The following is a 144,179-nucleotide window of genomic DNA, read 5'->3' on the forward strand; positions in this document are numbered from 1 at the left end:
GACTTTTAAACACATCCAGGAATGGTGATTCAAACACATCCCTGGGCAGTCTGTTCCAGGGTCTGAAAACTCTTTCAGTGAAAATGTTCTTCCTAATGTCTAGTCTAAACCTCCCCTGATGCAGCCTGAGGCCATTCCCTCTTTATCATTTACTTGTGAGAAGACACCAGTGCCTATCTCCTTACAACTTCCTTTCAGGTAGTTGTAGAGAGTGATGAGGTCTCCTCTCAGCCTCCTTTTCTTCAAACTAAATAAGCTCAGTTCCCTCAGCCGCTTCTCATAAGACTTGTACTCAAGGCCCTTTACCAGCTTCGTTACCATTCTTTGGACATGCTCCAGCACCTTGATGTCCTTCTTGTATTGAGGTGCCCAAAACTGGACACAGTATTTGAGGTGTGGCTTCACCAATGCCAAGTACAGAGGGACGATCACCACTCTGGTCCTGTCTGCCACACTGTTCCTAATAAAGGCCAGGATGTCATTGGCCTTCTTGGACACCTGGGCACACTGCTGGCTCATGTTTAGCTGCCTATCAATCAGAACCCCCACATCCCTTTCTGCTGGACAGCTTTCCAGCCACTCTTTCCCAAGCCTGTAGCATTGCATGGAGTTGTTGTGGCCCAAATGCAGGACCCGGCACTTGGCCCTGTTGAATTTCATACAAGTGATCTCAGCCCATTGATCTAGTTGGTCCAAGTCTCTCTGTAGACCCTCTCTGCCCTCAGGCAGATCAACACTCCCTCCCAACTTGGTGTCATCCACAAACTTACTGAGGGTGCATTCTATCTCCTCATCAAGATTGTTGAAAAAGATGTTAAAAAGAAGTGGTCCCAATACTGAGCCCTGAAGAACACCCCTTGTGACCAGCCACCAGCTGGATGTAACTCCATTCACCACGACACTCTGGGCCCAGCCATCCAGCCAGGGTTTTACCCAGCAGAGTGTACACCCATCCAAGCCATGAGCAGCCAGTTTTTTTCATCAGAATGCCATGGGAAACAATGTCAAAGGCCTTATGGAAGTCCAGGTAGACAACATCCACAACCTTTCCCTCATCAACCAGGCAGGTCATCTTGTCATAGAAAGAGATCAGGTTCATAAGGCAGGACCTGCCTTTTATAAACCCATGCTGACTGCTGCTGATCCCCTGGTTGTCCTCAATATGTCTTCTAAAGACACTCAAGATGATGTGCTCCATGACCTTCCCTGGTACTGAGGTAAGACTGACAGGTCTATAGTTTCCTGGATCCTCCTTTCTGCCTTTCTTATAGATGGGTGTTACATTTGCTACCCTCCAGTCCACTGGGACCTCCCCAGTTAGCCAGGACTTTAGGTAAATCATGGAAAGAGGCTTTGGTGAGTGCATCCGCCAACCCCTTCAGGACTCCTGGGTGCAACCCATCTGGCCCCATATACTTATGGATGTTTAGGTGGTGTAGCAGGTCACTGACCACTTCCTCTTGGATTACAAAGGTCTCATTCTGCCCCACCTCCCCGTTTTCCAGTTCAGGGGACTGGGTGTCTAGGGAACAACCGGTTCAACTGCTAAAGACCAAGGCAAAGAAAGCATTTAGCACCTCAGCCTTTTCCTTGTCCTTTGTCACTATGTTTCCCCCTGCATCCAAAAAAGGATGGAAATTCTCCCTAGTCGTCCTTTTGTTATTAATGTATTTATTGAAAGATTGTTTTTATTGCCTTTGACAGCAGTAGCCAAGTTGAGTTCAAGTTGGGCTTTGAGCCTTCTAATTACCTCCATGCATTGCCTTACCACATCTCTGTATTCCGCATTAGAGGCCTGTCCTCTCTTCCAGAGGCCATAAACTCTCCTTTTCCTCCTGAGCTCCAGCCAAATCTTTCTATTCAGCCAGGCTGATCTTCTTCCTGAATGGTTTCTTTTTCAGCACATGGGGACAACCTTCTCCTGAGCCTTTAAGATTCTTTCTTGAAGTATATCCAGCCTTTCTGGACTTCCCTACCCTTCATGACAGTCACTCAAGGGACTTTGTCAATTGGTCTCCTGAACAGATCAAATTCTGTCCTCTGGAAGTCCAAGTTGGCAATGACCCTCCTCCTTACTTCTCCAAGAATTGAAAACTGTATAAGTTCATGGTCACTATGCCCTAGACTTCCTCCAACTGTTACTTCCCCCACAAGTACTTCTCTGTTCATGAGCAGCAAGTCCAGAAGGGCACCCTCCCTGGTTGGCTTTCCCACCAGCTGTGTTGGGAAATTATCTCCCATGCACTCTAGGAACCTCTGGGACTGTTCTCTCTCTGCTATATTGTATTTCCAGCAGACATCTGGGAAATTGAAGTACCCCATAAGAAAAAAGGAGTAGGGATTATGAAACCTCTGCCAACTGCTTATAAAATATTTCTTCTGCCTCTTCATCCTGGTTGGGTGGTCTATAACAGACTCTGACCACAATATCAGCTTTGTTGGCCTTCCCCTTTATTCTTATCCATAGGGTCTCAACCCTATCATAATTGTCATTTATTTTTAGGCATTCATATATCTCTCTGATATAGAGGGTCACCCCACCACCTCTTCTTCCTCACCTATCCCTTTTGAAGAGCTGGTAGCCATTGATTGCAGGACTCCAATTGCGTGAGTCATCCCATCAGTTTTCCATGATGTCAGCTATGTCATAGTGTTCTTGCTGCACAATGGCCTCCAGTTGGACAGAATGGGCAGTTTATTGCCCATGCTGCATGCATTGGTGTAGATGCACTTCAGCTGGGCTGATGATACTGCCACCATTTTGGGGACAGAAATCCTAGCTGCTGTCTGACCAATCTCAGCCACTTTGATGGTTACTAACGTATTGGTGAGCCCCATGTTTTTGTTGCCACATGTATCACTATCTCCTGCCTCAACTAAGAACTCAGACTGAAGGCTGTCCTTAGGCTCGTCTCTAATAAGCCTGATTTTATCACCCTTCAAGCCTAGTTTAAAGTCCTTTCAGTGAGATCCACCAACTCATGCATGAGGATCCTTTTCCTCCTTTGAGACACATGTACTCCATCTGTCACCAGAAGACCCTGTGCCATATAAACTTCCCCATGATCAAAGAACCCAAAATTCCAACAATGGCACCAACCTCTGAGACACACATTAATCAAGTGTGTTTTCCTCCCTCTTTCAGTATTTTTCCTACCACTTGGGGGATGGATGGAAACACCACCTGCACACTCTACCTGTCAACCAGTTGCCCCAGTGCCTTGAAGTCCTTTTTATTTGCCTTTGGACTTCTCAAAATTTTGATGTCTTGATCGGTTGCATAAGTCAAGTGATGGATGTAAAGAAGGCACAGATTCTATGTTAAGCTTTTGGTGGTTTGTGAGTAGGCTGGATGCAACATTATTGTAATTTATTTGGTTTTAATCTATTAGGCATGTGTTTGGAGTAGTGGATGTTAAGAATGAATTATCGTGAAACTCAGAGAAAGCTTTAGAAGATGTCACTTCATTAAAATTGCAATCACCCATGGAAATTTGACAGAGAAAACACAAGAAAAATCTAAACTAGATGATATCCAATAGAAAACTTGGCATTCACTTGAGGTTCCAAGTCCTGATGTCGTTAATCACCTGGACAGTAAAATATTTAAGTTTAATGGCAAAAATCAGGAGAAAAGGTAACTAAATACCAAAAAAGACATTAAACATATTTCAGAGCTTTGATGGAAGATTACACTATCCATATTTGAAAAGTGTTTTCTCTAGAAAATATTTGAAGAATTTTATAAGAAAAAAAGACAGACAAAAAGTTTTAGATTGGCTTCTCCTGATCCACCAGTGCTGTCCAGTAGACAGTTGCAGATCTAGTGATACCTCAGTGTTTTAACCTCAACTGTTTTCCTAACTTCTTATATAAACACTAGTACAAGTTACTGCAAATAAGGTGAGTGGACTCCATTGGTGTGGGCAAGTTCATCTTCTCTTCCATAATGGGTAACAAAGATAATACTTATATGAAAGCTTAAGATGTTTGGCCCAGCAACCCTATCCAAAAACATTGCATTGGTATAATGTTTTTATATGTCTTGGATTCTGGTTATAGACTGTTCCAGTAGAGGAAATTATTATTTGCACATTGCAATCTGATTTGAAGCTTTCCCTGTAATTCCTGTTGACTAAGTGTGCTGGCTTGGTTTGGTGGGTTTTTTGGTAGTGGGGGGGGGGGGTGTCCCAGGGGTGACTCCTTTAAGAGGCTATTAAAAGCTCCAGCAGCTCAAGTGGCCAAGGCTGAGCCATTAGGGAGAAAATAGATGCACCTCTGCAATCAACATATGAAAGAACTGATGTAAGACATGAAAGAAGAGTGAGCAAAGAAGAGCTCAGCTGGCAAGGAGAGGAGCAGAGCAGTGCCAGAGCGAAAATCTTGAGGTTGGTGAGGAAGAAGGGGAAGGAGGTGCCCAAGCAGAAGTTACCCTGCAGCCCATGGCAAGATGGCAGGTTGTCCCCCTGTAGACCATGGAGGAGAAGCACAGTGGAGCATCCCCTGAATTTGCCAGGAGGGGTGCATGTGGACTTGCAGCCCATGGACTTGGATCTGCAGCCATGGAGGACCCCGCACCAGGGGAAGTGACTGTTCTCAAAGCAGCCTGTGACTCTGTGGGAAGCCCACACTGGAGCAGCTTGGTCCTGAGGGACTCTACCTCATAGGAAGGACTCATGTCGGAAAGGTTTGTGAAGGACTCTCTCCCATGGGAGGGACCCTGTGGGGAAACAGAGGAGGACTGTAAGGAATCCTTCTCCCTGAGGAGGAAGGAGCAGCAGGAACCACCAGCCTGTGAACTGACTCTAAACCCCATCCCCTGTCCCTCTGTGCTTCTGGGGTGAAGGAGGGAGAGAAATGGGAAACAAAGTAATTTGGGCCCAGGAAAAAGCAGGGCCTGGGGGGGGGGCGGTGGGGGTGTGTGGCGAGGGTAAGGTATTTACGTGCTTGTCCTGGTTTGAGCCAGGATTAAGCCAATTTTCCTTTTACTGATTTTTTTTTCCTTCAGTAAGCTCTCCTTTAACTAGCAGCAAGTGTTCCAGCTAGCGGACTGAAAACACTGGAATGTTTATGTTACTGCCAAGACTTTGAGGTTGCTTCTTTGCTCTGCCACCTTAGATGCTGCTGAGAGCAGCATGTAGGGGGGCTGGACTAGACAGACAGCAAAACTGGCCAGAGATATTCCATTCCATATATCTACATAAGCTCAGAGGAAGGTCAGAGATCACAGAAGTCAACTTCCTTCCTGCTTCTTCACTTCTCTTCTGTCCACGGCCGGCTTCCGGGGAGGAGTCTGTCCATCCATCACTGTCAAACCCTAGGTTGGAGCTCTCCTGACCCTCATAACTCTCCCCTCAGCTCTTCAGTAGTGGTCTGGGACTCCCTCCCTTATTCTCTCTCTCCTTCCCTACCTGGGTTGGAGGTGGAGGGGATCAAGAGCGTTGTTGTCTCTGGTTTAAGTGCCGATCCTTAATTTAACTGTGACAGCACTGCTCTTTGTTTTGTCTGGGTCATGTGTGCATTTCATTGGTGATAAATTAAATTATTAGTTTTTTGCCCAAGTTGAGACTGTTTTGCCCAGGACAGTAATTGGTGAGCAAACTCTCCTTGCCCTTTGTCTACACCCATGAGCTTCTAGTTGGCCTTTGTCCTCCCCATCACACAGTGGGGGGCAGGGGAGGGGTGTGGTATGAGTGAACGGCCACATGTTTGGTTCTTTGTTTAAGTGACAACGTCTGATGTAAAGTGACCTATGCTAAAGTATTGGTATAGCAGCAGTTTGTGAAATGTGAGGGTCTATAAGATCAATATATGTCTCAAGGGAATTCCTGTAGGCTCCCAAAGTATTTCAGAAAGAAACTCTTCATCTCTTTAGATTATAAAACCCAGCACAGTGTATATAAATTATTGTTTGTCCCTGTTACCCCTGTAAAGCACACTCCTTGCAATGAGTTACTCTCATCATCTATTTCCTGCTGAACTTATGAAGAGTTAAGCAGTTACTGGTTCAGTGAAAGAGCTCTGCATTTATGAAATGTGATATATCATCATCAAACACCTATTTAAACATAGTAAAACACATACTTAAACCACCTATGTTTTTCAAGATCTTTGGCATATGATCAATAGGGTGTTGAGCACACACACTGCAGGTTCTAAATGGGAGTTTATCTCACCTGGCTTGAGATACTCAAAGTGACGAAGACTAAATCAGCAACAGTCATCTTTGGCTTTTTGAAGAAAGCAGTAAGCGTGGTTTTTTAGAGAGGAGTTTGTGGGATCTTTGCTAAAGGTCTTAGTTTGCTCACGTGAATACCATCAGAAGAGACAGAGTATACTTTTAGAAGTTCTTCACTTATTTCCAGACTCTGTAACATAATATTAATTGAAACCAAACCAAATCCCCATTAACCTTTAGGTCTGCACACTACTTTTCCACAAAAAGTCTGAAGATTTGTCTCTTTATTTGATTTCTGCCGCAATGTAAATTGTAAATATTGGTCAATTTACGTAAATTTTCTTGCTAAAATCAGGGGGAAAATAGGTGCCAGAGATCAAGCCATCCAATTACATTAAATGAGAGACAAGATTTTCTTTACTTATTTAATTAAACACCTACAAAACATACCTACCCTTAAAAATAAAGTGACATGTATTCAGTACTGGGATTAATTCCAGAACTAGCATCGAACCTTAAGGAATTTCAATCAAAATGAGAAAAGCTACAGCGATGCTTTAAAGCAGGGTTATGTTATTTCTTTCCTTGTGGGTATGGGAATCAGCCCTTTTTCTTTCAAACTGGATTTTTGAAAGTAATTTTTTAAAGTTGAAACAAACAAACAAAAAATGCAGTCATGCTGTCTACTGAATATGTTCTTTTTACAGGAAAAGACATTAAGATAACCTGTATGAAATAAAAACATAGAAAGACCTGTCTCCTTTTCCCTTCCTCTAGCTTTCTGCAAGGTGAGGGGAAATAGTTTTTCTCCTATAAATGCTCTATGCTTAAAGACAAACGAACAAATATATATCCTGCAAAAAGATTTGATATTTAAAATCAAATTTTGAAATTTAAAATTTGAAATTTAAAATTCCTACTTCCAGCCTTAAGCAGTTTCTCTAAGTATACTTCCCTGGAGTAATATGTTTTTAATGGCAATTTTATGATGTTATTGGTGCTTGCATAATGAAATAAGAAAACTAACTTATTAGCTAGAGTTTGGGGAGGAATTTTATGGTCACTTTGAATTGCAATTCTGGATTCTGAACAGCAGCTGCAAGAATGTTTTAAACATTAGCAGTTTATGATACACTCAGTTATAAACACACCGGAAAAGAACACTTGGTTTGTTTACAAACTATCATAACAAGCAACTTTTTCCACTGTTGTTATCTATACCAGCTGATTTTCAACAGCTGAGAAAACATTAGTGTATATTTATTCTATAATATATATTTTATTTCTTTACTCATTCTAACGCAGTAATGTTCCAGGTAGTGGCACCTAGATGCAACATGTAATATACATTTATCTTAATGTGAAATAAATTTATTGATTGATTTACTTTCTGGAAAACCCCTGCGGTTTCTAATAACCATTAGAAAATAGTAGAATTCTGTTTTCCAAAAAACTGATATTTATACCAAGGAATTTGACCTCACATAACAGACAAAGAACTCTCTATCAGGTGTGCCCCCACTTTTCATTGCAAAAATTCATTCAATGAAATTGGGTAGATCTTGCAAATAGGCACATGAAAAAAAAATAGAATATATGTATAAATGCTGGTGTGGGTTATTATATACAAATGTACATTTTACAAAAAAAACCCACAAACCCTTGCAATGCTTTTTAAGTGTTTAGCAAGATGCCCAAAATGCAGTATAGTGTATCCCATTAAGGGCAGTTTCCTTAATGCTCCTGTGAAAACACAACCCTGTTTGATGAATGAGTTTTTATTTTAGAAGAACTGTTTGTGAAATCCAGGTACTTGCAAAGTTACATAAAACAAGTAGTTATACGATAACCCCAGGCAGTGCTACAGACTGGGGAAAGAGTGGCTGGAGAGCAGCCCAGCAGAGAGGGCCCTGGGAGTACTGGTTGACAACTGGTTCAACATGAGCCAGAAGTGAGCGCAGGTGGCCCGGAAGGCCAATGGCATCCTGGCTTGTATCAGAAATAGTGTGACCAGCAGGAGCAGGGATGTAATTCTCCCCCTGTACACAGCACTGATGAGGCCTCAACTTGAGTCCTGTGTACAGTTCTGGGCCCCTCACTTCAAGAAGGACATCGAGGTGCTGGAGCAGGTCCAGAGGAGAGCAACAAGGCTGGTGAAAGGACTAGAGGGAAAGTCTTACAGGGATAGGCTGAGGGAGCTACAGTTGTTTAGCCTGGAGAAGAGGAGAGAAGAGGAGACTCAGGGGGGACCTTCCCACTCTCTTCAACTACCTGAAGGGAGGTTGTAGTCAGGTGGGGGTCAGGCTCTTCTCCCAGGCAACTAGTGACAACTGAGAAGCAAAGTGATAAAGGGTTTCTTGTGCAACAGTTTTATTTGTTAACTAATATCCTGATTTTAAGAAGCTTCTGAAAGTATCTTTTTTGATGGAAGATTTTACCTTCTCTAGCAATGTTACTGCAGAACATCCTACTTGCTACATTTTTTAATAGCTAGATTTCACCTCTATGAAAAATTTTCTGAAATACTCAAAACATTTAGGCATTTCATGCAATGACTGAGTGGAGCAGTCCAATCTGATAACAAAGTGCTTGTTACTTCAGTCATTTCACTAAATGCCTATAAATTTAAGTCGTTCCATAAAGTGACTGTATGAAAAGTCATTTTACAGCAACAGAAAATTTTAATCAGTGAAGTGACTGATTCCACACTGTAACTGCAACATAAACTAAATGTGACATTATGACCACAATTTAAGTAAAAGTATATTAGTAAAAATTTCAAAGATGTAAGAATATCCACACACACACACCCATATACAAATATTTGTCTTTATGCATACAAACATAGGTGTTCTCATTTATAAAAAACACTCTATAATTGTAAAGAAAATTAAGGAGGCAGATACACAGAACTGGTTCATGTCATACAGTAGAAAAGATTTCTAGATATACAAAACTCTTTGCCAATAACTGGATAGTTGTCCTTTAGGGGAGGTGATAATTTTTGTCACCTCCATTCCATATCAAAAACGTTTGTTTTCTGTATGACTGGAACAAGATGGGGACATCATGAGACATGCTGCATCTAGCAAGATAGGATACCACCCTCACCTTCTGTTTATAGTGCTGTTTGTGTTTGACCATTCTGAAGCAAATCTATAAGGATGAAAATCCTAAGTAACTCCATAAAATAACTCTTAGATACCTTTCTTATATGTGTTTTGTTGCTGTTTTCAAAATAACTTTTAACAAGTTTTAATATAAAACTAAACAGCCAGTACCTATGAAATCATGAGGTTGAAACTGCACATTAGCTATTGAGTTTTCCAATTTGGAAGAAAGGGAGGATATGCATTTTAAGAAGGTTTTTCTATTTGTTATTAAGTGCTATAAAGTCTTCTGAAACTGACACATTTAAGATCCTATGCCAACAAAGCACTTTGGTCTGGTGTTTCCCTTAAGCCCAAATGCAGATCACTGACATATACATCTGCCTACCTACAAATGTTTAAATTAAGTGAATGGTCTCAGTGTAAATATGGAAATGTTTAGTTGAACTCTGCTCAAATAATAATGAACTGGATCATTTCAGCACGTAAATGTAAAAAAAGTGCAATATATAATGGCACACAGCAACCATAGCAGCGCTACCACAGAGTCAATGACTTGAATGGAATAGCTCTTATAGTCAAAATTAAGTGCATTCTCAAGCTGTTTTATGAACCCATTTCCTCACTATGGTGTCTGAACATCATGCAGGGAACATAAGACCTTAGATCCCTGAAGCAGCCTTGATCAAATAATACAAGTGCCAGTGTAGAAGCAGCTCACAAACGGTATTTGGAACTAAACTCTGAATTGAATTTTACCACTGTGCAGTCTGATAAACGAATGTAGGCACACAAGATTTTTAAATGTTCATAAGCTCATAGAAAATGTGCTGTATGCAGTTGATTTTTTCACAACTACATTAAAACAAAGTTATTTCCTTATTGTTTATACACTGCCTACTCTGCAAAGAAAGAGGCAGGCATTCTGAACCAGTACTATCCTGAGGTCATATAATCACTATTTCACTGTAATGTATGTACGTGAAAGAGAAAAAGTAAGGTTATGAGAAAAGATATTTTTCCAAGAAAAGGGAATGTGATAGATATGCACTGTGATGAGTTTCAGTGAAGCATTTGATGGTGTGTTTTGTAGAAAGTTCTTGAAAAATCTGCAAATTATGGAAGTTCCTTAATGAAATGCATGCTCAGTAAGGGACTTACAAAAATGAGGGATCACCCAGAAGTGAGAGAGAAAATATCCCACTCAGAAATAGCATGTAATGTTTTTGTCAAGAACGCTAATGGGAAAAATGCTGGGTTCATACCCAGCATTGCGTTTTTTAGGTATGCTTCCATACAAGTTCTATACTTTTACAGATCACAAATTTAGTATTCTTGTAATGTATTTTATATATATTTTAAAAATAAAATATATTTAGGCATGTTTTATGTTGTTAGCCAACTTTAAACTACTGCAGATATTTCAATATTCTGGTTACGGGTAATAGTAAATAAAAGTTCTTAACCATTTCCAACTTAGAGAATGAATTATAGGATCACATATAATTAAATCAGAGACAGAAAGGAGTCAAATTAATAGCTTAGTTTGGGTTTATTTCACAAAGATTAGTTTGGCAGTTTATTGTGTTTTCTGATTAATATGTTTAATGAGTAGATTACAACTAACAAGAAATTAATTTGTTTTGAAGTCCTTTAAGCCGTCCAGATCTCATGCATGGGCATTATTCTTAGTTATAAATGGTTACAGTTGAATTCTTTTAATATATGTGACTAAAACACAAATTAGGTTTAAAAAGTGAGTCAATTTTTCATCACAGGTACAAAGCAATGACATTCATCTTCCAGAACAATGTGAAAAACAGAGTAATTTATGATTCAAAAAAGCTGTAATCACACACTTGATAACTGAGTGAAATGCCTCATGTTATTACTATGAATTTAGGATTATAAGTATGTTCATGAAAACTTGGCTTTTTTCACTCATATATGATGACCGTATCTCCAAACTCCATACAGCCATAGTATGCACGCTTAATAGTTATATATGCATGACTATTATGCATAACTATAAAAGACAGGTCTTTTATCCAAAACTCTTTCATCAGCAAATAAAGAAAAAGTATCTATGCCTGTACTGTTTTCCTTATAGGTTCCTCTTGAATAAACTGTGTTTTATAAAGTATAAATTATTAAAAATATTCTTGCATAAGACCTGGCTTGCATTTAGCTGAGCTGATTTTCTTGAAAACTTTATAGGTAGAATTAATCAGTCCATTATAAACTTAGTAAGTGGTTTGATAAGTTTGGTGCCTGCTGATCATTAATACTCTTGACCAAGGTGTAGTGTATCTTGGCGGCTAGAAAATTAATCCAAATTTGTGTTTAGATGAGTAAAGTTTCTAAAAAGATATCTTAAAATTAGAAATCAGAGAGGTTTTTTGTTTTGGTTTGGTTTGGTTGTTTTTGTTTTTGTTTTTTATCAAAAATCGTTTCATCTTTTTCCATATCTTAAAACTTCTTTCTTGTGAGGAAGAAAACTTTCACACACCAAATTCCCACTTTCATCAGCTGGGTTCTCATTCTCGCCACTTTCTGCAGGAGATGGAGCTTAGAGTTAATCCTGGTTTTAGAGGCTTTATCCACAGCTATTTAGAAATTTTTCAACCATTTTAAGTGAGTGGAAACCTCTAGTCCATTCTCTACACACTTACAAGATTTGACAGATTTTAAATAGTGTTTTTTTTTTTAAAACTCCATTCCTTTTGTACTGCAGTGTAAATGCTAGTCCACTTAGAAACATTAAGTAAAATTTAGTTGAGTGTCTGTCTCAGAATAATATGTGACTATAAAAAGAAGAATTGTTGGAACTTATGCACCCTGTTAGAGTCATCTCAGGATGATGAAACTTCAGCAAATCCAGATAGACTACAAATAAAGCAGAAGACTTTTGAGCAAATTCAAAGGGAGGGACATTTATTTATTTATTTATTTATTTATTTATTTTTGCATTATGCAGAGTTCTCTGCTATTTATTTTACAGTATCCTTGGAAGAAAAGTTGACACCTGTCAGACACCCGAAACCTGTATTTACTTGAAAAAATTTTATAAACTCATGTCCAGCATCAAGCAGCTGTCAGGCTTTCAGTCTTTTAAGTGTTTGCATCCATTTTTAGGCAATCTGCAAAGTGGCAAAGAATGCACAGTTCATTGGATTAAGACCTTTCATGTTGAAAGGTGAGTACTGAGCCTCCAAATTGGGTTGAGGAAGGTCAGGGTTGGGAGTCGGGGAGACAGTGTTATGCCTCATTTAAACAATAAGCTGTTCATCTTTAAGTACAGGAAATAGTACCTAAACTGACAAAGGAAGTGACAAGATATTTCAGTCTGAGAAATCCCGAGAATATGTCTTTGGTACATTACAAGTGTGTTTTGGGTGAAAGGAATGAAGCAAGAAAGAAAGAAAGAAAAAAAAAAATTATGGGTGGAAGGAGAGAATGAGGGAAGGAGGGAAGGTAGGAAGGTGTAAGAAAGAAGGGCAGAAGGGGAAGGAAGGATGGCATAGGAAGAAAATGTTGAGGGAAAAGATCAAGTTTCATGGTCCCTCTGGAGAAGTAACAGAAGGAAGTTAACTATAAACACCAAGTTTTTGACACCAAGGACAGTCCCATTAAGAGATGCAACCTATGGCATACATATTGAGGAAGGATAGTGCCTGCTAAAAGCAGTGATAGGAAACTCCTGTATCAAGACAGTGAGACAGGATCATTCTGATTCAACATAGGGCTAAGCAGATGAACTGTGGGGCTTCTGCTTTCTCTTGTTTGGGAGGGCTTGCGACAAACTCTCAAAGTATCGTTGTCCGTTTTATGCATTGTAGACAAAGTCTTTTATTGCATGTGTTCATAATGACTTCATAGTCATTATGGCTATCAGGGAGCAATGCCCCTGCACTTTCATGTGGAGAATTTCTAAATCAGGGCAGCAGGACACACTAAGATTATTAGTTCCCCAGGATATTACACCAGCTATTATAGTAATGCTGTCTCACAGCAGAGACAGCGTAGGCATTGTTTTATGCCTTGTCTCAGGGGAGTCTGTTGAGAAAGCAGTGTCTTACAGTCTTACAGTAGTCTGTCATAATTTGGGAAGGTCTTTTGCATGGAGCAAAATGAGAGCTTTCTGAATTATAGGTGTATGTTCACACAGTGATTTGCCCGCTGTTATCTTCCTTCCTTGACATTCTTTTACTTTTTTTTTTTTTTCTTTTAACTCATTAGCTATCTATTACTACCAAGAAATACAATTGTTTATCAATTCTATAACATCAAATTCCTACAATCCTCACTGTATTTCCCCTTTTAGGTAACTTATTTAGTGAAATATGATACAGATCACACAGACAGAACAACATGAATGAATTGAGCTCAAGACTTTTGACTCTCAACCAAAATCTCATATTTTTCCCTTCCTTACAGATGGTTCTTCCCAAAACTGACATTTAAATCAGCAAATACCAGCATGCAATAGCATTTTGATTGCAGATGTAATAGAAAAGAAATCAAAAGATAGAAAACCAATGAAAGGGAACACAGCCCTGTCAACAAAGCAGTTAAGTCAATATTGTAATGCCATTAAATTCACAATAACAATGTTTCATATTGCATGTCTTTGTGAACCAGGAGAAGAATGACCCAAAAAAAAAAAAAAGAAAATATAAAAGAATCTGGGTTTTTTTGTGTTGGTAGCCAAGATGTCTAGTAGTGTAATGGAGTTTCTGAACTGAGGCCATACAGGAGGAATCACCGAATCATAAAATGATTTAGGTTGGAAGGGACATTAAAGATAATATAGGTCAAGCCCCTGCATGGACAAGGACACCTCCTGCTAAACCAGGTTGCTCCAAGCCCCATCCATCCTGGCCTTGAACTCTTCCAGGGAGGGGTCATCCACAATTTACCTGAGCAGCCTGTTCCAGCTTCTCACCACACTCACACTAAAGAACAGGAGGGGTGAAAAATGTAAAAGGTAAAGAAGCAGAAAGATAAAATAGTAGCAAACTAAAAGGCTTGTGATGTGCAGTGTGATCAACTTACAAATACCAGCTTCAGCCTTTCTAATGCAGACTGTTAGGATTAGTTACACAAGCCATAAAAGCTGAAGCCAAGCACCCTGAGGATGTAGAAAGGTTGTTTGTTGTGAACTGAAGCATGTGGGTGAGCCAGTGTGAAGCAGGAACAGGATAAAGCCAGTTCTTTGGCTTTATGGAGCTTATCCACTTCAGCTTTGACCTATCAGCAGCCTGAGCAGCTGGGGAAAAGAAGCTGAAGAGACACAGCAGAAGAAAGATGGCTGAGAGGCACTTACTACATATGCCCGTATGCAGCTTATAAGAGGAGTATTTGAGAAGTCTCTGCTTTTCATTTGAAGCAGATGTTCTTATTTTTCACCTTCAAACAGTGCCTTGAACCTTTTTTCAGATCTCCCCAGAAGAGCATTCTGTTTTGTCATCTCTGATGACTAGTTCATATTGATGAGTAATAATTTCAGGAGAGAGTCACATGGGTTACAAAAGTTTTCAGTAATGCCTCTGTGAATATCATGACTGTGTAAATCATTTCCCAGCACATAAAATCTAAGTTTGGGAAATCAGTAATTCAACAAGGAAAAATGCTGAAATACATGGTCAGGGAGGGGAAAGTCAAATGTTTTATTTAGATACATCTTTCTCACATTTATTAACCTTGATGGTAATGCACCAAAGAAACTAGGTATGCTTTCTCAAATCCTCATCAAAGATTCTTATTAAAGTAGAGTCATCCAAAGTGTTCATAGGGCACCAGGAGGCAGGAGATAAGATCTGATCAGAATCATTGCTTTCCTGCCTACTTCAGTCCATCTCAGTGCTGTTCAGAGAAATTAATTTTTTTTATTATTTTTTTTTTTTAATACTAAGTGACACCAATAACTCTGATATTTGGCAAATTTTTTTTTCTTCACTAAAAATTGTGCTTTTACTACTAAAGAGAAACACAAAAAGCAAATATTAAATAAATAGAAAAATTAAGCTGGAATTCCAGGAAAAAAAAGTGCAGATTTTAGAACTTTAATGCATACTTTTCTCCTGCAAGTGCTCCTTCATCAAGTTTTCCTCAAGACTATAAATCAGCGTTTTGTCATCACAGTGCTCTCTATAGACGGCTAGACTAATTTTTTTTTCACCAGAGAAGTAAATTTTAAACTTAAAGACACCAAAATAAAGCTTTTAATAGATGTATTGTTTGGGGCTTTATTTTCGGTGTCTACTTGGAAAGAAAACAAAGTGCCTGCCTTAGGGAAAATAACATTACAAGAAAACTTACTATGTAAGGGAAGTAGGCATTTTATCCACTTTCCAAAACTTGACTGCAGAGTCACATATATCTGGTTTGCCTGGTCATACAGAGGAAGTCAGGTCATCAGATAACTACATTTAGACATTCATGCCAGGCACTGAGGGCGGAATTTGTTTAAAGACCTACCTGTGGATCAGAAGTTCTCAACCACCACAATGACAGAACTATTCCAAGAAAAAACTGAGTTACCTGTATCAGTAAAATAAAATTGATATAAAACAAAATAAGATTAAAGAAGATAAAATAAAATCACCAATGCATAATTCTGTTAATTATCAGTTTGGTGGGTTTCTCAAGGGAAATGTGTCTTAAGTTCATGAAAATATTATCAGATACGATAAGCAGATGTATTTTGGTTTCTGTGAAAGGAGAATGTGGCAGATTTCAGCCTCCAAACAGCCTTTTTAATCCAAGGGTGCCTGTCCACTAACACACCTGTGAGAGTCCTTTCCAGTTCATTGTACACTCTACATCAGCAACAGTAGCAGAATATTTGTTCTGTCTTTGGTCTGCCAACATTGTAATAAGTCAGTTTTTTCAACCATCTTAGTTAGTGGGAACAATCCCCTGATTTATTGCCATTGCACAGGTAGGGTAACATTTCCCTTCTTTTCCCAGTGTTTGCAACTCTAAGAGAAGAAAACTAAGACAACAGAAGTGATACATTTCAGTACAGAGGAAAAATGATCAGACAATATCTGTGAGATGTTTATTACACATTTTGTCTCTTTAATTCACATTTATGCTTGGGGAATTAACCTTCAGGAGCTGTCATAGAAAGGAGTGCACAAAATCTCAATGGCTACAGAAAAAGGAAAGAAAAAGCATATGTGTGGTTCCTCACAATTAAAATAAGGTGGTATAAAAGAGAAAAAGAGAAAAGAGATGCAGTCATTTTTGTGCAACTTACAATGCTTACATGCACTTTCCTCTGTCAAAAATGTGCATCTTCCCAGGCTACTTGCCTTCATGCTACAGACACAGAGGTCACAGTATGACAGCAAGGAGATATCTGAGCTAGCACAAAACTGCCTCACTCAGCCATGGAGGCTGAGTCACGCTGCTGAGAGGGCGGGTGACCCCAGTGGGCTGCAGAGCCCCAGGTTCGGCTGCTGGCTGTGGGATCAAACCATGTCTTATCTGCACACTGCTGATGTAAGGGTACATCCATTAAGCTAGCCAAGCATTAGACATATGATAATGGAGGTGAAGTAGATAGCAAAAGTTTTGTTTAAGTATTTATTTTGTAAACATAGGTCTTTGAGTATTCAACTTTCCTGCTGGAGAGGTGAGGCTTTATGGTCTCCTGTACAAACTAATGACCTGAGCTTTCAGGCACTTTTAAAATCCATTTTCTAGCCATCTGTGTGTATAGCATACAATAATGTCAGTGCAGGTAATTATTTTCACTCTGCAAAGTCAACATAATGCCAAGTTGTGATTTGCTATCCATTACTGTGCTTTCTATGTAATTCATTGTGGAATTTAACAATATATTTATCCATCTGACTAAGTTAATTACAATTAATTAATAAAATATATAAATAAATGAAATCAGGCATAAAATCACACCTATCTCACTAACAGCTCTCATTTTAATTCTGTGTTGTGCTTGCTGTGATTATCATTTGATGGTTTGGGAATTCACTGGTACTAGACTATTAGTATGGGTTATAATAATACCTTCCCCCACTATCTTGATTTACCTCTTGCTTGTCGTCTTCTAGAACAAAAAATGTTTTCAACAGTTCCAAAGAAAATCTTAAAATTGCCTGGGAAAAGTGAATAGCCTTCTGAGCACCCTTCTGACTTACTTGTTTTTCAACCACATTTATTTTAAGGACACCTATTAGTAGAGTAAGAAGATTATACTGCACAAGTACTTCAGACTACATTATGTGATGTTAATTTATGTCATTCAATGTCATTTTCAGAATTATGAATTAATAAATGAAAATATTATTAATAATATTTCTAAAGTAACTTATACAAAGATGTATAAGACATATTAGATAAACAATTAAAATGAGATAGCATTTTATAGCAGAGATCAGAAGGGCACATACAAAGCCACCAATTTCAAAAGAAGGGTCGATTAAAAAAAAAAAAGGGAATAAAATACTTAGTATCTCTACTGGTTTCTCAGTAGATGTTGAAAGCTGACCAAAAAAAGTCATACAATCTGATTTCTCATCCTTAATATGGATTCAGCAGAAATTTTGTCTGCCTTAACCTTTATGTTCCTATTTTGAGCAAGTAATATATTATGCCACTCAATTAAGAATACTTAAAAGTGCACAGAACAAAGGTGTAGGGGCATTGTAAATCTAGTGTAACTAAGATAACAAAAAAGTAAACACATTTCCCTAATGATAGTTAAAAGCTCCCCAAAAAAGAAAGAATGAAAATTGCTATTATCTAATGAAAATATTTCTTATCTACCCAGAAAGACTACAACTGATCAAGAAAAAGGCATGAGAGATCTGAGCTGAAGTATGGGTCAGTCCTGAGTTGCATGTATGTCAAAACTTCACTTGATAAGAAGGTTCATTGAGGACAGTTCATTTACCTAACATTTTTTTTCCTCACAAGCCATGCAAATTAAACTATAAATATAGTAAAAATATCATCTCATTTTGTTTGCACAACAAATATAAACTTGATCTCCATCTCTTCTCATTGTCTTCACTGATCTCTCTTGGCTTCCTAATTGTAAATGCTGAGTTCCTTTGATAGAAATATAGATAGCCAAGTAATTATTTACTAGTTTGTCAAGCCTCTAGTATAATCTTTTGTGTGGCTATGCAGTCCAATGCACTTCATTAACACAGCATAAGTAAAGTAGTCTCCTGCTTTTCCAGAGAACAAAGAGACAAAGGTTTCTTGAATCTCCCTGTCTGAAAGAAGTCAGTGGGTTTGGACTAAGAATAGAAAAAGTGTATAGAAGTCTGTTTTTCTTTCTGTCCTACAAAAGCTGAGTTTGGAAAGAGGAATAAACAAATCTGTGTTAGTTTTTTTCATTTTAGATCTTTAAAGCTGTGTAGTCATCCAAATGTACCAATAATCTAAATGAACCTGTTTAGCTTTCTCTTAATAACTACCAAGAATGACTTTGTATAGTCAAAAGAAACTGACAGGCAATAAGAGATGTTCCTATCACTCATCTTGTAGATACTACTTGCCAACTGTAAGCAGAGACAGATTTTGCCAGTATTTTCTGTCTCCACTTCTCCAGACTGAAGCTGGATTGGTTTGTTCCTTCCAATCCATGCATCATGATGGTGTGTACTCACTCTCAGGTCTCTGAATTTGGTTCATTTCCCTAGGCATGTAGTTTTGCTGACATTCAGCTTTGACCCAAGTATACATTAGCATAATACACTGTCTAAATGCAAGACATTTTAGGGTTATATCCAGCTGTCTATGCAGGAACATTCTAACTTTCATTTAAATCAATGTACTTTATTATTTTCAAGGCTAGAGATTTTAATGTTTCAAGGTCATTAGGTCTTCTGTTAGATGGGATGATAATACATCTTTGTCTCAGACTACTGGGGTGAGGACAAGTACAACGGGGCTGGGTCAAATACTAGAAACACACTGTAAAGGTAAACTAAGCTTCTTCTATTAAAAAGCTGTGATGATCATCAATGAAGCACAATCCTGGCTGGACAGTACATGGTAGCTTGAGTTACCTGGCTAGTAGAATCCCATGAGAGGCAGCTTTGAAGGCAAAGTGACACAGAACATAGCAAACCCAAAGAAGGCCTGGAGCACCTCTCCTATGAAGACAGGCTGACAGAGTTGGGGTTGTTCAGCCTGGAGAAGAGAAGGCTCCAGGGAGACCTTATAGTGGCCTTTCAGTACCTGAAGGGGCTAAAGGAAAGCCGGGGAGGGACTTTTTATAAGGGCTTGTAGTGACAGAACAAGGGGGAACAGTTTCAAACTGGAAGTGCTTAGACTTAGGTTAGACTTTGTTAAAAAATTCTTCCCTCTGAGGGTGGTAAAACACTAGCACAGGTTGCCCAGAGAAGTTGTGGAAGTGTGGTCAGGTGGGATGGGGCTTTAACCAACCTGGTCTAGTGGAAGGTGTTTGGAACTAGATGATTGAGGTTCCTTCCAACCCAAATCATTTTATGATTCTATGAACAGCTGATGATCAAGGGCCACCTTCTCCAAGCACAAAGATGATCCATTATGATGTGCAGAAATTTAAGGAAGAGTTGTCAAAGATCAGTATGGGTAAAGGGACTCATGCCTGAGCTCAAATGCCAAAAAGAAGCATCTGGGAGCAGGGAACAAAACAGGATTCTAAGCAGGAGTACAGCAAGGTTGCTCTAGCTTACAGGAGTGGATTTAGGAAAGTCATAGCTCAGCTGGATCTGAAACTAGCCAGGGATATGAAGTGCAACATCAGGGGCTTCTATACATACATTACCAACAGAATTAAGACTATAGAAAGTATGGGGGCGTTGTTTAATGCGGCCAGGGACCAAATGACAAAAGATACAGATAAAGGTGTGGCTGAAAACAGCCAACATGGATTTGCAGTGTGTGCATTATAACACTGCTTTCTACAAAGTAATAACTGGTTTTGTGAACAAGAGGACCACTGCAGAGATCATTTACCTTAAATTTAGCAATATTTTCAGTTCAGATTGCCAAACTGGTGAAATACAGCTTTGACAGGTGGACTGTAGGGTGGGTAGAAATTATCTAGATTGCCAAGTTGAAAAGCTGTAATCAGTGGTAAATTGACCAAGCAGTGGCCAATATCCAATAATACTTGGGAGAGGGAATCACACTGATGTCAAAGATGTTGTTTTCTTTTTTTATTAACAACCTGAATGATGAGATGCAATGTATCCCAAGAAAGTTTATGGATTATATCACACTGGAGATGTGTTGTTGATACCAAACCAACAGCAAGGCTGCTGTTCAGAAAGATCTTGGCAGACTGGAGAAGTGTGTTGACAGGAAACTTTTCAAACTCAGCCATGGGAAATGCTAAGTCCTGTACCTCAAACCACTAATCCAAGAACTGGTAGAGACTGGTGGGTGACTGTCTGGAAAGTAGATTTTCAGAAAAAGACTTGGGTGTTCCAGTGGATATCAAGGTGAATGTGGGTCAGCAGTGGTAGCAAAGAAAGCAAACCACATCCTGAGCTACGCTGTCAAAAGTGTAGCTAGTGGGTCAAAGGAGGCAACATTCCTTTCTTCTCAGCCCTAGTGAGACACATCTGGAGTGCTGGGTCCAGTCCTGGGCTCCCAAGTTTAAGAGAGAACAGGGGCATACTGGAGTGAGTCCAGTGGCCATCGAGTGGTCAGGGGTTTGGAGTACATGGTATACAAGGAGGTGAGGGAACAGGCTTTGTTCACTCTGGAAATGAGAAGACTAGGGGTAAGAAACTAAAAGGAGGGTGTAAGGATTATAAAGCCAGGCATTTTGTATGTGCACAGTGCAAGGAAAAGAGGCAATGGACACAAGTTGCAACAAGTGGAAATTCAGTAAGAAAAAAAAATAAAAAGGTCTTTATAGTAGGGGTGGTAGAACACTGGAACAGGTACCTAGAGAGGAAACAAACTGAATCCTTGGACATACGCAAAACTCAGGCCCCTTTGGGGGTGAAGAGCTGGACTAAGCTTCCCTCTCAGCCTAAATTACTCATTACTTCTATCGCCTATTTTATGTTATCATTACGCTGACAACATGTTATTCTTTAACATTTACAATAAATAATACATATTATTCTGATACAAGGCAAATTATATTCCGACACAGCATATGATGGAAAAAGATAGACTGAATTATTTGTAGCTACAGTTTGATGGAGGAAAATTAGGATGAACTCCGTGGGATTTAATATCAAGACTGGAACCACAAAATACCTTTATTTATTAATTCTTTTAAAAGGATAACTATACGCATCATGTTCTAATTCCTACAAGTTGAAAATTAACATTGAATAATTTTCCATAAAGCAGCTAGTGGCATAATCAATTTTCATTTTCCGCTTTAACACGTAACATTCTGGATCTCTTATTATAGTCATAAAACCCCAGAGATCTCCCAGTGTAGCACATCTATACTTCCTTCTTCCTCAACAGCAACAACTTGACACTTAGAATATCATCTCATACAACTGAAGCTGTCAAACTGTTCCTGCTTCTCTTACTATTTATGAGTGGTTTTGGAGTGTTTACAGCAAAATCTCACCATAAAATTGCTTTCAGAATTTTAAGCAAAGTCACCATGACTATGCAATAACATGTAAGATCTTTTTAAAGCACATTTTAGCAAACAGCCATGTCAATAATAATAACATTAAAAAAATGTATTGCAGGTTAATTCTGTGAATTACTTCACATTTCTTTGCTGAAGAGTCTCCATTGAGCTCTTAGACTTAAGTATGGTGCTCAAAAATTTAAGGAACAGTCGGATAATATACCTTTTGACAACTTATTTTAAAAGTTGTATCAAAATCACAAAAAAGCAGCAAACCCTTTCAACTTAATAACACATTTCAACAAATAAATATGGATAATATAAAAATAAATGCTGAGATTGTGCTCCTTTCATACACAATTCATGAATAAACAAATTATGTAAACAAATTAAGTTTTGCTGACATATTTCCCAGGCGTTAATTATCATTCTAAGAACATTTACATTAGCAAAAAGATTTCTTTAAGAAATACCAGGAATATTGCTAGGTACCAAAGTACACTTCATGTCTCATCAATAATAACGCTTGTCTTTACAGCCACTGAGGAACCTATTGTTTTGAGGATAAATTTATCTTTGTCCTTAAAACAGAACTGCACCTTATCAAAAAAACCTTCATTACTCTGTATGTAAGGCCTTTCACATGTAAAATGAAAAGATTTCTCAAGCATATCTAAAAATCATCTAAATATTTACTCCCCAGCCTGCTGCAAACAAATGATGAAAGAATAATGAGAAAAGAGGCTGAATAATTTTGCAAACAGAAACAGAGATCCAAGAGCTGCTTTCATTGAAATAACTAAAGATGAACATGAAAAATTGAGTAGTCTATAGCTACATCATCAGCTGTATCATTAGGATACCTGGTAAGATATTACAGATCAAGAATTTTAGGATGAATGCGTGCTTGAAATAATGTTAGACAATACTACACTGAACTTTCAAGAGCAATCAGTCTCATAAACTGACTTTCCCTAAAGTGAGTATCCTTTGACCTCTTCCAGAAGCCCCAGGGTCAATTTTCCATTAGTTCTGAGACTGCAGTAAAAATCAGGATAGTACTGTTCACACCACAGAAACATGGTTCTCCCCTCCAATTTTTGCTTCATCTTATCACCTCCCTACAAACTTGGACTAGGCATTTTGTCTCCCTCCAGAACGCAGGTTCCATAAGTCACTTCATAAAGGCCACCAAGCTTCTCCAATCTTTAAGGGTCTACAGCTTTGTCTCCTCTTACCCAACACTGCTCCCACAGTCTCAACAGTATTTTACTACAAAATTTAGAGAAAGAGAAAAAAAGTACTGCCTTACCTATAAAACTCCTGGGGCATTCTATCTCTCTGAGACAGAAACAGACATAAAACACACTTGATGCCATGGGTTTAAAGTGCAAGTGCTACTCTGTATCCTATGAAATGACAGATTTTTAGAAAAGTCTTTCACATGACATAGAAACATAGCAGTCTCCACATAATATTAGATTTCTGTTTATAACTGAAGAAGTCTTAGATAAGTGATGGATATACATCTTCATCCACTTCCTGGTATTGACATCATAACGTGTCCCTTAGTAGTAAACACACAAATTTTTAGTGTATTTCTATACAAGAGAAGAAGTATGTAAAGCATGTTACAAAATACAGAATGCTTCTGTAATCAGAGTAATTAAAAATCTCACTTGGATGTGACAGCAACTACCTCTAATGCTCCTGTTTTTCATGTACACATCTCAGCAGGCACAGTAGATCTTGTTTATAAATATTTGTCCTCCTCCATTAACTAAGTTCACCTGTGCCTTTTTTCTTCTGAGGCAGAGAAAGCATTTGATTGGCATGTATTTGAGAGCTTAATCACAGTCCTTGCTAAATTCTCTATATAGAAAGTCAACAGACTGTGTTAATTGGACCAAACCTTTCTACCACCCACATCTCTCTGAACTGATTAGCTGTGCACAAAGTATATTTACAGTTCTCAGTTGTGGTACATAACCACTCAACCAGGATCAGATCTCTCCTCTGCGGGCTAAAGGACACCACATTTAACTGTTTTTGTCTCCAAAAACTAATGCTAAGTCTAATAAAGCCTTTCTGAACATTTCTGTATCATTCAGGTTCCCATCATCACTGCTCTTGTTTCTAACTCTTAACTCCTTGGAAATCCCATAACAGGTAGAACAGAGGTTCACAGTGACTTTCTTAAACACAAATTTTATGCCAACTCCACTCAAAAAGTACTACAGATCTACAAAATAAATAATTTCTGGTAATGCCTCTCAGAGTTTTCAACTCTCTGAAAGGTTTTTTGTTTGTATCAAGGTCTCAGTGGAAATTGCTTACTGAACTTGCTTCTTCAGGTGTTACTCCTGGCAGCTGAGTTGAATCCCTTGCTGTGCAAGTTCATTATATTTGAAAGCAGCCTCAAATACCTACACCTGAGGCAATTGTCTGAGGTTCCAGTGACTACCATTGGATAAGACTCACAAGGCATTGTTTTCTTCATCCTAAATATAAAATTCTGGAGTAGGCTAGGTGGATTGTGCTCTCTAAATGTATATTTTCTCCTTGTCTATGAAGGTTGACTCACCCAGACCCCTATATTGCACACATGGTATAAAATCCAGAGCCAGCAGTAGCCATATTCTTTACAACCCTTCACCACTTCATCTGCAAGGCAGACGTTGCATTTTCCCAGTGAAAATTAAAACTGTAAAGCTATGTCACAAGCATGAGAGGAATTCATAAGGTGACACTGCACAGTTCTTAAAATAGTGTGTGCCTCCTGGAAAGAGTGAGTTATGGGGAAGATATAATTAATTAGAGAAGGATTCACGGTGTGCAGGTAGAGAGTTTGAAGGACTAGGGTGTCAGAAGAAGAAGAGGGAAGAAATACTACAACCAGCAGTTGGCTATTCAAAGAGAAGACAGGACAAAAAAAAATATGATAAATACTTGAGTAGAGATTAAAGAAAGAAAAAAACCGAAGATTTGTCATTCAATACTTGGGAGACAGATAAAAATACCTTTATGACAGGCAGAAATGTCAGTCTTCGGACATCTTTGATGTGGGCATTTAGGAGCAGAGTAATGCACATAGCACAAAAGCCAAATGCAGGAATCTGTACTCCATGAGGCAGACATTCAGAGAAGGAGTTCGTGTATCAGTCTTCAGGACTGCAATAAGAAGTCAGGCTTTCATAGTTGTAACTGAAAAATCAGAATTATGTGACAGCTCCAATTCTCTACATTCACTCACTCAAGCGTAAGTGTGGCATTCAGGGGGTGGTGTGAGTTATAGAACCCAATAGGACATTCAAAAAGCTTTCTGTCATATTTCATGTTTTGCTCTTGCTGACACCTCTGAAAGTCAGAAGATACTTCAGGACTCAGGATACTGCAGCTTGTCTCTCCAAGAGCTCTTAAAGTGCATTTTAAGTGGAGTGTTTCACAAAGATCAGTAGCAGCTCAGCCAGGGTAGATGCACAAAGAGCTGTAGGCTCTCCCGACCCTCTTCTGGCAAAGCAGCAAACAGCACTCACAAGGACACCAATTCCGTTCACCTGGTATCTTAAATTTTCAGCAATGCAGTGCAATTAATTGTCAGAATACACAACACCATAAAGACTGCTGACCTAGGAGAGAACGACAGCAGTGTTTAAGAGATATTTGTTGATGCCTTTGCTAAACCCAGACAGAAGTCAGGATTTGGTTGACTTGACATACCTCAGTGATAAAATGCCTGACTCTTTGTACAATATAATCTTTAAGGTCTTTTATTATCCCGTAACAATTCAGAACCTCATAGTCAAGACTGAGATGTGATATCAGTAAATAAAGAGAATCATAGAATCACAGAATGGTTTGGGTTGGGAGGCACCTTAAAGATCACTTTGATTACATCAACTGTTCAGACAAGGAAAATCCTAGATCAGGTGGAAGTAGGAAGAAATTGCTAATCTGTTTTCAATATTCACACATAGGCATGGGACACAGAGGTTTATCTACATAGGTATTCTAAATTTTGCTTCAGGAAATCATATTATGTGAGCTAGCTGAATAACTGCATATGTCAGTTTCAGGGCGGGGGGTTTGGGGAAACACAGCAAAAACCACACTTGAAATAAGATTGGCTAGGAGACAGAAATTAAAACAAAATTTGTTTGTCCAGGAAAGCAGATATGATGTTTCCAGAAAAATTGTACACAAACTAATTTTGCTTCAAGAAGGAAGACTAATATAGGGTTTAGAAATATGTTCTCTGCACTGTTGTGGTTGTTGAAGGAAGGATGTCCTCCACCACAGCCCAGATGTGTATTGCTTCCCCTTTGACAAAGATTATTGCTGCCCTCGTGTCTGACAGCATGGATATGTACACAGCCACAAGGAACAGGCAATAGCCTGTACCAGAAACTTGGAAATCCTGGATTTCTAGTGCTAATGCTGGAGGGAGAAATTATGGCATGTGGGGCAGCTGCAGCAGAGGCAGAAGCATGATTTATCCAAGATTGCTTTCCCTGAGATTCTCAGCTGATATTTTAGCTCTCCATAATTTAATCTACTTCAAACAAGAAGGTTTTGTGAGGACTAGCTGTTTAACCTGGTCCAATTCATTTTTACTTGGGAGCCCAGCTAATTCATCATAGACTGTGTCAGAGCCAGGGACACAAACTAGACCTAAGACAACACAGAATCATAAAAATGCATTGGTTGGAAAAGACCTTAAAGGTCCTGTCCAACCATTAACCCAGCACTGAAAAATTCACAACTTAACATCTGTCCACAGTCTAAATATCAGATTGCCAGGCTCAGCAGCAGAGCTGGTGAAGTCCTAATTCATGCCTAACTGTGTACTATATCTACATATGCTTTCATTTTTCCCTACAGTGTTCTTCTCCTGAGTTTTCAGGAAAGCTTATTTTCTATCATGTGTTTGTATTTTGAACAGACCTGAGGGAATTGACTCTAATGCATTTTTTACAAAAAAAAAATAAAAAAATAAAAAAAAAGGGCAGGGGGAGGAGGAAGAGAGGAAGGGGTTTTTTTTCCATCAAACAAAATAAGAAAATAATACATGACAATCTAAAGTTCTTAGTGAAAAACATACAACTATCCGCTACCCAAGGAACACCACTGGAATGTTATTGATTAGTCTTCATTATGGTGGAAGCAATGTTCTGTTGCAGTAAACAGAAAGTCGGAAGCAAGAGTAGCTTAGGTAAATGGGTGATGTGCTTGGCTGGTATACCTTTTCTGTGGCCTCTATAAGACAAGGAGTGAAATGGCTGCATTGGACAAGCACAGAAGGATCAAAGGTATTTTACTGTTATTTACCGAACATATTCCCTCTCTCCCCCCCCAAAAATAGATTATTAACAGCTATTGATCAATAGAACCATCTATGCCATTGTCTTGTCCAGAACCACGTCAGGCCAGATCCTGGGAAAAGAGTGTACAGTAATGTTACATTCAGTTTCTCCAAGCTTTGCACATATTGAAGGGCTTTGTAGGAGCAATGACAAGATAGCAAGACAATAGCTGGTTTACAATGGTCTATAAGGGAACACATACACATGTACATGCACCTCCACATGTGGCCTCAGTCAGAGTGTTATACATTGGTATATGCAGTCTCTCATATCATACCTGGTAAACCTGGGATTTGTCCCACTTTGCTCATGCTGAGAAGCACCTGCAACATCAAGGCAGTCCCACTATAATTACTGCAAATGCAAATTTTCTTCGATGCTAATGCTTTTCAAGGAAAACTTTCTCAATTCCTTGTAACTCACATGCTGATTTTTGCCCCTTTCCATGGATAATGCCTCCATGGGCATTTCAGATTTTCCGAGGAAGGATACTGCAGTCCTGCGGCACCTGCACATCAGCTATCTGCTCTCTGACTCCACTGCCAGTGTACACAGCCCTTCTGCTAGCTCTCTTCTCAGGCACAAATCTCAACACTACCAGTGACACTTCCCTGTACACACACAGGCCATGCATATACTTTTGCTTCAGACAGGTTTTGACTGACAATTAAAATAGTGTGTTTGTGTCCCCCCATAAAGAATGGTATAGAATATGTTTGATACATCAGCCTGGATTAGGCCCAGCCAGTTTCAATGTTTCAGATTATAGCTATCTGTTAGTTATGTATTCCAAGGTCTTTTTCCAATTTAATGAAAGCATTATTTGAAATACAGCAATTTTTCTCCTCTGCAAGATGATTCTTACATTTTAAGTATTTTTCTCTGACACCAGTTGATGAAATCAAGAGTTTCCAAGTACTTGGTGTAATTACATGTTTGCGGAGCAGAGCAGTCTCATGGTTGTGTATTATAGGGAGCAATAAATTAGAAACTGCAGGATGCTCGAGAATGAGGAGTTAAGTGCTTCTAATAAAATTTCATTTTAAACTGCCATTGACTTTTGTCTCTTCAGGCTTACTCCTAAACACTTACTACCTGAATAAAGTTTCATTCTCTTCAGCAACAGCTTTAAAATGAAGCAACATGCATTAACTTACTATAATCCTTTTGAGTTGTTTTTTTTCTGAAAATTATTCTGAAAACATCATTAATAATATTTTTATTTCATACTGGGTCTGACTTCTCTATTGTTTTTATCTGACTTTACTGACTTAAACAATTTACACATTTACACCTGAATTTTATATGGAATTAGTTCTTGATCTCACAGCAAAAAACTGGAAATAAACAGGAAAAATCCCTACAAAAAACAAACAAACAAACAAACAAACAAAAAACACCACAAAAATAAACAACAAAAACACAGATGTCATCTTCTGGTGCAGGGGAGCTCATAGGAGGCTTACTCTTCTATCTCCTTTGCCCACCTGAATAAAAACAAAAATTAATATTTGGTAATGCATAATTCCATTAATTTCATCAAGGTTTTTTTTTAATTCTTACATGAGAAATTTTCAAAGTGAGAAACAGAAGAAAAAAATCAGCCCCAATAAAAGCCTTTTTACTATCATCAAAGTAACAGGATTTTGATATTATTTCATTCATCTCAGTTACCATCACTTTCTATTGTTTAGTGGGTTTCTTTAATAACATTAAAAAAAAAAAAAGTCCGACAGCTTACAGAACCTTGTTCAGCTTCTCATATGTGGGATGTAGTACAAAACACTTAATTGAAGTGCTGATGTGGGTTACACATCTATGATTAGAATTCTGCTGCCATCAAGAGCATTTTTCTTTTATAGCAGATCACAGATATCAGTAATTGGATTATTGTCAGGGTGAATTTTCACTGAAGCAATAACTTCAGCTGCCTCTATAAGCTTTACAGAAGTCTCTAAGCAACAAATTACACTTTACTTACTCTTTTTGTCATTAATTAAATCAGTGTATTTGATTCCAATGCTGATCTTGTTGGGCACTTCTCACAGAAAAAGTTTAGTGAGTTAACTGCAGAGAATCTTATTGCTACAACAAGAGGTGAAACTGCTTGTGCTCTCTTCTTTTTAAAACCCATAATTTTTACAGTATTACTTTGCTTTTGCAAAAAGAAATTTTGGGTGTAAAGGCACAACTACAGGAGAAATAAACTAAATCAAATCAGAGCAAATTTGTTTTCTTTTCTTCAGTCCTGAATGTCTGTGACTCAAGGGAATTATTTCCAGCTTTATTGTACTTTATTGCAGAGAAAAATTATTGGTTGCAGAACAATCTCTTACAAGCCATCAAAACAAGCACCAGAGGTCAAGGGAATACACAGCTGACCCCTGCTGCATAGACTTCATCTGGGCTCACCACCTGCAGTAATTTTTGTACCTTGCAAAGTCAGTTAATTACCCTAAACGCATGTGACATGGCTCTCACTCTGTAGCGAACTAAAATCAGGGCAGTTCATTTGAGGGTCTTATTAACAAATGCTGTGGATCATCCTGGCAACTCTTAAACAGCACCTTCAGTCAGAAGACAACTCCTAGGGTGATCACATATCAGGAGGAAAAAAAATACAAGACAGCAGCAGCTGAAAAGATGGTAAGTGTTCTTTTTTCGTAGGTGGAAAGCTGAGGCATGGAGGAGAAAAGGGATTCACTGAATCACTCAGCCTGGTATTCTGGCTCTCCACATAATGTGTTACCAACCAAAGATGGTCAGAGTTTCATCCATCCTCTAAAGAATTCCTTGTTCTTCAAAACTTTAGTAAACACAAATCTATAGAACAAAAATAACCATTTAAAACTCAGTTCAGATAAATTTGAAATTTGCTGATCCTAGCTAACTTCTGCCCCTTACTCATCTCTTGGCTAAATGTGTTTCTCCACATATTATCAAAGACTTTTGCTCAACATCAGCAAAAGTAAGAAAAATAGCCGTGCTTCCTGGTGCATTTCAAAAGTCAATCACATCTAACCTGCGTAACGATTGCTTTTCTAAAGATGTCTGATCTTCCAGTGCAATCACCAGAATGACAGAACTGCCACTCCTGATACTACACTTCTCCATCAAATCCCAGTCTTTCTGTAAGCTCTTTAATATGAGAACCTCCGAAGAAGGGGTTGAAGCAAAGCATCACCGCAAGCAGGCCCTCATCTTAGAAATTCAGCCTTATGAAATATATCATACACAGCACCTGAACCCTATGCTGGCAACATTATTTTTTTAAAAATGTGAATCATTTATCACTTTACTGTGTATTCATATTATGGCTTCCATAACATTCAGCTGTTTGCAGTCTGATTGCCTTCAAGGATGTCTTCATGGAATGTGGTTGCTTCAGAAATTGAGAAGTTCAACAGTTCAGAAATTCAGAAGTTCAGACATTTTTATCATAGTCCTAGAGCCAGGCTTGCATCTGGAACTTCTGAAATAATGGATTTTGTGTCAAGTTAGTGAGAGAACTGTGCGTGGTGTGGAGACCATGCAGTTGTAAATTCACTGTTATCTAGTAATACTGAGATACTCACTGTCCTATTTCATCAGTAGTCTTTCAGAATACAGGTCATAGAACAGATATCTGTAATATAATAACAACCAGCTGGAATAAAAATAATATAACCAAATAAAATGGACGGTTCCAACATAGGCTTTTGATTTATAGCTACAGAAAATAGATCAGGCTGAAAGATCATGACTCAGAGACTTGCAAAAGCTTAGGACAGACTGAGAAAGAATGCATATTGAGGTATTTTGCACAAGCAGTGTGCTGAAAGCTTTGCAGAATGTTAACTAAAAAAATCAGAAGAGAAAGCAAAACACAGGTGGAACACAGTAGAGAATGTGGCATTGGGGTCACATATACAATTTCAAAATCACCTAGGAAAATTATGAAAGCAAATGGTTGTACAGTCTGAGATAAATATCAAATTATATCTGTGGAAAGAAAGGAAAATAAGGAATTTGGACTAAAGCTAAAAGCTGTGGTTCAGAACAGCACAAACATGCAGAAAAATTGGACCAGATGGCCTTTTTCTCTTTCTGTCATAACTTATGTTCTTGGAACCTACAGAGCCTAAAACTAATTTGGGAGACAAAAAATCTCCATCTCAATTGACAGCCATTGATGCTTCTGGCTTTATTTGCTTCATGTCCTATCCCCAGTAATTACAGACCATGAAGACACATTTCACCTTATGCCCTGTGTGGTAGAAACTGACTTACAGATATGATAATTTCAAACATAAAATAACAAAAAAGAAAGAACCAGCCTGGATCTTTAGGCTCAGGCCAGCACAAGGAGTCTTGCATAGATAAAGCCACAGTGGCATTACCCCCAGAGGGCATGCTTCCCCCTAACATGGATAGCATTTTCCATCTGGTCATAGTAACCACCACTGTAATTGTGGGCATCAACAACTGATTATCACACTGAATGAGGTTCATGGTTTACAGACAAGGTCTGAAATACATTTCAGTCAATGATCTGAAATACTCCATATCTCCTTACATGGAGAGAAGATCTGGATATGTCAGTACCATGGGGAACATGGACATCCTAGATGTCACATATACATAACTAAAATGTTTCCCATTTCAGCTCAGAAAAATAGCATAGGTCATGGTAAAAGCTCTGAGATTCTCTGACAAAAGTCCTCTTTTAGACATACACCTGTTGAAATTTGTCTGTATTTCCCTCAATTTAGGAAATATTTTCTGCAAATATGAACTAAAAGCTTATTATTAACACTACAAAAATTCTTTGGAAAGACAGTACAAGCATACGGTTATTAACTAAGCTATGTCTTAAAGAACTGTCACTATAAAAACAAACAAACAAACAAACAAACACACACACAAAAAAAACCAAAAACAAACAAACAAACAAAAAACAACAACAACAAAAAACCACAACACCACCAGCAAGTGATTTGGTGACACTTTTGCCCAGGTGCCAAATATTAAGTTCAGCAGACAAAAAGTTTTTCCTATGAGAAAATGCTTAATATAGCTATCCTCGTGTGTTCTTCTCTGTGCTCATATAAGCTCCTTCACCTGTTTCCTCTATCTCACCATGGATAACTGTGGGTAGGAAGGAGCTCTCCTGAGCAATACTGTGGTCTTTTCGCACTAAGAAAAAAATGCTGTGAAAGTACTCACTTGTGTACCACCCAAACTTGTCAAACCTGATTCCCAAATACACAGAAACTCCAAGTAGCTCCTCTGCATACTAAAAGCATCATGCCAGAACCCAGGGTATTTGGCATCTAGATATTGTAATGACAACTTTATGGATACAGGTTGCTGGCATGTCTAATAGCATACTACCATTTAGGACTGTTCTGCGTCTCCCCATTGTTACACTGAGCTGCCTAACAGTGGATTACAACACGGGATAACTAAATCCTATTGTACTTTATACTTCAATGTGGGATCCATTATATGAAAAGGTAACTGAGTTTATTCTTTGTTAAGCAGGTGCCCTTATAACTCTTTCTAAGGAAGCTCATAAACAGCAATTAGAAGAAAAAAGAAAATGAGGGAAAGCTGTTGGAATATGCATTCTCCTACTTTAAATTAATATATTTCTGATAATGCTTGTTCAAATTTAACCATTTCCATGAGTGCAGAACTTGGTGAATGGTTTGCAAGTATATACAGTCTATAGATTTTTCAGCATGAACAAAGTCAAGTTGCTTATGACTATTTAAAAATAGAATCTGCATAATGAAATGGTATATATACACACATGTACGTTTATGTTTGTGTTAATGGGTTTTATTGCTATAATAAAATATTCTCTACAAAATTATTTCTGTATTCAGAGATATCTTTGAACAATTAAACTATAAAAACCCATTAATTCATTAATTCATGAAATCTATGAAAATAGATGGGCCTTTTGCAAATTTCCCCTCGTGCAAACTTCATCTCTCATGTCTCCAAAAAACAGTAGTAACTGTGATCACAAGGACTGAAGCACATGGCCTTAATTTTATCTTTATCTCCCACTCAAACTTTCCCTTTCTAAAGGAAAAACACACTTTTTACATCCTACACTCTAGCTGCAAAGCAACCTTTAATTGGCACTTATGCCCTGTTGCAAGTGATAGGACACCATATGAGCAGGCATTATGCCATCTGGACAGATGGGTATGAATATAGGTGCAAGGCATGCTAGAAAAGAGTGTGTGCATCAGGGCTGTGTCGAAGGTCCAGACTCCTCCTCAGAGATTATGAAAGGGCAGTCTGTGCTGATTATTGGCACTTTTATGAGTTTGGGGTATGCCATCACCATGTCAGTTTGGCCCTGCATTAACAATGAAAGTGCCAAAATATATTTCAGAACCATTTTATGTGAGATTTTAGCCTGTTGAACTCATGATGAGGGGAGAAAAGAGATATTTTACCCTTTTGGCACTTTACTGGAACCTCTCAATTAGTCTTACTCAAAATGTTTCAGTAGTGCTGTCAAGTTTTGTACCAAAAGCCGATGTGTGACCTTCTATTAGCTAGTATGCCCTAAAAAACCCTTTTGCCACCACGGGTCTTATTTACACTTCACACAATAGTAGACTCTATTAAATCTGTTACTCAAAGTAAATGGGAATGAAAAATTGCCTTCTTTGTTTACCACTAAGTAGTTCACAATTAACACTGAACTGCAAATGAGGAAATAATGTGACTCTTTCAGGAAACCATATGTTTTGTGTTTTAAAGTACATGTGGTAATATTGGTGGAATAGTTAATGTACAATGAATGCCATCTGCTGACTATTACAGAGTATTTACAAGGGCAAATAGTCTGGATAACTGCTCTTCTTGAATGAGTGTGCAACCTAATGTGATATTGTTTGGACAATTGTCTGAATCTAGTCCAACATTCTCTTTTCTTCTTCCTCTCCTGTAGCTGTCATTATGTGGAGTGCTTATGCAGAACCCCACTGACAGCGACAGACCTAACAGTTGCCATTCATTCAGAACTGTGAGAAACCATCCAGTCCCTCAGAGGAACAGGAAAATGAAATAATGGAAAACATCACCCAGAAATTCTAGCGCATGCAAAATAGGCTTGCAGTCTTGAATGTGGTGGGCAGAAAAGCTGTATTGGGAGATGGATAAAAAACAAGTTACTGAGCTCTGCTTATGCACTGCAGCGTGCACAGGAAGCAGGCAACAGCAGCACAGCAAGGACATACAGATAAGTCAGCAATGTTGTCCAGGGAATGAGGCATGCTCCCTGGAAAAAAATAAATAGGAATTGTTACTCACTGCCTGAAATTTCACTGAGAAAAGACATTGCTCCCTAATGTTTGCTTTCTACTCAGTTCAGAGATGCAGGACCTTTTGTACATTCAGGACTGCATAAAAAATGCTGGAATCCATCATTGCTTTTTTACTCTGGCAGACACAACTTGCTTTGCTTTCATATTTGATCTAATAAGAAGAAACCACACTAATGCCTATGGGATTATAAATAATCTTAAATTATTTCTCCTGATGGGCAGAGGTCTTGCAACAAATGTATGAGAAATAATCGAAGGTGAACCAGACCTGTTTGTCATTTGCTTTGCTCTGGCATGTAAAACATTTGGTTGAAATACACGTAGTACCCTGGGCTCCATGAAGCAAGATGCCTTTCTGCCAGTTCATCTCTCTCCAAATCACACTGAACTCGGTTATCTTCTATTATGTCAGCAATAAAGGAATGGCAGGCAAATGCAAGCACTTTGAGTACATGACTTGTGCTATCAAGCCCTCAGTATGTGTTTTGCCTGCAAACAAACCATACTCTTGAAGACATTTACAGCCACAATATTTTTACACAGGGAAAAATCTCTTTATTGCAGCTGCAGGAAGATCTCTAGGGTATTGTAGAGGTTGAAGCTCTATTCAAAAGCTCAAGTTCCTACCCCAGACAGAGATGCCTGGTACAAAGCAACACCGTAGATCCCAGTACCTTTCCTCAAGGTCAAGAGTTCAGAGCTTATTTATTTATTCCAAAGACTTTTATTCCACCATCAATCAGCAGATTTCAAGAGGTTACAAGCTGGGAACTTTCCCAAAAATCATCTTCCAGATTTTAAAATCAACCAAATGGTAGTACATGAAACTAAACCTCATGCTCCTGGACAAGTACACTGTCCATTGCTGTCAATATTCTCTCATATAATTGTAGAAGCAATATCCTAATAATAATAAAAATTGATATATCTAACATTCATTCATAATGATTTATAGTTGTCTTCCAAGGTCTTCATAGTACTCATTTCCCTGAATCTGCTGATCACAGGGGAATTCAGGGATGGTGTAGCTGCAGACACACAATCATGTCACTCAGTGACATAATATTTACATTTTTTTTCATTAAGTGGGGTGGATAGAATATGGATAGCAATTTCCATTCCAAAGTTTTATGGAACATAAAGAAGATCTCTTCTTCATGAAGAGGAAAGCCTCACACCAAGATCACCTCTGCCGCTCCAGTCCAGTTTAAACCAGTGTGGTGGGATGACCCCAGCCAGCAACTAAATGCTTAGCAGCCACTCAGTCTCCTCTATAGGGCATGGGGAACTGGGAATAAAGGAATGAGCTGATTTTTGATTTCACAAAAAGCAAGTCTGTTTGGGCTTTGAAGTAAAAATCATTCTCTGCCTCAAATACTTTTGTGTTTAGGTTGCTAAATTTGTGACAAAAGCACTTTGGAGCTGGTCTGTCCCACAGCAGAGCTGCTGATGACAGGGTACCAGAGGGGTTTCCCAAGACCAGGATTCACATGGACAGCAGGGTAACGCCCCCAGGAGCCAACATCTCTCATGAAAGAGGCAGGCAAGGCGTGGGGGGAACCACACCCACAGCCACCACAGAGACCACAGCAACCACCCCTCTCGCTTTACAAAGCCGGGCGTCCCTGCGCAAGGAGCAAGGTTGAGCCGAGGGGCCGTGCTGAGCCACCTGAGCATGCTGTAGCACTCCCAGCAGTTGCTCACGCAGGCAGCAGCAGCCATGGTTGCAACCTGAGCGAAAGCTGTTATCAGAAGAAATGTGGTGACCCAGACAGAGGTCCCACACAAACATGCCGGTGTCCAGGTCTCTGGCAGCAGGGAGTGCCAGAGCCTGACACTTGCAACGGTGGACGGCACAGACAGTACCTGTGTTCAGTGTGACCAGGTGAATTATGATCTTCTCAGCCTGGTGGCTGAGCTGAAGGAGAAGCTGGAAAGGCTGAGGACTCTAAGGGAGTGTTACAGGGAGACAGACTGGTGGAGTCAGACCCTCCCATCCCTGAGGCAAAGGCAACAGTTTCTACATGAAGCACAGGATCCCCTACCCTCTTTGCCACTAGGTAAGAGGAGGGAACCTAGGAGATGGGGGTGAATGGAAACAGGTTCCTGTTCAGGGAGGCAGGCAAATCTCCCACCAGCCTCCCTTGCCTCCCCAGTTACTGCTGCACAACAGGTACAGGGCTTTGGAAATTGAGTGTAATGAGAAGGCTGATTCCTTATGGGTATGAATCAGGGGGCAGGTCAACAAGGCTGATATTGTGGTTGGAGTCTGTTATAGACCACCCAACCAGGATAGAGGCAGTAGAAATACTTCATAAGCAGTTAGGAGACATTTCACAATCCCTACCCCTTGTTCTCATGGGGGACTTAAACTTCCCAGATGTCTGCTGGAAATACACTTCAGCAGAGAGGGAACAGTCCTGGAGGTTCCTGGAGTGTGTGGAAGATAACTTCCTGACAGTATAAGATAACTTCCTCTACCAGTAGAGAGGTAGGTGCTGGTCTCTTCTCACAAATAAATAGTGATAGGACAAGAGGGAATGGCCCAAAGCTACACCAGGGGAGGTTTAGGCTGCACATTAGGAAAAACCTTTTCTCTTAAAAGGGTTGTCGGGCATTGGAACAGGCTGCCCAGAAAGGTGGTTGAGGCACCATCCTTGGATATAGATTATATAGATGATTATATAGATGTGGTGCTTGGGGATATGGTTTAGGGGTGAACGTGGTACAGTAAGGCTAAAGGTTGGAGTTGATGATCGTAAAGGTCTTTTCCAACCTAAATGAGTCTATGATTCCATGATAAAATAAATAAAATTTCAGCTTCAGCCCTGGAGTTATAAAGTGAAAATTAGTAGGATTTTTTATAAGATCTAAACAAACCATATGTCTTAGATTCCACAGTTAATAGCCCCTATTCCCCAAATCTTTATCTATGGGAAGAAACAGACCTCTGCAGAGACTGCCTCAGATGTGTAGGTAAGACCTAGCTACTGCCACACAGAAGTCCTGAGTCATCCTATAGACACCCGTTTTTCCTCCTTTGACCATGACCCAGAATTCCTAAATCAGATAGCTAAATATAGACTCTAATGAAAGCTGTGAGGGTACTCCCTTTATTTGGCAACTCTGTATTTACTATCTGTGATCTTTTATGTCAGAAGTCTTTTGAAAAACTGTCCTTAGAGCTCAAGACAGGTCATCAGTCTCTTATGAAGCTAAAAGAAATCCACAAAATCGCACTGTGATATTACACAATATCTGTTATACAAACATGTTTACATAGGCACTGAATGTTTGGACAATTTCATGTTAACGCAACAGATTTACAGGCTTGAATCACTACACAACATTCAGTTTTAAGAAAGAAATTAACATTGACAAACTGATATTTTCAGATGTGTTAATGTTTTTTATTCAGTTTAATTAGCTTGAAACCAACAGTATGCATTATTGAGCTTTAAGGTACCAATGACCCTAGTTATTTGGTGTGCACTGACATTGTCACTCTAAAATTTTAGCTCAGACATGAGATCTGCTTTTGTCTCTATTGGTGATTGGAGAGAGAGCTAGTCTCAGTAGAGAAAAACTAGCTGTTTTTTTAAATTGACCTTGAAGTTCATCATAGCCTGCTCGAAAGGTAAGTTTACATACAATTTGATCTCAGTTACCATGGAATGATTATTGAGATGTTCTATTGCCTCTGTGAATATCTACCCACCTCTACACACTAATAAAAATAAGAATCTGCCCCCTAAAATCATCTATTTTTGCAACATCAGATTTCTCCTTTTTGGAAAGATGTCTCAGTCCTTCAAAGACTCCTAAGAGAGGAAACTCCATAGGCCTCTACCCAGCTGTCCTGGCTTGAGCCAGGATTAAGCCAATTTTTCTTTTCACTGATTTTTTTTTCCTTCAGTAAGCTTTCTTGTAACTAGCAACTGTGTGTTCTGCTAGGCTGATAAGACAGTGGAATGTTTTTCTAACTACTGAGGCTTCAAGGTTACACCTTCACTCCGCCGGCTCAGACACTATGGGGAGATCTCTGACCCCCCCGTGGGAGGCTGAGTTAGACAGACAGCAAAATTGGCCAAAGATATTCCATTCCATATATCTACGTAGGCTCAGAGGAAGGACAGAGATCTTAGAAGACAGCTTCCTCCTTCTTCTCGCCGCTCTCTTCCGTCCATGGCCGGCGTCCGGGGAGGACTCTGCTCATCCATCACCGCCGACCCTTAGGCTCGAGCTCTCCTGACCCTCATAACTCTCCGCTTTCTCCAGCAGCGGCTCCGGGATTTCTCGGGACTCTTGCCAGTTCAGGGGAGTGCTGTGGGAGTTGCTGGGGGTGGGGGGAGGCGAGAGGCTTTTGCCCATATCTGAATATATCTGTATATAATTGTATATATTTTCTTGTGTGATTCATTAGTGTTTTAATTAAAGCTGTGTAGTTTAGTTTTCAATCCAGCCAAGTCTCTCTCCTTTTCTCTCTCTCCTTCCCTGACTGGGTGGGGGGGGGAGGGGATCGAGAGCATTGTTGTCGGACCTGAGTCAAACGGTGACACCAGCATCTCTTTGAAGTGTTATAGATGTGATGCTGTTTCCAGGAAAGGGTTTGAACACTGAAAAAAAGACACACAACATGCAGGAATCTTTCCATTTGTCATTTCAAGATCTTTTGCTATGTCTTGCATTAAAAAAAAAATAAATTGCATAACAAAAGGTTTGTGAGAGGGGAAACTAAAAAATAGGTTTGTTCTGAGCTTTGTTCGTATCAATTAGTTATCAAAACCTACTCTGAAAATATTTATCTTAATAAAACAAGCTTTAATCTCTAGGAACCTACTTCTCTAGTGTGCATCACTGTCAAGTGAGCAACCTGGGGGATTTGCAATACCGAGGGGTTAGTAAGCAAAGTGTCCAAAATATTCAAAGAAAACAGAGAGAGATAAGTACCCAAATTATACTGGTTTTAATGAGAGTTAGATGCTCAGGCTTACATGATTCTTTGAAGATGCTAGCAGCCAGCCACAGGAATTCCAGATCTTTTCAGATAAGTATAATCAATTGGAAAACTCTGAAACAAGGTGTGCATTAGGTGAAGTTCAGATAAATGAAAATAAATCGTGCTAATTTTCACATCTCAGTAGTAGTGTAGTTTGTTTTTTAATTCTATTTAAAAACTTCACTAATATTGCTTTAATGTAAAATTCCTTTTTCACCTTCACATCTCTCACAGAATCATGCATACTTATACATACATATATATATATATGAACATATATATAAACAGAGACACAGACATAAGTTTAATATATAGGACCATGTTCATTTTTATGAAGTCATTTAAGCCTCATTTACAATCAAATGAGCTTTTCAGTTGTCCTGAAGTGCTAACTGGACTTCCCAGACTAACCCTGGACCTCACTTGTCACCTTGTATTTGCTTGATGAGCCTAGTCACTATCCCCAGCCTGACTCTCCCAGATGCCTCTGGGCACAGTGGGATGGGATTGCAGGGGAAGGCCCTTGCCCTGCAGACCCCATCACTTCCCATCCTGGTCTCATCCCACAGCTATCCTTCACTGCACCCTAACAGTATTTGCAAGCAGTTTAGGTCAATAAGGGCAGATTTGTAGAGTGAAATAATTCATGCTGAGAGACTCTATCCAAGTTCTGAGGCTGACTTCAGGTTAGGTCACAAATGAACCCATGATTTAAAAGCCCAAAATGTCTGGAGCTCATCACATTTCTCACAGAGGGCACATTCCTCTTCTGCATCATCCTGAAGGAGTATACTGCCCAGAGCAAGCCAAAACATGGTGAAGGAGGAACTGCTTGGAGATGCCCTTCAGAAACAGTCCTGATCTTAACTAGAGTTCTAGCATAGATGTCTCATAAGACTCTAACTTCATAAAATGCATATTAATTAGCTGTTTCTGAGATCAGCTATTCAGCAGTATTAAGGACTACTTTGGAAACTTTTAAAAGCTACGACATTGTAGCAGTTTTTAAATTCTACATGTGTAAGATTCATATTACTGTAAGGTTTTTCTTCTTCCAAATTTGTGTGTGACACATAATAATTAGTGCGACGATCCATACTGGGCCTATGAGGAAGCACAGATGCACAGGACAATGCACATCACAGAGGAATATCTTCTAGCATGACTCAGTGACTGCCAACATGGCAGCCTGCCAGTAAAGCATCTGTTGCTTGGATTGCAGGGGCATGCTTTTGTGAGACTTCTATAAAAGGAAACCTTGCAAGTTCCTTTTTCTTCTTCAGAATATCTTTAGGCTACATTTGTTGTTGACATCTGGGGCTATAATGGGAGATCATAGACACACTGCATTTTGGAGTTCAGTTCCCTATGTCATCTATCTCCTCTCCTTGTATAGACAGACACCTTGATGACTCAAACTGAGATGAAAATAAGGTAATGACAATGAGTTTAAGACAAAGAAGCTACTGTCATTATGGGAAGAATACCAGAGGTCAACACACAAGTCCTAGGAGGATGAATCTAGGGACTTTTTAAGGAGAGTTTCACCAAACTGCCACTATACACCATGCTTTACAGTTGATAAGGTATATGTCATGTTTTGAAATACAGTCATCTCCTACTTTGACACATAGGTAACAGCTTACACTTCCAGAAATGTTTGTCACAGGCCATATTCTACAGTATATTCCCAATAGGGGACATCACTGAATTGGTCACTTCTCCTACAGAGATATGAGGAAAGACTTTACTGTAAACCACACAAAGGTTTTAGGAATTCCTTCTGTTGTTCTGTACAACTTGCAGGTAATAAGCTGTAAAGAGATTGTTACGAGATCCTTTCTCTTGCTTCAGTAACCAAGATAAAAAGTGGTGTAAGACTCAGAAACTGCTGTTAAAGTTTTAATATACTGGTATGTTATGGGTTGACCTTGGCTGGCTGGCAAGTGCTAACCAAGTCACTCTATCACTTGCCTTCCTCAACAAGATGGGGAGGGAAATACAACAGAAAGCCTGTGGGTCGAGATAAGGACAAGGAGGTCACTTATCAATTACCATCACAAGGAAAACAGAGTTAGCTTGTGAAAATTCATTTAATGTATTACGAAGCAAATCAGAGCAGGATAATGAGAAATAAAAACACCTCCCCTCCACACCTCCCTTCTTCCTGGGCTCAGCTTCACCCCTGGCTTCTCTACCTCCTCCTCCTGCATAGTGCAGGGATGGGGAATGGGGGCTGTGGTCAGTTCATAATACTTTGTCCCTACCATTCCTTTCTCCTCACACACTTTTTCTGCTCCACTGTGAGGTGTCACCCACATCAGACAGTCCTTCATGAACTTCTCCAATGTGTGTCCTTCCCATGGGCTGCAGTTCTTCACAAACTGCTCCAGTGTGGGTCCTTTCCATGGAGCACATTCCTTCAGGAATGGACTACTCCAGCATGTGTCCACAGGGCCACAGGTACTGACAGAAGCCTGCTCCAGCACAGGCTTTCAGAAAGGGTTACAGCTTCCTTCAGGGCACATCCACCTGCTCCAGTGTGGGGTCTTCCACAGGCTGCAGGGGAATCTCTGCTCTGGTGCCTGGAGCACCTCCTCTCCTCCTTCTTCACTGACCTTGTTATCTGCAGAGTTGTTTCTCTCACATATTCTCACTCCTCCCTCCTGGCTGCTATTGCCCAGTATTTTCCACCCCTCCTTAAACATGTTATCACAGAGACGCTGCCTCCCTCACTGATGGGCTCCACTTTGGCCAGCAGTGGATCCATCTTGGAGTTGGTTGGAAGTAGCTCCATCCAACATAGGAGAAGCTTCTGGCATCTTCTTACAGAAGCCAGCCCAGCTTCTTACAGAGCTACCCCAGTAGCTCTCCTGATATCAAAACCTTGCCACATAAACCCAATGCACAGTAGTGACACAGTCATTACTAAGTTGACAGAAAACAAATCAGGAGCAAGAATTCAACACAGATTGCAGGACTACTACATTCCCATGCATTCAGTGTTCTTAGGTCTAGATAGTGACATCTCTGCTCACGCTTGGAGTGTCTTTCTTATTTGTTGATTGTTCTTCTTCTAACTAAAGGCAAAATCTGTACACAGATCTATTTGTTCTTAGAACAACCTAGAGCTACTGAAGCATCACTAGTCTGAGATGGTGTTTTGCCTGCTTGGTTTAAAGAAACATTGGGGAAACAAGTTCTCTGGTCACATTCATGATCATGACATCTTCTCTGAAAAAAAGACAATCTGAAACCTCTCTAGCCATTGTCCTCACTAGCTGCTTCAACCTGTCTTGTACTAGAAAGGGTTCAAGGTACTGCCTTTTCCACTACCATTCTGCCTGATACACTGACTCTTTCCAAAAGTCCCACAGTCACTTGCTGCTCAAAACACTGTTCAAAACTCTAATTGGTTTCCGCAAGGCTAAGTATTCACTGTAAGATTTCTCCTTCAAAGAGAATTTAGTTCAGAAATTATCAGTTCAGGAACAGTCTGAAAAGCATTGTGGCTTTGGCACCAAAATTCAGTCAGGCTCATTCTTCCTCTCCCCCAAGTTGAGTTCATTCTATCACACTAGCACTCTTTCTCTCCTTCAAGGTACATTGGCAGCTTTCCTGCCTGCTCTCCATTCAGCATAGGAAGAATAAATTATTTATTCTTTCTTGCTTTTTTTCTTTCTTATGCCTCTCTCTATTGTTCTTTGAGGATTTTTAAGCTGTTTAATTTCTGTATGTCCACCTGCACCAAACAAATGGTCTACCTTCAAGCTGTGTCCCATCCATCTACGTCTCTCTCATTAAACATTACCCTTCTGATTAGCTAGATTCATTAAGCTTGGCTCTCACCCATGTGGAAAAGCTTGTCATCTATGTTCTGTATTTTTCTTGGCTAGAAACAATTTCCCAGAGTGTATTCCTGTATTCCATTGTTCTTTTTCTCCTTTGAACTCAGTAAAATTAATGGAATTTAATTAGCAGGTTTTCTTCTATCATAAAGCTGTTTAACACACCCCAGCCCATCTCAGGCACATGATCATCTTAGCAGCATAAGCTCACAAAATGTTGCTTTACATTGCATTTCAGTTATGTGAGAGGGAGTTCAAAAGGGATTACATGCTCTGTTCTGTCATGAGAGAGACAATTCCTCCGAGGCTAGGGTGGCATGCTGCATTGAAAAGTGTATCCTGTCACAATGAAATGTATGTGGTTTAGGGCATTTTTTGGGGGGGAAATTGATTTTTGCATCCTAAGTGAATAGAATTTTAGTTAAACTCTCCTCAGCTGGACATAAACTCCAAACATGCCTATTGCCATTCTAAAGAATATAGGTGGACTACATGCTAAAATCTAATCTCACAAGGTGTTTAATTATCCTTGCTGATGAAAACATGAAAATTATTAAAAACTTTGTGTTCAAAACACACCACTAAACAAGGTCTTATAAAAGATTTCAGTATGAAAGCTCTGTCATTCACCTGCTTTGAACTCAGAGCAAATGAGACAAAGTCTGTATCAGTAAAGGGACTCTGCCTTCAGTAATCACACTATCCAGTACTTACTTTTCAGTGGCAACACCTGTGTACCAGCCAACACATAATCTAGCTGTACCATATTAATTAGCAGGAAACTACTAAAATATGAAGTAGTTCATCAAAGCACTCATGGATACTGAACTCATTTAATTACTGTTGAGTAATGCACAGCTATATGAAAAAAGAAGTCAAAAGACTGGGGCTCCAACTCTTTCTACTAAAGAATAAATCTAACCTTTAACTTTGCACTGGGAATTCCTTTTTCTCACATGACATAATATCTCAACAATATTGGAATCAGACAGCAGCAGACAACACTGTTCAGAAGTGATCTACGACAGTATCTCAAATATACCCCTCATTTCTAGGCATATATACACAGAAACCTTGTGAGTAAGGACAAGGAAAAGGCGGAGCTGCTGAGCACCCACTTTGCCTCAGTTTTTGTCAGCAATGTTAATTGCTACCTGGGGATCCAGCTCTCTGCATTGGAAGATGGGGATGAGCAGAATGCACACCCCATAATCCATGAGGAAATCATCAGTGACCTATTGTATCACATAGGTGTGCACAAGTCTATGGGATCAGATGAGATCCATCCAAGGCTACTTAAGGAGCTGGCAGAAGTGCTCACCAAGCCGCTCTCCATTATTCATCAACAGTCCTGGGTAACCAGGGAGGTCCCAGGTGACTGGAAGTTCCACTCCCTAAACTGCAAGGAAACCCTTGGCAAAACTGAGGAAGAGAAGGTGAGAGAGAGAGAAATGGAGGGACTTAACTCAGGGACTTATTTGCTCAATCACATACTCCTAGGGCCACTTCAGGTGTTCTGGGGTATCTGACACACCTCCATGAGACTAATGGATATGACACAAGGCCTACAGAAAATCTTTATCCACTGGACTACTAGTTAGAAGCCAGGCTAGACCCCTCTGGGAACCTTATATGTAGTACTGAATGGAGTCCCCAGTGTCTTTATTTTATACTGCTGATTTTGTTGGAACAAATTCTCATAGTGTGAAAAGCATGAGAAGACACTGAAAGCAAAAGATGTCGTGACTGGATTAATCAGACCCAATTCACAACTGTATTATCTCATTCTCATTAAAATAGGTTTCCCTTGACCAATTTTTAATAATTTCTCATCACTGAGAAAACTAATACCAGTGAAAAATACCAGGTTCTTAATGTTCTGAACAAGATAAAAAACCTGCAGCCCTTGTAGCATCTATAATGAAAGAAACCCAGTTAAATGATTTTGACAGTTTAAGAAACAATGTCGGTTTTACCAAAGTGATTTTAATCCAGTGTTTATCTGTGGGAATTGAGAAGTTACAAATAATTGCTTTGGCAACCATCCCAGATAGTAACAGGTTTTGAGTATTAAAAGAGGATTAGATTATAACCTGTTAAAAAAAAAAAAAAATTATGTCTGGGAAATTCCATTTAGCACAGTCAGAAATATTTTTAATTTCATACAATTAAGCTAACATTACAGTGAGCTACCAACCTTTCTACCATGTATTACCGTCCTTACAAGTGACCAATTTTATAGGCGTTTATCCAAGTGAATATTCAGCCTGTAGTATAAATTGAAACAATATCAGTGAACAAACACAATTTTATTTTCTAGCAGGTTCACAGCAGCAAGCTTGAGAAAAGGCAGCAATGCCAAGATCAGGAGTGTAAGTATTTGCTGGTACATTCACCACGTGTTCTGAGAGTCTATTCATACTGTCCTGACTGAGCTGCAATCACTTAATCTTTGACTAGCAGACACAAATATAAGTAATGCATCTGAGACTGACAAGGGGAAGAGTTAATATAAAGGTCAGATAACAAAGAGCAAGACACCACCTTGAATACAGAGTAAAGAGCAAATTGCATACTTCATGACTGCAAAATGAATCCATCAAGGAAAATAATGACATAACTCCCAAGAGCAACATGCAAATCAGGGAATTAATCTCTAGCAAAATGTTTTATGTTATGGAAACGCACAAATAGATTTGATTCAGTGACAGTAAATCAAACATGGTGGGTAGTTCTGTTTGACTGATGAGTACACATGCCACTAGCAGCAGGGCAGTGACATATACAGGATAGCAATAAATACTTCCACTGGCAGTTCAGCAGCCATTGCTCAGTGACACTAAAGGAATATAGAAAGCTTCAGGCAAAAATGTAATCCAGCTAATAAGACAAGTTTTTACTCTTCTGCAGCTTTTTCTGCGCTACTCTTTTCTGCTGATATGTGAAGACAAAATTATGAAAATAATCTACAGGATTTTTGGGCCATTATTGCTTTGTGCTAATGGCGACTTGCTGCAGCTAATGCATATCTCCATAATAGCATTGGTATCTTACTTGCAGGTCTTCTTTTCTTCCACTTCCTACTCCCAGTTAAAGTGATGGTTAAGTTAGAAAGGGGCTGCCATTAGTGATATTTGCTGTCAATTGAGGAGAGGCGATTACCAGGGACATTTATATGATGAGGTTGCTCTGAATCACAGTCTGGTGTAGTCTGTGTCTTTCCATCTGGGAAGCCTAGAGAGACTGAAACCAGTTTATTCCACACTACATCACACTAATTGCTTGGCTCACCAGCACTTACCTCTCCCAGCTAATCAACTCCTTCAGCACATACCAGAGTTTGCAGCTAACCCACAAATACATCTGTGCCCCTAAAGCCACAAAACCAACTGCAGCAGAGTCCAATAGTGCCTGCATGGTTGGAGCAATGCCTTGCATATACTATGGAAAGAATGAACTTTAGACTTTAGAGCTAAGCTGTGCACAATCTTGCCAGTGGCTGTGGGAGACAGGAATGTCATCACCTAGAAGGGAGAGGAAAGTGAGAGGAGGCAGAGAGACACCTGGGCTATAGAGCAGAGGGTGACATCAGAACCTTACAACACTGCAGACCAACAAGAGGTGTTTTAACACAAAGAAAAAGAGACTCATGGAAGAACTTTGATGAAATAAGAGACATTAGGTGGATACATTTTTTGATTGTTCCATTTGAACAAAAAGAAAAGAGAAAATACAAGTAATAGCCAGGCTGAGCTTTTAGTGACAACTGAAGGAGTGGGGCTGGTGAAAGGACAAGTACAAAATCAACAGCTGTCTTGGTAAACACAGGGTCCTGAGCAGCAAAAAAATAGCACCAGACCTAGTCACCAGGTCGTTAGCCATACAAGTCTCACTCAGGCTTCACTAGCTCCCACTCAGCTTTCCTAGCAGCAGCATTATGAGTACATGAGAACCTGAGAGCTTCCAGAGACAGAACAGGGTCCATTTCCTACAACAGAGATCAGTCTAGTTGGCTTCCAAAAGACACTATTGTGTCTCTCCAGAGTTGATGATGCTGCCAAATAACAGCCTTGGAAAACTTCCAGTGTGACAACAAGTTAGGCTACTTATTCACTTGTGTTTTGAAAGTCCTGTTCTTCATCTCCAGATGAGGCTTGATGTCAATGACCAGATTGACTATTGATTCCATTCTGGGGTTTACTGTAATGACTCCTGACCAGATCACCTCATCATTCCCATGGATTCAGGAAAGAGGTATATTGGGACTACCTAGTGAGATTTTGGCAGCTCAGGGTGTACAAAGGCTGTCTCTGCGAGAAGAAACCAAGGACTGTCCTGTGCTGAACACAGTTCCAGACAGTGCAAATGGACTCATTGCAGAACACAGCTGAGCCCATCAACAATGCCTCTATGATAACATATTTAAGAAGGTAAAAAATGCTGCATAGCAGCTGTGAGAGGTGTGAGAATAATGTGAGAAGAACAGCACTGCAGACACCAAGGTCAGTGAAGAAGGAGGAGATGTTCCATGCACCAGGGCAGAGATTCCCCTGCAGCCTGTGGTGAAGACCATGGTGACACAGGTTGTCCACCTGTGACTTATGGAGGACCATGGTAGAGCAGGTATGCAGCTGCTGCAGCCCTTGAAGGACCCCATGCTGGAGCAGGTGGATGTGCCCTGAAGGAAGCTGCAGCCCATAGGTAGACCAAACCAAAGCAGGCCTCTGGCAGGAACTGTGGCCTGCAAAGAGGAGCCCACACTGGAGCAGATTTTCTGGCAGGGCTTGTGACCCATGGGGGACCCACAATGGAGCAGTCCATTCCTGAATGACTGAACCCTGTGAAAAGGACCAATGTTGGAATAATTACTGAAGAATTTAAGCCAATGAGAAGGACCCAGATTGGAGCAGTTCATAAAGGGGTGTATGTCATGGGAGAGAACCTGCACTGGAGAGGGGGAAAAGTGTGAAGAGAAAAGACCAATAAAGACAAAATGTTATGGACTCACTGAAATCCCTATTCCCCATCCCACCAGAGCTGCTCACGAAGGGACAAGATAGAAGAGTCAGGAACAAAGGAGTGAAGTGGAGCTTAGGAAGAATGAGGTTTAGGGAGAGAAGATACAGTTTTCGTCCTTGCTTCTCACTATCCTACTCTATTTTTAATTGCCAGTAAATTAAATTAATAGTCCCAACTCTGCCTTTCCCATGACAGTAATTGGTAAGCAATTTCCCCATGAGCTTTTTCATCTTACTTTCTTCCCCTGCCCTGCTGTAGAGAGGGAGAGAGAGAACATTTGTGGGCATCTGACAGCCAGCCAAGTTTAACCAAGGACAATATGGTCAGCTCTGCACACATTCAGCTACCAACACCAGGTAATGAGAGGTGGTGCATCTTCAGCCCTAATGACCTTGGGAGAAGAACTGGGTGTAACTCAGTAGAGTCCTGGGGAAAGAAGACAGTGAGTTCTTTCCCTAGATAGGATCTGTGGACAGGCTGGTTGCAGCTCCAGGGCCCTACAAGGAAGGGTCATTTGTAACCCAGTATGTTATGGAGCAGTTGCCTTGGATGTTCAATTTTGGTGTAATTTTTACTTTGAAGTTTGGTAAGCAATAAGCAATTTCAGTGCCCAAGAAAAACTACTGGTTCAGAAGTGTATTTGGATGATGTAAGTTACTGTACTACCATAGACATAGAGGGTGGCATATACTTCAGCTAACAGGATGATAATTTATAGTGCATTAATATACTCAGTTAGTACATAGTTGGATGAGGCAACAATGATATTTTGTTATTCCATGTTCTTAAGAAACATTGATGAGGTCAGGCTGTGTTGGCACCAAATATTTTAAGATATTATTAGGTCTAATTTTGGTAATGATACAGTGAACAAATGCAATGGTATACAAATGTAGAAGCAATGTAAGTACAAATGCAAGTAACAGGAGAGATCCTGTGAGATACATTATCGTATTCATGCTTACAAGGTATGTGAAAGCGGGTCAAAACCTTTAGCAAATCCTGCAAGCCTTCTAGAAAGACCTTTTCTAGTAAACGATAGAGATAGTGTATAATAGCACCTTCATCCAGTCTACCTTTCAGCTTGGACTGGTCTAAGAACCTGTCTTCAACTGGATACCTTTGTCTGATTAAGTAGTCAACATACGTCACCAAGGTTTCACTTGTTATTTTTATTTTTCATTTCTCAAGTTTGTCCCATCTCTGATTTTAGTGCCTCTGCCAGGGATAACAGATAGACAAAAGTTTGTTAATGAATGCTGTGAGAATTTGCTGGCCATGAAATTTTTTGAGAGCCTTTTTCATTTTGTGCTTTAGAGTGTGTGAGCACTGCTGTAAAAGTGCCACAGACCACACCACAGGCAGTCCTCTCTTCTCTTGGGCACCTGCAGTGGGTCCTAATGTGAGCTGGAGGTAAGGAGGACGAGTGCCTCCCTGCCACAGTTGTTTAAAGACCAGCTCAGTGGCCAGACATTTGAGGTACAGCTGTGGTTTGAGCCAACTGAAGGTCAATGCCCTCTCCCTTCCACACTGCTGGTGCATAAGAGATAGAGGGGGGCTACTCTGCACTTTGGTTGAGGGCTGGCTAGAGCCATATGTCCTGGCTGCCTTGGGGAGGAAACAATCCATTATAGGAGAGCAGTATTTGGGACACAGATGCAGAGAAAGAACACAAAATCAAAACCTCCTGTTTTTTTCCAACCACTATATTAACAATGTTTCTACTTTTGTAGAAGTACCAAGGCAAGAGATCATGGCTGGGTGAGCCACATACATTTTCTAGTTGGATACAGCTATGCATAACCTGCTCTCCACCCCAGCTCCTCAGGAGACTGTTATTACAATCATGTATCTGCTAGAATTGTGAGCCTTTGTCTTTCCTCCCTAGTAAAGGCAATCCCAGGACCAATGAGCAGCATCACTCTCCCCACCTCCCATCTGCCTCTATCCACACAAGGGCTTCAGCACTTGGGGTGGTTAGTGGACAACCTGGTGCATCTGTCCTTGGCAGCTTGCTAACCTACCAGGCAGCTGCAGGAACATGCTCAGTGACGTACTTTTCAGCCCGCACCCTTGCCCACAGCCATAACAGAGCATGCACAGTAGCTGAGCTTGGTCCTCAGGGTGTCTTTACAAAGAGCCACAACAGAAACTATGGACAGAGCAAATGAGTCTTGCAGTTGTGGATGTCTTTTGCTTGTGGGGATAAACATGTAATGCTGTTATAGTTACTGTTCTCTTCCCTGCTGTGTTTTTGTGGGAACATAAGGACTGCTGTACTGGGTCCAGTTAGCTCTATAAAACAAATAAATTGTATCTGAAAGTGAACAGTCACAACATTCTTTCATCTATCTGTTCTCCTAACATTTCTTGTTTTGCTACATTTTTATATACTTTTCCCCTATTTATGTTTCCAAATATCCTTGAATAATAGAAATTTTCTAAGTTGAATTTCGATCTGGTGAAGGAACAGCAGAAGATCTCCCAAAATTATGCTTTTCACAAAATCTGGGAGACGAAAAATGGTATGGAAATATCAGTAGGTAGTTTCATAAAGTGTTTCAGTGTTGCTAGATAGTTATCTTTCATGCCATCTTAAAAGTTGAGATTATATGACTTTCTACTGGTTTTGTGTGGGGATTAACAGATTTTACGGATCATTGTAAAAGTCCAACAGGCAACTTATAAAAGTTCTGTGTAACAATCAGTGATCGTCCTAGGGTCAGGTTTAACAGCTGAGGAAATATGATTAAAAAGATTCTGTTCAGTTTGAGTCTTCTGAAGAAAGACTCAATTCACATTTGACCTGTTCAAGTGGTTACCAAAGGATTTGCCTTCCTTAATTTTGTTTGAGAAGCGAGGCTAACACTTTAAACTGCATTACGATGTACACTGAAATTACATTAAACGCAAGTTGACAGTAGACCTTGCAACAGTTTAAAAAGGTATATTCAATGCTATTCATAGTTTATTTCTTCCTGTATGTATTTCACTGCATTTTGTAGGCATTTGTTAACATGATTGATTGCCTGGCATCCGCTGCCTTGTGAAGAAAGATTTTCGGGCCAGAAGCTTGAGATGTTGACATTTGTACTGGTTCTCCTCTGCATATCTGTTGCAGTCATGACAATTGTTAGTCATTATGTTACTTCCCAGAAATTTTCTAATTCTCATAATAATTCTGTGTGTTTTCTCCCTAAATCTAAAATTTCATATTTTTTTTCTTGCAGTATTTGAGACTTTTCTACCACATTCATTTCCAAAAGAATATTTATTTTCCACAAAATGGAAACTATAAATTATGTTATAGGTTCAGTGAACTTGCTAACCCATCAATCTCAGACAGTGTCTTCCTTCACTAACAGAAGAAATATTTTTGGTATGTGTAACTTTCAGATTTTTCTCAAACATGCATATTTCTTACCTCTGAACAGCTGGAAAATACAGGCAACTAAAGAGTTGGGGCTACATTGGCAAACAGCTGAAATTTTTCCACTGAAGATGCAGTCAATGAGGTAATTAATTTAACCATAGGAGCATTGCTTTTTTTTCAGAATCCATAGCCTAAACTAGTCCCAAAGGAGTACACCTACCATTAGCAAAGGCAAGACTCCATTAGCATGTCTGTTTGCAAGAATAAGAAGTCTGTCCATCTCCCAGTTTTCCTCACAGATGTGCGATTGGGCAAATGGTGCTGGAAGGCATTACCCCACATGAATAAATGATTTTTCGTTACAGTTAATGGCTACTGAAGTGTTCTTGCTCCTCAGCTTCTGTTAATTTCTATGAAAATATTCTATGTTGGGAGCAGAACCAGCCAAGCAGGTTAAGAAATAGGCAGACCTCCAGAAGGTTCAGAGAAAATGCTGATCAGTGATCTGTTCCTCTTCCTTTTGGCTTTTAGCAAGCCTGTAACCCTGCTCTGAAATACATCTCAAATTTAGGAAGGCATATAGCCAGGTCAGAGAGATGCTTAGAAGCTATGTGAGTTAGACCCTCATAGACAAGAAGAATGAATGTAGAAGACACAAAGAAGTGACTCAGAACAGCTGATGGCATGATTACAATGACACCAGAATAGGATAATTTGGTGTTCAAAATTTATTATTTCTAGAGAAGGAAGCTTTCTTTAGAAAATATCAATTCAAGAGAATCATCTTCAATCAGAAGAAAACTACTTGTTGTTCAGCAAGGGATAAAATATACAGAGGGGAGAAGTTCCAGAACTACACGGTGTGCTAATAAAGAGGAGAGTTTTCGCAGCTAAGGAGATTATATATATTGCTGTACAGAAGCTAAAAACTGTAGTATTAAAAGCAGAGACTGCATTTTGTCATAAAGCCATTTTTGCTATGGCAATTTTCTTTTTCTATTATGGAAACTATTACTTAAGTGGCATACAGTTGTAAATGATGCATGTCTTGTATTGCTGGTGTATATTGACATCTATATCACAGTAATAGCATAGCTATAGTAACAACCTTTCAGTATTATCATTCTGACTTGAATAGAAGCAGCATAAATATTGTAGATGATAGCAAGTTTATGGAGATGAAGTCAGCATAAAGAATTAAGACTTCCAGGTGATATCACAGACAGTCAGGATGTATCTTTTTTTGCCATTGTTATTGCTAATATAGATAAAATGAGGACAATTTGACTTTATGGAACAAGAAAATTAGTGATAATTTGGTTAGCATTTTTGAGTTCATATGTGTTTAGTAAAATTCACAAAACCTTGTAAGGAACATGAAGATTCTGCCTATTAGACTGAACCTGAATTAGATTTGGAGTTTAAATAAAAATCCAAATTATAGTATCCCAGTGATAGTATATATTTCAGGTAAGGTCAAACAATTTTTATTTTAGTGCCATAGCAGTTGAACAAAAAACTCCTTTGTCTTTCAGAGGGATATTATTTAAAGTAACTTGTAACTTATATTAAAATAAGTGCCTAACCAGAAAGGATGTGATAATTGGGTTGTAGGGACTCAGGCAGATTCTAATGCCTTTGGTGTCATTGCAATGCTTTTATTCTTCCTCAGGAAAAAGGAAAAATTCACAGCTGGAGGGTGGCAGTGACAGGACTGCTTAGGACACCGTGGCTGCTGGGACTCATTACTAACAATCAGTTTAGTGCTGTGTCACTGCTGTCTCCTGAGCAGCTGGATGGGGTTTTTGGGGTTTTTTGGTCATGTCAGCTGCAAAGAGGAAAGGAACAAATTGAGCTCCTGCGTAAGTCTGCCAGACTGTCAGGAAGAGGCTAATTCCTGCAATGGTCTATATGATTTCTGCATCCTTGCTCAAGTTACATATAGCCCAATGTCAAAATGGGATTAGAAATCTCTCTCTTCTCCTAACAGAAAGTGAAGTGCGTTACTGTCATGGCACCATTTCTCTCCTGCTCCTTTTTGGTACTGAGAGGCTGTGCCTATATGTCACCTGAGGACATGGTATTTTGGGAGATGGTTTAGTGTTTAGGGGTTGTAGGGTGGACGGTTGGACTTGATGATCTTTAAGGTCTTTTCCAACCTTGATGATTCTATTATTCTATGATTCTTAAACTCTAGGCAGCATAAATGATTTTCGTTTTAGGGCACCCAATAAACCCATGACATGATATGCTATGTGTGTATTTGAAATTTATTTAGACATAGGGCTACTAAAATAACTTCTGGTTGGCCAGTTTTATCTCTGAGTGTAGTTTAATCAAAAGAGTATATAAGATTGACAGAAAAATAAAACCAACTCTACAATAATTTAATGGTCTTGTCTCCGCAGTAACTATTTAAAACACAAACCCAGAGACTGCCTTCCTATATCTTTTGCTCTGGGAATTGGCACTTATATGTCATTAACTATACCTGACCAGAGCTAAATATTGTCATTGTGGTGGAAATTTCCACCATCAAGTGGTGGAAAGCTGACAGGTAAAGGAGAGATGATGGGGAGGAAGATGGAGGCATAAAGACAGAAACGATAAACTTCCAAGACTTGTGAATTTCCTTTTAGATCTGTAATGGAAGAAGTAGCACCCCTTAGGAAAGCCAGTAGGCAAAGCAAAAAGGCAAAAGTAGTATTTCACTGCTTGCAGAATTCGGTCAGTACCTACATGCCTGTCTGACACCCTCCATTTCTTCAAGTGATTTAAGGACAGATGTCTTCCAGAGCATTTAGGTTTGTCAGGCTCAGTCTCTGAGCCAGCTAATATAGCTGCATTGACCCAGAAGACCTGTTGATTCCTGAGTAGATAGACTCAGTCATTTGTCCTTTTGCTTCTCCAAGCTTTATTTTAATTTAATCTAAAGAAGCAACAGAGCCATACCATTAAACATATAAACACTGTCAAGGACTCAACCAGGATGAATTGAAGGAAACACTCCTGATAAAGATCCTTAGGTGTTCTTAATTTATTCACTCTAAATCTAACTACTTCACACACTTTTATTTTCCATAAACTGCCTTTTTGCCATTAGCCGTCTCCCTACCACAGCTTGATAAAGGCAATAAAAACAGTTACGTTTATGATTCCCAGCAATGTTAGGGACCTGGGATGTGAATAAATTACAAGAATATTGAAGTCTTCAATCAGGTCGCACATTTCTCAAATTACTGGGACTCTGCACAGGGAGTCATAGCATGCATGCACCATCAGAATGTCTTGTTTACAGATGCTTATGTCTGTTATTACATGCAGCTTTAAAAGACAAATACTGTTTGGATTTCTTGTTACTGTATGAAGCATGTTAGTTTTTACTACTTGTCGCAAAAGAGTGTTCTAGAGAATCACCATCAAAGGTATTAACAAAAAGTTATTTTGATGTGAACTGATAAAAAATGCAACTTAACAAAGTTCAATGGCAAGGTTCACCCTATTACTACATGGAATGAACATACAAAGAAAAATCGAGTCAGAATTTATTTTAATATTTTTTACACAGAGATCAGGGATGAGAAGGGTAAGGCAGGTCCTCCAGTTGAGTCGTAAGGTTCAGAAAGGGCCTCATCGCTTTCTAAACTCCTCAGAGAAGAGTCTAGCTGTGGCTGGATCCAGATGTAATCCCAGATTTGGTCAACAATTTATACCTAATGGGATTAGATACAGCATGCTATTATGACTCCCATACTACTTTGGGATATCAGTAATTTTAAATGTATTAACATTATTACAACGAATCAGAAGCTTAAGACTGCATGATTTTCTAGCAATATCTAGTCGGTTAATAATCAATTATCTGTTATAATCAACCCAGCAACTTAGTTATAGATTCCACAAAGTTTGAATCAGATCACATACACACAAACACACACAAATAAAGAGGTTAACCCAAGATTAAGATGTTTCTTTCTCTGCCGATTATAGTAATTTGTTGTACCATATGATCTTTGCAACTTCACAAAATCCAATTGTAGTGAATGACTCACTATTCTCCTCCATCAGCATCTGTCAGCAAACGTTCTTTGAATCATTTTCTCAGTCAGCATCTATCAGCAGATGATTTTCGAAAGCCACACAAAAATCCATGAAATCTACCCTGAGAGATGTCCCAGCTCAGAGGGAGATACTGAGTCACAGCCTGCTGCAATCCCAAAGAGCTCCAAGGGCCTCACTTCAGATTGTTATTTATAGCATTGCAAGATGATCATCTTTGGTCAGTACTTTTTCATTATGGCCCTAATTCTTGTCAGGTAATATTGAGCCCTTTGAAAGTGAGCTATGATTCAGGCAGGAGGAGCTTCATATGCTGCCCCAACTCACTGTGCTTGTATTCAGGACAAGAAGGTACCAACCACATGGCCTCAACTCACTGCGCTGATAGCAAGATCAGAAAGTGCCAGATTTTCCCAGCCCACTGCACTTAGAATTGAGACAAGAATAATCTTTTGCCCACTGAACTTGTAATTGAAACAGGAACACAATGTTGGCTGGTCTTGAGACTGCACAGAGGCCAAGAGAGACCTTTGCATCACTCCCCTACCAAAAATAATGCTGGCTAAAAATCTTATTTTGTTCTCCTTTGCTTTCAGCAACAGGAAATAATAAACACTTTGTGTTGCTCAGTAGTTTTGCAATTTCGTTTAATTTTTTACTGAAAGTCTGAAAACTAATCTTGGCACTTTTAAAATTCTATTTGATTTTACATAATTTTTGTTGTGTTATTTTATTTTATCTTATTTTATTTATCTCTTGTTACATTAATTGGATTAATGTATTTCTTAGTTAACATGCTCTTGGTAGATATTATTTGGACTGCATTTCTAGGATTTAGTTATTTGGAGTGGAAGTTAAAAAGCACTGTTCTAGCCCATTGAGACAGCAGGGAGCCCTTCAGCACTTTCTGGGCTGGATGATCTTCAGGCTGATGCAGTTCTCCTTCACATGGGTTCAGATCAAGAGCAGCTCAACTGATGTGAGTAGATTACATACATGAAAGTAGATTTGGATCATGTGGCATTTTGTAGTTAACTTTTTTCTCCTGATGGCTGCTAAGAAGCGCAAAGGCAAGAATGATATATCCCACCTTATACAGAAGCCAGGCTTTCATATGGCAGCTCTTGGTCTGTTCTGATGCCCAAAAAGACTGATACAAAGGTGCCCAAAGGCTCAAATTACACCTCTAGTCTGTGGCGCACACTCACCACTCAGATCCTTCTTCCATTTCAGTGTGCAGGGGAAAACTCCTTTCTAACTTAAGAGAGCATGACTAGACCTTAGAGTAAAGCCAAACTCAAAAAGTGAAACGTACTCCTAGAGTGACTCAACTGGAAATGTCTCACTGGAGATTTTTCAATCCTAACCTTTTCAAAACCAGACCGAGGTTGCATTTTTAAGATAATCTAAATCTCATGTGGTCTATAAGGCCCAGGAGGCTACATCTCAAGAACAGTGTAACTGTCTACACAAAAAGCTACACATGTGACTCATGTCCCCATCAAGCCCTGAGGAACCCCTCTCCACCACTCAGGCAGACTTGCAGGGTATGCAGCCTGCCTGGGGTGGGGATTAGAGTTTCCAGCTCCAGAGGAGATCCTTGAATAAGTACAGACATACCCAGCAAGAGCAGGAGTATAGTGAGTATGACATTTGCAGTTTGCTACTGAACCTGTGCTTCAGCTGATACTGTCACACTTGCAGAGCTTCCCTTTTCTTTTCCCTACTTCGACAGTGATTACAGTCACTGTTACAGCTTGCTGTGAAAAGTTCAAAGCCAGGCTTAATCTCTGGCCATCACCTTATCACTTCAGAAATACGTGGGGGAAAAACAAAACAAAACAAAACAAAATAATAAAATAAAATAATGAAATAAAACCCCACCAAAAAAAACCAAACACAACAACAACAAAAAAAAGGAAAAGAAAAGAAAAGAAAAGAAAAGAAAAGAAAAGAAAAGAAAAGAAAAGAAAAGAAAAGAAAAGAAAAGAAAAGAAAAGAAAAGAAAAGAAAAGAAAAGAAAAGAAAAAAGAAAAGAAAAGAAAAGAAAAGAAAAGAAAAGAAAAGAAAAGAAAAGAAAAGAAAAAAAAGAAAAGAAAAGAAAAGAAAAGAAAAGAAAAGAAAAGAAAAGAAAAGAAAAGAAAAGAAAAGAAAAGAAAAGAAAAGAAAAGAAAAGAAAAGAAAAGAAAAGAAAAGAAAAGAAAAGAAGAAAAGAAAAGAAAAGAAAAGAAAAGAAAAGAAAAGAAAAGAAAAGAAAAGAAAAGAAAAGAAAAGAAAAGAAAAGAAAAGAAAAGAAAAGAAAAGAAAAGAAAAGAAAAGAAAAGAAAAGAAAGAAAAGAAGAAAAGAAAAGAAAAGAAAAGAAAAGAAAAGAAAAGAAAAGAAAAGAAAAGAAAAGAAAAGAAAAGAAAAGAAAAGAAAAGAAAAGAAAAGAAAAGAAAAGAAAAGAAAAGACCACAGTGAGACAGAGACATGGAATTAAATAATAAAAGTTATAGAATTCAGGATGTCAGACCTTCCGAGACAGGTTTTGCCAGACTAATCTGACAACTTTTCTGGTAAAATAACTGATATTTCTAGAAAAAGGAAATGTAGTAGATCTCATCTATCTGTGCCTCAACAAAGCATCTGACATGGGGACATACAGAAATAGGTCTGCTGGACAAGATGGAGCTGAACACAGGATTTATAATAAGTATATAAAATTGCCTGAAGAGGAGATAAATATTGTTATGCTGAGAGCAAACAACTGGTGCTGGATAAAGTTTCGCAAACCTAAAGAATCTGCCCTTAAAATTATTTTTGTTAGATACCTCAGCACAACAAAGTGAGAGTGTGCTGAGAAAGTCGAACATGAGCATAAAGTTGAGATTCTGTCTGCAGAGAAGAGGATGAGGGCATCATATTGTGAGATGTGTGTTGACTTTAAATTTGGATGACCTGCGATAATAGAAGTAGGCTGAAATTCGGTTAAGGAATAACAAAAATAATACCCACTGTAAGCAGAAAACTCAAAAGTTTGAAATTATAATGGAGAAGAAACTAGTTTGTGTTCAATGTATGTCACTCATGGTCCTAATCAATTAATCCTAACTGGAATAAATGTATGGTGAAAGGCACTCTGTTCCTCTCACCATATGAGTCTTTAACACATGAAAAGAGAATATAATAGCCTGACTTGCTAGCACAATGGAGAGAACATAACTGTTCTCTGTGAACAATTGGATAATAAGGTACCTACCTGGAAATGCACATTTTTTTAATAATTGTGAAATGTCTTTGAGTGAAAAATGAGAGGCATTGCATTTAGTTTCCACAATGTTAAGACATCTCTGCACTGCTTTCTTGAAGCCACGTCTTCCTCTAGCAATTTTAGGGAAAAAAATATACTTGTTTGTAAACAGACAGACAACCACCCCAATAAAAAATAATACCAGGGGCTCCACAAAATGGCCAAAGTTAAGCGAACTGAATTTTTTTTCAGTAGAAACTGAAATGAACAACATAATTCAAATGCTGTTTCTTTCAATGACATTTTTAAATGGCTTTTGTGGGGTTTTTAATAGACTTTAAAGAGGGGAGTTGCATTGTGGGGTCAGGGAGGGAGGTTGGCTTTGAGAGTGTTTGGCTTTTTGCAGATTTCCCATTTCTGACACATGTGAAAGATGAGAGTGCTGTATACAACAGGGACTGGAAACCCTTTGGAGGATGGCCTATATGTTAACTAAACAGTATCTCTGACCATGCTAAGCTCAAAGAAATTCCTAATACCACCAATCCTTAGGCTTCTTTGATTCAGTCTCATCATTTGATACAAATAAGAGCAAGAAAAATAATTCATTAGCATTGAGGGATGTTTCTCAAAACTATTTCAAGTTTCTTCATATCTTGCAGGGTATTTTTTTGTTCAGTTTTTAAAAATCATAGAAAGAAATGCACATACAGTGTGGTAATAGGTCCTAGTTTTTCTTAGTGGACATTACAAAGATATTTGATTTGAGGTATCTTGTAGCTGTTGATAATAAAATGATACCTTAGGTAGCACAGTATTCCATTCTATTGCTCTTTGCACTGGTATGGTAAACTGGGACAGCTCATCCTCACAGTATGGTTCCCTCCCCGGTCTCTTCTGAAAACCAAGTGCTGAAAGAACCTCATAGGGTTATTTCCCTAATTTCCAGGACCAATTGGTGAAGGGCAGTAGCCTTCAGCTGATGTTGGTGTGCAACAATGTCATCAAAACTATTCCCATATTTATCTAGAACTAGTGCATCACAGCATTAGCATCTGCAGACTCTGGTGGTCAGAAACATTTAAGCATGAAGTCTTCAATGCTTTGACAATGCCAGTCAGCACCACCTTTACCTCTTTAGAGATCAAACATGATGCTCTCTAGAAAGCAACTTTGAGAAAGAGCATAAATCATAAGAGAAGAAAATATGAACCAGGAGGAGCTATTTGGGATAGTTTGTGGCTATTGTTGATCTGACTTGGAATATTGGGTATAAAAAGCTACTGCAAACTGAAATTCTCCTTTTAATATTAGTGGCACTCCATAGAGCTCAAAGCTTCTGCACAGCTCTGCTGGATGCGCCAACTGATGCACAATTTGTCTTTCTTACGCCTGCTACTAAAATACTTTCTAAATGTAAGTGAAAATGTGACCTTTTCTTGGTTATTGTTGGTGACATGCTTTGATTTCTCTTGTCTTTCTGTCTTATCCTCTTATTATTTCTTTTAATTATGTGTGTACATCATGCACAACTTAGATTAGGTTATCCTGTACAGACAGATATTTCTTCCTGAGATACCTCTACTGCCTTTCCCATTTTCAGCCTTTTAATTCTATTGAATCTCCTCTCTGCTACCTTTCACATTTTCTCTTTATCCATTTCTATTTAGAAAGCTAATAATATACCAAGGAATCATTGTGACCTTTCCAGGTAATCAGTATTAAGAATAGTCAGCTACCAGCAAATATTTTTTCAACAATAATTATATAGAAGAGTGGCAGTTTCTCATTCATCACCTTAAGCAGATGTCTGGAGAAGGAAATAGGAGTTTCTTAAAGTACCTGAGATTTTGCTTCAGAGGCATCATTTTTGACACATACTCATTAGCTGGGCTTGGTTGTAGATAGTGTCTGCTTTAAAGCAGAGTTTTGGCACTATTAGCAGAAAGTGGTCCGTTTTGTCAACTCTTTCTCAGCATAATAGCTCCATGGATGACAAATGACTGTTCAAACTACCACCAGAATGGTTTATTGTCATCTGACAATGGAGGCACTTCATTGAAATTAAAAGTGAAATAATGCTATTGGATTTCCAGGTTATTAGCAAAAGAGCAAGGAGAATGTGGGGTGAGAGGAAATGCCTGCTATTCTGTTTGGAGACTGAAGTGTTCGGGAAATACACTGGTGCAGAGGGAATTGTACCGGAGTCATGAAAATTTCAGAACAGGAAGCATAGGATTTAAAATAGAATAAGGGTCATGCTCTCCCAAGACGCACTTTCAAAAGTAAAGTGAAAACATTGATTCTTCCTATAGGGTTCTTTCATTTGTTTATAAATAAAGATGAAGGAGAGAGATTAATATTCAGCCAGCTGGTGTCCTCAGATGCCCCCTAGAGTGGAACAGAAAAATAAGCAATTGGCAAATAAACGGTAAAATTCAATTACTACTCAGAGAATGCAATACATCACCACAAAATTAAATGCTCCATACTTGGGGGATTGGGGAGTGGGAGGTGGGGGGGAAGGGAGAGGACTTTAAAATCTGTGATGTGACAAAAACAAAAGACCATTAAGAAAATCGGCATTAGTAGGTTTCAAAAGTGCCTGGTCCCTTTGAATCTGTAACATTGTGTTCCACGGTGGATTTGGTTTGCTCAGTATCAGACTTTGATCCAGACACACGTTCTTGCTGCAATATCTGTATTTCATGTTTTAGTTGCAACTCGGCTTTCCCTCTCAGGAAAACATTTTTGGATCTGAGAAGGCTCCACCCCATCCCAATTCAATCTGGTATTAGAAACAAAGCATCACACTCTAGGCTGCCAAAATGCCCCTATCTAAACTGCTGAGTGGTCCCAGCATCCTCCCAGATGCATGACTCAGAATATACTGTCCCCCATGATGAGACTTGAGCAAGATGAGAGGTCCTCTCTGAAAGCCAGACTCCTAATCAGGCTGACAGCAAGCCTGTTGCTGGATAAACACAGGTTTTCCACAGCATTTGCCACAATGTGCATAAATACCTGTATTTGCTCTCAAACGAGAGGCTGTATAGATGCCTCTGTGGTGAGGTAAAACCTCTGCTTCTCAGCAAGGTGGAAAGCTGCACAGATCTGGCAGTGTGGACAATGGGACCCAAGGCAGCATCACTGTGCTGTGCTGAGTGCACATGCCAGTTTCCCAGAGCCAGCCTGAGCATCTTTAACACAGCAGTGCAATATAATATGTGAATGATAGAGTCCAGCTGTGCTCGATAGAAATTCCTTTTCCACTGCTCTGTCATAGCACTGCAAAACAAAACTGCCATAAAAACAAAGCTGCCATAAACACTCTCATTCCCCTTCACAGTCCTCAAGCAGATGAAAATATATTTGGTTTGTTTTGTTTCATATTTCAAGCCCTTAAGGAGTATTTACTTTTGGTTAAAAATTTAGGAGTAAATTTTCAGGTGTCTTCTAGTATTTGTTCTGACTTACTCAAAGTTGCTTTTCAGTTTACCTTTTTTTTTTTCCCTCAACACTGTGCTTTTCAAAGAACTAAATCAACGCAATTGTCACAGGGTATTATGGATGTTTAAGCCTTGCTAAAAATATTTTAATCATATTTCTTCCGGTATTCTTTAACAAAAGTCCCCTATTCAAGGCATCATTGTATCAAAATTTAAACTTTAGTACAATATTCAATTGATAATAGATTTAAAAAATTTTAAAAATAATTGAAGTACAGGAACTGAGGTAAAACACTGTTTTGTTTTGTTTATATGACATTTATAACACTTAATCACTCCCAGACTGTCTCCAGATGCTACATGAGATGTCACATGGTTTGTGGCAGAATCCAAAACCCTAAAAATTCAGGGCTATATTTATTAGGTCACTCAGCCTATGAATTTATGTGTCCTAGATGACCACCTAAATGGCCCTGAACAAGAGATATTCAAAACTGTATGATTCCTACTGGCAATTTCTGCAGTAGAATAAAACTCACCCAGAATGCCTTTACCTTAACTCCAAATAAGCATGTAAAATAAATGTAACATATATAGAGGCTTATACAGATATCTACAGTAGACAAGCACCTAATCCCACACTGGACATCAGGAATGAAAGTTCAAAGGATTTAAGAGTTAGAAAAATGCATATAAGCAGCATAGAGATATGGCTAGTGGAGTGACTTCTGTGCAGTGTGTTTTTCAGTGGTATTTCAATTACCAGTGTTTCTCAAAAAGATCTCACTTTGTTAAACTCTTTCTTCCTCATTTGAATATCTTTGTTTTTATACAGTACAAAAAACCCCAAAGTGAACTGGATGGTAATTTCTTCTTTTAGGGAGAGAAGCTTATATGGGTAACAGTGCAAAAAACTACAATTAACTTACAATTTCTCCTATTATAGTAAGGAAATTTACACACTGAAATCTCAGTTACCAGAGAAGAACATCAGGGGGAGGACAGCAGCTAAAATGGGCTGGAAATATCTGTGCATCAAATTAAATGCGCTGGATTTGAGGCCTTAAAAGCACTATTCCACCAGCCTTGCTATTTTCATTGGTGAAAGCAGGCATGACCTCTTCAAGACTTTTAAGTAATGTCTCTAGTCTCTGACAATCTTCCTCACTACTCAGTGCAAAAGGAAAACACCATTTATGTATCTATTTTGGAAAGTTATAGTATAAAACAGCCAGCTAGTGTCTAGGTAGACTTAAGCAAATAGCTGTAAATAGCAGCCATATGTTGCTGAGTGAAAGGACTAAGAGTCATTTCCACCTCCTAAATCACTCACATGTATGGCTATGGAACACGTATTGAGCAAAGATGGGGTGTTAGCAAAGAGCAAGAAGGTTCAGTGTCAAAAGGAAAGCAGGACATAACAGGTTTTATTTCCAGTTTCTGCACTGTTCAAATACACAGTACACGTGACCAATCTTCAAAAGTCAGACTGAGTAACTCTCCAAATGCTGCCACCTGCAAGTGTACAACAGCTTGGATAAAGTCAGGGTTATGAACCTGAACCTTGCTTGCAGCTGAAGTGCAGCACGAATGTGTCTGTATTTTATAATTGCAGACAAAAGGGTACAATTTGGTGCAACAGATCAAACTATCAAGGCCTTCAAGCTTCATACACAACTCCAAAAATAAAAGTGGTAGTATTTATGTTTATGAGGAGTCTGTTATATTCATACATGAGAAGCATGAGAGACTACTTCATACAGTGGTAAATGTAATTCTGCTACAGAAATTGCTGTCTGGCATCCATCAATGGATGAGGGCTTTTAATCCATTTTTTTGTGATCATTATGATTTTTTCTCCAGGATGGAATAGCTCCCTGGATGACGGGCAATAAGTACCACATGGTCTTGTTTGTTGCGAGAGGCTGGAGAAACTATTAAGGCTTACTTCACTGCTCTGAGAATAAAGAAGATTAGATGAAGTACCACAAGTTTAGGTGTCCCCCTCAGTCTTGGTGACATTTCTCCTCTACACAACAGTGGCCTGGCAGGAAGATAGCAAAGGATATGACAGTTTGAAGCCAAATTTCCTTTGGCAAGTGATGGAGTCATTGTGGAATTGAAAGTCATAGGAAAACAGGGGGAAAGGTATGGGGGAGACAGTGACCATGCTAAAGCTGCAGCACTGTACTTTGGTTTTTTTAATAGAAAATTATTCAGTAAGCTGACAGCATTACCATATATTACTCTAATCTGTACTTCACTCTGCATAAATGCTTCCTCCTCTCCCTTTCTTCTCTTTCTCCAGTATACTTAGCCAGACTGTTTGGTGCAGTGCAATTGCAACGTACCATATTACTTCTATTGCAAAGTGCCCTCCTGTCCTAGGAAGCTTAACCCTGGCATGCAGGTTTTTGCCTGCTCAGCTGGGAAACCACACACTAAACCTTCTTTTCTACTGGCACTGGTGGGAAAAGGAAAAATCTATTTCTGGCTGTGTTTCTGAACACTGAAGGCTTTGCAATATTGCCACCCTCGAAATACAAAAAAAATCAGTCAATCTTATACTGAATATTAAATTTTCTTTAAAATAGCATTATGCTTTTAGCTAAGCTTCTCAAGGAAGTGAAAATACCGTCTACCTGCCCTTTTCTCTGTAAGTCTCTCCGTATCCTTCCCCATAGCTGCTGAAGTCGTTAGCCAATTTCAACACGTTTGCCAGAGGAATACAGTCTCAAAGGAAATACTGTCATGAATATACACAGTTGAATAGAGGAGCAGCATAAATTAGTGCCTAATCTAACCACCCAAATTCACTGATTATCTATTTTCTTTGCCCTGGTGGCAATTCAGCCACTGGCACAAGTGCAACCTGGAATCATCCACCCCTTGGGGGTCATCTTTCTCAGCTGGCAATTGCGGAACAGAGGAGGCTGCAGAGGAGGTGAGGGACCCAGTAAGGGACCTGGGAGAATTGCAAGAAGGTAGAGGCATTCCCATTCAAGGTCCAGGGAGCATGGAATAGGGGACAACAGAGAGGATAAAGGACATACATCCACAATAACTGTGTTTTCTTAATGCCATTGTTCACCACAAAATGACATTTGTAGAGGTTCTATGTAGTCTGTCTTCTGTCACTCTTAACTCAGTCTTTGTACTTTGATGGATTCTCTGCATTAACCACTACCTCCAAGCATGTCTAACCTCTGTCTAACTTTTATTTCAACCTTTCTGACCCAAAGTCCACATTATTTATGTTTATCCAACATTTATCTCACTGCAACCCATCTGTATTTCTTCCCTGCACACCTTAATGTCTGTCTGGAAATCAGAATATGTAGGTGGTCTCTGACCTTGATAAAACACAATGCTTCATTCTTGTCTTCACTAGAACCACTTTTATTTAAATCTCACCTGCTTTTTTGCTATTTAAATCAGCTTTAAGTTCATAACACATTTTATCATCTCTAAATGAGCAGAGAAAATACAATTGTCTGGTCTGGAAAATATCCTGATAGTAAAACTTTATGTCCCTAGAATGTAAAAGGGTTGGCTTTTTTAATTTGCTGATAAATGAATCTTAATTCTGTCGGTGTCATTTTGGCAATGTGAAAAACCCTGGGAAAAGCCATAATTAAAAGCATGTTCCTGATTATGGGTATTTTACTGTAAGGAAAAAATATAATTTCAACTGTAGATCATAGACCATAGAATCATAGAACCATTCAGGTTGGAAAAGGCCCTTGGGATCACTGAGTCCAACCATCATCACTACTTTACAAAGTTCTCCCCTAAACCATATCCACGAACACCACGTCCAAACGACCTTTAAACATATCCAGGGATGGTGACTCAATCACCTCCCTGGGCAGCCTATTCCAGTGTCTAACCACTCTTTCTGTGAAAAACATTTTCCTAATGTCCAGTCTAAACCAGTTAAATTGGCAAGTATATTTCTTAATTGGAGGTTCTTTTGCTTACTTTGCAGCATTTTCCTCAGAAAAAAAAAAAAAAAAAAAAATATATATATATATATATATATATATGTTAATTACATCTTTGGTTGACTCCAGAAGCTAAACTTTATTAAACTTCCCCTCATTCATTTTACCAGTATTTTGACAAACTGAGAATAACCCCTATGCTAGAGATGAGGTGGTGGAAAAGTATTGCTAAGAATACAAACTGCCATTTGTCTAAAACTCCGTGGCCAAAGTGTTGGAGAATGAGTGAGATGGACCGTAGTATGAACCTGCATAAGACCTCAAAATTGGGTAGTGGTACACCCAGAAAAAGAGCTCAACAACATCATCAAAGACCTTCTGCTTCTCCTTTAATATTTACCTGCATTAAGGAGGTGAATACTTCAACAGAGAATGGAAATGTTGAAATATGACACTTTTAGAAGTGCAAAATTCCCATGTATGTAATAAATCCCTGAAGTACAATGGATATAGTCTCTGGGGTTAGTTCGCAAAAATATCAACCAGCTATAGCAAAACACAGAACTATACCTAGATCCTGACTATTTTTAACATTTCAATATATTCATATCATACAAACAAGTTGAATTATTCTGTGCAAAATAATTATGCCTACTTTATTCATCAGTTGCCCTCTGTAACCAATCTTTTTTGCTTTTCTCAGGTGATAGGAATATAACTATTCCCAGAATATGCTACAAATAGACATCAGTAAATCAACACTTCAGAAACACCATTAGCAATAATTCTTCTCTGAAGAGGAAATCTTGCTTTAATAATTTAGAATATCAGTGAAGGCTGCTCACACCTTCATCCTTTTCCACTCACCAAACCAATTAAATTGACTGTAACATCGCTGCTGTGGGTGTTGTTTCTCTCTTGTCGTTATCCCCCTCTGCGAGGTTGCTCACTAGAAGTAAAGCTATGGTTCTTTGCTCAAAAAAAATGAACAAAATGTTCAGCACAAATACAGAGAGTGTCTTTCTGAAGAGGTCAGGATCAAGAGAGCAGAGGGCATGTTTTATGCTTATACTCATCGTAATTCCAGATTATCAGAGAAATAGAAACCATAAAGAAGCAGCTGTTGAATGCTGTCTGTGAACTTGTGACTTCTCCTAACTACTCAGCAGGAGTAGGTGCTGCAGAGAAGCGAGTAAATATGACTGCACCCAAACAATCTATCACAGAGAGAAGCTATCACATCACAAGAGGGTTGAGTTCCAGTGTCAAGTCCACAACTTTGCAGCTTTTGGAAGGAAGACCAATGCGTGTAAACTTTTATGTTTACATGCACAGGAGTGATCATTTTGCACTGGATCAACTCACTTCTGCTCTAGCAGATGTGTAGTCCAGACCCTTTGGGATATCCCACTTTTAGATGGCACGCGAATGTCCTGCAAATGCTACTACTGACATAGAAGAAGAAAAATAAACAGGATCAACAACCATCTTTAATCTTAGTGTTCCAGCCACCCAAACCTATTCACCTGTGAGGCAAAAGGGAATTTCTTAGTATAGATCTCAGACCTCAGAATTAGTTCATATGCAATTCTGAATGTGAAAATTGAGACTATGGCAAAGAATAAAGCCAAACATATAATGCACTGTTTTATGTGTGAAGTTGTACAGTTTTCATCCTGTTTCATAATTCAACAGGCAACACCTTAAGAAGCAGCTCTTGACACACCAATGCTTGCTTGACAATTTTATTTTTTTCACTTTTCCTCTTTGCTTAGCTTTTTCTGGACTTTTGATGGTTTTTCATATGGAGAAATTTCAGTGATGTTATGAGCATTGTTAGAAAAGTACCTTTACAAACCCAGTGTTTAATTGCTCAACAGATATTCACTCTGTGTGCACTGGGAATCTGTTCTGCTCACTATCTAACTAAAAAACAAACAACCAAAAAAAGAAAAAAATAACAATAAAGTCAAAAAACCTCACTCATGCTTCTCTTAATTCAAGTGCCATCACTAAGGGTGACCTGAATTCTCCTCTCTTCCTTCACATCAGAAGGAAAAAGTTGTTAGCTGGACTTCCCCATGCACATTTATTCTTGTTTATAATGAAGCTGATGGTGGTAAGCTTAGAAATAATATAATTGGTTTTCAGATAGCTGACTCAATATTATTAATTCTGCTACTCAGAAAACTCATCTTCCTCCTTCTGCACTGCTGGCTACCAAACTGCCATTTGTAAATTCTCAAAATATTGAGATGACTGAGAAGAAAAATTTATTCCATAGCTCCAGTTGTTTAAAATGCATATTTGTCAAGCCCCAACAAGTTTGTTACCATGCCTTTCAGAAGCAAATTGTGTGGGGTTTAGCCCTTACCCCTGACTCACAGAAAAAGCTATTTGGATACCGACAGCTATCTAGAACATTAAAAGTACAACAGTCTTCAAATAAGCCCCTGCTCATGAAGCCACGTAGTCTTCACAGTTATGCCAGGCTACAGGGCATGACCAGCAAAAGCTAGACAAAAGCATGGGAAACATGCACTTTGTCCTCAACAGGAATCTCTGACTATGTTCAACTGCTGAAATTGTTATGCTTGAGAAGCAAACTGGCTTAGAGCTCAGCCAATTTAGGACTTCAGCACTTCAAATTTTATATGCATAAAATGTTTAAAGGCTGTAGGAGAGCTGTAAGTCAGTTTGCCTCTACAACCGTGAAACCTTAAGGAGCTCAGAAGGGCGCAGTGCTATCACTCTTTGCTTGTTTAAGCCTCGTAGCACAGAAGACTCAGAAAAGAGCTTCACTGGGCTTGAGGCAGTCGGGATCTCCCTGATGCCACTGAATTACTCAAATACAGAAGTGGAGCTAGTTGAAACAACAATCCCGTTACATGTTTGTCTGCCTTTAACCACTTGATCACTAATTTGAGGGCCAAATGCTATGGCCTAAGCTGCTTGAAAATCCCTCCCTCCAGGACATTTCCTAAAGGACATAAAATAGCAGTGTCTCTGGAAGCTGGTTGGCAAATGCAGCTTTGCATTTCCATTTCGTCATGTTTCCAATGAAAATGAATACAGAATTCACTGCAAACACACTTTTTCTCTGGCTGTCACACAAGTTTCCTAAACTGTATTCTGAGATATTGATAGTGATAGAAATGCATTTTTATGCATTTCATATGAATCCCATGCATTAAAATCTCATTTTTATGTCCAGAATTTTGTCTACCATCTTTTCAAATTGCATTCCATTAAAAGTGTTTGATGTCAGCATGGCAAAATGTGGTTGTACAACAGTATAAGGGAAAGAAAATTACAAGCAAGTCATCACACAGAGCATATCCACACTTCTGCCCAGACACTGAGATAAAGCTGTTATGCAAAAGATGCAGACTTTTGCTAGGGACAAACAAGACCTGGTAGAACAGCACTCAGGTAAGGTAGTCTAAGCATCTCCTGACACAGTGCCTGCTCCAACCCTGTCTCCAGCTCTGTCTGCAAACTTTTCCTAAAGAGGGAAGGTAATAATCTGCTGTAAATTAACTTAACCAGATACATCTGCATTTTTGAAGGCTGAGGTCACTTTATTGTACCACTACTTTAATGTGTTTTGACTCATAAGCAACCATACAGCCTTAACTTTAGGGCTTTATTCTGTGTAAGACTATTAAAGCTGATTAATATTTAAACTAGTTTAAGCATGGATTTTACACTAGAGTGCTTGTGTTTGTTCACTGCTGGGTTTAGTGTATGCAGTTTCTTTGGCCAACAAGCCCTGAGACAACATAAACTGTCACTAATTACTACCATGGTTAAGAAGTCTTCTTACTCCTGTATTGGAACAGATCTTTCAAGCACATCTATCAAAAGTAATGCATAACTGATCATCACTCAATAAAACTGCAGAAAAATTGCAGCTGGACATGAACTATGAGAAGAAACAATGTGGACTGCAGATACATCACAAGTTGTCTGATCCTAAATCCCTAAACCACAAATAAGGCAGACAGAGAATAGAGGCAGGGCTCAAAATAGCTTATTCTTTCTCTACAAGGTGCTAACATTTCAAATAGTGTTAAAAATGTTGCCAATGCATTTGTAAATATCGAGCATTACCACTGCTAGGCAAACTTTTCTGAACTTTTTTCAACTTTAGAACTTAACTTGGAGACTTAAGCCTATTTTTAAAATCATTTTAATGTATGCACCTCCAGCTTTCATCAGCAAGAGCAAATTCTTCTCAAGCATTTCATCTTCTGTTTCATTATCACATTGAGAAATATCTCTGTGGAATCACAAGATTCAACATGAAGTTTTACAGAAATTATGCAGGCATGTGAGCACACACACTCTTATGTTGGAGATTTACTTTTATCAGGTGCCAGCTCCTTGTAGTAAATCTTGAACTGTACAGAACTCTCAATGTGAAAGTGTGGAATAAGTAGAATCCATCCTGACTACTTTGTGTATTCATAGCTTTTAATATCAGGGAGGACAAATAAATGGTGAATAACAGCTCTTATTTTAGAGTTGTTATTTCCATATGAACTTCTAATCTATTTCCATATTAAATATTGAAAAAAGCAGGCATGCAAAAAAGCTCCTTTCTTCTTTTAAATCACATCAACACAATGCAACTGAACAATGAGAAGCAAAGCCATAAAAAAAGGTGCTACCTGCTACTTGCGTAATATCAATACTTAAGAGCCTTCTTTCAGAATAATTCCCCGCTGTGTACTATTTTACAAAAAACTAACACAAAGTCTAAACAACCTATAATCTCTGGGATTAAAAAATAAATATATGTATTTAAAATTTGCAGACAATCATGCTAGTAAGCAATAGATTAGAGGATAAAACAACAGGTATTTATTCACGTCTTATCAACAGAGGATGGTGGCAGCCCCCGTTGGCTGTGATACAGCTGTGGTATCTCAACAGCAAGTGAATCCCCATACTGGCAGTGTTTGTAAAGGCTCCTCTCCCTCCCAACAAACACACCATTAATAACTTTAAGAATTATTTGACAGTAAAGTATTTGCTATTTAGCAGCTATGTTGTAGTAAATTACATTAATTAGAAATCCCATTAATAGCATGAGAAATGGATGTCCTCAGGAGGAAGCAGTCAGCAGAGTGCCCTGCAGATGAGACAGCAGCGTCACCTCCGGGACCAAGCATGGGAGCAGCTGAGGAGCTAAAGAAGGATGAAGAGCCACACAGGCATATCAAGCTACAGAGAACTTGTATCTTTATCCATCTTCCAGTTCTGCTGTGCACAGGGCCTTGAAGGCACACTTCTCAAGCACATTGCAAGGGATGAAGAAAAGTACAGTGCTGCAGCCTGTCTTGAAGATCTATTCACAGCTGTGTACCCACAGCTGTGCACATATGGTACACTGCACTTAGGCTTTTCTTCCTGGCATACTGTGGTAGGAGACACACTTCTGGATAAATATAAGTACTACCTTTATTAACCTTTGTTCCCTGAGCAAACTGAAATCATTACAGAGAGAGAACACATTCATTGTCTCCAAAAATTGGTTTCTATGGTATTCCAAAGATATTTATTTTTAAGTGGGCATACCATCCAAAGTCAGAACTGTTAAACTGAAAATAAAAATGGTGTGTCTCCAAATATCTTTTTAACAAGCTAAAACACTTCCAGTGTTTTAACAACATTGCCAGCTCAAAAAACTCAACCTTCTGTTTTCCGTACTAAAGCAAATTGCATACAATTAAAGTGAAAGGTCTGGAAAAAAACGGTATTTTGGTGCAAAACCCTGCCAACTGCCAAACTGCCCTACAGCCAAATAATACAGAGTATGACCCAAACCCATAAAGAAGTATTCCACTACAGAAGGAACGCAAGGAAATAGCTTCCTTCAGATGTTTCACAGAGAAGCCATGTCTGGCATCTGCTTGAAGCCTCCAGAGAAATTGTGAATATCATCTGTGGCATTAGCACATGCTACCATGGTATCAAGCCCTTTGTCTGCAAAAGCTGCTACCTCAGAGCAGATTGTCAGTGACAATTATAATTTTCACTTATTTTAGCTGAGTAACTGTGATTGCTTGCATCAGAGGGGATCAGACTATATACAGCAAAGGTGTATGGCTTCAGAGTGGTAATTTAGTTAATGTCACAGAGAATAGGAAATACATTTTTGCTTCCTGGAGCCTCATGTGTATCAGACTCTAGCTGCAGCCAGGTGTTTCAGGGATTCTTGGCACTGTGTAGAACTGCACATTTAATCACAGCCTCCTACCATGACTTTGGTGAATGATTTGTCCAAACATAAAAAAGAGGATTATAGCTTACTGAATCAGAAGAGGACACTCAGCAAGAAGCTGGCCAGCTCCATACACACTGAAATGCTCCAAACAGCAGTACTGGCCAAGTACCATCTGGTTTAAGTTTTTGAATGAAACATTGATTTTCAGCTGTCTTTCCAAACATCAGACCTTTAAGGGTTCATTTATAAACCATAAAGGAAAGAAGCTTTCAGTAAACCAAGTGCTGTCCTGGGTGAGTGTGAGCAGCAGCAGACTCCCACTGACACCACAGTCAGCTCTCTCTTCTAGGGCAATTAACTTAAGTGTTGGTACACAGGTATTTAAAGATCACTCAGACTAGAAAAGGCATACTGCTTAGCCACGTCTTATTTTAGTCAATTTGTTACAGATTCCCTCTTACTATGATCCATCTACTACTCCTTTTCTTTACTATAGTTATTCCTTGGCTTTCATTACCAATACTGATGCGTGAGTCACGTTTACACGTCACTTTTACAAACACGCTTTTTCATGAGAAAAGTAAGGCAGAAGGGAACCTCCTACCTACCTGAGAGGGCTCCAACCTTTATTTTTCAGAGGGCCAAGAACTATCATGAGAGTAGAAAAAAACCTAAAATACCCAGGGCGAACACAACATTCAGCTTTAAAGAGTTTTACTGCTACCTGTATATGTGTTAGTGTAAATCCTCAGTCATGTCAACATCATACATGTGCTTAACTTGATGAACTTTGAGTAACCCCATTGTAGTGCATTGCGTTAAGCATTTATTTAACATTTTTCTGATCACTTACATAAATAAACAAATTATTATTGGCTGCATTAATTAGCTCTGCTGAGGATTCGAATTCAGGAAATACTTCAAACACTAGAAGCAAAGAAGCAAGGATTTTGATGCAGCTAAGCCTATTTCCAGGGTAATACAGATAGAAATTCATGATGGGGAAAGTGCAGCAGCTCAGTTCATAAGGAGTATAGATGGTGGGTCAGATGCATGCAGGAATCAGAAAAAGAAGGTGGGGACAGGAGGTCACAGATAGTCTAAACATGGAATATTATATGTAGGATTTTTTTACCAAGCACCACATGCAAGAGGTGGATGTAATAATGAACTTTAAACATATATATATATATATATATTTATTCTTCCCTAATATGTATTGGAGTCTTTTAGTTTAAGAAATAAAACCAAAGACCATTTTCTTTATCTGTATTTTATAGATGAGGAATATAGGTACAGCAGAGCTCTTGCGAACTTTTGAAGTGACAGCCAAGGAAAACACACAACCCTGACACCACATGTCTGAAATTGGGCTTCAAGTTATATAGAATCTTGTGGTGATAAACTAAGAGATATAAGAGGCCAAGCACTGCGATTCTCTGGTAGAAGCAAATCCTGGGGAGGGAAAAGAAACATCCTCAGTATAAAAGACATTGAATAGATTGCAACAAAACTAGGTTTAACATCCTGGAAAAAAGTATCTTAACAAACCTCTCTTACACTTCCCATTAAAAGACATAATAAACAAGACATAACAGCTTCTGTGAGGAATCGCATTTGTGACCAAGCAGTACATAAAGCAGACATATTATGTAATAACTATCTTTTATGTTTAATGGTTATGCGTCTGTAATTTCTAAGAAGGTTCCCAACTCTAATTCCTCTGTAACCTGGAGGATGTCTTCAGTCTGTTTTCTTCCTTCTGTGCCTGCATCTACTTGTCATGACATATTGAGCCTTGTAAAAAATGTTTTATTAAAATGACACAATTAGATATTTCACTTTTAAGACCTGATGGTCACAAGTCGGTTTAATGAATACAACAGTTGTATATCACCATACACACCAGAGGGCTGACTCTCTTACACCTAGTCTGTCACACACTACAGTTTGCATCAGGGAACTCAGAACCAAGGACCCATTTAGGGATCATCGTCAAAGTGTCGAGGGAAGAAAAGACACAAGTAAGTCAGGGGTCAGTTATGTGCAAATCTATTGTTTAAATAATCTTACAGAATGTAAAATACCATAAAGGATATTTGTTCTACTTCCAGAACCTCAGATAATGTTCTTTAGGAGAGTTAATATTGCTTCCTTACTCAGATATTTGGATTTTTGTGAGAGACTTTAGTTGAGACTCGTTCACCCAGTGCTGGAACTCAACTCTGGTCCAGGCTTTGATTTAGCCTTCTCCTTGTAACACTGCAAGTTATGTGCGATAACCTCCAGTTAAGTGACCGCTATATTTTCATTTAATTCCCCATATCTCTCTTCTCTTACTCAGCCGCCAACTGTTTTGCATAGCCTAAGTCTTATGCTATACTATACCTCATCCTAAAAAGTTCATTATTACTTTTTATTTTTAATATAAAAAAAAGCATGACATATATTTAGTGAAAGCAAAGATCTACTATGTTGTGGTTTTTTAAAAATAAATTGTAGCTTTATTGGTAGCTTCTTTTCATATGGTGCCAGCAGAGAAAAGTGACTGATTATATTTTTTTCTACATATAGAGTAACATTACTAATTCTTAATTGGAAAATGTAAGTTGATGTTTAGGGGTTGCACACCATGGAAGCCATGGGACTTGTGCACTCCAGCCTTGCTAGTGCATTTGGCCTCACTGTAGAAACACGTTTTATTCAAATTACCATTCAGCCCTACAAGGCAAAAAAAAAAAAGAGAGATAATTTTAAAATAAGCATATAATTTTTATAATTTTTTCACTAATGCTCATTTATAATTAGTATATAACAGAAGCAATTTTTTTTCTACTACATTCTCTTTGATTTGAGTTATAAGAGGAAGTATTTTTCCATGTAAATTAACTTAACCTTCCCAGAAATACCCTCCTGTTGAGACTGTGCCATAAGCTTTCCTTCTCAAATTAAGTTTGTGAAATTTAAAAAAAAAAAAAATGTTTAAACAGTTATAGAACAAATCAGCATAGAAATAAGCAGAGTAGCTAAAATACGGAACTCTCCAACCACCTTTCTTGATGACACTTTCCCAGTTCATCCTCTGGTTTTCATCTTTTGTAGACTCAGTTCTCAAGTCTAACTGCTAAGGTCTCATTTTTAATCCCAAAAGAGGAGAAAAAGGAATAAATATGCCTTGGAAAAGGACACAGCATCACCTAACACAATGCAAACTCTTCCTTACTAACAAGTAAAAACATGGACCAGCATGAAACTATTCTGGTTCAAGCAGAGTAACATTTATTCACTAAATATGCCTGAACTGAGTTATTTCTTGAAGCAATTGAAACAAAAGAGCAGACATTCCAAGCTGACTTCCTTCTTCAGCCTGTTCTTTGTTGTATACATTTCTCCTGAAGCTTGAAAGACCATCTGCATGTCGACTTTGTTCTTCTTATAACCTAATTACCTTAATAAAGATTTCAGATGTGCATATAATTCAGACACTTACGTACCCCAGCTCTTCAAGGACAGAGGAGCTGTGAGGTACAGTACAAAATTCAGAGTAGGTTTAGATGTGCATTTTTAACCTCTTCCAAAAATTAATAATTTCATAATTCAGATATCAGTAATACAGTAAGTACCAAGACTACATTACTGTGCAGCTCAATCTGCCTATGGTAGCCCAGTAAACCACCACCCAACACAATTAAATAGAAAAAACAGAATTACTCCCTTACTCCCATTGATAACTATTTTCTTGTTTGGGTATTAATTTAATAAAACATGGGATCTATGCATGTTGTACAGCTTACAAAAAAGAAAATTAAAATTGTATTTTCTACCAAAATTACAGCCCTTCAGGGACTTACAGTTTTGATCACTATATCTCGAAATGGCCCCCCAGAAGGTCAAAGTGAATCTTCTCTATAATATAAAACAGTACTATCTGTTCAAAAAATCAGTAGACATTTTATATTCTTATTGTGTACGTAGGGTGAAGCTGTTACTGTGATCTTATAGGGCTAATAAAAATCCTTTAATATAAGACCCATGTATGATTAATTAGCCTCTCTACCATAGTCTTTGTTGCTTGGTTTCCAAAGCATGCCATTTGGTAGGGAATGGATGACTTGCTGCAAATATTGCAAATGTGTGCTGGGGGAATATATGAACATTTGTTCAAATTTGTCTTAAGATTTTATGCTGCTATGCATCTCCATACTGTCTGAGCACAAAGTTCTCAAATGAGTATTTGCATTTGACTGTGTTCGCAGTTCTTCCCAAGTTCATTTCCCATAAAGATGAGGTGCTCTAATTTCATTAATGCAAAAATGCGGTGCTTAGCCTTAGAGGGCTAAAAGTGGGTTTGACTGCCAAAATTTAATTTCATCTCAGTTATGAATTTTGCATTTAGCACAGTGAGGGTATTTGTACAACTCACAGAATCACGGAATAGTCATGGTGGGAAAGGACGTCTGAGATCACCAAGTCCAACCATCATAAAAAAACCCAACAAACTACAATCTTGGCCACTAGAGCATGCCCTGAAGTGCCACATCTACACATTTCTTGAATACCTCCAAGGATGGTGACTCAACTGCTTTCCTGGGCAGGCTGTTCCGGTGCCTGACCACTCTTTCAGTAAAGAAATTCTTCTAACGTCCAATCTAAACCTCCCCTGCCACAATTTCAGACCTTTTCCTCTGGTCCTGTCATTATTGTCTTGGCAGAAGAGCCCAACACTCACCTCCCTACAACTTCCTTTCAGGTAGTTGTAGAGGGCAATGAGGTCTCCCCTCAGCCTCCCCAACAAACATTCCTAGTTCCCTCAGCTGCCTCTTGTATGACTTGTTCTCTAGACCCTTCACTAGCTTGGTAGCTCTTCCTGGACAAGCTCAAACACCTCAATGTCCTTCCTGAAGTGAGAGGCCCAGAACTGAACTTTGTACTCGAGATGAGTTCTCACCAGTGCCGAGTTCAGGGACATGATCACCTCCCTACTCCTGCTGGTCCTGCTGTTCCTGATGCAGGCCAGGATGCTGTTGGCCTTCTTGGCCACCTGGCCACACTGCTGACTCATGTTAAGCTGTTTGTCCACCAGCACCCCCAGGTCCTTTTCTGCTGGGCAGGTCTCCACTCTTCCCCAGGCCTGTAGCATTGCCTGGGGTTGTTGTCATCAAAATGCAGGATCCGGCACTTGGCCTTGTTGAACTTCATACCATTGGCTTCAGTCCATCAATCTAGCCTGTTCAGGTCCCTCTGTAGAGCCTTCCTATCCTCGAGAAGATTAACACTCCCACCCAATTTGTTCTCATCTGCAAACTTGCTGAGCGTGCCCTCAATGCCCTCATCCAAATCATTGATAAACAGGTTGAGCAAGACTGGCCCCAGGGCTGAGCCCTGAGGGACACCACTGGTGACTAGCCGCCAACTAGATTTGACCCCATTTACCACAATTCTATGGGCCCAGCCATCCAGCCAGTTTTTTACCCAGTGAAGAGTAAATTTGTCTATGCCATGGTTTGACAGTTTTTCCAGGAGAATGCTATGGGTCATGCTGTTGTGTCATGTTTCCCAAACAACCAACACAGTGGAACCTGAATATTAGTTGAGTACTTATGTATTGTCTATGGTCTTTAAAACTTATATATATTTGCAAGTTAGGTTATTAGGAACCAATCAATAGAACCATCTACATAGCCGACAAACCAGGAATTATAAACCAAACCACCAATGGCACTTAGTGACATTTTTGAATCGTGGATGGATAATTCTTACTATAACCAACACACCCCAAAATTGCATGTCCCTTCTGTTTTACAGTGAATTTGATAATGTTTAATGACAAGTTATCAAACAGGGAAAAAAAAAATATTACTTAAGAGATCATCTACAAGGCACAAGTAACAGTTTCCAGATATGAAGCAATAAACTGAATGCCCTTATTTAACCATTCAAGAAAAAATATATATATATATTGTAAATGCGTAAAAGTAATTTCAAATTCGTATTCTGAAAGCAGTTAAAATGGCTTTCTGTTGCTTCAGCACACAAACCCAGTGCCATTCTGGATGTCTCTGTATGGATCATCTGGCTTATATTTCATAAACAAGTTTTGTTAATATCTAGTACATGCAGGCAATTCACACAAAGTTGTAGAAGCAACCCAGCCTTGGATGGCCTTGAGGCCCTACCTCTGCAGACACGACCTACGGGGAACTGTGTAGATAGCTCTGCCCCAACTTCTCCAATAAGCCATAGACTAAACAGAGCTGTGCTGCATTATTCAAAGACCCGAAACCAAAAATCCCAAATCCCTCAAGAAATAATATGCCCTGAGTCTCAGTCCAAACCACTACTCACTTTCCTGAGAAAGTAAAATAAGTAAGATCTGGGGATTTTATTTCTGGTTTCAGCTGTCAACTTTGTGTACCCACACAATCACAAGATCAGCAAAGGAGAAATAAAAAGTAGAGCACAATTAAGTGAACCTCCCCCATAGATGAATAAGGAAAGAGAAGTGATATCTCCACCACACAGCCAAAAAGAACAGTATCATCCTCTTCAGCACAGTCCTTCTCTTAATCATGTAAGTCAGGAGTTAAACATCCCACAATTCAAATTAGAGTTGGAAGTCACTTCTTCAAAAAAACAGTTGGCCTGTGGGAAAACCCTTCCTCCCTTGTTCATAATGCTAATCTAAGTAACTTCTCTGGGACCGAGAGCCCTTACCTGGAGTAATTAAGAAACATATATACAGTATTAGTGCACTTTAGAAAGTGCAATAGTGCATTTCTCCGTTGTATTAAAAAAACCTCTAGCAGTGATGTATTACATCTGTAAGTGCAGTTCAAATAAATTCCTTGATTGAACCTTGCAGTCAGTTCTTTTTTTGTTACAGACCCCAGGTGTCTGAGACAGCCATGAGAGTTGGTATGTATAACACAGGACCCTGGAGGAATTTGCATCACTCTGATAGAGGGAAGGGGAAACACCCCTTGAAGATCTAAATTTGCAATAGTTGTCTAAGCTAAGGTGACTGAACCCAAACCTCATCATCTTAGCTGACAAGCAGTAGCAAAAAAGTGCCTAGTTTCTCAAACTGTTACTGAGAAAGAGCCAGTCTTCACTATAATTAAAATTATCTTGGCAAAAATCTAAATAAAAGGTTAGATTTTAATATAGTAAAAAGTAGGCCAGCTCTTCTCACTGCAGTCAAAACTGCACCACTATGAGGAGAGTTTGCTCTGCTCTCTTTACTTCTGTTAACTGTTCGTCTTTCCTGTATTGCTACCTGCAATAGAATCGTACCTGAACTACTCAGACTACAACTTCAGGGGATATAATGTGTTGAGTAGTCACATTGTTAGAGACTAGTCTTGAAAATGTATATTCACATTAAATAATTGAAATGCATTTTTCTTAACTCTTCAGTGTATACAGACATCTGAAATTATTCTTCACAAGATCATTTCAGGGTTTTATATTAGATCACGTCATTTCTTTATGCAAAATTAGTCACCACATCTGAAATGCATTTTCCAATAGTTTGAAAGGTTACAGAGTATTATACTGTACTGAGCACAGACTGTAGGACATGTGAACCATAGGAAACCACAGACCTAAGCAATACACTATATGATGCAAAGATCCATACAGTAAATATGGCTTTCCATTGCTGAGTGGTGGAAAGCAAAAGGAAACAGAGATGTGTTCTTGGGGGATTTTTCAGAAACCTGGCAACTGTTTAAAGCATTAAACAATAGAGCTCAGGAAAGAAATTACTACAGGAAGCCACTATCTACAAAGCATATGGACAAGCAAGATACCAAAGACTGGGTACCCAGTGACTATGTGATTAAATGTGATTGAACAGTGTATAATGTGAATAAAAGTTTATTTTGTTATAAATGTGGAGTGTACCTAGATAACTGTAGGGGAATCTTTCCAAATTGAGTATTCCAAGCAAATAAAAAACAATTCATTCAAACTTGTTGTTTTAGTACATCCATTATGGTAAGAAAGAGCTCAGACCTGGATCAGAGCTCACCTCCCCAAAAACTCTAAGCATGGAGAGCCTGAGGTTGCTCAAGCTCATTCATCCTTAATTGCAGAGAAGTATTGCAATGCTGATTTACAAAGGAAAAAGTGCTACTCCTTATTTACACGCGATACCATCAGTAAAGAGCTTTATCATATTGAGTAACTGTCACAGTAATTAAATTGCTACAGTACATAAAAATGGCCTTCCTGAAGACAGTGAGTTATATTCCCACTCTATAGATCTTTCTCAGTAGGAAGGATGTTGCCAGCATCCTGCTGTTCCGGAGTGAGTTATATATAACTGCAGAAATAGTTGTGTAAGAAAAGAGGTGGAGGGGAAATGAGTCTTAAAGAGATCCTAAGTGCAGGTATCCTGAGGAAGGTATGGACGAGCCGGTGATACTCCATTTTGTGTCCTTTTTCTGCCCTCTCCCCAGATAATATAGGACTACAAGCGAGCAGCTTGTCAACTGCAACAGATTTTTACATCAGCCACAGAGGGATATCCTGCCTCTTAGGTAGCACACAACACATCCTCTTCTATAGCTTCCCTTAGACCTACCCTCCTGTCAAATTATGCATCTCTATTTTCAGTCAACTCATACTATTAGCCTCTGTACCATCCTGTGTAAAATGGTAAAATATTTTTAACAAATTTGCACAACAGCTACAGAACACAGTCAGGAGAATGAAAGCTATATTTTGTTCTTGGAAGGATTTGGAAACTCTTCTCTGATCTTACTGCCCTGATTTAAACTCATTGCTACAAAGCCAGGATCCTGCCAGTTATGAAGGGCTTTGGTTTTATTTTTTCATGCACTCATCATGACCTTTTTGTAAAGTGCCAAGTGAATTTGTTCATTTGTAACCCATCCAGATGCAGTAGATGTCAGCAGGGAGTGGTTTTGGGGTGGAGGGGCTAGTTTTAGTACATTTGATTAGTTTAATGGGGCATAAATGTCCCTTTCTATCTTTTCCTACTTTAAATATTTTAATTCATTCTATTAAAAAAAGAAAAAAAAATCAATGGTAATCTGTCAAAGGCTGCAATTATGTTTAAAATTGGGATGAAAAAGTGTATGTGTGTATGTGCATGTTAGTAAGAGGAATCATTTACATAGTAAGTAACGGTAATAATAATTCCCAGATTCAGTCTTTATACCCAACACTCTATCCTTTAGTTTTAATTTTTAGAGGGCTGCTTCTTTATGTACAGTACAATTGAAAACATAGAAACTTTAACTGTCTAGTTTTCAGCCAACTATCAGACAGCAAATGCAGATGCCACTTTGTTTTTTAAAAATTTACACTGGTAACATCAGCAGAGATCTGGCAAGGTCTCCTAAACTGAGCACGACTGAAATCCTGCAGAGCAAACCTATACTTATGACTAGTGGTGGTTTTCTAGGCTTTTGTAGTTTTCATCAACTGAAACCACTGGTATGCTGTGAACTCTACTAATGAACATACAAATCAGAAGTACTTTTTTTCTAGTGATTAATAAGCTTATCCAATTATTAAACTTCTAGACAGATCTAAATAAAAAGGTATTTTTATATTAAAAAATTCAGTGTTTCAAAATAAAATATTTTACTTCAACAAGTCAAAAATATTTGATTTGAAAAAAAAATAAATGTGGTTTTGAACCAGAATATCTTTGTTGTAATTTAATGCCCATACAATAGAAAGAAAAAATTATGAAGAGTCTCATTTTGCCAAAAGGTGTATCCTAAAAACTGGGTTTGGATGTACCTTGAACACAATTTATCCCACAATATCAAAAAATGCATTTTTTCCTCATTTTAGTGTATAACATCTAGTTTGGCAGGTGACAAGTAAGAAAATAGATTTCATTCATTGTCTTTGTCTTAGTGCTGAAGACAGGATGTTCCTTGATAGGCCTTTCAACTGTGAGAAAACATCCATTCAGGAAAGAACACACAGAGAAGTATAAAGTAAATGATTTATGCAAATATTTTTCTTAATATGCAGGTATCTCATAATGGATTTTTTCTCTGCCTCAGACTTTCATTCCATTTCCAAAGATCTTATATATCTTGGCCTTCATGTTAAAAGAACAGTGCCTGGCCCACTCTGAACGTGAGCGAAGAGAAGGTTGTCCCCAGTTCAGAGTCTTGGCCTCAAAGGTGGCCTTATCTAGTGCTTAGAAAGGTAATTTGACCTGGAATTAATTTTGCTTTTAAGGAATACACAACTAAATGTTATTATGGCAATGGCATGGTAGAAGAGTTTCTTTTCAGATAGGCAGACATTTTACCACTGCAAGATGAACTTTAGACTTCAGCCAAGCATTTTTCCAGGTAGTGCTATTTATGGGACTTAGCACAGTTCATCTCAAAAGGCTGAACCCAGCCTTTTTTCAGTGCAAAAATTCACCATTTCAGTTTATGTTAAAATAATTTTTGCAATGGTATTCAGCAGCCGCTGCAGAAAATGAGTTCTAGCATTAAATAATCACATCCTTAAGAGGCTGTGGGTACACAGCTGGCTTTCATCTGGTTTCAAACAGTTCAAATGTAACTATTGCAGAGAAATGATACCTCTTGTTTTTGAATATAAATTAATCCTGAAATAGTAACAAAGTTTTTTCATATTTGTTTTGTAAAATTTTGTACATGTGCAAAGCTGCATTGCTATGCTCACAAAACATGGAGGATAGTGTTCCCTACCACTCTAGAAATACATCAGGCCAATACAAAAGAGGAGATTAACCTATATCATGAAAATGGCTTGGGGATTAGTTTTCTTTGTTTGCTGAGACGAAATACTGATGCCAGCAATATCCTTCAAAACACAATCACCACAGCAAAATATATCACATGTTGAGTTTTGCCCAATGTACCTGCTGGCAACTGGACCTGGTAAAGCACAAGCAGAAAGAGGGTTTCCCACTGCAGCTCCCTGAACCCAGGATGGAGAGTGAGCTACTGCTGCCCCATAGAAGCTGTGCTGTCTCTGTCAAGCTATGTGAAAACTCTGAGGGAATTGGTTCCTCTCTCTCTCTCAAACTTCCTCTGTCCTTCAAATCTCCTCCCATCCCTTCCCCCTATAATAGTTCTCAATTTGCCAGGGTCTTCCCAGCTACAAGGAGGGAAGGTAAGGTCAGACACCCAACAGGAAAGAAGAGCTCTGATGTTTGTTAGGCTAGAAAAGCCTGTTGCAGCTTCCTCAGATGTAGGCTAAGTGGGCAGTCTCCTTCCCCTAGCAATCTGTACCCTGCACAGCTGTATACTTTGCTTTATGGACCTCCTGAATGTCCAAAGGAGCCCAGTTTACCACTGCATTTGAACAGAGCCCAGTGTGGGTCACCAAGTACAAGTGAGAATAATGAGATTACTGTTGTTAGCTTCCTAGCCATTCTAATTTCCTAACCCTATCTAACATTTCATGAAGATTTATCCAACAGAACATGCCCTGAAAGTGAACCTTGGAAATTCACACTCGGGAGACCAATAGGCATAGGAGAGTTCTGGTTAATACTCAGTGGTAACACTGATCCACAGGATTTATGCAGCTTTGCTGTAGGATCTGTTCAGCCTGCTGAACTCTATCTTTTCCAATATAACAGTGCTGTTCATAATATGCCTCTTCCGAAATTGCAGTAAGGCCTCTGAAATCAAAATAAATTTGATTTGTCAAGAGGTAATAATCTCCTGCAGGGAAGTAAAGGCACCTGGTTGCCTTCTGCAGTCAAAATTTAATATTAACATTAATAACAACCCCCTCCCCCTGTCTTACACAATGTTTATTTAATAATTTAATTATCCTATTAATCTTCACACACAGTTTATGTTTTTACCTCTAACTGAATATCTAATAGAGCTCACTTCACTGCTTATTTTAAACACCCAGAAGCAGCACTTTCTTCACACTGCAAAGTTCCCTCAGAGACACAGTGCCATGCTGTGGACTTTGCTTAACTGTGGAAACATTAATCTCACACCAAAATGTCTTTGATCAAGAAGCACCATCTAGTTGCTCATTTAGGTTGTACTCAGCAAGTTATTTAGACTCATGCCCAATGTTTAAACCTGTGAAAAGCCCCACAGAGGCTCCCCTAACTGTTTAAAGAAGATTAATCCTGTGCTTCAAAGATACACTCAGAGCTCTTAACTGATGAATCAGGACTTTGTTTTCTTAAGGTTCTGCATTTTTTATGGGTAACGGTACTTGGTTTTTTTGGGTGGGGATGCTGCTCTGGCTGAGCATGGGTGAAATAAGGACCTGCAGGTGTTCTGTATGCCATGGACATAGATCTTAATGTTTTGTCATTAAAAAAAAAAAATAATAAAAAATTCTACGTCCCCATCCACCTCTCCAATAATCTCCCCCTGACAGTGTGCCAAAAAAGAAGGAGCATGTGCCTGAACTGAAAACAATGCAGGACTGATGAACAAAGCAATTCTATTCCAAAATTTCCCAAAGATTACTTACAAATTGATAATTTCACCACCATTTCACCACTCACATTTCGAAAACAGCATGTTTTTCACAGCACAAATTGCCTATTTCCTTTCTTTCTTATGCTAGGACATAACTTTCTCTTTTGTGAAGAGTTCGGGCCATTCTCTCCAATCAAGAGAATGCATTTGGACAATATCAATTTGTATGCTAATAATATTGCTTCAATTGCACCTATGCTAACACACGAGACCAGGTTATAACTGATTCCCATTTCTTCTCTTTTAAGAGCCTTGGAGAGTGATAGTTCTACAGATTATGGAATCTCTTCTCATTTCCTCATCTCAGCATTGCCAAAGTGTTTATTACCTAGCCACTTCAGCTCATATTAAAAACTATTCAAAAACCTTAGAGACTCCTTGCACATACTCATGAAAGTTGTATCCAGCAAACGTGTTTGCTTTAGGCATAACATATGCTTCCTGTTTATTAGTGCAAGCTTCCAGTACCTTTGCATCCTCTTGAACAATGCTGACGTGTAAAGAGTATACTTTCTTTGTTTTTACAGTCCTACCAGTCATCAACCCCACTGGTGGAGTTTCTTTCCTTGGCTTTGGCATGCATAGCCCAGAAAATACCCTGGATATGATAAGCCATGGGAAGCCGTCTAAACTTTACTCTGGATACAAATATGCAGATCTGTCCCAGGATTGTATAGCAACATGATGTCTGTTCTCCTACAGTAAAACAATTCCTTTCAGAAGATTAAAAGCTACTGAAAGGATTTGCTTAAATACGTACTTGAATCATAGTTCAGTGTGAACATGAGATGTAAAGCAGGAAACTGTAATGGAGCTGGAATGAATTTTGGTAGCAAGGTTTCTGCCAGTGTAATATTAATGGTCTTAGTGTTAGAAAATATATCTGTAGAAGACTGGAAAACACCCATACAGAATAAACTTTGCCCAGGAAGGCTGGAACTGTACTTGTTTGGACACCTTTCAAAATCACAGCCTATAAATTAATCTAATAAAAACACAAATTATCCTTTTTCAGGATAATATCCCTCAGTTTCTATGGCACCAGTCTTTTGGGTAGATCTCCTTTGACTCCTTCTCACCCACTTGGCTCTAATCATAATCATACCCATTAGCTATACTACCAATTTAAAATATATGTCTACTTTCATAATTATTATTATTTTTTAAATATCATTGAAGATTCCCTTCTTTTTGATGTTCACCAAGTTGCTGAACACAAACTGAGTACCAACTTTGTATCTGCAGTAGTTAGACATGAGAAACCACCAGAGTGGGAGCCACAATGCTGAGGACACAACATCCGCAATACACTTAATTTGGGACTTCTACACCAGACTAGCTGTAATCAGTTCCCATAAACCAAATGTGCATTAGTGCCAGAAGCACATGAGATGCAACCCTGTAGGCTACCACCTGGTCTGTTTTATCTGAAGGGAATCCATCTTTCTGAACCTGCTCACAAATGTGTTAAATGGATTTCATCAGATTTGTTTCTAAAGCACACTTCAGATCCAAATCAGGAACATAGATGTAGTCATTGCAATACAGAGATATTTGAAGTCTGGGATCCAGGCAGAATTTAGGTGCTTCCCTTCTTGGTTTCCAGCCAGCAGTCAGTCATATGTGCTCCAGGTGTGCTCCACTTCTCTCGTTTATCTGCTCTCCACTCAGCACACTGCACACTGCAACTAGTGAATAGCTTATTTAACTGCTGAAGGACTTCATCGTTTGACTGAGGGACAAAAGCATATTGGTACCAATCTAGTAGTTTATCAGGAGGGATGAGATGCATTGAAAGTAGCAAAGAAAGGACAAAGTTAGGAACATTCAGAGAAAATGAAAATGTCTAACATTTACATTAACAGATTCCCTTGCTGAAAAGGAAATCATAAAATCTTTTCCTTCTCTTGAGAAATAGACTAAGTACTTAGGATTAATTTATTCCAAGCAAAAAAGTCTTATTGAAAATACATTTCAACAGGAAGCTTTGCATTTTTATCTAACACAGTCCTGAACAGCAGTAAAATAAAAATTTTAGTAATCAAAACCAAAACCAAATTATTGTCTTTAAAATTTCCCCCAAACCTATCTGTAGCTAGCTGAAAAAATAGAAATAAAATATTAAAACAAAATTTTAAAACCCTGAGTTTCTGTGGGTTTTGCAGCTGTAATCACATGAAACCTATGATTAAGAAATTTCATGTTTGAAGCTGACAATGCAAATCATATTTGTCTAAAGAGCAACTTCAAATGACACCGTAGCCTTCTTGCTATTTTATGCAATACTTATGTTACTAAGTCTGTTTTTCCTGTCTCTTTTCTTTCTATTTTTAACAACCTTTTCTTTCCCGTTCTTGCTTTGTAAGGTAGTATTTTCATTGCTTTCTTCTGAGAGGAGACTGCAAGATGTTCACAGTAATCAAGTGTAATGGAGCATGTTCTTAGAGCACTTAAAGAAGGAGCCAGCACAAAAGGAAATAGAAAACAATGACAGAAAAGCCTGATCAGCTTAAGCCAAACTGAGGCTTGAGTCAGCTGGGGTCTGTAAAATACTCTCTAGCACCATGACCAGCTATATCCAAATCAGGGCATACCAAGAACCAAAGGAAAAGGAATACCTGCTTCCTCTCACGGTCAAATATATTCAGGTACCTCTTTTCATTTTAAGGAAATTTTAAGTAAAAAGCAGGGTGAAACAGTACAGTTAAAATTCCAACTTTATTTTCTTCTCCTTATATTCCCACCAAACCAGCATGAATAAGTTTATACCAGGGGAAACTGATCCCTGGTCCCAAAAGTGAAGGTTTGCTCAGGAAACCTAGTGTGCAAATATCTGGCAACCAGAGAGGAACAAACAAATGCAGCAACTGCTAAACTCAGTCCTTGCTTCTGCTTAATGACAGAGCTCTTCACCAGCTCTTTCCATGCTTGCCACTCCTTCTACATGCTTTCCAGGTGATTGCCATGGAGACAGGGTCTCTGGGGTGGCCTGCAGTTTTGTTGGGCTCTTGTTTCTGCCCTTGAGGGCACGGACCTCTGTAGTACTGTTTCCCCTACCTTAAGAATTTGAGACAAATGCAAATTTCCTGGAGGATTCTCTTTGGTGTAAGGTATCTTTTAGGCTCTGAATATATGTTTATCAATATATGATGCAAAGTATCAGTTATACTTAATTTTGTTAAACAGTCTCTGGTGTTTTGCCAACTGCACATGGCACAAAACAAGCCAAGTAAAATCTTACCTTATTCAGAAGTGTTAGAAGACCCTGCTCCTCCACTGTTCCATTTGCCATTGCAGACATCACATAAATGATGCAAGTCCTGAGAAAGCCTGTTTTACAACTCCAGATATCATAAAAATTAATTCAGTCTTCTTTAAGCACAGCCTTTTTTCCTTAATAGGTATTTTTATTCCAATTTATAGATGACATATTGACCAAATATTAAAAAAAAACGAGGCTGATATTAATTTTCATGGTAATGTGTATTTATTTATACATGTACTCAGTACTCTGCAAGCACAAGTAGGTGTACTTACCATTAAATAAATGGAGTTAAGTTTACATTCTGGTTCTGTTTTAAATAGTGTCAGGAAAGTTTTGTGGATGTGAGCACAATGACAGTCTAAAGGGTTTTTTTGTTGGTGGTGGTTTTTTTTAACTCATCCATTTGCAGCCTTGATGCATTTACTTTGTTAGTCAGTAACATAACTAGAAATCAAACCAAGCTTCCTTGTTGTCATGTTAGGTATGAGAACATAACTGATTTTACTGTCACAGAGTATGTTTAAAATTGCTTATTGTAAATGTATGACTTTTGTAAGAGCTGAATCATTAAAATGTAATTAGTGGCTAGGGTGAAATACATATTTTCTTTAAAAAAACTATATTGAAGGACAAATTTTCCAGTTGAAAATTCAGCACAAATCATAGAGAAAGCATCTCTCCGATTATTAATTTCCAGCAACACTCCATTGCTCCCCTTAAGCCCTTCAGGTTTCTGACATCCCCGAAAACCCCTACCAGAGGAGCCAAATTCCTTCTTGCTACGTAAAAACTAAAACACATCCTCTTGCTCCCATGTTTCTTATACTATTTGCTTTATTTCTCTTTCGCTATTGTCTCCTGGGATAACAATCTTGACTCCAGTGACTTTCTGACTCTGATGGCATTCATCAGAAATACTTGCTTTTGCACCTCCAACTGGTCTCCTGCTCTGCTTCCATTTTGCAGCAGTGCCCAGCACAGGGATGCAGGTGAGGGATGGAGCAATGCCATGCAGCAATGTCTGCACTTGCCTGTCAAGGCAAAAGGCAGATCAATGCTATTTGCATAGTGGTGTGCTAGAGGCAAAACTCCTTCCTTGGACTCACTGTCCTGTCAACACAGCAAGGCTGTTTGCGAGCAGAGCTTGCTTATGTCCTACCACCTGGGGCGGGGGACTTCTGCACCTTCCCAGCTCTCCCAATCATAGCTGAATTCCTTCAGTTCTTGCCAGCATAGGCACCTCTGTACTTACCATCCCACTGATAGCTGGGTATACAGAGTACACATTACCCATGTGGATGGTAAGGAGTGCACAGTTAGAAGTGAGGAACACAACTAACTCATGCTGTGTCCTACATCTCCAGCACAGAGGGTGCAGTGAGCATGAGCTTTTTAAGAGGCTGGGGTTAAAATATAACAATTTTCTGCAATATCTGGTTTAAAACTAGTTTATTTGTTAGTGCTAGCAACTCCTTTCACTTTCTCACTCTCAAGTTCTCTCTTCTGGTCTTAAACTCCTTGTTGTAATGTTGAAGGCTCATGATTGCAGGTTCTGACATAGCCTTAGCATCCAATCACCACCTAAAATGCTATGCAGTTCAAGAGGTGGAGGGTCAGTAGGCATGGTCCTAGCTGAAAGAACAAGATGATATGGAAGAGATTGTCTTTATTATACACTTTATTAACTTGACTCAACCACATCCAGCTATTCTTTCAATACAAGATATTCTATAGTTATAGATTTCCCAAGTAATGTCAAACTGATGGCAAATTGTGTAAATACTTTCTGGTTACTGAATCCTGTAAAAATTGGTCCTTAATAATAAAATTTTATGTTGTGGGAAATAAGATAAAAATCCAACCAAAGAATCCATATAGTCAGAGTCCAATCATTAGTTTCCTCCACCGAGTTTGTAGCTCATTACTTGAATATCAGGCGTACACTGGGTCTTTGGTCTAAGTGCTAAAGTAATGTGCAATGTGACCTTTCTTTCTATTCAGTAATTTCAATCACTTTAATATTTAACACTGCGTTTTTGAGGGTCACGTGTGCTATGCAGTCAGCCTCAATGAAAAGGAATAAAGATGAATAAAGTAACTTTCTTGATAAATATCAAAAAGAACTACACTAAGATCAAGATGGGGGGGGAAAGAGCTCATAACTCTGAACAGAGGAAGAATGAACAAGGTTAAAAGAATGAAAAGACTTTTCCTCTTTTTTTAACCTCTGTGTGTGTCTGTGTGAGCACTTGAGTGTGTGCCTGCCTACTGAGAGACTTGTGAGGAAGACACTGCCACCTTTGAGGTCACGGGACAAGTTCAGTGGCAAAGGAAACAGAAGGATAGGCACTACAAAAAAAATTACATTAAAACTACCGTCCTCCAACTACCCAAGAGGACAGAGGCAGATGCCAGAAGTGGGTGTATGTGACCTGTGGGAGGACAGATAAATGTTGAAGAAAAATAAGATAATGTCAAAAAAGGTTAGCATCAAATTAATTTGACAAAGTTTCAGTAGCGGGAGGGAGTTATTCCAAGCTAATTAAGTCAGTGGAAAAGTGACAGAGGAGCAGAGGGAGATAAGAAGAGGATTTAGGAATCATTCAATCTGGTGAGATTTTCTCAGGTGACTCTGCTTTTCCAAGCTCAGGCAAGGTCTTCCCAGTGGACAACAAGCATGAGGGCTGTACATACATGATGTAAGTCTTGTAGAGGATTATGCTGTACACAGCCCTCCCACTGAGGAGTGCCTTCTGTAGACAGATGTGAAAGAACACATGGCTACATTGCACAGGATGGCTGCACTTTCCAAAGGGCCCTGTGGCCAGCAAGCAAGTATGGAAGCAACTCACTACCCAAAGAATAAACAACTGGGGCTAAAAAGAAGAAAGAATGAATGCTAACCTTCCATTCAGAAGCTCTGCATGTTTGTTGTCACCCACAGTTTAACTGAAGAGCTTGACCGGCTGCGTTCAAACCGAGTGCTGTAAAATTTAATTGAGCAAATGTAGTGAGAGTTAGCTGGAGCTGTTTCCGGTCATGTATAATTACATGAAGCTCATACTTCAATAATTAGCAAGGCAAAATGAAATCATTTTACAATTAAAGAAACTCTCATTTCACCTTTCCTGTCGTAGATCTTCATTTAATTTGGACTTCTATTTGCTGACAGTCCCACTCCATTAGATATAAAAGACATTTCCTCACCCACCAGGATATTTTAAACTGAGGCAATATATCCAAGAAGACCTAAGGAAATTAGTATGCTCCAAAATGTGCATGGTTGTCCTGGTAATTTAGACTCCAGCTTTTTTAAATAGTAGAAGAACTCAGTGGTAAAAGCACCTGCCACTCGTGGAAAGCAAAATCCATTTTAGGGCAGCCAAGGCCCCTGTGCTGGTTTTGGCTGGGATAGGTTTTAATTTTCTTAACATCTTCTTAATGCAGCCCAGATGACATCAGCTGTCTGTAAGTAAAATGTCCCCTCCAAACTTGCACCACTTGAACTAGAAATCAACAGAGAATGCAACACTCCTTCATTTTCCAGCTCATTTCTAGAACTAAATTAACAATACTCTTGATAGTGGGTAAGCCAAAGTAGAGACATTTATTATCCTAATACTCAATCTTCACTGCTAAGAGGAATGATAAAGTATGTGGAGGTTTAGGGGTGGGTTTTGGTTACTAAGACAGTATCATAATAACATACATAAGCCTCTTTGATGAGACAGACATTAATTTGTTGTTTCATCCCTTCATTTTGACCTGGTGAACTTCAAGAGTATGAATTGTTTTAAATGAGAAGGAATTACCCTCTGCATTGGGGATGCCTGGAGCAAGAGATTTAGGGAAACTGTCCCACCAAGTTTGGCAAAGGCATTTTGCTGAAGAGAGCATCATGTAGCAAGAGCTATCTCATCACTCTTAATGCTTTTATATTGGACATATTCTTAGTGGGTAATATGTGATTAATAGCTATTATTTATTTATTTCAGAGAGGAATATTTCATGGATACTGACTGTAAAGCAGTACATGCACATAAACCATTATTATAGAGTCTACCAACCCAGTAGGCAACTGATAAACAACTAATTGAAAAGGCTATTTATTATTCATTTGTACAGCACTTACAAATGAAACTTCAGAATAACGTATTATTATATTCAGTCACAGGACATTAATCACCATCAGAGTTAGATTCCAACAGACATCTTCATGGCTGACAGTGTTTTGTATTTGTATCTGCAGAAAGCCTTGAGTTTAATTTTAGTCCTGTCATAGAAAAGATACTACCAGCCACTGTTGCATGTTCATGGCGAATGAATCATGCTATGCCTGACAGAAATTGTGTAATTTCTTTGTCAAGGAGTTAAATACTGAATATAAAACACAGTTCTGTTGAGCTATCAAGTATAACTTAATGGGATGTTACTGTCTTTATTGAAAATTATTTCTTCTGCTAATTGTTTTCATTAATTTTTTACTATTGGTAAGGGGACATTACACTTTTCTAATAAAACAAAAGAAATATTATTTTCCTGGCTTGCCTTTTACTGCCATTTGGATCAATTCAGAAAAGTTCCATTTACTTCTGAGAAAGATGAAGTTGCATCTCCAAAATGAGTTGTGTAATGAACCAGTGAGTAAACTGATGCAAGTCAAGAGCAGATCAATGTGATTCTGTTTCACTGTAAGAGCCAAAGTAAAATCAGAAGGATATTTTTTTTAAGAGAAGAAGAAAGCTTCCAGGATATGATGCATGAGTTCACTGCAGCACTCCTGAAGTCAGCAAGCAATAGGTACTTAGCAGTCCAAGAATAGCTTCTAGAAGCTGCTGTGCTACAGAAATAATAATTTCCTTCTACTATTGGTTAAGTCTGTGTTGATATTGCAATTCAGATTTTTTTCAGTACTTCACACAGTAAAGCACTTGCTGCATGGCTATATCAAAGGGTAGTGATTAGATAACTAACTGGTATCATTGGAAAGTAGAACTAGCAGGAATTATTTAGAATTAAATTACATTTGCTACATGTGCCATGTCCCCTTGAATCTTTAGGACTGCATACTTTATTGTGAGGAAGTGACAGGCTACAGAAACTAGTATCCAAACAGCAAGCTTTAAGACATTTGCTGATACTAAGCAAAGTAGCTTAGCAATACTAAGCAGAGAAACAGGGCAATTCAGAACAGTAGTCTTACACAGGTGCTTCACATCACTTTCAAGAACACTCTGTCCTTCATCATTGGCTCTTTTTGGGCTACACTTTACCTAACTAGGTATGTAAGTTAAATATCTAAAATTATCAGTCATTATCCCCACTCTCCCTTCAATATAGTGTGATACTGCAGATACCAGACGAGTGAACATGGCTGAAGTTTGTAAACTCATACTTTTCAGACACCTTGCCTCCTAAAATGAACACCTACATTTCCTATAAAGTCAGTAATGGAAATGAAGACCTCTGGAAAGACATCTGGAACCAAGTCACTCAAGAGATTCCCCAGGCAGCTCCTCCTCCCTAGTGGAGGGGAACCAACAGACAGCCCTGGGCACTAGCCTCAGCCTCTGGGAATCCAAATGCTTCGTCATCTTCTAATAGTGGAACAGGGACAGCCTACTCTGTGGGACCTGACCAAGTAACCTTCCTCCTTGAGGCAATAGACAGCCTCCTTCAATTTTTTCTTCTCTCATTTTCAGCTTAGGCAAAGAAAGCTCATTTCCAGCTGCTAGACATTGAAGTGGCTTTTACTCTGACTGCTCTTCAGCTGGGTCTTTGTGGTATTTGCATGTATTTTGGCAGCACTGTATTCCAATTGACTTGTCCACAGAAGGCAGAAATGTCCACTTTCACTACTTCTGCCTGCTGAGCTTCAGCTGCAAAAGATGTCCCTATGTCAGATATGCTCTTCCCTCCAGCATGGGTGCTTGTTAATGTGCATTGGTGATCCATGATTGCCAGCCACACAGTTTTCAAGAAGAGAAGCTTTCTGTGCCAGTTGACAGATTTCTCTAGTCTCATCCATGTGTTTTAAACATGTAAATCCCAATCTAGGAGGCTGAAATCTTTCTGTGAGTGTGCAAGTGATCATATTATTGCCTGTGGTTTTTCTCTGAACCTAAGAGTGCAGTTTGTGTCTCACACCCAAGCTGAAGTCTTTGAATTCCTTGGACTTAGCTCCAACCCAGTCTTCATTAATTAAGTAGCTGATGTTACTGTGCTATGTGCCAATGGTAGACAAAAGAAAAAATGTGTTGTAACAATTACACTTGTTCATTCTTCAAACAGAATTATCTCTGAAGGGGATTTACCGCTGAATTTGATTGCTTTCCATGTAAAATCAATAACCACAATCTAATCCTTAATAGCTTTCTGAAGTCTCTATTTCTCCTCTTTTTGAGGACACAAGCCTGTTATTTTCCCCTTGTAATTGTATTTTATTGGCTTGTTAGCTTTATAATCCAGTTAATTTTTGTAATTTCTAATTCATTTTTTTATTCAAGTTGGAGAAGGCACTGGGCACTGGAGGTGGAGATATCATTAAGATTGCATGAAGGTTTCTTAAGAATTACACAAACAATTGTAGTCTGCAGAATAATTTCCGATAAAAGTAAGAGTTCTGAGAAAGAGACTGTATATTTAATTTCTATTCACATTAACAACTGAGAGTCTGCAAGTGATTAATGTTCTAGGAGACTAATCAAAACTCAGCAGTGTTCAGCAGCCTGTGGGTAAGTGCAATTTTCTTTCTTCCTATGGTGGAAAACGTATATGTGAGAACGTTCTGCAGTTCCTTGTACATTATACACTTACTACAATTCTGACCAATTATGCTCATAACTCTAGTTTTCTTTGTCATTTGGCTTTATGGTTCCTTTTCTCACTTTTCCATTTTTATGATCTTTTAAATGTGGTTGCTCAGGTGCATAAACCTCTTAAAAGTAAATAATAAAAATATGCCCAAATATGTAACAATTGCATTGACTTGTCACCGCAGTTACATTTTCATGTGCTTTACACCTGTGGATTTTTAACAACAAACTTAGTTGAATACATTATCAATGAAAAGTCTGCTAACATGTTTTAAACTGTTCTCTTTTATGATTTCTGTTATAGCTCAGGGTATTCTAACTAGTCTCACCATTCAGGTGCATGTTACAAGTCTGAATGTGATTTTTTCTAATATAACATAATTATAGAAGGATTAAATAATGTTTTGGTCACCCACAGTGAAAGTAATACACAGTATTCCAAATTTCTTGTTTCTTACACATTAAGTCACAATATATAATTAGCCTGAACAAAATAGTGGCACATCCATTTTTGTTTGTTATATTTTAACTGAACAATTCTGGGAGGACTATGTTTGAACACTGCATGAAGTGGTATATCTACAGTAGGATAACTTTTTCTAATGCCACTGGTAGTAAGGCGGCACTAAACTGTAAACTGTGTTAAGAGCTGGAGAAAGACAGCTGGATCCAATGTTCTTAAACATTTTTTTTCATTATTTAAGCAGTATTCCAATTTCTGAGATTTTCACTTACTCAATACCCTGCTTCAGAACCTTTATCTTCAGTGAGTGTCCCCGGAACAAAAACATACTCTTTATTAAAACCAATTTTCCCAATAGTATATCCCACAAGGTTAATATTACTAACAGGTAGTAATTCTAGCTAGGTTTCCTACAGGGTTCCATTTCAGAAAACCATTTATGCATGTGATTAATTTTAAGGAAAACGTGTGCTATTGAGGCCTCGTTCTTACAGTTTGAATCATTCTCCAAGGCGAACAAGGGTACTACCCTTTATCACAAAAGGCCTGATACAATCCTTTTTGTAACTTCTGAAAACTTCTCTAGAGTAGGTTTGAATTGATCTTTTTTTTTACATACTCTAACTCTTGAATGTCACACACTGCCTCAAGCTGAGTCATTTATCTGATTGGTTCTGTCTTTTTCCCTTCATCAACATCACAAACCATATATATATATATTTACAAATTGATATAAAAGTGTCTTTTTAGAAGTAAATTACAGTGTTTGCATGAGCTGATGTCACTTTGATATATCTTTCCTTATCCTCCCTTGGCAATGTTAAAAAAAAGTTTCCATTAAAGTTTTAAGTATCCTCAGGTTAAATGTAAGAAATTCACTCTTTCTCAAAACTTTTTAACTGGAGGAAACAACCCTGTTTAAACACTGACTCATTTTCTCCATATAGGTTTTATTCCTTACAAATAATTTCAAAGTTCTGTGATGCACAAGATAGAATATAAAGTATGTTTTGTATGTTTCTTGTCTTTCATTTTAAACATTTGCTTCTTATTCAATCAGCCCTTACTCCTCATAGAAAATATATTTGCTGAAAAAAGAAAAAATCCAGTTATGAATTTACACAGTTTCTGAAATTCTTTCTCTTTTTAGGGAGAGGTATATGTACTGGTTTTGAAAAACAAAGAGGGAGTGGTAGAAGATACTAAGGTTGGAGGCAGCCTTGGTTTTAGTTGACCATGAGATGGTAGAGTTCAGAATCATGTGCTGTTGTATCAAGCATCTAGCAGGGTCAAAACCCTGGATTTCAGAAGATCTAACGTTGGTCTTTTCAAGGAATTGCTTAGAGAAATCCATTGGGATAGAGTACTGAAAGGAAAGGAGGCCCAAAAGAGTTGGTTAATACTCGAACATCACCTCCTCCAAGCTCAAGATCAGTGTCCCAATGTGTAAGAAATGAAGTAAGAGAATCAGGAGACTTGCATGGTTGAGCAGGGGACTACTGAACAAAATTAAGTGGAAGAAAGAAATTTATAGATCAGGGAAGAAGGGGTTGACCATTTGGGATGAATACAAGAATGTGGTCAGAAGGTGTAGAGATGCAACAAGGAAAGCTAAGGTCTCCTTAGAATTAAAACTGGCAAGGGAAGTCAAGGACAGCAAGAAAGGCTTCTTCAAGTATATTGGAGTTAAGAGGAAGACCAGAAGAAATGTGGGCCCACTGCTGAATGAAGTGGGTGCCCTGATGAGGAAATGGAGAAGGCATAGTTACTTAATGCCTTCTTTGCCTTGGTCTGTACTGCTAAGGCTGACCCTTAAGATTCCCAAAACTTCCAGACCACAGAAGAAGTCAGGAGTGTGGAAGACTTTAACCTTGATTGAAGAAGATTGGGTTAAAGATCAGTTAAGGAAACTGGACATCTAGAAATCCATGGGTCCCAATGGGATGCACCCATTTGTGCTTAGGAAGCTGGCAGAAGTCACTGATAGACCGCTCTCCATCATCTTTGGAAAGTCCTGGAAAATGGGAGAGGTGCCTGAGGACAGGGATCTGAAAGCTAATGTCACTCCAGTCTTCAAGAAGGTCAAGAAACAGTACTTAGACTAACTACAGACTGGTCAGCCTCACCTTCACCCCTGGAAAGATGATGGAGCAGCTTATTCTGGGGGTAATCTCTAAACACATGGAAGGAAAGAAGGTTATCAGGAGCAGCCAGCATGGATCCACCAAGGGGAAATCATGTTTGACTAATAGCCTTCTATGATGGTGTGACAGAATGGATAGATGCAGGGAGAGCAGTGGATGTTGTCTTCCTCGACTTTAGCAAGGCTTTTGACACTGTCTCCCATAACATCCTTGTGGATAAGCTCAGGAGGTGTGAGTTAGAAGAGCAGACAGCAAGATGGATTGAGAACTGGCTAAACAATGGAGCCCAGAGGGTTGTGATCAACAGTGCAGAGTCCAGTTAGAGACCTGTGACTACTGGTGTTGCCCAGGGGTCAGTACTGGGCCCAGTCTTATTCAACATATTCATCAATGACCTGGTTGAGCAGATGGATTATACCCTCAGCAATTCTACTGATTATATGAAGCTGGGAAGATTGGCTGACACACCTGAAGGCTGTGCAGTCATTCTATGAAATCTAGACAGACTGGAGAGCTGGGCAGAGGAACGTACTGAGGTTCAACAAGAATAAGTGTAGAGTCCTGCACCTGGGGACAAAAAACACCATGCACCAGTATAGATTAGCTGTTGACCTGCTAGAAAGCAGCCCCATGGAGAAGGATCTTGTGGTCCTGGTAGGCAACAAGTTATCCATGGGACAGCAATGTGCCCTCGTGGCCAAGGGAGCCAGTAGTACCCTGGGATGCATTAAGAACAGTGGGGCCAGAAGGTCAAGAAAGGTTCTCCTCTGCCTCTAATCTGCCCTAGTGAGACACCACATGGAGAGTCATGTCCAATTCTGGGCTCCCCAGTTCAAGAGGCACAGGGATATACTAGAAAGAGTCCAACAGAGGGCTACAAGGATGATTAAGGGACTGGAACATCTGTCCTATGAGGAAAGGATAAGAGACCTGGGGCTGTTTAGTCCTGAGAAAAGAAGATTGAGAGGGGACCTTATTAGTGTCTATAAACATCTGAAGGGTGGATGTCAAGAATGGGCAGTGCAGAATGTCAAGAATTTTCAGTGGTGCCCTGTGATAGGACGAGGGGAAATGGCACCAAGTTACAATACAAGAAGCTCCACCACAACATGAGGAAAAACTTCTTTACTGTGAGGGTGATGGAGCACTGGAACAGGCTGCTCAGAGAGGTTGTGGAGTCCCTTTCTCTGGAGACTTTCAAGACCCGTCTGGATGTGTTCCTGTGTGATTTGCCCTAGGTGTTCCTGCTGCAGCAGGGGGGTTGGACTAGATGATCTTCAGAGGTCCCTTCCAACCCTGATGATTCTATGATTCTTGGATATGCAAGTACATGTATGTGCATTTGTGTGTGTGTGTGTGGGTATACACATATAAAAGTGTGTGTGTGCGTATATATGCATATATGTATGTGTGCGTGTATATATATACTTCTATTTCCTCTATTCTGTCGTTTTCTAACCTTTTCCTAATGTAAGGTACTTTGTTCCAAGACTGTTCACACAAATGATAATTTCAATGTTTGGGACAGAATTATTAGATTTGAAAATGAAATATCTTCACAGTGTTGGCACCTTGTGAGGGAATCTGGAGAAGCCTATGACCAAAGAGAAAGACAGACTCTTTGCACATATGGTGAGTGGTAATGCTGTGCGAGGAATGTGCATGTTAACCCATTTAGCAGAAATCATGTTGGGTTGAGTTACTAACATCATTTTGGCATAGGCACAGGCCCTCTGAAGAGATTGCAAAGCCTCAACTGTTTTGACTGAGGCTTGTATAGAGATACTTCAGCTGAAGTATCTAGAGTCAAGGTTTAAACGTAGCTGAGCAGCCAGATACGTCTGCAGTTTTGAATATCTTTTTTGCAACTCCTGAATATTCTTTTAAAAGTATATATACCTTTATATATAAATGTATGTGAATCTCTTAATGACAAACACCATTTCTGAAGTCAAAAAGTTTTCTCATGAAGACACAAACTGACCTTTTCAAGAAATAGGTTTGCTTCACCTACACTTGTCAGAGGAGAGATTTGACTACCAGACTGTCAAACAGAAAAACAAACATATTCAAAGCTAATTTAAAGTACATACAATGAAATGGAAATCAAGTAAGCTCAAAGAAGCATAGAGGTGGATAGAACCTGACCCTGAGAAATGAGCAAAAGTAGCTAACAGGACAGCATTACTGCTCAAAAGAAGAAAAGTCAGCAGATAAAATATGTGGAATTAAACATTTTTGAAGCTGTAAGTGCTAAGAACTTTTTCATTTTTGTGCACAAATATAGCTGTTCTCTGTTTTCCTTTAGCTTACTTTCTAAGAGTTGGGTCTGCGAGTATTCAAACTGAAACAAAGGAAAATATATATGGATATGAATATAGATATAAAAGATTGTATAGATATAGATTAGATGGTATAGATTCTATTAAATATAGATACAGATATAAACATGGAGACATATGGATAGAGATTAGATACATATAGATATATATTAAATAAGATATAGATAGATATAGATATAGATATAGATATAGATATAGATATAGATATAGATATAGATATAGATGATATAGATAGATTTAGCCAATATAGATACAGAGAGATACAGGTTTAGGTGTAGGTATAGGTAAAACTCTAATAAAAAGACAATGAAGGGTCACCTGAAAAAAAACCACAACAAACAACTGGAAAAATCAACTTAATATTTTACCTGGTTGATTTTCTTAAGGGATACAAAGCCAATGGACAGTTATTGACACATGGATGCAAACTAAACATAGATATCCTTTATTTTCTCTGATGAAATAAAGCTAAAAGCAGAACTGCTAATAAATAATTAAATAACTCAAGCTGAGTCACTTCCACAATGCTAGATGGCAAGAACTCACAGGTTTCTAACTGGGATAACACCTCTTTTTAAGAGTTCCTGCTTTAATACTCTAATTTAGTTCATGTTCTGAAAAGAAAACAAATGACGCTTCTTACCTCCTGTATGATCTTTGTATTCACTGAATCTGCTTTCCACTAAACTATGTGGTATAGCAGAGCCCATAGTATGATAAAATTTAGCCCCCAGCTGTAATCACAGGAGGGAGTAAAGTATTATATTTGCAGTTATTAGTGTGCATCTATGATTAGGTAACGTAAAATTCAGTGCAGAATTTAGCTCAGACCCTTAAAAATTCAGATTCACAAGCACTACCTGAATTCCCATGCCCAGCATTTCTACTAGCTGGGTTCTCAAGAGGCAGACAATATCAGAGTGGGATTCATCTCAGGCTCATGTTGGTTTTGCCGGTTATTGCAGATGGGCACACACTTACAGTTCAGGCCCAATGAAGCAGGCAGAGGCAGGTTTCTGTTGATTTCTGTTACTGGGTAATAACTGTTTCATTTCTCTTCTGGCCTTTCAGTGGTCCTTGAAACTGATCCCTCCATCCATTTACTTTTCCAATTCCAAACACTGCCTTTTAGCTTTCGAGTCTATCATTTTTGACCCTCCATTAGTTCATAAAAACTTTCTGGTCATAAATCCCCAGAGGTTCAGAAACTTACTGGTGGGACAACAAGTTCTAATTCCACTTGAGAAAAGTGTGCAGAAATAGATAATGTTTGAAAACAGCTATAGTTTGTGGCCTCTGCCAAGACCTCATGTCAAGTCATGAGGAGATCTGCAGAGTGGAAAAAATCTTAAGAGGTAGAACATTGAGGGTGAGATAATTAAAACAAGAGAGAGCGGGGCACAGATATTTTACAGACTATGAAAATAGTAAGCTCTATATACATACATACATATATATATATATATATATATATATATATATATATATACTCCTCTTCCACTTACTCAAAACTCCCAATTTAGAACATGGCCATAGAGACCCCAAGGTATTGAGAGTAAAAATGTTATTTAAAACAGACTGTCTTGGACAACTTCTTGTTGTGTGATTGATTTGGTGGGTTTAATTTACTTTCTGTTAATGAATACCTATATTAATAAATGAGAAAGAACAAGGCTAGGTTTTTAATATTAACCAATAGGTCTCTTTTTAATACATCAGGTCTCTGCTAATGCTTTTATACAAATCTAAGTCACACAGCACCTCATTAGGAATTGTTTTTATGTTAAATACACATATGCATATATGCTTTATATATGCATGTATATGCACCTGTCTGTGTACAGAAGGTACATGATGCTGTGATGTACAAAAATTTTGTTGGTGTAAGAGACCTTATTCACAGTTTGTCAACTATATATATATAGACCATCCCATGTGAGTCTCCACAAACTCCTATCCCGTATCTCTTCAGCTACTTCAGTACACATTTGGAAAAAGGGGACTAAACTAAGAGCCAATAATGACAAAAGGAAAAACCACAAGCAGACCATTGTCTTTTAAATTATCACTGATCGTTGAATAGAAGCTTTGTCATTTTCTTGCACTGCCTGCTGTCCTCAGTCATTCACAACTCCATTTTCACATACTGCCTCTTTGCAAAAGGTAGGAGAATGGGCTTTGTTCTCCCTGCACTACTGCAGAAAGAAAACAAACTGAACTGCTGAAATGAGGGCCCTGGTATCGGGGTGCCTGTTACCAGAATTCTTTCTTTCCTGCCATAGACAAAATATATGGACAAGAAGTGCATGGATCACAACAGTAAAAAAGACGGAAAGGACAAAGTGCAGAGCTAAGCAACAGTTGCTTTCAACATCATGTTGCATTGCTGAATTCCTGGCTATTCAGCCAGATACATCCTGATGTGATAGTGTTGCTGCACAGTCACAAACAAGTTACCTAATTACTACATTTGTCCCAAGGTGCATTAGGATCAAGAGAGAGAAACCCAATACAGCACAAAAGCTGTATAAGGGTAGATTATTTTCCATCACAGGAAAAGCCAAATACTACTTCCCTGATAAAACCGTTCACAGGTTAACACTATAGGTGAAACCACTAGAGTTCACCTGTTTTTACTTGTGTGGAAAAACTGAAAAGGAAAAGTGCTTCGCTATTTAAGGAATTGCAATTGTATTTCAAACTGTAAATGAAAGGTGACACTATCTTTTGTGCAATTAATGACGGAATATACGGGGGAGGGAGGGGGAGGAGAGTTGGGAGAAAGTCAGGTATAGACTGCCCTCTTTTGGGCAAAATAGAGCAAGGATGTGAAAGAAGCCAAAGACAAGATTTTTAAATAATTGCAATCACAATTTCACAGAACCTTTAAGGCAAATTCATGCTTTATTCATATAAAAGCTAAAATGCTGACTAGAATGTTCCAGTTAGAGATCAGCCACTCACAAAATATCATCTTGTAGATTCAAACATGCCATACTACAGTACAAGAAGGGAATTATAAAACCAAAGACCTGAGTAAGGTTGTGAAAATGAGAGAAAGGAAGGTCAGCAAAGGCAGCAATATAGCAACTGCACTTAGAAGATTTCAGAGTAGAGCTTAGTGAGTCCTAGAGGCTTTAAAGAATTTTGTAATTATGCCACATTTTTCAAAACGTTTTAGACTTCAAGATCACCAATTAGTTTGAGCTTTCCAAGATCTTGTCAAGCCTGAAGACAGGAATCATATTTCCTTGGTTGTGAAGACTGCCGAAGAAAGATTAAGCAATATGACCAAGATATTTGTCAAGGCAGTTGTCACATGTCCAGTCTTTCTGCTGTTGGGATTAATCGAGAAAAGGCAATTGTGCCTCCCTTTGGAGAGCTAAGAGTTATGGAGACTCACAGTTGTCACTAGCCTACTTCCATGCTCACTGTTGCTGGTTAGTGGCTTGTGAGAAAAGAAAAATTTTCATTTTCTTGGTAACTACATGGGTCTGTCCCAGCACCCATGTGCTCCAGCAGATCCCCTCAGCACATAGCAGAATGGGCTCTAAGTAGTTGCTTCTAATGGCACAGGTTCAGAAAAGGATATATGCTCCTGAAATACATGTCTAGCACAACCAAAATCTTCAGCCAGCAAACATTTGTTGCACTTGAAAGCTGTTCTTGGCATTGTGTTCTTAACATAAATGGTGAATGAGGAAAGAAAATAGAAGGCCAAACAAACATAATACATAGTGAATATGTTAAAGGAAAATATATAATGTTGAATCCAGGACCCTGTCAGAGGCGAGGCTGCTGCCACTCCATGTCCCATGATCTGAGTGGTAGTGAGGCTGAAGATGTATTCCCAGCAGGGACATGCACAGAAAGCATATATGTAAACCACATATATACATACATACACAAGTATATACCTATTTACTTATATACCCAGACACTCAGAGCACCTGTATATCCATAGACATCACCAATGGGTTCATCCTGCTTCCCTCTCTGGCTAAGCAGGTTAGAAGCCCACTAGAGAGAATATATGTGTGTGCTCAATGTGGATCCCTCCAGCAGCTGGTCTTAAACAGTCTGTAAAGTACCTGCTTTTTCATCCCAGCTTCCCCAGGTACTGGCACCTGAACACAGGAAACCCTGAGGCTGCAAATCCACTCCAGCTGCTGGTACAGATCATCACACATGCACACACTCACACACACGCACACACACAAATGTTTGGCACTTCCCAGGTCCCAGTAACAAGTGCTCTGTGCACTAAGCTCAAGCCCAGCAAGATGCACAAGCTCTTCTACATTCAGAGCTGGTCCTTAGAAGCCCACTCTCTCCCTTGCTCCCAGGCCACTTCACCTGCCCACCAGCTTGGTCTTCACTAGTGATGACACATAAACACCTGCTTCATGCACTGGCACCATAGACACACCAGTGCTCCTACCTATGGTCCAAGTCCAGTTAATGCACTCACACCTCCATGCACACAAGTATACACAGAATAGTCACTAACTCAAGAAAGAGCTACAGGACAGCCGGTGCTGATCAGGCACAGGGCATGACAAGATGTGCACACTGACCAACCCACTATTTAAATACAACCAGCCCTTTCAACCTACATACCCCCCTATTTTTCCCCTCTTGTTCCTCCTCAAATCACCTGAACATCTCCCTTTTCCCACCTCTGGCTCCCCACCAATGAGATGCTGAACTGCCTTTCCTCTGCATCCCATAATGAGTCCCACCGCCAGGCAGTAGCCCTCTTAGTCCAAAACGTGATCCAGAGAGCTGCTCCCAATCACTTATAGTGAGAGGTTTCACATCTGAACACTAGGCCTGAGGTCCATCAGGTAGCCCTGGGGGACACCCAGACAAACTGATGGTTCCTCAGGAATCCTAAATTTGGGTTCACCCTTACCTGCCATTGTGCCCTTGTGCACAGACCTTACATGGGTTGATGGCTCCTGTAATAGGCCTTGCAGTAGCTGGACAGGGTATTATTTATGCTCCCTCACCTCAACCCCCCTCACTTTAGTGTCTCTCCAAACTTTTTTCACATCCCTAAAAACATGCAGATACAGTACTCTTCAGAAACTGCAGTTGCTGTTTTAGACAGCACTAGCACTGAAGTCAACGATATCTAAGTATTAGAACATGGCCAGTTTCTCACCTGAGGCATGGTAGGGACCCCAAATACCTTCTTCCTGCTCCCAGACTCAGAATGGGACTAATCACAGTAAAAGCCAGTATGCTAAGAAGAAGGTAGAGACTTCCCTAAATCCTTCTTAGGTCCTGTGAAATCTCTTTCTGTGCTTTCTTCCATGGCTCCGTGGCCTTCCCCCACCCTTCCATAGAGTTTTCACCCAGTATTGGGACGCTCTACAATGTCACCAGTTTGCCAGTTGTCACCCAACACTGAGCATCAGCACCTCCCCATAGGGTTCAAAGCACTGTACAGAAATGACTGCGGTTTTGCCTGTGTGCAATAGGCTAATGTGTCTAGCTGCATAGCTTGAATTAGCTTTCACTTAGCAGCATTTGTGTCTTGAATCACACACACGAGATATATAGGATCAAATGAGAAAATGTGTCTGGCAAAAAAGGGGCTGTTTCCCTTGCTCCTCTTGGATTGACAGCCTGAGCGCTCCTCATTCAAAAAGGTGGTATCAAAACACGAAAATGCCATTTGCAGTATAACATGTATTTTATGTGATCTCCTCAGACAAGCAGCCTTGTGCAGACTTCAGTACACACCTAACCAGCTCCTTTAACTTCTAAAGTGATTAGGAGTAGTTTGGCCTTAAAAGCTCATTCATGTTAATGACTGTTATGCTTACTAAACTAGTGCAGGAAAAAGAAATCACTTAAGGGGTTGTTTGTAGTTTTCTAATGTTATTTACTAACAAAACAGTCATATTTTCTAAAACTACTGCCACTTCATTTGGTGCATATGTTCTTGACTCAAAACTACGAAGCAGATTTAACTCAACACCATATGGTGTGATGTGAACTTATGTGCTTTTTTACGGTTTTGACACAGAAATTGTTTTGCAACAAGTAGGTTTTATTTTCTGATGTTTGTTAGTTTTAGACAGTATTTCACCCAATACTTCTAAATCCCTTTCTTTTGCATTTATTTCCAAATATTAAATTTCTCATTTGCTCTGTCAGGCAAATACTGTCAGAGAAATACTATTTGGTATGGTTACCAGTACAGCTGGTATGTATAGAACTTTAGCTGTTGGTTTAGCAGCTATTCCTTTCCTGGTTTGTGCCTGCAGCAAAATGACAGCTGTACAAATGTAGGAAGCAGTCCCTGTTTTCAGGATGTGATGAAGTCATAATTCAGTCCTAATGAATATGTCATTGGAATCTAGCAGCCTCTTTAGATTACTGCTTCCGTTATTACAGAGGGATTCAATGCAGAAATTATAATGCTTTAATTCGCAATGGATAAATATCGTGTTACGGACATGAAAATGGCAGTGGACTTTGGGCCGTGGCATGAATGTATGGATTTCCTGTGTTTTCTGAGAGCTCTGAAAATAAAGATACACATATCCCTTTTACATTTGTCATAGGATTTTTTTTTTTTCAAAAACTTTAAAACATATTTTTAACATTTTCAGTTAGCGCTACGCTAGATTAGTCTTGAGCATTGTGCAGTAGGCTGCTTTGGAAAGGATAAGGATAAAGTCAAGCAAACCAGAATATCCAGAATGAAAATCAGTTGGGACGGGGAATTGTTACCTGCAGTTTTCATTCATGCTGTCTTGCTCTAATGACTGAACATAGCATTCTCCAATCTGGCAATGAGGAGTGGGCTTCTTTATTTTCTGTAGATAGTCATGCACCCTTTATGCTTCAAATTTTAAATGTTACTGAAAATACAGTTTAATAATCCCAGGAAACATTTTCCACAGCTTTGCAGTCCATTATTCATCTGAGATCACACTTTATTTAAACCAGCTATGACTAACTAAATAGTAAAGTGAAGAATAAGACTCTGGAGCTCTGTGAGTTAGACACAGAAGCACAGTTCCCGAGCTCCTGAGTGTCAATTTAAATACATATAAATATGGGGAAGAACTTGGGGCTAAACTACTTCTAAAAAAACTTTATTTTTGACCAGTGCAAGCATGAAAGATCTCTGGTCTAGACTATCTCAGGGTACCCAGAAAAACTAATAGCAAGTCAGGAATATTTACTTCATGGACATCTTTTCTTGGTCACCTCTTCTGTTAGGTCCAGTAAAAGCACATACTGGTCATGATTAAAATGTTAGAATACAGAATATGTTACTTTTAATATGAGCTTGAAAGGCTGAGGTATAAAAGCAGAGCAAGGTCTAATGGCAAAAATAAATTAACTTCTTGACTCCAGATGGGATTAAATTGCATGTTTGAATGTCCCAAAATTATAGCACTAAATTCACTCATAAACAGAACACAAAGGTGTCATCCACCAGCACAACAGCACAAGACATTTAAGGTGCTTTATTTTTGCTCCACTACCTAGGCATGAAGTCCAGGATTTGTTCAGTAATTTCTGATAGGAAGCTTTTACCTTTAAACAAGTATTGCCAAAAAATAAGCTTTTTATACAAAACCCATTTTTTCATTTTTTAAAATATCTTGTAACAAATTTTGCTCCAACTTAAAGTTCTGTAAAGTCATATATGAAAGATTAGTTTCATGGGCCTTTGTGCTAGAGAAGCAAAATATAAGTTCATCACAAGCATCTGTCATTCAGACAGAGGTTACTTTCAGTTTGCCTCTGATCTAACCTCACATTGTTTTTAATGTTCAACTGTCACATCATAAAGGACTTGTTTATAAAAGACAGATTAGACAGAAAGGGCAAGTAGGACACAGGTAACTGACCAGATGTGAGAAGCTTCTCTGCTGAATTTAAAGAACTGAACATAAAACCATCACTGCTCTTCAGTGGAAGACTGGAAGAGGAAAGCAATAGACAATGGTTTGAACAAAACCATCAGCTTTCCAATGAAAGACATAGTGCTATGTGTTACTGCTACTCATTAGGGGCTTCTCTAAGGCAATAGGCTGCAGCACTGTGCCCCTTTGTGTTGAAAAAGCAAAAAAAACAAGTACTCAAAATCAAGTGACTTAAATCAGATATTTATGTAGTTGAGCTATATTGTTGTTGTAGTAGTGGTAGTAATAGTATTAGTAGTGATGACAAAACCTGGCTGAAATTAGAGAATAATTTGTCCAATTAGGGAATGAATAAATAGATTTCCCAGGAATTCTAAATTCCTTTGAAACAATTAGTTATCTAACATTTTCCTCTTCACTTTCTGTTTTTTTACTGGGTGGCAACTTTTAAGTTTTGGTTGCAATATTTGGCTGGATCAATTCCCGTTCAACACCTGCCTCTCACATACAGCTCCAGCTGAACTTGATGGAAGCTTTGTGTGCAGAACATTGGTATAAGCAAGCATGAAAGCTTCCCTTGAGGGGAATGCCTTATTCTTGCTAGTTTTAGCTCCTTCATGTCTCTACACTGACTTCTAACTCAGGCAGAAAATGGGTCTTGAAGTCATTGACTGAATTGTATCTGCTTTTTGCAGGTTCTAGAGTCTTTCGGATTTTGAGAGACAAGGTTCTGTTTCACATACAGGACTGTGCTTCACAGGTAAGGCTTTCATTATCTTGGAGACAGAGATGCTTTACTAACAAGGGACAGATCTGCAGAGATGCTATGCTTTTATTTCTGAAATGTCATTCTGTGGGTGGTTGACTGAGTGCGGAGGCCTTGATTTAGAAGCTAATTTAAAAATGTCAGTCAAATACACACTGGATCTTTATAGAATGCCATGCCCCAGCGACTGAGATCAGTACTAAGTTTCATTTGCCATGCTGTGTAAGTAAAAAAGCAATAAACAAGCAGGAGGGATATCTCAACTTCTAGAGACAAATACACTTGTAGTCCTGTACTGTTGAGTTTTTTTCTGCCATGGGAATACCTGTATTGTTGCCAAGACCTACACCAACAGTCTATCTATAAAAGCAGGTCCCTGCATATAGAGATCCTTAATGCTGCATGTAAATACAAGATAAGACATTAGTAGGTCAAAAAAGGAATTTGCAATGACTGTGACAAGAAATGGCAAGTGCCCTGTTTCCACTAAGACTGTTACAGCAAGAGTAATTAAGGGAGATGATTCCAACTTCTTTTGCCTCAGTACCATATCTATACAGTTAAAAGAAACCACAGGAGGAAATTAGGGCATGATTCACATCCCAAGAATAGACTGCTAATGCCATTTGAGATGTTCTAAGGTACCTTGACTCTCTACAACTACCTGAAAAGAGGTTGTAGGGAAGTGGGAGCCAGTCTCTTCTCCCCAGAAACAAGCAATAGGACAAGACAAAATGGCCTCGAGTTGTGCCAGGGGAGGTTTAAATTGGACATTAGGAAAAATTTCTTCACTGAAAGGGTTGTCAGGCACTGGAACAGGCTGCCCAGGGCAGTGGTGGAGTCACCATCCCTGGAGGCATTTAAAAGATATATCCAATTTGTGCTTAGAGACACAGTTTAGTGGTGGACTTGGCAGTGCCAAGTTGACAGCTGTACTTGATGTTCTTAAAGTTCCTTTCCAACCAAAACAATTCTATTATTCTATGATCCTGGCTGGATGTCAGCTGCTACACCAGCAGTACATCTATCTTTGTTCTTTCTTGGGCAGTATATGTCAGGCCCACTCAGATGTCAGATGCCCTGTAGCATCTCAAATGAAAGCAAATGCCAATGTTTGGGCAACTTGGCTGAGCTCATTGGACTGAAATTTGGCAGCCATTATGTCTTTCAGAAGATCATGTATTCCCTCAAATAAGAGAAACAAGAAGCAGCCAACATAAATTCTTAACCCCCAACAGGAATAGCTGGCACTAAAAATTGTGTATCCTAAAGCATTCCGTGATAATCCAGCCCTCTCATATTGATATTATAAACAGATTCTTAATGGTCCTACTCACTTCTGGAAATCCCATATTATATATTAAAGTCATCTCCTACCAGAAGCTTTACATTGATAAGCTGAAAAGCCATACCAGCCTCAGATAAGTTTGAGCCAGTCAACCATGAACAGAAATCATGCCACTTTTTCATTATGAAAGCTCCAGTGCTGCTCAGAACAGCAGATAACTTGGTGTCAGATGAATTCTAATGTCCAGTAATGCTTACTTTTCACCACACACTATAAGAGGATTCAGGATTATTATCTCAGTTCCACACATCTAAATTATAGGCATGTGAAGCTAGGTAAAATTAATGCAGCCTTTGATGTGCAAGTTACACCACTAACAAACCAAAAAAAAAAAAACACAGAAAGACACAGGGCCAAAATTTCCATTATCCTGTCAAATGATACATATATGTCTGAATGCAAACTTGAGAGATGGAGAAGTTCCTAATTCTGTCTTTAGCAGATGCCTTAATTATGTCATTTAAGCAATACCATCATCCAAAGAATAAATGCATTTAAGGTGAAGAAGCTGGGAAAAGTCCTTCTCAGCCAGCTTTAGTCTGGAATTGTTCCATTCTCTGAATGGAATTGATTCTGAGTCTGGCATTTATGGAAAGAAGTCCAAAAAACTTCTTAAGAGTAAAGTGACAGTGAGTAGAGTTGCTGTCCTGTTGTTTAGTGGGGAAAAGAGAAAATACCAAATTGTAGTTCACTCTTACAGAGCTGAAATTATAAGTCATTTGTAAAGCAGTTTGGTCAAATTTTTATAGCACTGCCCATCTTTGATGCTTCAACATCTATATAAAGTAGAGCAAGCAATCATTGAGTTTTAGCATTGGTCACTACTAACAGTTTGGCTTTATTATAATGCAACTATTGACAGGTGTCATATCTTATGAATATTGGTAGTGTGAAGCATAGTTGGACCCTGGTCTAAGGTGTGTACTTTGCCTGTAAGAACCTTAAGCTTTATTTGAAGGAAAAGAGTGGCTGCTTCATTGCTAAGAATATCCGTGGTAGCTTGTTCAGTGCAATCTTATCTGAAATCACTCAAAAAACAGAAATGTAAAGAAAAATACCATCTGAGTCAAAGCCATGATGCATTTTTAAATAATTTTCAGAGACGGGTTTTAACAGTAACAAAAATGGAAGCAAGGGATTGGTATCATAAAACCTGTCAAATAAATGTAAAAAGGACATAAAGCCCTAAAATAGATTTCACATAAAATCTCACCACAAGATAAAATACAGCTTTGGGGCAAAAAGAGAGTCATATCTCCAGGAACTTCCATAAATAATTCACTGCTAGCTTGTAAACAATAGAGAACCACAGTATGACTGCCAAAGAGGGTCTTTATATGTCATAAAGCCACTCAAAAGTGCACTTGCTGCAGCAAGTCTGACTGTGAGCTCTGATGTGCTGGAAAAGAAACTGCTATGCTGAGGTCATCAGTTAGTAGAAAACAATTTCCCTCATACAGAGAAGCAGACTTACTGCTGGGCTTCTGACACAGATAGATTGGGTTTAAAAAAAAAAACAAGACTGCATAATGTGGGCTTGCAGGGGGAAAAAAATCTTCTACAAACCTTCTAAATTACCAAAGCTGAAAGAAAAATATATCATCTTCCTGTAATGGCTATCAAAAGTTGACATTAGTGTGACAGGTTCGCATGCTGGTGCAATCACACTAAATATGCAACTGGTCTGATTTGCATCCTCTTCCTTCACTAAACTACTTCCACAGAGAACTTAAGCTGCTCTGTTTGTTAAGTGTCAAGCTAAATAATTCAAGTGACATAGATCTGGAGTTCATTTCTTATAATGGGTATGTTTTAAAAGGTGACTCCGTCTGTCATTTGAAAATTCTCAACAGAAGAGGAAAACCAAGGCTTCTTTAATAATGCCCCTTTCACTTCTAGACTGATACAGCAAGTGAATGAAAAAAAAACAATAATCTGACGAAAAGCTGTATAAATATTGAATGTGTGGGCCAACACTTTTAAGACCTCAGCCTTCTGAAGTGATCACCCAGCTGACGCCATAACAGTTACAGTAAAAATAACAGAGGTGAGAGAATGGGCACTACATGAAGAGAGAAATGTAAGCTTTGAAAATCCAGTGAAGAAGACAACAGTGTGAGGACATATGGTACTGTGTATGTGATTCAAGGAGTAAAATCAGTGTGACAGGAAAGGAAAAGATTATTTCTATGTTACAAATCTTGACTTCTTTCAGAAGTTCTTTACAATGCTTTGAATTCAGCAAGATTTGGACAGACTGGAGAGCTGGACAAAGAGGAACCTAATGAGGCTCAACAAGAGCAAATGCAGAGTCCTGCACCTGGGAAGGAACAATATCAGGCACCAGTACAGGCTCAGAGGTGATCTCCTAGAGAGCAGCTCCGTGGAGAAGGACCTTGGAGTCCTGGTAGATAACAAGTTATCCATGGGACAGCCATGTGTCCTTGTGGCCAAGAAGGCCAATGGTATCCTGGGGTGCATTAGGAGGAATGTGTCCAGCAGATAGAGGGAGGTTCCCCTCCCCCTCTACTCAGCCCTGGTGAGACCTCACTTAGAGTTTGTGTCCAATTCTGGGCTCCCCAGTTCAAGAGGGACAGGGATCTACTTGAGAGAGTCCAACACAGGGCTATGAGGATGATCAAGGAACTGGAACACCTGTCTTATGAGAAAAGGCTGAGAGACCTTGGGCTTTTCAGTCTAGAGAGGTGAAGACTGAGGGGGGATCTAATTAATGTCTATAAATACATGAGGGCTGGGCATCAAGAAGACAGGGACAAGCTCTTTTCACTGTGATAGGATGAGGGCCAATGGATTCAAACTCAAGCACAGGAAGTTCCACCTCAACATGGGAAAGAACTTGTTTACTCTAAGGGTTACAGAGCACTGGAACTGGCTCCCGAGAGAGATTGTGAAGTCTCCTTCTCTGGAGACTTTCAAGACCTGCCTGGATGGCTTTCTGAGTGATCTGCCCTAGTTTGGGTCCTGCTCTGACAGGGGGGCTGGACTTGATGATCTTCGGAGGTCCCTTCCAAACCCTAGCATTCTCTGTTTCTGTGATTCTGTGAATTTCATATGTAATTGCTCTGACCTACTCCTCTTCTCAAAAACTTGTGATTCAAAGTTTCTTGATATTGAAAATCTTTCCAAAATGGGATGTGTTGGGGTTTTTTTTCATGTGCAACTTCTAAACATATTCAGAGGGCTAGTTCAAGTTTTCATTTGTCCACAGTTGAGAAACATTGCCTTCCAAATGGAAGGAAGAATGAAACATTCTAATTTCAAGCAGTGAAGGTAGAAGTGTGGTCATCACAGGAAGAGACACAATCATTCACATAGTGCCTTTTGGATTAATCACATGCTTGGGGCTTTAATAGAGTGATTGCAGAAAAAGCTACAAACTTCAGGACTTTTAAAAAGAATGTGTTACTTTAGCGGAGCTTAAGAACAAACATCCTTCTGATGGACTTCAAGAGTTTGTTTAAATCATACATTGTAACCCAGAAAAAATACGAAAACCAGTTTGTGATGTTGTCCCAGTATTGACTTTGACTAAGATCTCGGGCCAGGACAGCACCATTTTTTCAGAAGAATCATCATTTTGAATTCAAAAGAAACCACACTTGAATCTTTCCAGAACTTTGGAAAAGAGACCTCAAAATTTTCTCTAGTCAGCTATTAATTCTGACAGGAGTAGTAATTAAGACACAAAGAAAATTAAAAAAAAAATAAATATTGAGTTTCTTACCTGAGCTAAGCAAAATATTAATTTCTGTCATCAAAACATATAGTCAGTACTAATCTGCCTATATGTAATCACCCCACCTTATATTATAGCTTGTTGCTCCTTCACTAAGCCGAATTCATACCCTTTATCACACCCATCCTCCCAAACTATGGCAGTACCTTACCTTGTAAAAATATCATGCTCATCTGAGATGCAAAGGCTCTTTCTTGTAGCCAAAGCATACACAGAGCAGCTCAGCAAATTGGCTGTCTTCTGTCCTAGTTCCCCTCTGGTCCCTAGGATAGATAGATCTTTTATTCCCAGTTCAGTCCTTGCCATAGTCTCCACTGCTGCAAGGGAAAAGGGAAGTGTTTACCTATTGAGAGGAGAGTGTTTGCTCACCTGTGATGTCAGCAGGACTTTATATCACAAAAATTAACAAGCAAAAATAAAAAGTCTCATTCCCTCTGCATTCTTCTGTTGTTGTGCATCAGAGATCAAGTAATGATGGTGAATGTGAGCTACTGAGCAGTGGAAAGGAGCCTCAGGTCAGTGTACGTCTGGGTTATGTTGCTCACCAGTTGGTATGTGTTCATTCTCACTTTTACCCCTCCCTAAAGAGAATAAGAAAGCCAAAAAGGTTAGACCTTTTATGGTTGCAATGAAGAGCCAATGCTTTTTTGTTCTGGAGCTTCTGCTCCAGGCTGTGATACGTCATCTACGAGGAACTCATTTCACATGATTTCCAAAATATTTCCAAATTGCTGCCACTCACAACCACTCCTCCAGCAATCAAATGCCTAAATGGTGGTAAATGTTTTAAAAAAAACAAACACTGTTTATCATGTTCATTCCTCACCGTACTCTGAAGCATTTAATGGCAAAAAGTACATCCTAAGTGTCTTCAAATGGGAAAAGTCAGCTTTAACTATCCTTGCCAATGGGACACCTATACTCCACCTCTCCTTTACATAAAGCCTTCAGTCTATCTATATCTACAGATCCCCAGACCTATCTATAGTGCAGACCCCAAACCCATCCTTATAATATTAATGCCTGTGGAGTATTGCAGTCTTCTCTAGGATAAAATGAAGTCGTTTGGACTTCTCTGTGCCAGTGTGAATAAACTTTCAGCCCAATAGAGCTTCAAAATTGATCCTGGTATTAAAAGAAAAAAAAAATTATTCTTCACGTCGTCTAGTTAAGCTTGGCTCCTGGCATTTGTTCACTGGGATGCTTCCTTCCTCTCAGAGTTCAACTAGAAGGTAAGAGCTCGTTAAAGCTTGAAGAAGACTCCTAGACTATTCCCTTGCTTGGTGAAATGCAAGACGAAATTAGGTCACAAGCCAATATTTAAACAGCATTACCTCTAATTTATTCAGTTCCCTCCCAATCGAAAGGGAGTCCTGTCTTACTACATTATCCACTCACACCTACTGTATCTCATTGCCACATTCCCATGTGTAGAGCCCAAAAAAAGCAGGCTCAGCAAATGCTAACAGCCTTTAGGAACAGACCTAGCTCTACCCCACAGTGAAAGAGTGGAAGCCAAAACACAACTAGTAACAAACTGGAAATAAATTATTTCAAGTGTGAAGGGTCAATTAAGGAAAGTAGTTCAGTTTCTATTTCTCAGATAAAGTGTGTCTTCTTGAGCATGCAGTGTACATAAAACTGTAAATTCTCTCTCTCGCACCTTCTCTCTCTACCTCCACTCCTCATTATTTTCCCTGTGCCTTGCAGCAAGGCAATATTCTGTCAGCCAAAAGGGCAATACTCCAGATTTTGGACTTCCTCACAGAGATCAGCCAGTCAATTGTAATAATTGTAAGCTTCGCTAGCAAGGATTCTTTGTACCTAGCAGAAAAAAAGAAAAAAAAAATCAGAACAGTCAAGTTAAATCTTTGTGAAATCTAGCCACTTAAAAATTTATTACTTCCTCAGTGTTGCTAGTTTACTTGTATTTGTATTTGCTGTTTTAATCAGTCTTAAATCGACTAATTGTGTCACACAGGCAAGAAAACAGTCAAATGTGATCTTCTGATGAGGTTCAGATGAAATATTTCAGTAGCAGGAAAGCATTAGGGCTCTGTACAAGGCACTGGCTTCATTTGCAATGCTTTGAATATCAGTGTTCAAATAAGATGTACACAGTCTACAAAAGACATGTAAAGGCTGCAAAGTTATTAGAGTGTTATTAGATGAGGAAAAAAATATGCTTTTTAAGCAAGTTTATAAAGTAGACTTGGTTTGTGCTTTGTAAGTGCAACATGATTTGTGATAACCTACAGGAAGAAGTGGAGCTCTTCAAATTAAAGGTCTCAGTAGGTGCAAGAATTAATGAGCATAATCTAAGCATTAACATTTATTCAACAGCTCCACTAAGAGAAGAAGGCTCTGTTCATCAGCAAAGGGAGAGAGTAGAATCCTTACTTGAAGAATAATAGGTTCTGGCAAAATCAGAGAGTTTTAATGTAGCGAATGATTAGATGAGAAAAAGATGTTATATAGCACAGCTATCTGCAGTAGCAGAGTCCTGACCTCTGTGACACAAGAAGCCATTTCCCAGCATAACTCTTTTTCTTAGGATGATCAACCACCTCCAAAACAGTAACAGGCGTTGGGGGTAAACTTACAGGGTTGCCTACAGGGTGATTAGCAATATCAGAGAAGCTGTATATATTACTGATGGCTTCTTATAAACCATGAGTAATCACCACCTTAAACTCAGAGAAAAACAATATGCTATTATTTTACTTGACAAATATCTCTTTAACACAGCTATATATCCTCATTTAGAGCCAAAGATGCCAGTACAAGCAGACACATACATATCCTCATCCTTAAATTAATGCTTTATGTGACCTAGTTCTAGGAAATACAAATCAAAGGCTTTTACTGATATATGTTAAACACAGTATGCCTTATTTTCTATAAATTCAAATGTGTTGTACAAAGAGCCACCTTGTGAAAATTTCTGTTTACGCTGGGGAATAATATAATTTAGAGGCAAGATATAATGGTTAAAAATCTGAAATAGACTTGTATAAGCAAGCTTCATAAAAAGGATTTATTTTTGCATTTATTCATCAAACATAATAAGTGTATCCCTGTCAAATGTACTCAGCACAAAAAAAAGACAAGGTATTATAGTACATTACTTAAGATTAATTTGAATAATGTAGTTAAATAAAGATTCAAACTCTTCATACGACACTGGCAGTATGCAATCATCCTCAAAGGATACCTCATGTACTATAATAGTTTCAAGGACATGCTCTTCCAACACCTTGAGAATTTTCACTATATCATTTCTGAAGGAGTTTTCTCTTTTTCACATCTGCTCTGTGTTCTGTCACCAAAGTTGCTCTCTTATGGAGGGGTGCTGCCTTCCCTAACAGGGAGGGCAAGGGAAAGAGGAATAGGGAGGAAGAAGTGCAGAGGAAAGTGGGAAGAAGGAGGAACACAGCAATCCATATCCTGAGGTCAGTGAGATTGTCATCTGAGAGGACTCCATCATTTCATGATAATTTCTAACCCCGCTTCCTTCATCACTGAAACTCCTCCTCAGTAACACCATCAGAAGCAAATGTTTCAGGGTAAGGACCTGTCATGGGCAAAACAATTTCTGCTTGGGGGACTACACTTAATGTAATTTATTGCCAATTAACATCAATTTTTAATTACCTATTCAAGTATTAAGAAAAACAGGAAGACTATTAAACAAACACTTACTCAGGGGTGTCCCTGCTCCTCTATGTGTGACCCAAAGGTCCAGTCCCTCAGGGTGACTCAGCCCACCATGGTCCCTCAGGGGAGTCTTGTCCTTCCAGTGGTGGGGTCTCTGGCTGTTTCACCAGCACCTGGTCCATTTCTCCTCCACCTTTGGCTGCCACTTACTCCCAGCTACATCTTCCTGACCCCACGTGCTCTTTGGCAGATGCTGGCCATTCCTGATGGTCTCAGAGCTGGTTGGAACTGGCTGTGACTGGCACAGGGCAGCTCACAGCCTTTTCCCACACAGGTGCCCCACAGCCGCTGACCCCCCTGGCAGCACCAGTGCTACAGATGAGACCCAAAAAAGGGAAATCAGGAAAGAAGAACATCAGCAATTCCACCACAAGAAGATGCACCAAAAGATTAAAAGGTGGGTGTTTCTCTCTGCTTCCATGTAACAAGCAATAGGAGAAGATGTAATGGCTTCAAGTTGCATCAAGGAAGGTTTAAATTGGATATGTGGGAATATTTCTTCACTGAAAGGATTGTCAGGCACTGGAACAGGCTTCACAGGCCACAGAAAAGAACGAGTCCCTTACCAGACACATTTTCTAGGAGCTTCTTTTTTACCCAAAAAATAACGAGCTGTCAAAGCCATCCAGCTATAAAACATATAAAACATTTCACTGTTGAAGAGAACCACAAAATCAGGGTGAAAACAGTTCAAGTCAATTGATATTTTTGTTTAGCTTTCAAAAAATGTTTTAAATTAGTTTCATGCTCTTGATAATATTTCTTTAGAGTCTGAAAAACGTCTTTTTTGGTTTAGTGAATGCAAAAATAACATTAAAATAATTTTTAAAAATCTAAAACTTTGACAAGTAGAAACCATGTGGGACCCCCATGGGCATCATCAAGTTTTGCCATAGGCTGTCTCTAGAAGGTTCTGGCAAACACCACCTTGCCTAAAACTTTCTGCATGTCTCCAGTATTTTTTGAGTAAGTGCAGTTTTTCAGCAGACACTGAGCCTCTCAACCAGACCATTTTCTACAAGATACATCAAGGTCATTGCTGTGTCTGAACTGCCATGTGCTCCTGAGCCCCAGCCCTGGTGTCAGAGTCCAGGCTTAGAGTTACACTCTCTTTCAGATGGCCAGCTCTGAGAAAGAAATTCCGAAGTTGCTTTGTTCTAGTTTTTGGTTTTCCACTCAACAGGTTAGGCATACATTTGAAATAGTTTTGCACAGCCCAGGATCTGCAGGCAAAAAAACATCAAGTCTTTAAAAACCCCGCTTTTCGTCATTCCTTTTGCTATTTTTGCATTTGGCCTTGAGCAAAGTATAATGTTTCCTAGCTCAGGACTGCTCTTCTGTACTTCAGTTAACAAAATCTGGTAAGTTGGCATCATCTTATTCTCTTTTGCATTTAGTGTAAGTAGTCTAAATATAATTCACCAAACAGGTGCTTCAGTGGCATTGCAAAATCTCTGCAAAAGGACCAAGAATGCCATAAAAGTAATTGCAACCCAATTGCATTGTGATGTGCTACAATGGGTTGGATTTCATCACAGTAGCTTAGACTAAGTTTTCCAAATTCTTAGGTCAGATTTGTGTCTACATATTGTTTATTCCATGGTATTTTTTGCCTAATTTATGTGATGAACTCAGAATATGTAAATCTTCATATTGACATATATATAAAGATAGGGTGTTTGTGTTTGCATTGGGAATAGGGAAGATGTGGGATCTACTCTTATTTCTTCATACACCAAGGAGCGAAACTGGCAAAATTAGATTCAGAGTCAGAGTGGACTCTCTGTGAATAACTTATAGCATTAAACTTATTTTGCAAATACTGGTAAATATAAAACTTACATTCACAGAAAGAAAGAGCAATTCAATAACCTTTTCAACTCAGATGTTAATTTTTCAACAAGTGGCATAATAATCTGTCTACTGAAATGAAGTGAGGAATCTTGAATGTGGTTTTCAGTAATGTTTCAGATGCTAACATTTTTTAATCTAGACCTCACTCATAGAGGTGGCATTCAAGGATGACATGCTTACCTTTTCTCTGTTGTCACCAACGAGTAAAACCTGGTAATTGTTTTATTTGATATGACACAAGACACCACCAGAAAATGTTTAGATTTTAACTTTTCATAGCCTGTCTTTTTTCACTTTGAGAGGTATTTTTCTGGAAAGCTCTCCATTGTCCTTTAATTTCTGCTTTGACCAAGAACTGTACCTAGATAGAATTATAGAATCATAGAATGGTTAAGGTTGGAAGGGACCTTAAAGATCAGCAGGTTCCAACCTCCCTGCTATGAGCAGGGACACCTTCCACTAGACCAGGCTGCACAAAACCTCATCCAACCTGGCCTTGAACACCTCCAGGGAGGGGGCATCAACAACCTCCCTGGGCAACCTATTCCAGATAGTTTTAGTGAAACACAACTTCAGCAGTACTATCACTACAATATCTTTGTTATTCTCTTCAAAAAGAGAAAAAAAATTACCACAAGGTAGTTGAAATGAACTAAAGAAAAAATGTGTATATTCTTTGTGCCTCAGTTGTTTCTCTGCAGAGGCCTTCAAAGGCTTATCATCTCTCTGCAGATGAGAAAGCTCAGTTCTACACTTAATGGCATTGTGTGTGCATAAAGTTACACAAAGGTAAGGAGAGTGTCTCCTTTTTCTGAATAGATGATGGTATTTTCATACACTGATAAATAAGTTTCATGCTGCTACTACAATATAGCACAAAGTGGTGAGAAGGACAAGCAGCGAAGGGTTTAATTTCTTTCTAATTTAGTTCATTGTGTAAGTACACTAGCTTTATGTCTAAAAATTAAGCCTCTTTCAAGTCTAAAAATTTATTTAGACTTGAGAAACAAACACATCAAAATTTTAGGAATCCATACAAGTAAGAGGGAAGAATGAAACAAATTGCATCCAAAAATATAATTTATGACAGGAAAATGACATCATGTTTATATTTATGTATATTATAAATCTTTTTATTAAAATCATAACAGTTTAATAACATAATTCATATAACATTATATTAAAGCAAAGATATATATATATAAAATATTTCATTTAGATGCTTATTTCAAATGTATGCAGTTCAGAACTCTCATGTCAAATGTTGATTTCAGATTGTTTTAATTATTTTTAATGATGATTCCAAGTGAAAAGAGGTTTACGTGCTTAAGGTTTAATGCTTAAAATAAATCGTGGCTGCACCGAAGGCAATGGAAAAGCTCTCATTACCTAGAAGTAGAACAGGATTTCACCCATCATATCCATTCAGTGTCAAAAGCCTGAACCACTGTTCAGCTGCACAAGGTACTGACTGAGCAAGACTGTAGTATGGGAGTACTGTTCCTTCCCTGTGCAGTTGTGCCCTTCAGTACATTCTTAAGCAAGATAAGCACTGTTGTGCTGAATTTGGGTTGGTAAAAAGTAGAGTATCCCTAGTTACTCTCTGATTGACTTGCAGGGAAGATAATCTCTGATTGCTTTCTGCAATTTTATTTATTAAAAGACAAAAGTCTGATCACCTAAAACTTCAGTACACATGCTTAGAGCTATGAAATTTAACTCTCACTGGGCGGTTTGCAGGCATCAATCTAAGAAACAGATCTGGGACTGATTACAGAACAATTCCAAAAGCTTACTTTGCCTTACATCCCTCAAACCTGCTACCTTGTCAACCAAGCCCGAGCAAAGAGGTTGTCCTTGGAGCTCAGTGAAACCCTGTGATTGTTCTGGTGGGCTGCAAGCAGAGTTGCTCCAAATCGTAGCAGAGCCCTTAAGAAACAATGTGAGCTAGAAGAGGTCTGCACGAGGCAAGAGAAAGCTCAAAAGTGACATTAGCAAAAAAATGGGGGAATGACAAAGGATGTGAGACAGCTCTTCCAGAAAGCACCAGCCATCTCTGAAGCTTCTAAATGGTCAAACTCCTTATTGTCCATTGACTGATTGGGGGTTGGATTAAAACCAGTATATTGGCTCTTTTGTCATAGAATCATAGAATCATAGAATCCTAGGGGTTGGAAGGGACCTCGAAAGATCATCTAGTCCAACCCCCCCACCAGAGCAGGGTCACCTAGAGTACATCACACAGGAAGGTGTCCAGGCGGGTTTTGAATGTCTCCAGAGAAGGAGACTCCACAACCTCTCTGGGCAGCCTGTTCCAGTGCTCTGTCACTCACACAGTAAAAAAATTTTTTCTGATATTGACCTTAAACCTCCTATGCTCCAATTTGTATCCATTACTCCTTGTCCTATCACTGGTCATCACTGAAAAAAGCTTAACTCCATCTTCTTGACACTCACCCTTTACGTATTTGTAAACATTGATGAGGTCACCCCTCAGTCTCCTTTTCTCCAAACTAAAGAGACCCAGCTCCCTCAGCCTTTCCTCATAATTCCTCATTATTTTTTATTCAGTCTTTTGCTTCCTATCCCCCCAAATTGCTTAGAGCATTCTTATACACTTTTCTCTCAGCTTTCCATAGCCAGTCAAGAGTGGGTAGAATGCCATCCTCCAACTACTGTTTTACACCTGTCTCATAGTATTAGTAGCTGGCTGTTGACATTTCAGCTTGATTACTGTGTGTGGTTGGGCAGACCCCCTGGTCACTGAGCCACATTGCAACATCAACATCAGCCAAGATTGTTCTTTTTTTAGCTACAAGGACAGTGGACCTGACATTGTTCATTTCAATTGCAAGTGCAGTGGCCTGAGACAATCTAGCATTTTCTGAGCTTGTCTACTGGATCAATGAATCCAGACAATTGGGTACCTTCTAATCACAGAATTACCAAGGCTGGGAAAGACATTTATGATCATCAAGTCCAGCCTATGACCAACACCACCACATTGGCAAGACCATGGCACTAAGTGCCACATCCAGCCTTTCCTTGAACACGTCTAGGGACAGTGCCTCTACCACTTCCCTGGGAAGTCCATTCCAATGTTTAATCGCCGTCTCTGTGAGGAAGTACTTCCTAATATCCAACCTAAACCTCCCCTGGAGCAGCTTGAGGCCATGCCCTCTTGTCTTGTTGTTAGTTGCCTGGAAAAAGAGCCCAGCCCCCACCTGACTACAACCTCCCTTCAGGTAGTTTAAGAGAGCAATAAGGTCCCCCCTGAGTCTCCTCTTCTCCAGGCTAAACAATCCCAGCTCCCTCAGCCTATCCCTGTAAGACTTTCCCTCTAGTCCTTTCACCAGCCTTGTTGCTCTCCTCTGGACCTGCTCCAGCACCTCAATATCCTTCTGGAAATGAGGGGCCCAGAACTGCACACAGTACTCGAGGTGAGGCCTCACCAGTGCTGTGTACAGGGGCAGAATCACATCCCTGCTCCTGCTGGTCACACTATTCCTGATACAAGCCAGGATGCCATTGGCCTTCCAGGCCACCCAGGCACACTGCTGGCTCATGTTCAACCAGTTGTCAACCAGTACTCCCAGGGCCTTCTCTGCTGGGCTGCTCTCCAGCCACTCTTCACCCAGTCTGTAGCGCTGCCTGGGGTTATTGCGACCAAAGGACAGGAGCCTGCACTTGCTCTTGTTCAATTTCATGCCATTGGCCTTGGCCCATCAATCCAATCTGTCGAGGTCCTCCTGCAGCTTCTTCCTACCCTCTGGCAGATGGACACTCCCCCCCAGCTTGGTGTAATCTGCAAACTTACAGAGCGTGGACTCAATCCCCACATCCACGTCATCAGTAAAGATGTTGAATAGGACTGGGCCCAGTACTGATCCCTGGGGGACACTGCTGGTCACCAGACACGAGCTGGATGCAGGTCCGTTCACCATCACTCTCTGGGCCCAGTCATCCAGCCAGTTTTTGACCCAGTGAAGGGTGCACCTGTCCAAGCTGTGGATTGCTAGCTTCTCCAGGAGGATGCTGTGGGAGACTGTGTCAAAGGCCTTGCTGAAGTCTAGGTAGACCACATCCACAGCCTTCCCCTCATCCACTAGGTGGGTCACCCAGTCATAGAAGAAGATGAGATTAGTCAGGCAGGACCTTCCTTTCCTAAATCCACATTCACTGGACCTAATGCCCTAGTTGTCATCTACATGCCACTTGATGGCACTCAGGATGATCTGTTCTATAATCTTGCCAAGCACTGAGTTCAGGCTGACAGGCCCATAGTTCTCCAGATCCTCCTTCTGTCCCTTCTTGTGGATGGGCTTCACCCTGGCCAATCTCCAGTCATCTGGGACCTCCCCAGTCAGCCAGGACTGGTGATAAAGGATTGAGAGAGGCTTAACCAGTTCTTCCTCCATCTCCCTCAGCAACCTAGGATGAATCCCATCCAGACCCATGGACTTGTTGGGATCTAAGTGGCTGCACATGCAGCAAGTTGGGGCAATTAGGCACTCCCTAACAGTACCTGGAAGTCTGCCATTTGCAGAACATACCTGAGACCCCTTCTGCTCTGAACACAGGCCCGCTCTGAAAGGGGCCAGAGATTACCTAACCTTGATTGTGGCTATCATGGAAAAATACTGATCAAAGTCAATCATCTCAGGACCCTATAAATATTGGTCTTAAGACGGTGGCTCTTTGGAGTTCCCTGGTATGGTAACAAGCTGAGACCACACATCTCACATGTCTCACACAGGAAGCTGGGTCATCTGGTTGAAAGAGTAAGTAACCAGCCACTTCTCTTAAATTCAGGGGGAAAATAAATAATATTAAATTGTTATAATTTGACTCTGGGATATGTGGGTGTATATTTGAACTTCTTCCACAAAATTAGGTACCAAAATTTAACATCTTAACAGGTTAACCTCTATACCTGTGTGTGTATTTTTGTGCACGATTTAGTTTAGAATCTTTGTTAGATCTTTAACTTAACCTCTTTATTACAGTACACTCTTAATAACTGGTAAGTTATTAGAAAACCATATAATCTAATTCTGTGATTCATTATAATAACATTAATCTGTCTTCATCTACTGTTATTTAAAATCACACCAGACCCATATAATTATGTATCAAAACACTACACTGAAACCCCTACACTTAAGCCCCTTATTTGTAAACCATTGACTAAGTCAGGGACAAGGAGTGGATCCAGCTGCACCTGGACTCCTCTCTGAGAAGGAATTTAGAAAGCAAAGGGCTCTGCTCTGAACCACGTGACTCAATGGGAGGCTCTTCCTCATTCTTTTCCCTGATTCCCGTACAAATCTTTTCAGCCCCTTCCAGACTCCATCTCCCCTATCCCTGTATAAATCCTTCCTCCTGATCCCCATGAAAGTCACTTCCATCCAATTCCAACCCCTACACTCCCCTTCCAAATAGTAAGTAATAGAGCAAACCTTGCCATCAAATTCTGTTTAGTCATGTTTTCATAAATCTATATCAAAATCACATTTTCTTGTTATCTTTGTCAATAATTCTTAAATGAACTTAGGACTTTCCACTCATGTCTGCAACACTGTAACACATCGCAGTTACAAATCAAAACTCTATTATAGAGGATTCAAAATGAAGTAATGCTTTTCTGAACATGAGGATAGACAAGCTTGTCATTCCTGTTGAATTCTGAACTAGGACCAAAGTTTGAGTCCATTCTTTCAACAAAGACATCTCTCACAGTGTGACCTCTTACACCATGAATTTGTGACAGGCAAAGGAAGAGTCATCTCCTGAGATCGGAACCTGGTGTGCAGCCAGAATTGTGAAGTTTTTCCTCAATAAGGCCAGATCGATCATGCATCTGGGCAGCTGCACATGAAACTTTATAGCATTACACCCTCAAAGAGCTTTCTAAAGACATTAAACCCTCATGCATACCTCCATGACCTCACCAAGGGGGTACAGAAAGATAAAAAATCTCATAAATTTACTTTAAGAAAAAAACATGGATGATGATCGGATACTGGTAGCGCAGGAAAAGCCCTTTTCTCAGCATAATAATGATAAATACTGATAGTGAGTCAAGACTCAGAAGATATAACTTCTATTTCAAGCTCTGCTGTTAGTTCACTGCATAATTCAGGGAATAAGTCACTTTTCTCATTCTTCTTAGTTTTTCTGACCTGGAAGATGGGTGCAAAAATGCATACCTGAAAGAGTTTTTTTAACAACAGCATCAAAGAGCTAAACTACCTTAAGACAGAAAAAAAATCAGAAGATACTGTGCTCAGACAGCACATTCTGAATCTTTTTCCCTTCAAGCTTGTAGTTGTTCAATTACTTTATTATTCTGTTTCCTTTCTTTAGAGTAGCAAGTGAGCCTTCTATTGAGGATGGATCAGAGAAAATGTGAGCACTACTGTGTCTCACGGTCTCTTTTGCCCTCTGCACCTCAGAAGCCATGTTTGCATGCGGTGTGTTCTTTCTTCAGATGATGAGATACTTTGGAAGATTGGATTAGGGATTCGTATTCAGAGAGAAGCAAGTTTGCAGTGTCAGTCTTGCTACAGTAAAATGGCTTTATAAGGAAAAAAAATTCACAGGCTTTTCTAATGGTGATCCAAATTGAGATTTTCTAAGTCTCAGAAATTTTGGAGGAGTTACTATGAGTTAGTACCAAATTTCAGTACTCTTTTACTTTTTAAAGACTGTGTTGATCTTCCTTTATCTGCTTAATTTGCTTTATCCTGCATGCAGCAGTATGAAAGTCTATTGACTGTATGCAAAATAATATATCTCACATATGCTACTATTACCTTTGATTTTCTATCCTAATACATACAAGTCATGAGGTTTGAGATATGAGCAGTCATTTTCATAGCACATATTCTGTATTTTTACTGCCAACAGTGGCTTAGATTTTAAGAGATATGTCAGTAACAAAAGGAAGGAAATATTTGGGATAGGAATTACTGTAATTGTGTTTACCATGTAACTCTTCTCTCATAATTTTTTTGGGAAGGGAACCACTTGATTTCAATACCTGCCTCAGGATTTTTTCAGAACACTATTGATCAGCAGCATAATTGCACTGGAACTGTATGAGCAGCTATATCACAGACACTGATTTTTTAATGAAATAGTGCACATTGCTATCTGGTGCCTTCAGCCAAGTTCTCCTGATCTGTTTTGGGTCTCTGAGGTTCATAGGGTAAAAGGTACTGTGCAACAGTTCCTGCATTGTTCAAAGGCAATAAAGATGAGAGAAAAAAGACACAGGCAGCATGGAGGACCTGAGCACTGCTCCCATAGCACCAGGACAAAGGCAAAAATGATAGGAGGCACCTGGGATGAGAAAGAACCTTGCAGTGGGTGTGCTACAGAAAAAGGAAAAAAGCAGTAAAGGAAGGGGAAAAAAAGGTAAGTTAGACAGGTTGTGACAATGGTGCTTTCAAGGAAAGTGGCAAGAAAGGAGAAAAAGGAAGGAAAAAAATGTTATGTTATTCCTATTAAATGAAACATCTTCAGGAAATTTCAAAAATATAACACTATCCCAGAAAAACCTTAGGAACAGTAGAAAATAAAAGTAAAGTTTTAAATTCAAACAATTTGTTTGTTTGTTTTCAGAAACTGTGGGATACCAGAGGATCCCAACTATGCAGTGCTAACCTGAGTAGGGAAAAAAAGGAAACATAAAAGAGACTGAAGACACATTTTTAACAGCACTACCTGCCTGCTGAATTATTTAAAATACTGATATTCATGAAACAATTTATCTAAGAGTTGAAGTGACATCTAACACATTACACAGATGAAACACCTAAGAAATGTCTAATCCTGCTTTTCGGTTTGGGACGAGATTGTGCAGAGCAGAACCTGGAAAGTGTTGCCCAGCCTGCTGTGTCAATTTTGGACATTTACACATGCCTGTCCCAACAGCCTGAGAACTCTGTTTCCCTAGTGGGCATCTGTGAGTTTTCCAATAATCCCCAATTTCGCACAGCCGATGAAAAGCCTTAGCTCGTTCTTTTCTGCTTTTTCCTCTGTTAAAATGACAGTGCTTTCCATTTCACTTAATTAATAATCAATGTTTAATTTGATTAAAATCTGAATGGTTCTATTATTTGTATTAAATAACCTTTTATTTTGATCAGTTTTGTTGCCTTTAATGAGGTAATATTCTATAATTAAATCACTGGATACAGAAAGTTGCTGTATAACTAATAAGACCATGGTCCTAAATGACTTAGAAAAATGAATGCAAGCAAGGCCCAGATAATTAAAAACACTCATGACAAAGATCTGTGACATATTTCCTAACCACATTTGGAGTGCAAAGGTGAATTTACCAACAACACACTGCAACAGGCTCTCTGTCTGACCTTGGACAAGGTACATAATCTTGCTGATGCAAACTTCCAAATCTGTAAATCAGTAAATCTTTGTTTTAACAAGGTCTTCAAGTAAGCCTTTCATGGCAAGGAGTGGCACTCACCCCATGCATGCACAGTGCCTAATAAGAAGGCATTTTTCTTGGTATTATCGTAAGATAGATAAGAGTTAGGGAACAAACCATAGCCATAGCAGGGAAGAAGGAAGGTTCACTTTCCTCAATATCCCGTCAAAGACAGCTGCAACTGGCATATGGTTAAGGAAATATTAAAAGGCCAGGCAAGGACTGTATGGTATCTCCACCACTGCCTCACTCCAACAACGTACAGTTGATGGAGTTCATGAGATGTATCATGATGTTTAATAGCTCACTCTCTCGGTGGGTTTTGAACCCAGCTCTACAACTGATCACCACAACATCACCCCATAAGGACCACTGCAATTCAATTGCACTGTAAAAATGTGCTTCCTTTCATTTATTTTCTGTCTCAAGCTGCTATTTTTCCTTCATGCCCCTTATATAATGCTCTATGAAGACAAAGGAATAAACTTTCTCCACACATCTTCTCTGTTACATTTATTATTCTACATATATATTTTTATATATGCTTTTATATATATAAAATACCATCCTGAGTCATCTCTTCCCACCTGTTTAAGTTTTTCCTGGAAATAAGCCATTCCATCTCTGTGATTAAACTCCCTTGACCTTTGTTTTCACTTTCCCCTTTTCAACACAAACCAGGACTATATACACTGTTCAAGATACCACATGTTTATGTGGTGTAATGATAGTTTAGATTTTGTTCTCATTTAATTTCCTAACCATTCTTATCATACTTTTTGCTCCTCTGACCACTGCTGAGCATTTCACTGGTGTTTTAATAGCACCAGCTACAATAAATTCAAGATCTCTCTCGTAGAAGGCAATAGCTAATTTAGGACCCATCATTCTGTATGTACAATTAAGGATGTGTTTCCATGTGCGTCTCTTTGCATATATTGACCTTGAATTTCATCTGCCATTTTACTGTCCAGTCATTCAGTATCATGAAATCCTCCTGCAACTCTCTGCAGTCAATTTGAGGTTTGAATACCTTGAATAATATCAGCAGCAAATTTTGTTACCCTCTATCTATTTTCTTTTCTAGGTAATTTATGACTATATTGAATAGCTAGGCTTCCTGAACAGCATTATCCATTATAATTCTTCTCCTTATCTGTACCTTTTGTTTCCTTTCATGTAATCACATAATCACATTTTCTCATCTTTGAATTTCCTATTATATTTACTTTTATTATGCCACAAGAAGAATTTTCTTTTATCTCAAGACAGCTTAGTTTTCGTAAACCTTTTTGATGAGAGATCATGTGAAAAGCTGTTTGGAAATCCAAGTAGATCAACTTGGTAATTATGTTCATATATCACTGTCTTTTTCAAAGAACACTAGGTTATTTGTGGGGCGTGACTTCCCCATATGAAAGCCTTGATGTCATGGTTTGGTCCTAACACAACAAAAAAGGAACAGCCACACGGCCACTCACTCAGCTCCCCCCTCCACACACACACTTTGGGGTGGGAAGGACAAAAGCCAACTAGAAGCTCATGGGTTGAGACAAAGGACAAGGAGGGTTCTTCACCGATTAAGGGCCTGGGCAAAACAGACTCAACTTGGGGAAAAAATAATAATTTAATTTCACACTCATCAAACACACACAGGACACAGACACACACAGAGCAGGGCTTGCATATGTTACCCCACGCCTCCCTTCTTCCTGGGCCCAAATCCCTTTGTTCCCTGTTTCTCTCCCTCTTTCCCCCCAGCGGCACAGGGGGACAGGGGATGGGGTTTAGAGTCACTTCACAGGTTCCTGCTGCTGCTTCCTCCTCAGGAAGAAGGATTCCTTACAGTCCTTCCCTATTTCCCCATGGGGTCCCTCCCATGGGAGAGAGTCCTCCACGAACCTCTTCTTCATGATACCTTCCCACGAGGTCCGAAGCTGCTCCAGCCTGGGCTTCCTGCAGAGTCAGGGGCTGCTTCGGGAGCAACCACCTCTCCTGGTGCCATGGTCTTCCAAAGCTGCATAATCAGAGTCCACAGGCAGCAAATCGAAGTCCACTGGCAGCAAAATCCAAGCTCACCCCTCCTGGTGCCTTCAGGGAATGTTCCACCACGTTCCTCCACAAGTGCAGGGGCACAGCTGCCATCTCGCCATGGGTTGCAGGGAAACTTCTGCTTGGGCACCTTCTTCCCCTTCTTCCTCACCAGCCACCAGGCACTGCTCTGCCTCTCCAGCTCAGCTAGCTCTTTTTTCAACTGCCTGCTCTGCTTAGGTCTTACATCAGTTCTTTCATATGTTAATCACAGAGGTGCATCTCTTGTCACTCTAATGGCTCCTTAGCTGGTTTTGGAGCTGGGGGGAGGTTTCAGCTTCTCACCAGAGCCACCCCTGGGGCCCTTCCGCCACTACCAAAAAACCCGCCAAACCAAATGAGCACACTCGCGAATTCTTCTCCATGTGTTATATTACTGCATCTACACAAGAACGAGTGCATTCTTGAGTTGTATTTACTTAAGTCTGTTGTTTATTATGGTATACCTAGTAGGAAAATCAAAGTCTAGTCTGTAGTCCTCTGCATTTCCTTTGTTAACTGCCACATTATAGTCCCTTAATGTTAGAAATGAATTAGGCAACTACACTGCCAGTGTCTACTACTGTGATTGATTCATAATTTCATTTTAAAGTTACGTTCGAATGTCTAAAACCTTTTTGGTTTGAGAAATTTAACTTGACACTTCGTTTTGTGACGGTTCTTCATGCTCTTTCCTTGTAAACACTTTCCCATGTCCTCTTCAAGAAAACATCAGAGCAAATAACTCATTCAGCTTGCCTGGTGCAGACTGACCACCTCTGACCATCCTGAGAATTAGTCTGTCCTACAAGCTCTCTGGTAAACTTCTTCATTTAAATCAATTTGAAGGGGGGGGGGGGGGGGAAATAGAACATTTTTTTCCACCCTTGGGTTCTTATTAAAAATGTTCATCCTTATTCCACGTTTGGTTTTAGTTTGGCCTAACCCATGCTCTTTTGTAGCTACCATTACTCTGCTGTCCAAATGTGCTTGCTTTTTTTCGGCCTTTTCAAATCCTTCTTGATGAACAGAATATAGCTGGTATCGCTGACAGTGTCTGTAGCAGTCAGCATACCAAGTGCACATATTTTATCCTTTTGCCTGCAGGTTTTAATCTCTTTCTAACAGACTTCTCCCATTTTCAGTGACCATCATTATTATATAAATTGTAATTCCTCTCAGTCCTCAGCTGATGTTAAAAACTGAGAAAATATTTTGAGTACTTCATTTTGACTTGCTGAATCTAGGAGAGGCCTGACTGACCCAGAGGGTGTGGGGAGGATTATCCCAATAATATAGTTAGGCAATTCTGAAGAGGAGTTAAAAGTTGGGTGATAATGCAAGACATCTGGGAGGAAATGGCAGGTATGACCCTCTACTTACAGGAGACCAGTGTTTTTCTCAATGAGCAGCTGGGGACCAGGCAAGGTAAATCAGAGCAACCAAAATAGTATCTCTGTTTAAGCACCTACATTGCTCAACCTGGAATTCATCTCTTTAACTTAACAACGTGGAAATTAGTTGACAATTCAAAAGATATAGGTGTCTGAGAGAAATTTGACCATAGCTGGTTCTTCTGTCTAGCTGGTAACAATACAACAAGATGCAATAGCTGGAAATTAAAACTGTCAATATGGTATGACAGAATTTCTGAGCTGTACTCAGAGATATGTAGGTAACCAGTCAATGTTTTCAGTCTTCTGTTGCAGTAAACACGCCATACTGGACAATTTTAAATCTAGGTGAGTTGTATTACACAATATTGTCTTTGGGCTTGCAGCTCTGCTTTTGTCCCCATTGCAAACAGGGACCTGCCATGAGTGTGCACTGCCTGCCTGAGGGGCACCAGTGTCCCAACCATGATGAACCTTGAGTAAGCTGCTACTTGCACCATAAATCCTATTCCTGAGCACTAAGGCAACTCAGAAAAGTTCCTGGCTTTTCATAATTGTCCCTACAGCTCACAGCCCAACCCAAATGGCCAAAAAACAGGGGCAATAAACTGGGGATATCGCCAGGCTGAGCACACCCACACTAGGTGCAAGGGAGAGTCCTCTGTTCAGAGGAGTCCAGGGGCAGTGTGATGTGCTGCAGATGATCCCAGTTCATATGTGAAGGCCTGATAGTTGCCGAGTCTATGAACATTATATATAATAGCTATTACAGGGGACAATTCTTTTTAAATTATATCTTTAATAGTCTGCAAACCATCTGCCTAATATTTTGCCACACAGGTCACTAAGGAAATAACTACTACCAAGCTGATTACAATTAAAGCAATAAAATTACTGAAGGGACAAAGAAACAGTGGCAGTTATTTTTACGCAGTATATAAAAATATCAGCTGCTACATAATTTTCTGCAGTGCTGGCAAACTGATTTTTACCTTCTGTGAGCATCAGCACATTTTATTTCTATTCTTGAGGTCATCCTTCCTTGCAAAGCAGCTACTATTTATTGGCAGCAGTTATTCACAACCTTTTTCTTGCTTCATCAATGTTGAAGTTTTATTTTTGTGTGCTGTTTATTCTAGATGCCTAGGATCTATTATATGATGCCTGTGGGGTGCTATATTCTGACTAGTCACAGGCTACAAGCTCCGTTTAAAAATTCTCATTGCTCTAATTGAAAGAGTGGTTATTTTTCTAAAATAATTTCTGATACTTGAACAGAATTCACTGAAACTTCTTTATCTGTACCAATAGATGCAGCTTGAGGGCAGGATTTTCTGAAGCAAGGGAAAGAGGGCGGAGAGCTCTTGGAAAATGGGACTTTGGGCCACTGATAGAAAAAAAAAAAAAAAGTCTGATGCACAAGTACCAAGTTGAAGTAAAAAAATTCTTTGCTTGAGACTTGGAAGGTAGAATTCCAGATTATAAAAATCCAGTTTTATAGACTGTCAGTGACAGCCTGAGAGTTTGCTTTTTACATCGTACTAGATTTGGACTTTTTAAAGGAAACATATATGAAATTGAATTATCAATTGCAGCAACTGCAGCCTGTGTGAATCACCTCGCTTCTTGAAAAAATACAGAGTCAAGCCAATTACAATTACTGAAATAGTGGGACAGTAAGATGTCCACTAAAAGATTTTCAACCCTTTTATCCAAAAAATAGGAGACAGCTTTTTTTTAGCATAAGCAGGTTTGGATAACTGATTTTTTTTGTGCATATGGTGCAACCTGAATATACTCGTTCTTTTCTTTTTTTCTTTTTTTTTTCCAAAGGACTATTTTTATTTTATACATCCTTGATCAAACCATTTTCTGTTGCTCTACTTTTAATCAACAATATTGATAATATAGACATTTGGCTATTTAACCTTATTATGAGATTCTTAGAAGCTGTGCAGGCTAAAGCCCACACATACAGTGTTTCCTAAGGTGTAATTCCTTTGCTCTAGCACTCCTGCATCTTTCTTGGACTATGACTGCAAACTGTGACATGGGCTGAGTCTACTTGAGATATATGAGCATTTCAGTTTCATCTCTATTAGGTGGATCTACATGAAAAAACAAAGATAAAAGATAAATTAACAAACCACTTCATGAGCCTTCAATTTCAGTCAGCATTTTGTAGGTCAGTTGCACTGCAGGACTGAGGGCATGACAGACAGTGGGTTTGTTCTGTGTATAACAGAGACTCTTTGTACTTTGAGGAGAGGGAGATTATCTTGTCTCTTAACAAAAACAAAATCAAAATACATCTCTGAAGACTTTATGTAGGAGGTATGTGCTTTGAAGCATCGTGCTTTTGCATAGTCTGGATAATCAGTAATGAAGAGAGAGCGCAGAAGATTACAAAACAACATAATCAAGTGAAAATAATGAATATTTCAACAGGCAGATATTTCAAAGTTTTAATTAAAATTAGTAGTGCTATTGATATTGTAATGTCTTCAGGTAACATATAGACAAGTAATCACAGACCTCCCAAATGGACTGCATTACACATGCAATTAATTATGGAAGATACTGCTGCTCAAACCACCCTGGGATCTCTAAGATTTAAAGCAAGTGCTCAAGCATTTCACTACAGAAGGCAGCTCCAATAACACAGCCCACAGATTAACTATTATACTTAACCCAGATGCTGCACTGCTGGGATGCAGCTCAAATCTGTTCTGGCAACAATCTTTACTCATCTTCTTTAATAACACAAATGCTTCTCCTTTTGCCTGAAGTAAAAGCTGATATTTTTAAACACAGACTGTGGGAATTTGAGGGACAAAAAAAAATCCCACCTACAGAGATGTTCTTTTCACAAGATGCCCTCCGTGCTGCAGGGAAAGGGAAGTTTAATCAAAGCACAGTGCTGGTTCTTACTTTTCTTTCTCTCTGTCACTGCCTCTACCCAGTACCCCCACTCTGGTGTTCTTTCAGGATTCTCAGGTTTTCCTGAAGCTAATTTTGTCTCTAGGGAACAGGTCTGAAGGCTCCTTAACATAAGATGAGGGATTTTAATAGAACCTCCAGTTCACAATGTAGTGGCTCATTTAGGCCATGGAGGTGTTATTTAGAAACTGTCTCGAGTGTACTTTAACCTATTGCTATCTGAGAGCCTGAACACAGGTTTTAGAAGATCTTCCATGCCCGTCGATGAAGTCAAATAATTATTTTGAGAACTGAATCCCATACTGAGCTACTCTAAATAAACCTCCCTGTCAGTTCAATCCACCTAAGTCTCAAAGCTTACTGTCAGGAAAAGTAAGAGCCTATGAGCACACTTGTTTATGGATTTAAGGCCTCATGTGCAGCAGGATTAAATATATTTAAAATAAATGGGGGAGAGGCAGAGATTGTAGCTTTTATGTGACCTTTCCAAACTCTCACCCAGCAGGCCGAATGCTTTGCTCTTTGCTTGACATGTGCCTTTGTCCAAATGAACCCCTAAACACTTCCCAGATTACTTGCTGGATCAAAAGCTGTTAAGCAATTCCTGAGCCCGTTACTATTGATAGGAATTCTGTGACAGAAGAGAAGAGCAGGACTAGATCTAAAGCCTTTCCCCTTCTTCCGGACTCAAAAGGTTGTGACTGATTTAAGCTCTTTAACAGATTTGATAGTACTGGAGGGTTGTCATCTCCCCAAAACCTTATGGAAGAAAATGGATATAGGTGTTACTTTGTAAAAAAAAAGCAATATCTTGTAAGACTATCCAGGCTAAGTTTCTGCTACAGGATTGTGTTTGGGCACCCTTGATCTCAGCAGCTGTTCTGCAGGACAAGGGAACTTGACTAGGAGTGTCATGAAGGAAGCAACAAACGAGTGATTCGGAACATGTATCAAGGATGTTAAAGTAAGCAAACCACACCTATCAAATTGAAAAATAGCATCATTTGCCATGGCTCAGCAACTTTTAAGCTTTTTAGATAGCTTAATTCACAGAATTTTTCAGTCTGTACCCTGACCATTGTTGAGGGAACTGAAAAACCTACCTTAATTCATGTCAGGCCTTTGAAATTATAGTGTGAGGGGATGAGGACTGATTGTTCAAAAAGGAGGAAGACACTTGGTTGCAGCCTTCCACTTTCCAAACACTGGGGAAAGGGTTACTCAAAGCCTGTCCCACTACAGTGGCATGAAAGTTTCACCAAGAACCATCTTCATCCTGTGGGAAGGTGTTAAAGGTGTAGATGTCTCTGTTCTGCAATAAAACAGGTAGCAGGATTTGGTTCTCACTACAAGGTTATTTAGGAAGACCAAAAGACTCAGACTAGTCCTAAGTTTTAGCATAAAGTAAGGAAAATCCAGCCCAGCAAAGGGGAGAAACCACAGATAAGTAGATTTGCTTTGAAAGAAGATAATGATTATTTTTATTTTTTTGCCAGTCTGTAAGTGTATCAGTTGCCATTGGTATCCTTAAAAAATTAAATGCCTTATTTATATCTAGGAAAATAGATAGACTACCCTTGCTCACCATTGTATTGCTGTTTCAATATTAAGCAAGAATTAAGGGGGGCACTCAAATGTCACTTTAATTTCAAAAAACTGCTGAAAATTGCTTCTTATTCTACTTTGTATTCTTTTTTTAAAAGCATTACTTCTCTCTGATGGAAAGCTTTAGAATTATTATTGGAGCAAAATCAACTGATTACAGGAAAGCCATTAGCTCTTCTATCATCAGTTCTCTCCACTGAAGCATGTTAACACCTGACACAGATGTGTCAGTGATACCCAGGTCCATTAAGCCAATCTGCACTTTGACAGAACACCTCCAAATAGTTCCAAAGGCACCACGAAAGAGATTTTGTGAACAACTTCCAAGGTACCCCAGTACTCCAATTCTATCCATGCTGTGTTTTCATACCTACTTGGAGATATTCCTATGTGAATCAGTTGCATACCTCTGATTTTATGATGCATTTCTTGTACATTGAAAAAATTAAGGTACAGAAATTACATTTGTAATAATAATTAAAACATGGTTGCAAGACATTTTAGCCAGCTGGTTTAGTGAGGAGTCTGAGCTCTTAGATGTTGCAAATAACGGGAGAAAAATTCAGAGAGGCCATATAACAAAAGAGATATGACTCACAAAAAAAAAAAAAAAATTCCACGTCTTTTTAGCTTGAGAAATAAGCAGAAAGTTTAAGACACAAAGCACACCACCACTTTTAATCTCTGCAGTGATTTGGTGTAAGATGTTGCAGTTATGCTTTGTTGCCTACCTGGGTGATTGGCTCAAAACAGGCACCACTGCCTTTTAAAAATGCAAGATACCTCTGAGCTGCACTGAGAGGAAATTCAACAGGGATTTGAATGCTGAATTGTATGCCCACTCTTTTTTCCCTCTAAGCCCCAAGCCTCTAGTCTGTAGCAGAGAAGATAATCTGTCCATGCTTCTAACTGCTTGTTGAAGGCCATAGTTGCTCTGACAGGGCACCAGACACACTTTTCCAAAACAGATGCCTAAGCATCAACTCCTAAGTGCACATTTATTTTCCTAAATAAGCAAATATATTATTTTAGAAAGGTTTTTTTATTGCTCAGGAATTGCTACCATGGTCAGCGACTCTTCACTTGTGAAAATCAGGTGTTTTGTTTGGGTTTGTTATTCTCACTCTACTTTCAGAATTTCACCCTGCAATTGGCTTAATACAGGTACAGAAACATCAGTTCTAGCTGCCATTTGCAGTTTCAGAGCCTATAGTTCTTCTGCACACTGATATTCACTCCTTGGCAGCTCATCAAACTATCTCTTTAAAATTACAGTTTCAAAAGACAAAAATATGATTCCCACTACAAGGTTATGAAGACCATATCAGAAAATGGATTTTCAGCTTACTGGTCAAAATCACAACAGTAATACTGTTTATGAATTTTTCCATAATTAATACTACTACGCCATGTACTAATGAACAAACATGTATGGTGCACAATCACCCCTCATCTCATTGAAGAACTTGAAATTCAAATGGAAAACAGTCTGTCTGTGAATGGCAAACAAAACACCAAGCAATATCTAGCTTACTTGTCCCTCCTTACACACATTAGACTAGCAGTTCCCTGAAGACAAAGGTGACACTAAAGACCAAATTCCATGCAGTAATTCTTTACTGAGCAAATTGTGAGATTGCTAAGTACAAAGACAAGAGAACAGTCAGGGACAAGAAGAAGTTTAAGCAGACAAACTGTATAATTTCCTTCTCTCATGACTCAGTTATTTGATAAGGATAAATACTTGCACAGGTTTCAGCATGGAGGAAACATCCTTGGAGTATTTATGGGAAATAACTCAGACGGAACATTTTTAACATCTCCTTTACATCATCTTCTTTAAAGGGCAACACAGATGTAGCAATATTCTTTCAATCATACTAACTTTTGAAACTCCCAGGAGCCATTTTAGGGGACATTTTAGATAGACCAGGCTAAGACAGAAAGTTGCAAGGCATAATTTAAGTAGGGTAGTCTGTCCCATGCAAGTGTTTCAGCTTCAGCCAGAGAGTTCTGTGGAAAGAATTCAGATGAAAGCATGAAAAAGTAAAGGGGAAAATAAGCTGAGCTTCTACAGAGTGCTTACCTTAAGAACTTTTCCATAGCAAATAATCCTTAATGATATTTTCTTTACAATATTTCTGCTCAGGTGAATTTGCCATATTAATTTTAAACAGGATAGCTCAGTGCTGAGTGCACTATTAGTATAATGAGCATAAAGCAAGCTGGGGGATCCACTTAAATAAAAGATGCCATTATTAAAGGTCAAAATTTCATTTTTAAAAACCTGAAGAACTTCACTCCTAAAAAATGCAAAGCATTTCCCCTGCTGAAATGGAAAATTATCATTTTCCCCATAGTTGTCTTAGAAGGAGAGATACCTGACATTTATTTTTTTAAAAAAACTAGGTAACAATGCATCAGGGAACCGGCATGGCCTCTGCCATTCTACATCTTCTCTTCTTCTTTCCTCCTTGATGATATAAGAAAAATCTGTTGGCATTAGAACACCAAATGAGAGTGATTCACACTGAAAACAAGAAATAAAACAGAGCATACTTGTTTATCAGAACAAACAAACAAACTAAAAAAACAACTTGGGATTATTTTTGGAACATGTAGATCTTCCAAAACCGAAGAAGGCATCGTTTGTGTTAATGTATTTCAGTTGGCAGACTGCACCAGTGAAACCAACAGCAAAAGCAAGTGGAAGCAATTCACACAGACTTCCCTGTTAGGATGTGCAGGTGTAGTCTTGAAATGCCTTGAGGTAGAGTGGCTGGCTGTGAGTGTCTCCAGCTCTGTATGAGCATCCATTGAGTAGAGGGAAATGTCACTACAGTTTCTAGATTGGTGCTATGATGCTCCATATAGGATTGGAATATTGTGTGTTTCTAAGATAACAGAAGGTCTGCTAGCGAAGGTAATTCATAGCCATAGATTGGCAGTTCAATTGACAGTTTGTAGCAACATAGGATTCAATAATGCCACTCTAAAAACAACCTTGGAAAGTAGCTGCAGTTATCAGGAGTAGATATAGGATGTGATGCCACTGAAACATTATTTTCCACTGCTGCTGGGTTATTCAGGTGTCAGAAATGTTGAATGTCTCCCATTTTTTGGTGATGAAACCCTTACAAAGCAACAAAAATTGTATGAAAATCTTATCAATGTGTTATGGCTATCATTACCCAAAAAGTTTAAACAACATGCAGAAATAACCCTTGCAGTCTGTCATCATCAGTGTTGGTACCATAGAGCTCATAAAAGAGCTCAGAAAAAGTGGTTGGCAGAATAAGTAAAACAGCTGTTATATGTCAGCTATTTCCATATTTTAAAAAGTTCCCAGGTAACCTTAACACATGGATTTTCTGACCGTTTTGAATACTTAATTTCACAGCTCCATTATATTCTTTATTACTTCTACTGAATTCTGGCAACATTCCTTGGACAGTGCTGGAGGGAAGCAGTTCCCTCCACCTCTCTTTGTCCTTGTCCTGTGGCAGTCTTTACTGATGATCTAGGTCAAGCCATATCAGATATTGGACACATCAGTAACTTTCTGGAACAGAATCAAATAGCAAAAGCAAAAAAATAAAAAATGGTATTATGAATAGATCGCATGGCTCTGAAGTCTCCAGTGAATGGCAGAGAGAAAGAAGTGTTTGACAGGACCCAGCATGTGAATCCACTACAGCCTTGAATTCTCAATTTAAGTGGAAAACATAGGGATATTAACACCACGGAACTGTTCTGCTGAACAGAAGAGATTTGCCAGTCTTTTTTCAGAAGGGGAAAAATACCCACATACTCATTTAATTAGGTGTCTAAAAGCTTGCTTTAGGCCAGATTTTAGATGTTTAGCTAAATAAAGCCAGTTTCAAGTTACAGGAGGTACACAACTTGAACTACTTCTGCATCTCCTCTTTGCATGTGCTTGCTCTTTCTATCAGTATAATATGTACACAAAGCTATTTTACATGTATTTGGTTGCTAATCTTTCACAGTCCTTACTGCATTTAATATAGATAAGGTGGAAGATATAATAACATTCCTGTGAGGCCAGATTTTATTATTTTTTTTCTTCTGTTCTACAAAATGTTTACTTGTTTCATCCCCCTCCCTTCCATTTATCTTTAAAGAATGGACAGTGTCAAAAGCAGACACCCAATAGTCATGTTTCCAACACTATCCAGTGTTTAAAAGTGCTTCCTGTCAAGATCACTGCTTCAGAGCTTCACTGAAACTTCTAGGAGAGTACCCTGAGATCATTAATCCTGGAGCAATCATTTCACTGTTACTATACTTTCTTTATCCAGGTAGGGCATCTTTTTTCTTTTTCTGCAAACTTACTACCATGCCAAACAGTTCCCTACGTCCAGCTGCTTTTGCAGTAAACTCCAGCAAAAATCACAGACAATTTTGGAAAGATCAGTTTCCTAAAGATAAAAGTTACAGATAATAACTCCACCCATTAAAGCAAAGACTAGCTGACAGCTTAATTCCTTTCAGGAAAGCCGTATTTGTGAAAGCTACTCAATAACAAAAACAGATAAAAAAATTAAAAAGAAAGCCCAGAAATGACAGAGCATCTTTCTTTTTCTAATCTAGCAGAGATAATTCTAAATGTTGGTCAAGTTTGGACCACCACATTCACAAGCTTGAGACATTGTCAAACCTGAGCAATGAAGGGTCTAGAAATGGCAAGGTGAATGCACAGCAGAAACAGGACATACAGAGCCTGACTCTCTTTATGTTTCACCAATTCAGATCCAGTGTGATTGGTGCTGCTAATGTGCATTGATTTGCTCCTGATTTACAGAAGAATAAGTGGAAGCTGAATCAACATCAAACTGGGGTTCACCACAGAAAAGGTTGCTTATCTTGGATTCTGTACCATCCATTCAGACAAAAGATTCAGGCCTTACAACTGAGGAAAGATATTGACAGGTGAAATATATGGGGGGACCGCAGGAGTGGGAAGAGGCAGAAATTACTCTTAGTTTAATTAGTATTATATAAATGCAGAGCTGTCCCAAATGAATTGCTAAGGCATACATAATTTCTGCTTTATGTGAGCTAGCACTTTTTGGAAAGGGGAGGAGAACAGGCAAGAAGGTTTTCTATGAGTGCTGAAGCTTTCAACTCTAAATTTGGAGGCACTTGGCTTGCTTCTGAATCAGCTCACCTTCACAATACCTCAATTTAATGCCTCGTATAATGTTTATGTACTGTAATCAAGCAGCAAACCGACTAAGAACTGAATCTGTCAGAGTGAAAAACATATAGACCCTCCTTTTGCCTGCAATTTTTTAGACTGCTTTCCCTCCCTTCTGTGATCTAGGGTGAAGATCTAACTAGCCAGGTCTTTCTGGAAGCAAACACCTATTGTACTGCAATTCTGTCAGAGTTGTCAACAGCTGCATTTGCCAGCAGAAACATGAATGTCTTTAAGGTTCATCTACTGTTATTCTATCTATATTATCCAGGGACACTGACTTCCTAAGATGAAACTGAGGAAGTGGTTCATTCTCAGGGGCATTCAGTGTCAGCTTGTTACCTCATGTTCCCTGCTGTTTCCACCTTCTCAGAGAGAATGGTTTGACCATGCTAAATGCATTCATTGGAGATTGATCTCTCAAAAAAGTACTGTGGTCTAAAGGAAATATGGCTCTGCAGTGACGTTGATGTGCATGCTGATCATCTGTACCACTGGTACTGACAAACCTGCATCAAAGAATGAATACTTCATAGCACGAAATAACCCAGGGACCTTTTAAAATCTCAAGCTTCTTTATAGCTATTATATGGCTTGACTCACTCTCACTAAGCACACACACAGAATGGCAATGTGAATACTGTGCTAGAAGCAAGGGTAAAAGTATCCATGAGGCTTTTTTAACAGCTGCATTCAAGGGAATAGTTTATTAATTCACGTCTGAGATTTCCCCTGGTTTTTTTACTCAACACCTACCCAATCAAACTTGAACTGAAAATAACATGATAAACCTAATCAGTCCTTCAATCTGTCCCGGCTGAAGAGCTGTTGTCTTCTTCAGAAGGTTAGAAGATATTGAGGAGGGTTAGAAGTTTGCCCTGCAAAATAAATCTGACCCATGTCTTAGTTTGTTTCTTTGAAAAAACAGTAACCTGTGAAACTGTTATTTAGCATAGATATTCTTCTAACAGGAAGACCTTATTATTACATGAGTAGTTGATCTGAAGTTAATAGGAATAAGTGGCAGTGCAAGAGCACTGAAGATCTGGCTGTAGAAGAGCAGCTGTGGTTAATGACAGGAAGAAGCATTTACAACTGACTAGAGAACATGAATATTTTCTGTATTTGAGTCTGATTGTTTTAACAGCAAGCCTGATTACTGAAAGAAAACAAGTGCAAAACAATCAAGGGAGGGAGAAAACCTTAAGGAATTATCTGTATCTACAGCAGCATCTCACATTTTATAGGAATATTTTAGTGCTGTGCTTTTTCCCTCTGTTTATACCAAATGTAAATGGCCCCTCTGAGTTGGGTAACTCATTGCATTCACTACCTTGTATGACAAATTACAGTTTACCTAGATAGAAATTTACAGTTCAGAAGTCTCATTCAACTTGAAGAGAAAGGCAAGAATTGTAAACTAAAAGAGAATAGATTCAGACTAGATATAAGGAAGAAAATCTTTACAATGAGGATGGTGAAACTCTGGAACAGGTTGCTCAAAGAGGTAGTAGATGTCTCATCCCTGAAAACATTCAAGGTCAGCTTAGACAGGCCTCTGAGCAACCTGATTTAGTTGCCTGCTCACTGCAGGGGCTTGGACTAGCTGACCTTTAAAAATTCCTTCCAACGCAAACCAGTTTTGGATTTTATTAATTTCACCCATGCCAGTGTTCCAAAAACTGAAGGGCTGAGATGCAAAGAGACACAAAGAACCCCTTTTCTTTGATTCACATTTAGTGTTCTATCCAGAAGGCCAACCATGAGGCCTCTTATATTAAGAAAAACATATGCTTGTATGTACTATTCATTATAATTAAATAATATGCCATACTAAATGACAATTAAAAATTTAAAGCTTCACATTTAAATGCTTTAAGTTTGAAAAGCTCCCCAATAACTTGTCAGCCCAAGAGTTTTCAAAGTGGACGGTTCAGATGCCCAAGTGACATAAGGTCAGGACTTCTCTCTGCTTCCTCTTAAGTTTGTTATTTGATATTTAAATACCTAAACAAACAGTATCTACACAACTTTCTGGATACTTCAGCACAACCCAGAAATGCCAACTAGCACTTAAAACATACTTAAGGATGGAAACAGAAAAATTATTTTTTTAAAAGAGAAGCAGTGTAAGAATGGGAAGAAATAAAATAACAGACAGTAATTTTTAAATCATTTAAGTGACTAAGACATCAAAGTACCATTGTGCATACCTAAAAATAATTAAATAATTCAGCCTGAAGACTAAATAAATTCTGCAGAATAACTACTTAATCAATTTAGAATCTGGAACTAAATGTGGGATCTTCATAGATACTTTGACCTATGCACCTAATAGTAGTATCCACATATACTTGAGTAAGTCAAAGCCACAAGTATTCCTCAGCAGATCAAACTGCAAGAAGGGTGAAATCAAGAGTTGAGAGCAAACATTAGCTACAGTGGCCCAGATGCTTTGTCACTATGAGCAGACAACTCCTCAGTCCACAATTCCCATTAAATTACCTGGGCATACCCATGTAACTACCCACAAGTAGGAATACTCAGGTCAGGACAGTGAATTGCTCTAGGTGATTACACATTTATTTATAGGTGCATCCGAACAGTTTATTCAATATTTTACAAGACAGATTGTACAGGAGAGGGTTCTGTTCTCATCTCAAGCAGTTGGCAGTATAAATCAAAGGATTTTACACACCATCAATGGAGATTTAGAAGCAACTTCAATTCTCCCTCAGTTATCTCCTCTGCCTGCTTGATTCCCACCTCCTCTTCCAGCTCTGTGACAGGCAATTGCTGAAGGCAAGACATGGAACCAGATATTTTAAGAAAAATAAATCAGATCTGCTCTCAATATCACTGACTTTGTCAAGACTTCTGTCTCTTAATACAATGCTTTATTTAGGTACTTATTTCCATAAGACATAT

The sequence above is a fragment of the Apus apus genome, chromosome 1 (genome assembly GCF_020740795.1).
Source record: "Apus apus isolate bApuApu2 chromosome 1, bApuApu2.pri.cur, whole genome shotgun sequence".
NCBI classification, from domain to species: Eukaryota; Metazoa; Chordata; class Aves; order Apodiformes; family Apodidae; genus Apus; species Apus apus.